The 141,506-nt window shown below is 50.2% G+C and overlaps 2 protein-coding genes and 1 long non-coding RNA gene across 8 annotated transcripts; 2 read left to right on the top strand and 1 right to left on the bottom strand.

Moving 5' to 3' along the window:
- Positions 1–38,963: 38,963 nt before the first annotated feature.
- LOC114085913 (uncharacterized) lies at positions 38,964–39,860 on the bottom strand. Its single transcript, XR_003581565.2, has 2 exons — positions 39,546–39,860; positions 38,964–39,127 (listed from the first exon to the last, which is right to left on the bottom strand). It is a non-coding gene; the product is annotated as an uncharacterized lncRNA (long non-coding RNA).
- Positions 39,861–60,597: 20,737 nt separating this feature from the next.
- On the top strand, positions 60,598–93,102 carry Hmgxb4 (HMG-box containing 4). 5 transcript variants are annotated; one of them, XM_071609555.1, is made up of 11 exons: positions 60,598–60,668; positions 65,126–65,224; positions 65,849–65,997; positions 66,228–66,306; positions 67,081–68,039; positions 82,188–82,257; positions 83,198–83,262; positions 84,449–84,554; positions 85,201–85,370; positions 90,362–90,484; positions 90,953–93,102. In XM_071609555.1, exons 2-11 carry the CDS (start codon positions 65,194–65,196, stop codon positions 90,995–90,997), a joined length of 1,797 nt encoding a protein of 598 aa, XP_071465656.1. In that variant the 5' UTR covers positions 60,598–60,668; positions 65,126–65,193; the 3' UTR covers positions 90,998–93,102. The 5 variants fall into 5 exon arrangements, with proteins under 5 accessions (XP_071465656.1, XP_071465655.1, XP_027795917.2 ...); XM_071609554.1 differs by having other exon boundaries at positions 82,185–82,257; XM_027940116.2 differs by having other exon boundaries at positions 82,176–82,257.
- Positions 93,103–96,032: 2,930 nt separating this feature from the next.
- Positions 96,033–127,502, top strand: Tom1 (target of myb1 membrane trafficking protein). 2 transcript variants are annotated; one of them, XM_027939944.2, is made up of 15 exons: positions 96,033–96,165; positions 108,034–108,118; positions 110,545–110,623; positions 111,455–111,604; positions 111,913–112,047; positions 112,156–112,302; positions 114,216–114,332; positions 116,602–116,735; positions 118,102–118,135; positions 118,432–118,525; positions 119,554–119,674; positions 123,401–123,476; positions 125,400–125,459; positions 126,611–126,650; positions 126,725–127,502. In XM_027939944.2, the coding sequence occupies exons 1-15, from the start codon at positions 96,114–96,116 to the stop codon at positions 126,874–126,876; spliced, it is 1,476 nt and encodes a 491-aa protein (XP_027795745.1). In that variant the 5' UTR covers positions 96,033–96,113; the 3' UTR covers positions 126,877–127,502. The 2 variants fall into 2 exon arrangements, with proteins under 2 accessions (XP_027795745.1, XP_071465658.1); XM_071609557.1 differs by lacking the exon at positions 108,034–108,118 and having other exon boundaries at positions 96,061–96,165.
- Positions 127,503–141,506: the final 14,004 nt, after the last annotated feature.

Below are 141,506 nucleotides of genomic sequence, written 5' to 3'. Positions count from 1 at the left end.
CAGACCTTGAGGAGCAGCAGCCCCGGAGCCTATGACGGCTTTCACAGCCCCACCCCAGAAGATTCGGATGCACACTGACTAGGAGAACTCTGCCAGGAGTGAACAAATCAACTCTATTTTGGGTTCATTTCCTATGCTCTGGACCTGTTTGCAGGACCACTGGTGAGAGTTCAGCCAGGTAAGGCCCTTGACCTCAAAGAGTTGTGGTCCAGTGAGGACAGCCACATCAGCCCTGCACATCCACTGACCCATCGAGTTAGGAGAGTTCACAACCAGCGTCCTTGTTTCTTGGAAAAACACTCAAACCCCCAGGCCTCTGCAGGCTCGTCCCACCTGCCCCCTCCCTGTCCTCTGCAAGACTCCTACGTGTGCGCCAATACCCAGCTCCACGATCACTCCATGAGGTCTCCAGCAGAATCCACGTCCCCCACCCAGGAAGGGCCCTGTAGCAGGCCCTTTCTCCCCTCGGGGTGCTCACCACACTGCATTCCAGAGCACCTGTTAGGAATCTGAGGTCAGGCACTTTGTTCCTGCATCTTGTATCCCCAGAGGCCAGCCCAGCACATAGTAGAAGCTAATAAATGTTTAATGAACGAATTAATGGAAGGAATTAAATGGAGGCTTGATGGACAGCAAAGGCTCAAAGTCATAGCATCAGGGGCTGCAGCGCTGGCCCAAGTGTGGCCCCAGCTGTGGCCCCAGGACAGCAGCAGCAGCCTGGAAGCCACGCTCGGTGTCAGGACCCTCCCCCGGCTTGGGGATCAGAGCCTTTTCACAAGGTGCCCAGGTGGCTTCTGCGTACCTTGAAGATTGAGAAGCTGTGCATGATAATCCCAGGATTCATAGCTGGGTGGGTTTATGCACATCAGACACATGTGGGGCACTGTCAGCTGAAGCCACTGTCCTCTCCCCCTGGGAAAACCCCCAGCTTGACATGTGGAGGAGCCCTTGCCCCCCACACCCAGGACCTGCTGTTGGGTGGCATCCTGAGAAGACACCACCTCCTCCCACAGCCAAACCCTTGGTGCTGCAAAGACTTCCAAGAAAGATACACAGAGCTTAGTTCTGGTCCAAAAGTCTGCACTCATCTACGAACGCAATCAATAATGGTGAGGGGAAATCGATGGCGCCGGGAGACCCATCTCTCTGTGTATTTATGGAGCGCAGGTCCCAGGGCAGCAGGGCCTGCTTCCCGGAGATCCTGATTCCCCTTCCCAAGAATTATGGGGTGTCCTTTGTCTCTGCTCGATAGCACCCTGGAGTTACAGAGCCATTTAGAAACGAATTGGCTCATTTTTCTGCTTTCCACTTGCTCATGGGGACAGGTCGCCCTGGCCAAGGAGTTATTAAAGGGACAGACAGGACACTTTGCCCGTTCGATCCGGCCTGTGTCTGGCTTCAGCAGCCTCCCTGTCACCAGCAGGTGCTGAAGTGTAACTCCTCATCAGATGGAACGTTCCAGGGAAAGGCAGCTGAAAGCTGAGGAGTGAGTATGTTATTTCCCTCCGAGTATTTTTCCCCTGTTGGAGGGAGATCGTGGCAATTTTTTTTCCAAAGAAAAACTCTAATTTAGTGCCACATCTAATGATCCCATGAGCAAACTGAGTGACAGTGCAGAGTTTGTTTTCCCCAAAATTAGCCATGCCATCCCCTAAAATTAAATGGCAGCGTAGGATTCAGACAAGTCACTCAACATCTCTGGGCCTCACTATCCACATTTGACAGTCCCAACTGCTAAGGTCACTTCCAGGAAAGGGCTTCATACAGGACCCAGAGCATGGGATGTATTCGACAGCTAATAAATCACATCCACCTGCTAAATATGAGGATAGGCCATCGGCTGCCCATCGCTGAGACCCAAGATAGCTCTGGCTCTGTCTGAAGTCGATGGAACCAGCCCAGGCAGTGTCCCTCACAGTGTCCCTCACAGTGACCTAGCCACTTATTAGCTGGGACAGAGCCTGGGGCAAGTCATTTAACCTTCCGGAGCATCTTCATCTATGAAGTAAGGGTGATAATAAGGTATCACACAGGGATATAGGATGATTAAAAGCAGCCACGTATTGTAAACCCATTAGGAACCACTAGAGACACCTTGGCTCTGGTTTGAATGTATCTCCCAAAGGTCATGTGTTAGAAATGTCATCCCCCAAGTCATACACTGATGGTGTTTGGAGGTGGGGCCTTTAGGAGATAATTAAGATCTAGAGAAGGTCTGAGAGAGGAGGGGGACAGAACAGAGAGCATGGGATGCAGAGCTCAGGTGGGAAAGGGGGAGGAGTCCTCCAGATGGAGTAGAGAAGAATTCCTGCCCCCAGGACCTTAGAGTGAAACTCTTGGTAGATGAGCTGTTCTCGGCTATGACCCAGCCCGTGTGGACCCTGAGGTAGGTAACTGGGACTGCTTGGGTGGGGATAGAGTCCTGGTGTCCTCTAGCCTGGGTGGATCTGAACATAACCAGTTGGAAATGTCTGTCCTTATGGGAGAAACAGGCATTTTTACACAAAAAAAAAGACAGAAAGAAAAGCAGGTGAAAGGATAATGGAAAGAAAGAAAGACAAACAGACAAACAGATTGAGTTTGAAAAGTGCACACCAAGCTATGAGGAAAGAGCTTGAGTTGAGAAAGGTAGAGAGTAGGATTTGTGGGGCTGGGGCTGGGGCTTAGTGGTAGAGCGCTGACCTAGCATGCATGAAGCACTGGATTCGATCCTCAGTACCACATAAAAATAAAATAATGAGATAAGGACATTATGCCCACCTATAACTAAAAAATAAATATTTATAAGAAGAGAGAGTAGGATTTGCATTTTTTATCATGTTCATGATCATAAATAAAATACATCCACTTCCCTTGGGGAGCAGTGGTGTGTATCAGTCAGCTATTGCCATGTAACAAGCCACTCCAAAACATAGCACCCCCAAAACATCCACCAGTTATTAAACTCCTGATTCTGTGGGTTGACATTCAGGCTGGGTTCACCCGAGGAGGCCTTATGAGTTCTGCTGGGCTTCCCCAGCACCTGCAGGTCAGCTGACTGGCTCAGACTCTAGGCTTGGCTGAATATCAGCTGGGACAGCAGGAAGCCTGGGCCACAAACCTCTCCTCCTCCTTGAGCTCTCCAGGCTTGTTCATGTTCCTCTTGATGCCAAGGTGCGGAACTGGCACAAAGCCAGCTCTGCTGCATTCACAGGCTATACCTGATCCAAGGGATGAAGAGACAGACATCATTTTAATGGAAGGAGCTTCAAAGGTACATTCCTAAGGACAATGGGTAGATGCAGGGAGGGGGACAATCAATGCCATTCTTGCTATCCACCTACTACATTATGGCAGAAAAGAGGAAAGTCAGTCACATACCTGGGGCCCTAAGCAAGAAATCCTTTTCCTTCATATCTGTAAAGCCCTTTTCAAGTTGTAAAGCCCTTTTATGCTCACTATTGAATTTACTCCTCCCAATAACCCTGTGTTCATTACATTTCAGTGCAATAGCTTGAAACAACATACATTTGTTATCTCACAGTTTCCATGTGTCAGGAATTGGAAAACAACTTTTGGGGTGGTTCTTGCTGAGGGTCCCTCATAAGGTTGCAGGTATGATGTCAGCCAAAGCCCAACTCATCCATAAGTTTGCCTGGGGCTCAGGGATGATGGTTCCTTCACATGGCTGTTGGTGGGAGGCCTCAGTTGCTCACCATGTGGACCTGTCCACAGGGATGCTTGAGCATCCTCACAACATGGTGGTTCTCCCCACCCCCTGCCACCAAGTGATCCAAGAGAGAGCGAGGAGGAAGACACAGCTAGTCTCAGAAACCATACTTCCTTGTTGAATGAATGTGTGAAGCATCTACAGAGGAGAACCTGGGGAAGAGCAAGTCCAGGAGGGAGCCCTGAATCCTTCAGTTTCTTTCAGCTTGTAGAGGAGGACCCGGAGACCCAGAGACCAGGGACCTGCTTCAGTAGGACTGTCACCCAAACAGGCATCCTGCTGGAACACGTGTCCCAGGAGCATCTCTGTGTGAGTCCCCTCAGCCCTCTGCCACCTCCAGAGCAGGCCCTGGCCTGGCTTCCTGGAGTGGGCTCACCACCAAGTATTCACGAGGCCCTGAGTGGCTCTCGACCTTCTCTGACCAGATCTGGACCAGGTGGTGGGCAACGTCCAGAGTCCCCTGGAAGATTCTTATAGCCCAGAGTGTCCAAAGGGGTCAGAGAAAGGTGGCAAAGATTCTCCTTTGTCTGCTGAACCAGGAAAAGATCGTGAAGTATTCAAGAGTCTAAGGTGACACAAAAATGTGTGTTAATCGACAAGGATTATCTGTGAGGAATGGCAGGAAAGAAATGGGGAGAGCCTGCGTGACCTCAGGGCTGCAAAGTGGTTTTGCTCCCAGGTGAGTCCAGAAAGATGCTTCAAGTTCAGCTTCTGCTGAAGACAAAATAAAAGATTCAGTGAGGTGGGGCTGGGGCTGAGGGCCCCTTTACGGAGAAGGATGAGAGCCAGCCTCATGCCCTAAGGAAACTGGGTGGGATTCAGTGAACGATACCAGGTCCTTGTCCCTATTTGAAAGGAGTTTTCAGACAACAGAGTGAGAGCAAATGTTTACCAGAAATATTACAGGTCGGGGATGAGCAGCATTACATCCAAAGATATTATACAAATAGATAAGAAAAAAACATTAGCCCCGAATGGATAAGCAAATAGCCCTGGGTAAAAAAGCAAATAACATGAATGTATAAAAGAAAAAAAAAAGGTTAAATTACAGAAAAATGCAAACCCTTACTGACAGAGATAGGTTTTGGGTTTTTTAGTTTTGTTTTTTGAGTTTTTGTTTTGTTTTGTTTTTTGTTTGGGCGGGGAGCTGTTTGAGACTGTCTCATTAAGCTGCCCAGGCCAGCCTTGAACTTCCTAACTCAGCCTCCCACGTTGCTGGGATTATGTGTGTGTGCTACCAAGTTCAATCAAAGACACGTGCATCAAGGGAACAATGAGACATAAATTTTTACCCATGAAATGAACAAAGTTGATTTCTATTAAGATATGTTCAGGACTGGGGATGTGGCCCAAGCGGTAGCGCGCTCGCCTGGCATGCGTGCAGCCTGGGTTCAATCCTCAGCACCACATACAAAGATGTTGTGTCCACCAATAACTGAAAAATAAATATTAAAATTCTAAAAAAAAAAAAAAAAGATATGTTCATTTAATCATGTCAAATTTGAGACGATACTTTGTCCACTCAGGTTGCTATCACAAAGCATCCTCAGAAACAACAGGAACATCTCTGTCACCATTCTGGAGGCCGGAAGTCCAAGATCAAGGTACCAGCAGCTCTCATGCAGGCCAGGGCCCTCTTCCTCAGAGCTGGTACCCGACACCATGTCTTCACGTGGTGGAGAGGCAAGAGGGTCTGTCTGGACCTCTCCTGTACAGACACCAACCCCATTTGAGGGCTCTACCCTCATGAGCTACTTATGTGCTAAGGGCTCCACCTCCCAACAGCAGCACCTGGGGGGTTAGGACTTCAACAGGTGAATTCTGAGGGAACCTCCCGGCCACAGCAGATATGTCTAATAGAGTCTCCTTTGAAATGTGTAACAGGAGCCACACAAGATTTGTATCATTTGGTCGTATGATTCTTATCCCTAGAAATGTAACCCAAGGAAATGAAAAGAAAGGAACAAAGAGTCATTTATAGAGATAGTCACCACAGGGTTAGTTACAGTAGGGGAGGACCAGAAACCTCCCCTTCACACGTCAAGGAAAAGACTGGCACAGAAAGGCACGATTGTGAAACCAAATATGTGCAGGCATCAGAGCTCTGTTTTTAAAAAAACATCTAATGGCTTATAACATAATGTTGGATGAAAATGTAAGACACAGAACTGAATACGTAATAATTCCCGTGGTAAAAATGTGTGATTCTAGAATACATAAAAATGGGCATCGCAAAGAACACAAAAAGAGAGACTTCAAAATTCTAGTAGAGAAAGTTATCTTTTTCAAAAGTATATAAAAGGCCTTTGGATGAAATTAAGATTCTATGGGAACAATGAGGCTGAGATCAGATTTCCTTCTGACTTACATATGCCTTTTAGAACAAATTAATTAATTTAAAAAAATACACCTTGAATTCCACTCTTGCTCAATGAAACACCATTAATAACCATTCATTCCACAAAAGCAGAGAACTTCTATGTTGCATATCATGATGGGTTTTAAGGATGTAGAAATGAATCAGAGACCCTGATCCCAAAGACCTTGTAGTCAGTTGAGAGAATTACATGTATACTCACAAATACAGTAGAATTCAGAATACACACAGCCAGGGAAGGAGACTGAGGCCCAAAGGAGCCACAACAGGCCTGGAGTCACAGACCTGGGACCCAGCTCACTGGGACCTCTGTCTCCACACCTCTGATCCTATCCATCTGACAGCGTGATGCTCATCTTCCCCAGGGCAAAGGAAAGAGGGCACCCAGTCCCACACCTTCAGGTCTGCAAATTCCAAGGGCTGGAACCTATAATCTATCCAAAAAGACCACATCTTGGGGTCAGGGAAGGAGTGACAAATAAGGTCTCCCGTGACCAGGAGGGGAACCAGGGTCCCCTGTCTCTGACCTCTCCATGTCTGCATTTCCACACTTGGGGTTTCCTCCCCTTGATCTGAGTTCTTACAGACAAGAACTGTGTCTGCACGTTGATCTCCCAGAGCCAGGCACAGACAGAGGAGCCCATGCACAAGGAATGCTAGGAAATGGAGACGATGTGGGTGGGTGGATGGTGGATGGATGGATGGATGGATAATGGATGATGGATGGAAGGATGGATGGATGGATGGATGGAGGATGATGGATGGATGGATGAATGGATGATGATGGATGGATGGATGGATGATGGGTGATGGATGGATTGGTGGATGATGGATGGATGATGAATCGGTAAATGAACAGAACTCAAGTATAAAGTGAAACAGTCTCAGAGAGAAAACAGAAATCCATGGTTAAGATGCAAAATCAGAGCATCTAACATCAGGAACGGATCAAGGACATGGTTTCAAGATTATAAACTTGAACTATCTAAACCCCTCCAGCAGAGGGAAAGATTGGCCCAGAAGCCCAGGGCTGGCCTGACCTTCTGGAGAGGGAGCTGCAGCTGTGACGGAGGCAGATGCAGGGCAGGTCACAGCCACTGACGTCCCCTGACTGCTGCAAGCTGGGATCCAGAAGTACAGGCAGAGTGGGTGACTTTGGCCGCCACCAGGACACCTGAAGCACACCCCTGAATACTGTAAGAAAGGTGACTTTTTCCTTCCTTTTGGACTCATGAGGCTAATAGTAAAATACTCTCTGTTTCGAGTCTATAGGAGAAAATGCCTTCTAAACCCATTAAGTTGCTAATACGTGCATTCACAGAGCAGAGAGGAGGTGCGGGATTGATGGATGTACTTGTCATATTTGTGGTTGGTGGCCACGTGATTAATGGGCTCGGTGGCTTATAATGCAATGCTCATCTCACTCTCCTCTTTAAGCTCCGGGTGATTTATAGGACCCGCATTGCTGTTGCATTTCAATGGGATGACAGTGATCGCACTCCATCACCTGGATTATCAATTAGTCTCCTTTGAGAAAAGGAGTCCCAGACACAGTGTGGGAACAGGGTGGGGAGAGGGGTGCTCCTCAGGGATACTTGTGCCTGGTCACTTTGGAGTCCACGGTCTTCCCGCCTAAGAGCGGCGTCCCCTTTCCTCTCTACAATGACGGGATGCAAGTGCCTGGGGAAAGGACGGGAGCTGGGACCTTTTCACCCCAAAGCCTCGTCATGTCCACCACCAGACGGTGAGTGGCTCCTCACCGGTCTCCTTGTCCACTCCCTGTCCCCTCGGATCCGGCCTCCAGAGGGATCCCCTCCTAATCATGCCCATTTCTAACCCTAACCCTTCACTGCTTTCTCACTGTGTGACTTTGGCCATGCCAATCAACCTCTCTGAGTCAGTAAAATAGAAATAATGATAAAGACCTCACAGAATGGTTGACAACAGGAATTTGTTTGGCACCTGCCACCTGCAGTATGCTGCAGCCACTCAAAACACTCCTTGCCTCTCAGCCACCCTGCTGCTGTCCCCCTCATTGGTCCCCTGCCATCCGTGGCTGCTCTAGGTTACCCCCACCCCACAGACACAGCCCCCAACAGCTGAAACAAGACCTTGATCTGAGCACCCGGCTGGTGTTTCTAGGAGCTCACATCAGCCCCCGGACAAGAGGATGCAGACACCCAAGAGAATGTGAGAAAGAACGCCCACTGGGGGCCCCTAACCACGCCACCGTCGCCTCTGAACCCCCAGCTGCCACCCAGCACCCAGCAGAAGAGGCAGGCAACCGCGTTTACAGGAGGGAGGGATAGAAGAAAAGAGGGGAGAGAGGGAGAGAGGCAAGAGAGCCTTGGGGACAAGGACTCGGGGTCTGAGCCAGGGGTCTGAGCAAGAGAGCCACAGCCAACGGGGAAGAAGGACAGCAGCTAAGACCATGGTGACCTCTGGTAGCTGGTGAGGAGCTGGGCATGGTGGCACACACCTGTAATCCCAGCCGCTAGAGAGGCTGAGGCAGGAGGATCGCAAGTTTGAGGCCAGCCTTAGCAACTTAGTGAAAAAATGAAAGGGGCTGAGCAATGTGGCTTAGTGGTTAGTGCCCCAGGGTTCAACCCCCAGCACAGAGAGAGAGAGAAGCTAGTGAGCCCAGGGGCTGGAGAGGGGTACCCTTGAGATGCTGGTGGACTGGGTGGGGAGTGGAGAGAGAGAAGGGACTAGAACTAGTCTGAGTCCCTGACTTGTACAATAAGTAGGGAGCAGAGCCGTCTTCCGAGATGCTGGAGTCGAAGAGGGCGGGTGGGGGCGGAGGAAGCAGGCTGAGGACGATGCCTAGGAGAAGCAAGTTTGAACATCTGTGAAATATCCACGGAGAAATAGGCAGCCGTGGGCCATCGTATATGCACATCTGAAGTTCAAATGCATCTGGGCAGAAGACAAACCGGTGTCCAGAAGAGGTCCCGGGGCAGGGTGCAGGTGAGAGGGGCCTGGGGGGAAGGCAACCCAGAGAGTGAGCTTCCCAAGGCCCACAGAGGGGAGGGCTCCCAGCCTGCAGGAGTGGCCAGCCAGCGGGACGGCTGAGAGGACGTTAACCCCTGGAGTGGCCATCAGGTAATGCTTGAGGGGAGGCAGGAGCTGTGACCAGGCTGGACTCCAGAGCAAGGGCAGGAGAGAATCAGTGGCAGAGAATACAGTGACCCTCCAGAGGGTGAAGCCTAAGGGCGGTAGAAGAAAGTGGGGGCTGGAGGGCGCCCCGGACCAAGGAAACCAAGAAAGGGTTCTGCTGGGCGGGAAGACTGCAGCCGGTTTCACACTGAGGGAGGAGCCGGGGCTTAACGGGAAACTGTTGCCATGGGAGAGAGCGGGGAGAGTGGCTATGGTGACGTCCTTAAGAAGGCAGGGACATCTAGGGCACAGGTGGCAGGTGGCCTTGGATGGCTCATTCATTGTACCAGGAAGGCTCTCCTGGCCTCCCAACAGCGGCCTCCATTCTCAGCACTCCTGTCCCCAGATGCCAACAAGGTGGCAGTGACAGGGCCCTGGACAGGCACCGATGGGCAGGACAACATGACCGTGGCCGTGGCAGCCCTGGCGGAGCTTGGAGAGGCTGCAGCCCAGGAGCTGGTCAGCTGCACGGCCCCAGAGAGGGGCTCTCTTGCCAAAAGTTAATGAAGATTCACCTCCTGTTCCCTCTGAAGCTGCCGCAGTGTGTCCCAGATGGAGGGGCAGGACTGAGCCGCCATGTCCGCCGGAACCGGGTCGCAGCCTGAGGGGAGGGGAAGCAGGACACTGAGCGTGAAGGAGCATCCTAGAAGGTGAGTCTCTGGGGTGGGGTGGTGCCAGGTGACAGGCACAGGACCTAGGGGCAGGGTGGCTGGCAGGGCGGTTGGGCACCACAGGGAAGCCACAGCTGGCTCCAAATGGCAGGGTTACGCTGGTCTTCTCAAAGGGAGTCTCCATGAATGGCACACGGTTGGCCTGGGCCAGGCCCCGGGGAAGCCACGCCCATGCCCTCCCCCCAGGCAGGTAGGAGCTCTGCTGGGCCCAGGTCCAGCAGCGAGCCACAGGGCAGCCGGAATCGGTTTGTAAGTGTTTCAAAATAGCAGAAAGAAGCACAAAAGTCCCCATCCTCAGGGAGTCAGAAAGCGTGGCTTCTGAATTAGTCCCCACAAAACCTGAATTGCTCTCTCCCTGTCTCCCTCCCTGTCCCTCTCCATGCCCTCCCTCTCTTCCTCAACATCCTCTCTGCCCCTCCTCATCAACCTACCTCTCTCTGCCTCGTCAATCTCTCCTCCTTTGATTATTTCTCTTCGTTCCACACCAGTGCATTCTGCTTCTAAAACAATCAGGACAGGAGAGTGCATTCATTAATACTTCCTACCTAACTTCACTCCACAACTGTTAGCACCAAGCCTTGGACTAAAATCATTGGGCAATACTACATGCACGCATATACATGCACTTTGTATGTATATATTGAAAAATATCTATTTTTCAAGCATCTTCACATATACTAAAGCATTTCATGCTCACAATAGCCCTCAAGCCAGACACTGTCATCACCCCCCTACTTCACATTTGAGAAAAACCAAGGCACAAGTAACTTACCCAAAGTCCCACCATGTTGTGCTTTGTGAGTCAAAACTGGAATCCAAATTTTCTGGATTCAAAACTTGTGCTGTTGATCCTCAGAGGCTGAGGGACACGTCCAAAGTTACAGCCAACAGCCTACAGGGCCACGAGAGAAGCTACGCAATGTCTGGCCCCAGAGCCCCGTCCCTCCCTGCCATCAGAAAGTGTGACCCCTGTGCCTGCAAAAGAGATGAGCATTCTACACTTTATCCTCTAATTCCTTGTCAGATGTTCTGTTTCTTTTGTAGACGACCCTGGATGATTTATTTTCTCCCTATGGATCCCAGACCATCACTAGAATTAAAAACTCCCCTCCCCTCACCTACCGGAATTCCCTTTCTTCAAAAGACACCTGAATCAAGTCCACTTCTGGCTGCAATCGTCATGAACAGGCCCTGACTGGTCTTTGTTCCTCCGAAGATTCTAAGTCCCAGCGTTCACGTCTATGAGGTCACTTGAGCAACATATGCTGTGTGTCCGCCGAGAGTCTGAGATAAAGCATTTCCAGCCCTCAAAAAGCTACCGTCTGGGAGGAGAGATAAGCCCAGGCCATTAACTCTCAGCCAAGGTGATGTGAGCCTTAAAATTGAACAGATAAGTATTATGACAGGAGCCAGGAGGCTGGAAGGGGCCCGGAAGCCCTCCTAGGGCGAGAGGCACTGCAGCAGGGATCTAAAGGGGACCCTGGTTTGGGACGCTAACATTTCACAGGGTCGAGCACCACTGACGAAAGCCGATAGATCTGAGGATACAGGAGGCTGTGGAGCCTGGATGTGCCTCACGTCATGCTCAGAGAGGTGGATCTTTACCACGGTCCGCCTCTGATCCATATCACCTTACAAAGGATAATTGGTCTTTTTTCCTACAAAGACAAAAATCTAGATTTTGTTTTTCTTGTTGTTATTTGTTTGTCCTTAGTTTCCAAGTTATCTCAATGTCAAAAAAAGAAGGTGAATCTTGCCCTAGGCTTAAAACTCTTTTGCTACCCCATCCCCACCCCCCAAGCCTGCAGAATCCTGTCCAACATACCTGCTTGTCATTGGGGGCTCCCGTGCTCTGCTTCCAGATTCCTCCTTTGTTCCCCATAGGTGCATCCTGCAGGTAGCCTTAATGCCTCAGGCCGTCACAGGGCACAGGAGAGTCACAGGGTCTCCCCACCTTTGTACAGACAGAGATGCATGGCCCCTCTGCTATCAGGGACCAAAATTAATTGAGGAATTCTATCACCTGCCCCCTTTATTTTTCCCTGGAAGGAAAGTACAGCAGAGCTTTTTCTGAAGAAGCGACATTTAGGTCCCAATCTCTTTCAACCCCCTCTGGTGCTGGGGTCTCGTCCAAGCTAGGACAGTGCCGTATCGCTGAGCTACATCCCCAGTCCCAAGGCCCCAATCTCCACTGACTGACTATTCCATCTTTCTCATTCCAGAAGATTCACGTGTCTGCCATGGTGGGAAAATTTCTGAATCATAATACATTTTTGCCAATATCTTGAAAAGAGTCTTTTACGCATGTGGTAAGTAGTTAGACCAAGCTCAGATTTTAGAACATTCAGACTTCTTCCCTCTATCGAATTCAACATTTATTTTAGACCCACAGATCCAAGAAAACATGAAGCTCGAGCAGAATAAATACAAATAAATCTACACTAGAGCACTTTATAGTCAACTGCTGAGAGGATAAGGAGAATATCTTAAAAGCGTCAAGAGAAAAATGGCCCATCACCTGTAGGGGATCTTAACACGGTGACGGCTGTGTTCAGGGACACAGGGGCTAAGAAACAGTGGAACGGTGTCTTTGTAATGCTGGCAGAATAAAAAACAAAACCTGCCAATGGAATGTATCCTTCACAGAAAGAAAAAAAGAGCAGCACTCTCAGACAGAAATGCCACTAAGGTTTGGACATTTGTGCCCCTTCCCAAATTCATGTTAAAATTTCATTCCCAGTGCCACCAAGAGCAGGAACTTGGGGGCAGTAATGAAGTCAAGGAACTTCACCGTCATTTGGAGTGGAATGAGCTAGAGCAAGTCTTTCATCTCTCCTGCTGTGTGAAGACACAGCATTTGCCCCCCTGACCCCCAGACCATGCAGTAATAGGCGCCATCTTGGAAGCAGAGACCAGACTCTCACCAGACACCACATCTCCTGGCACCGTGATCCTGGATTCCTAGCCTCCGGAACTCTTAAGAAAATAAGTTTCCATTTTTTACAAGAGAAACTGGGGTCTCAGATGAAGAGACTAATACAAATGAAGTCAAGGATAGTTCCCTTGACACCTCTTAACCTTTATTGTCCTGAAAATCCTATCCAGTGCAATAAAAAAGAAAAATAAAATCACAAAAATTAGAAAGGAAGATACAAAGATATTCTATTCAACAAGGACATGATTATTCACATAGAAAACTTTATGGAATCTAAAAATAATGCATAAAAACTAATAGGCAAGTTTAGTCAGTTCTCAAGATATATGAACAGTACATAAAAATTAATTGTATTTCTATGTACTATAAAGGATTAATGGGAACACTTCATTTTTTAAGAAAACATCATTAAAAATGGCATCAAAAGTTAATTACCAAAATAATGACTCTATAAAAAAAATGTAAGACCTCTCTATTAAAATAAATGGAAAAATATAATATTCATTCTCTTCAAGGTGATTTTTAGTGAAATCTTAATTAAAATCTCAGGAAAAATTTTTCAAAGAAATTGGTGGACTGATCCTAAAACAATGGAAATGATAAAGATCTAATACGGCCAGAAAGCCTTTAGGATGAAGAATAAAAATGAAGAACTCTCATTGTATGATTCCAAGGTTTATATAAAGCTACAGTAATCAAGAGAGCGTGGCATTGATGTAAGGCCTAAAGGGGACTTAAAGTAGAACAGAGAGATAAGGAACAATAAAAATTACCAAGCATGGTTTTTAAGTATGATTACAGAAATAGAATATAATAATTAATATCAAAAGTCAGTGGGTTGACTAAATTAGAACTAGCTGAAGAAAGAGTCAATGAAACAGAAATAAGAATTTGAGGAAATTATTCAAAGTGTCAATGAGATAGAAGTGGCAATCGAAAATAAAAAAGAAAAGAGAAGGGTAATAGAGAAAAGAGTGTGAAGGTTGAACATTGCCTTCTAATTAGAATTCAAAATGAGAGAATAGAAAGAACTATGAAGAAACTATAATGCCGTGCACAACCAGAGAATTGAAATGTTGCACTCCATTTGTGTACGATGAATTGAAATGCATTCTGCAGTCATGTACAACTAAATAGAACAAATAAAAAAGTTAAAAATTATATACAAAAAAACAAAAAGAATACCTGATAGTGACAAACAAAATTAGATATACATAAAAAGAATTTTGGATTTAAAAACAGTCATAATTCTTATTATTTCAGCAGTTAATTCTTGTTCTACTTAGTGTTGGGTTAATGGTTTTATGAAGCCAGTTTTAAAAAGTTCTGAAATTCTTAGTTCAAGGATATGGTCTTAATATTCTAGTCAGAGATTTTTTTTTTTTTTAATATTTTTCATGAACCTCCCTGAAGACACCACATTTTTGGATTATAGGTGCTTGAGAAGACTTTTCAGAAGACGCATCAGACTAAAGCATTTAACTGGTGACAATAAAACTTAAAATGGCCATGGTTAAAGATCTGATAAGAGGTCAGTAATGAGGGTCTGGGGTTGTGGCTCAGAGGTAGAGCATTCGCCCAGCATGTGTGAGGCACTGGGTTCGATCCTCTGCACCACATAAAATAAAATAAAGATATTGTGTCCATCTATGACTAAAAGATAAATATTTAAAAATTAAGTTAAAAAGTTCAGTAATGAAAATTTGGTTATTTCCCTGCCATGTAGAAATTTAATATAACCAGAATTGTGACTTTTAATGTGTGCTAAGACATCAGATTTCCAGGAATCCCATACAGTTTTGGAACACATATTAAAAATAAATTTATACAAATAGAGCTCAAAAAAAAAAGAAACTCTATTGAACAGATAAAAAGAAAATAACTTAGATCTTACCAGAACTGATAAAAGACATCAAACCAAAGACTCAAGGAACCCAAAAAAGTTCCCAAGCAGAGTGAATTTAAAAGAAATAAATACCTTCATCTGAAGAAGATATAAAAATAGCCAAGGCCCTAGAATGTAGGCAGAGCATCTAATACCTGATAACTATCAGTAAATACTTATACAATGCAGGAAATAAATAGGAAATCTTAAAAGAGACCAGAGAAAAGGGAAATATTACCTATAAAAGAACAATTCAATTTATAACTGAGTTTCTAGCAGCTGTGAGAGCCCAAAGATAGCAGATTCATATCTTCAAAACACTGAAAGTCATTGCCAAACAAGAATTCTATACCAAGAACATATGTTTCAATAAATACAGGTAAAATAAAGGTATTTGTGGAGAGACAGAAACAGACAATAAACTACTAAATCATCAGCCTACACAAAAGGGTCCTTTTAAAGGATATGCTTTACAGGGAATGAAAATGGAAATTTTCACATGCAAGAAGAAACAGGAACAAATAAATGGCAGATATATTGGAAAATCTAAACAAATACTGACTTTACAAATTATTCACAATAATGCTTAATATTGTGAATATTAAAATCAAAATAAAAAATATTAAATGATAAATAATTGTTTTTCTTTATTTGGTAAAAAGATAAAGATGTGGGGCTGGGGTGTAGCTCAGTTGGTAGAGTGCTTCTCTTGCATGCACATGGCCCTGGGTTCAATCCCCAGCAGCACCACAAAAATAAATAAATAAATAAAGATGTTAACTAAATAATAAATTATATATTAATTACATGTTATATTACATATTGTTACATAATATATATTTCCAGAGAAACCATGAAAAGATAAAAGCATAAGTTTAGTATAACTTCTAAACAAACAGAAAGAAAAATGAAATAAGCAGAAAAATATCTCAACCCAGGCAAGGAAATAGGATATGAGAAAGAAAAACCTAGAAAATGTGGGGCACAGAAAAGCTAAAATGAGATGACAAAAATGAATTGAAACAAAGTCATAATCAATGTCAATGGGATAAATTTTCTCACTGAAAGACAGAAACTAGAGAATTGAATTACAAAGTGGTAGACTATAAAGGATACAGAAAAGTTGGAAATAAAATAATGGAAAAAAGATATAAATGCAAATTCCAACAAAGAGAAAGTTGTCAGTCTCAATGAATTTTAAGGAAAAAAATCAGTATCAACAAGATGCAACACTTTCAAATTGTATGCCGCTAATAACACACATTCAAATACATAAAACAAAAATTAACAGAGGAGAAATGACATCCATCAAAACATATCAGTTAATGTACCAGAAATGGTAGACTATAGTACTATTTACTGAGCCCTTATTGTGGACGCTAACATCCTTTCCAAAAATTATTTTACTTAACCTTTTATTAAGCAAGTGCCATAATTATTTCCATTTTATACACAAGGAAATCAAGAGTTAGAGAGTTTGAGGAACTTTCTCACTGTGACATAGCCAATAACGGTAGAACTTATATTCTAACCTTAATCTATCTACCATTATAAGTCAGAACCTTAAATGGATGGGACACAGAAATATAAGCGCAGGAAACGATGCTGAGTAGAACTCCCAGCTGACATCAGGAGGTTTGCTCTCAGTAGCAGGATCCCACCATAGAACAAGGTTCTGCTGAGATGTCTCCTCCCTGTACGGGAGACTCTCCTCAACAGGGAAGAGACGGAGAAGGGTCCTAGGTAGAGATGGGGTTCACAGGGGCTCAGAACCAAGACAAGGACCCAGAACCATATCAGTAGATGTGGGTCAGCAGCCAGAGAATGTTGGAAAGCTGCACTGGTAAAGGCCAGCGTGGGTGATCTCCGGTGGTGACACCTCTTGCCCTAAATGGATTCTCAGGGGTCAACCAAGCATGCACTGAGACACTGTTAGCTCAGAAAACCACTAAAAGAGCTCAGAAGCTCACAAGTCACTTCCCTGAGCGGGAGTGACACAAGGGGTGTCTGAACTCATTTGTGACATGCTCTCGATGGGCCTCAAACTTGCGTGGCCAGGACGCTTATAGCTTCTCCGACCCCATCTCCGTCTTCTCACTCCCCCCGAGTCCCTGGGGCTCTCTTGGGGTCCTCTGTAAGGTCCTCTCCCTGGAATGTTGTCCTGCATGTCCCCACGGCTCACGCCTCCATTCCTTTGGTCTCTGCCTGATGTCACATCTTCAGCATGGCCTTCCCAGATGGCCCTGAAGAAATGGCAACTGAGCAATTCCATCTGCATCTGGCTCCCCCTCTGTCTTTCCTGCTTCAAGTCCCTTCACAGCACCCTAAACTGTGGACAGGGCTCTGTCCAGAGGTGTGCAGAGAGGGCCTGGGGCGGGAGGGGGACGAAGCTGCACCCACCACATGCTCACCCAGCTGGGACCCGAGCCCCGTGTCCCTGAGAGACACGCGCTTCTGACAAAGCAGATACCCAGCGATACCCCGACCGCGGGCTGCACCATTTGTAGAGTGGTTTGGTTTTTTCCGTTGGTCTTTTTGTACAAAGAAAAAAACATCAACTTTGCAGTCCTGGCTGTTCTCCTTAGAAAAAGTGGGCCCTGGGCTGGCGTCAGGGATTCCCAGCGGGTCCCGTCATTCCCTGCTCAAGGGCCGCTCGCCCACCTCCCCGTCCAACGTGGGTATTTCCCACCGCGAGTCCCGAGGTTGGTGATGGCAGAGGGGGCCTGTGTGGCGAGCCTGCCAACGCTCCCCGCAAGCCGGGTCTCTAAGGAGCCTCCCGGACAATATTTCACGTGTTGTCACAACTGGCTGCTGGAGGAACCCAGCGTGTCCCATGGGGCTCCACAGGGAGAGGACACCTAGGAGCTTGCATGCTTGTCCTCCGGCCCTGGCCCATGTGACTTTTCCCTGGGTGGATTTTGCTGTGGGCCTTCACCCTGGGAAGAAAACAGTGACGAGTATGACGATAATGCTCAGTTCTTGATCCCCCTAACGTGTCCTTGAACCTGGGAGTGCCAACACATTCTCCAAACAAGGACTGTTCCACAAGGTCACAGACATGCTTTGTTTTGCCACTGCTGCGTCCCCGAGGGTCAGAGGCCATGTGGACAGCTGGCTGTGGGCTCTGCAGTGGCTCTGTGGCCTCTGAGTGGCTTCCCACGGCCCAGCCCAGCAGCGCTCCCCTCCTCCATGTGGGGAGGACCCTGTGCCCACACAGCCCAGAAATGCAAGAGAGTTAGCAGCTGGGAACCTGGGACCCTGATATCTGGGAGCCAGAAACGCTTCCTCCTTCCTGACCCTGGGTGGCCTGTTCTGGGCCACGTCATTCACACAAATCCCTCAGTGACAGCCCCGCGAGACTGAGCTGTCACCTGTGCTTGAGAGCAGCAGAGGCCCTGGGCGCTGCTCCCTGATGAGGAGTTAGCCCAGGAATAGCCTTGGACTCCATCCCAGGGAAACCAGGCTCAACCTAGACCAATGCCCGCCCCATCTGAGCCACTCAGGGAACCGAGGTGGAAAGAATTAAAGAATAAATTCATTAATTCCTGGACTGGGGAAAGGGCCCCACCTGGCAGCCTGTGGGCATTTTCTGCCCTGATGCCATCTCAGGGGTGCCGATGGGGTGGGACCAGGAGAAGAATATTTGCTCATTGATGTCCTGCTCCAGACTCAGCAAAAGAACCAAGATGGGTTACAGAATTACTGAATTTTTTTAGTGAAGAAATAAAAGGGAAATAGAGTGGAAAGATCAGACGAGCTCAGATACGCACACCAAGCTCATTCATAAAGCCTCGCTGGAGGGAAGGTGGGGGGAGTTGACTGAGCCTCCTGGTAGCAAAAGCAAAGCAGGCAACATGAGCATTACCATCACAAGATCCCTGAGCCCAAAACAGCAAATGCAAACCAGCCAGGAGAATGGCGGCTTGCCTCGGGGCAGAGTGCTCCCCAATAAAGAGGGAAGTGTGCTGGTGCCCAGGGCACTTTAAACAGTTCTCTGCAACAAAGACCCAGCCTTCAGAGGAGGCTGGTACAAAAGCCATTGTTACAAGGGCTCAAGACATCACAGTCCTGGGGTGTCGGGATTAACCCAAGAACGACATAAAACACACTGGAATGATGGTTCCTGGTCCCGTAGCAGGGGTGGGGGGGGGGACGACACCCTGTGAGAACCCAGCGAGAGAAGAGGCAACATTTCCTGAACGAGGAGGAGGGTTTGCTGAGTTCCACTCCCAGGCAGTCCTGCCGCCTTGGTGTGTGATTCCTTGGGTTCCATTTCAGCTGAATAACAGCCGGGGAAATGACCACAATCGTGATAAACGGTGCAACAGCCACCGCACACCAAGCCCCCGTCCTTCCAAGGAGTCTGAGCCTGCAGTCCCCCGCCAGGGAGCACCCTCCAAGGAGCCCACCCAGCTGTGTGGGCTCTTCCCTTAAACCAGGAGTAAGCATTCAAGAGCCACCGCAGGGTCTTTAACAAGTGGGATACGATGGGGAACCCTACTCCAGGCCAATCTGTCTCTGCGTGGAGCTAAGCAACCGAGATGGGAGAGACTGGAAGCAGGAAGACCAGTGGGGAAGGGGGGCGTGGGCTGCAGCACATTCAGCATTAAGTAGTGGAGCAGGGTCAGGAATATTAGACCAGGGGCTGGGGTGGGGCTCGGTGGTAGAGCGCTCGCCTGCATGCGTGAGGCACTGGGTTCCATCCTCAGCACCACATAAATATAAAATAAAGATATCGTGTCCACCTAAAAGTAAAAAATAAAAACATAAAAAAATATATATATCAGACCAGCCGGGTGCGGTGGCACACGCCTGTAATTCCATTGGCTCAGGAATAAGCTGAGGCAGGAGGATCACGAGTTCAAAGCCAGCCTCAGCAACTTAGCAAGGCCCTAAGAAAATCAGGGAGACCCTGTCTCTAAATAAAATGTAAAAAAGGGCTGGGGATGTGGCTCGGTGGCTAAGCACCTGTGGGACCAATCCCTCTCTTCCTCCAGGCCTCAGTCTCCCGGCTGGTGACACCAGGGAGGCTGGCAGGCTCAGATTCTCTGGTGACAGAGGCAGTGTGGCCACGGGGATGCTGTTCCCTGTGTGGATGGGTTTAAATTGCTGGCTCTGAGGAGCTGGGGAAGGAGCCCTGAACACATGCACAGCAGGACCACAGTGCAGCCCTGTGCCTCTGTTGTCGAGGGTCTCCTCTTCATTCATCTAGAAGTTTTAGGAAGGCTATCAGGTGTCCTGCACTGAGCCAGGGACCCTGGGATGAAGACACCACCTCTGGCTAGGAAAGTGCTGGAAGCTTAGCCTCAGAGACAAACATATGGGAACAAAGGGGGACTGCAGGGGTGAACAGCCCCAGCAAGGGTGGGCCCCAGGGCTCCGAGGTGAGACTGACGGTTCCTGTGCTCCTTAAAAGCAGGTCGCTCCCTGATCCCAGGAACACGGGAAAGTCAGGGTGATTTTCTTCTCTCAAAAGCAAGTTAGAGCTTGGCACAGTGACATAGGCCTATAATCCCAGCGGCTTGGGAGGCTGAGGCAGGAGGATCACGAATTCAAAGTCAGCCTCAGCCACCACGAGGCGCTAATCAAGTCATGGAGACCCTGCCTCTAAATTAAACACAAAATAGGGCTGGGGGTGGGGCTCAGTGGTTAGTGCCCCTGAGTTCAATCCCCAGCACAAGAAGGAAGGAAGGAAGGAGAGAGAGAGAGAGAGAGAGAGAGAGAGAGAGAGAGAGAGAGAGAGAGAGAGAGAGAAAGAAAGAAAGAACCAGAGAAAGGCCAGTGCCAACCTTGAGAGGTGGCTGGTAGAGCAGGAGGAACAACAGACAGGGACTCCGGCCTGTCCTGGGAGGGTCATGACAGTCTCTGACGTCTGCTTCCGCCTGCATGAGGCAGCTGGACCCACAAAGCTCATGAGCCTCGAGGCTGCCACTGGTTGAAGAGCTGTGAGTGAACCAGACACGGGCCAGGGGGCTGACCTCGGCCGATCACCTCCATTCCCCCCACAGTGACAGGGAGGGCAGGTAGCGGTCATGCGACCGTGGCCGAGGTCACAGGGACTGACATGACTTTCTGAGGTTCAAAGAGCTCCATGGAGAAGCCAATTTCTCAACCCAGAGTTGTCTCGCTCCAAAATCCGAAGTCGCCTTGGGGGGCCTGGAACTCGGGGAAACAAGCTTCATCGACCGTGCTTAACTGCCTACCCCTGGAACACGGGCTAAGGAACATGTGACGCCTCGGCTCCTTTGAACAGTGTCCCCTCCTGACGCAGGCTACTGTAAGCCAACATTAAGGATACAGTTGTCCAAAGACAAAGATTCTTAGCACTCGCGATTGGATTGGGAGGCGCCTCTGGAGAACCAGTCACAGCCGGGCAGGGTGGCGCCTGCCTGTCATCCCAGGGACTCGGGAAGCTGAAACAGGAGAGTTGGAGGTCAGCCTCTGCACCTCGTGAGGCCATGTCTCAAAATAAAATAAAAAGGGGGGCAAAGTGCCCCTGATTCAATCCCTAGCACCCCAGAGGGGTGGGGGAGGATGGGTGGGCCTCAAATGCCCAGGGGCTGGTAAAAGCTCCCCCACACACTCCTTGCCCTCCACCCTCCTGCCTTGACCCCATCAATGGGGGGTGGCTTTTCACCCCGACCCCTATCGGAGCCAAATACACACGTGGACCCACACGGGAATCCCGAATTGGCTCCACCTGCCTCCCGGCTGCTGGATAAGCCTCATTAGACCAAATTAATAATTTATTCAAGCAAAATGAGACATGCCAAGAGTCTCCAGGGAGGCTGTGAAATGACAATCCTTCTCATTAGGGAAACGTGTCGACACCCCACACAAGCTCTTCTGGTCTGGGATAGACGCGGGAAGCTGTCCCTCCCAGCAAGTTTGACATAAGTCACCTTCTGAGGCCAGCAGCCCAGTGCCCAGCTTCATCTCCCTGCATGTGACACCCCTGTCCGGAACGAATCCCTCCCCTCCCCTCCTCTCTTCCGATTGATCCTCCTCCTCCTCTTCCTCCTCCTCCTCCTCCCCTCCTCCTCCTCCCCCTACACACAATTAACCTAACCTTCAAGATCATTCTCCCCACCAGAAAGGAAGGTGGATGACAGGCTAATATTTCCATGTCACACACTGAGTGGTTCTTACATAAAAATTAACAGGCGCTTGACAAATTCATAATTACTAACTAATGATGCATTATGCAATTTCCATAATTAGTCATGTTATTGATATTTTCCTCCAACCCCAGAGCTGGCAGAGCCACCTTTGTTTATGGAGAGACATGGCTAGTTTGCCTGCGTGAAGAGAGAGCCCTGGGAAACGGCTTCCTTCTTACCCACCTGGACCGGCTCCCGCCTTCCTGGGGACCAGATGCCCCCGGAGCTGGCTTCTCTCTTTAGAGCCACAGGGACAAAGCCGTTGATTATGCACATGGATCCATCAAGGACGTGGGGACTTAGCACTGGCAAATTTCTCACCTGTCCCAACTATTTTGAGACGTGCCACAAAAGACGTGGAAGTTGTCACAGATGTCACCAGAAGGCAGATCTGAGAAACTCCCCCCAAGAGAAGAATGAACCTCCACTCAGCCTGGGCGGGGGAGGGGGACGCAGGGGTTCTTGACTTTCACAGCCCAGAGGTTTATTCAGGAAAAGAAAGCAGCAGAGCCAGGGGTGGGTGGCACATGCTTATAATCCCAGCTAATGTGGAGACTGAGACCGGAGGATGGCAAGTTCGAGGCCAGCCTCAGCAACTTAGCCAGAACCTGTCTCAAATAAAAAATAAAATGAGCTGGGAGTATAGCTCAGTAGTAGAGCAAGCACCCTGGCTCAGCCCCCAATATGGGGGATGGGGTGCAGAAAAAGTGAAAAGGGAGCAATACAGTTGTATATGCTTTTGAATAAAGAGTGGGTTCCAGTGCTAGAGTCGGATCTCAGACTGTTTCTCGCTTTGTTTTTGTTGTTGTGTTGTTGTTTGGTTTTTTGGTACTGGAAATCCAACCCAAAGGGGTTCCACCACTAAGCTACAGCCCCAGCCCTTTTTATTATGACAGGATTTAACTAAGTTGCTGAGGCTGGCCTTGAACTTGCCATCCTCCTGCCTCAGCCTCCTGAGTTCAGAATCTTTTTTCAAGAGAACAGTGGTGAGTGGGGACATGAGAAGGCGTGGGAGAATGACTTCACTCTGGGGAACTCAGTTCTCTGATCCCCGTTCACAGAACACTTTTGGACGTCTGGTCTTCTTCCAGAATCTTCAGGTTGAGGGTGCTCCATAATATTCGTAACTTGCTTGTGTCGAAGGCTCTGAAAGTTCGTCTTCCTTTGCTTTCATCTGAAAACGGGTTGTGGGCTCACTATGCAGTTTTCACTAATAAGTGGATTTAGGGCAACTCTGAGATGTGTAGATTTCTCAGAAATTTGGGAGTGAACGGCCTGGAGAAGGAAACAGGCAGGGGAGTTGGGGGGGGACTCTGCGCTCGGGTGAGATGGACAGCGCGTCTCTCTCTTTCCCTTCCGTGTTCTTTCTTCCTGCCTTTCTGTCCCCCTCCTACCTTGGCAGGTCTTTGCAGCCCTCTCCTCCCACCCTCGCACAGTCGACCCCCAGAGGCCTCTGTTCATCCACTTCCAGGTGGGAGGACTGAGGCTGGGGGAGCAGGGAGGCCAAGAGGCCAAGACGCAGGCCGCGCGCCCCGCGGCTCAGATGGCCAGCTCTGCACCCACACCTGCTGTCCCTGGCAAGTCGCCAGCTGCTCTTGGCTCTGCCTGCTCATCTTTGAAAGAAGAAAAACAGCCAGGTGCAGTGGTGCACACCTGTAATCCTGGTGACTTGGGAGGCTGAGGCAGGAGGATCACAAGTTCAAGGCCGGTCTCAGCAACTTAGTGAGATCCTGACTCAAGATAAAAATAAAAAGGACAGGGGACATGGCTCAGTGGTTGAGTGTCCTTGAATTCAATCCCCAGGACCAAATAATAATAATAATAATAATGTACTATGTGGTGATTAAAAATTACATTATCATGTGTTACAGTATATTACATTGTAGTTACATTGTATCACATTATATTATAGCATGTATCTTTTTGTTCCTCGCTTTTGCTGTTGGTCTCTTTTTTTGTTTTTGGGGGGTTTTTTTGGTACTGGGGATTGAACTCAGGGGCACTCACCACTGAGTCACATCCCCAGCCCTATTTTGTATTTTACTTAGAGACAGGATCTCACTGAGTTGCTTAGCATCTCATTGTTGCTGAGGCTGACTTTGAACTAGTGATCCTCCTGCCTCAGCCTACACCCGTGGATTCAACCTGTTTTCCGAATCAAAAGTATTCAGGGAAAAAGAAATCATGTGCAGATTTTTTTCTTTATTCCCTAAAAAACACAGTATCACAACTATGACAGTGTGTTTGCAATATGTTAGGTTCCATCAGTGACCTAGAGATGGTTTAAAGTACACCGGAACATGCTAGGCATTTGCCTACCACGCAGGAGGCCCTGAGTTCCATCCTCAGCACCCCAAAAATTAATTAGTTAAGTAATTAATCAAAGTGTCTATGGGAGGATTGCAGAGATCATGTGCAAACACTGAGTCATTTTACACAGATTGAGCATCAACAGAGTGTGATATCTGGGGGGCAGGGGTCCAGGAGCCAAACCCCATGAATGCCAAGAGGTGAGTCTAGCTTGTTTGGTTGCCATTACACTCACCTAGAGTCCCCAGCTGCTCTTAGCTCTGCCTCCTCATCTTTGAAAGGAAAGAACCAGTCTGCTGTGGTGCACACCTGCAATCCCAGCAACTCAGGAGGCTGAGGCAGGAGGATCACAAATTCAAGGCCAGCCTCAACAATTTACTTGACACATACTAGGTGCTCCAACATGAGTAAACAATGAGCTTCAGACATTGCCTGGGGCAGCACTGACCCTCAATAACAGCAAGTGCCTTTCTCTCGTGAGGCGGAGCCTGCCAGGCTGTGGCAAAGCTGGGGAGGGCTTTGATTTTCCTAGTCCCAACTGACTGGTTTTGAGGTTAGGAATCTCAGGGGGACAAGACCAGTGCTCCAGTCACGAACCCTCTCCTTGGCAAGGGAAGCTCCGTGGTTGCACTCTGGGGCATTACCCTGGGCATGACGCAGGCTCCTGGTCCTTGATACTCACCTGTGACCAGGACAGAGAAGACAAATGAAGATAAAACCCAGCAAGGCGGGGACAGATGTGCCAGGAGGAATGTGCGGGGAGAGGAGGGTGCGCGGGGTGCTGGGGAGGGGGACGCCGTCAGTTTGGCCTGCTCTCTGGGAAGGCCTTATGCTGCCCAGAGACAGTCACTTGGAGCTTTCAGGAGGCCCCCCACCTCCCCACCCGGGCTCCTTCTGCCTTGACCTCTGTCCACCTGCTGGCCAGCTCGGCACTCCCGGTCTGCAGATGGCTTCACAGCCACAGTCGGTCTCCATGACCCGCCCACCCCCCTTTCTGCTGTAGGCACTTTCGTTGTTCTCGCTTGACAAATGAGGAAACCGAAGAGCGTCCAGGACCCCCTGCTAGGGACAGGCACCCTCTGATAGAGGGTGGTGGGAAACAGGGGAAGGGAGTGATTCCGTAAAATGGCCAAGAAGCAATCTACTTGCAGCCAGCCCTGCCCGGCCTCAGTGGACGGGCTGTCGCCTTCCCCAGCAAACTACCTGACCATGGCAGGAGAAATGCAGGCCCAACCGAACGTGGACAAGAGGAACCCAAGTTACCCCGAGAGGGAGACTTGTGACCACATCCTGACACTCTGGGAGATAAGGACAGTTCCTCCTCACCATAAATCTGCAAGAATGTAGGGCTAAGAGTCCAACTAGAACCCCTCAGCATGGGTCAAGGTGACCTAGAGTTGCCATGACAGTGGGGACTTGAAAGTCTGATGTCACCTTGCTGTCAGTCAAAAGTCAAGAGGTGGACCTGGGTGGGACTCTCTGGAAACTTCTCTGGGATCCCTAATAAAGCTGTAGGGCAGGAGAGTCACATTGTCCCTCTCCTCTCTGAGAGGACCCCTCTCTCCCTTAGGAGTAGCCCCTTCCCTTTTCCTACCCCTTCCTTAACCTCATTCCTGTTCCTTTGAGTGATGAGTCTGAATCGTTCTGACTTGATCCTAAGAATTGGGGTTGGAACAAGGGTCTTCACGTTGCTTCAGCATTTCAGGAGGCCCCAGCTCCATTACACCCCGACATCCTTACAGGTAGTGTGACAGACAGGACTGGGTCCCACATGGTCTGAATCCAAACGTGACGTCCATGCCACTGTCCAGTGTCAAACACAGGAGTCTTCAGGCGGAGGAACTGGCGAGGGCAAAGGCCTTGAGGTCGCAGTGAATGTGTTGTGTCCAAGGTCGGGGACAAGGTCAGTGTGGCTGGAGCAAGGGACAAAGATGAAGTAATATGGCACGAGGTCTCTGCTTTCATGAATCAACTCAGAGACCCCTTCCTGGGGAAAGCCAGCCGTAGCTCAGTCAGTGACAGATTGGGTGGGATTTGGAGAGGGGACAGGCAAATAGAGGGGCCATGACCATGACCAGCAGTTCAAGTGCCCTGACAGCCCCCAAGTCAGCCAGGACAGTAAGCATCACCATGCCCTGATCACTGGTGAAGAAACTGCTCAGGGTGAAGCGTGCAGGTTCAGAGTGCAAAACGCGCGTGTCCGGGAATACAGCGCGTGTCTGCATCTTCATGTAATTAGTTGGCTGCTCCTGGAGGAGGAACTAAAGGTGTGGCCCCCAAAGTGTTGAGTCTGAGGCCTGCACCAGCAAACAGCAGCTTTGCAGAAGCAGATGCGATGGATGGAGACATAAATAAGCAGACGTGAGCCCAAACAAAATGAGCTGCTCGGAAAGCAATGAGAGGCCCAGCCTCGGAGGTTTGCAAGCCACGGCTCAGGGAGCGAGGTCTGCAGCGGAGCTGAGAGTCCGCAGGAAGCACAGCCTTGGTCAGGGCGGCCCTGCTGCTGGAACTAGGGTCTACACTGGGGATAAGTCATATGGACTCCTGTTTTAAGACACCTCAAACCTCCCCTCTTCAGCTGTCATCTGCAGGATGGTCCCATCCACCAGGGGCCCCTCCTCTGCTCCCAGACCAGATCTGGTCCCTGCAGTGGACACCTTTCCTTCTGTCTGCTGGGCAGCCCTTCTTCTATAACATCTGCCTTTTCATTCTCTGGGGGTGGGCACCTGACTCATCCTGGCCAATCAGAACATTCTAACCGTCCCCTTGACCAGGGCCATCAGAGTGGTGACTGAGGACACCCCTGCTTTGAGAGCCTGCTTAGAAAAGAGCCCACACAGAAGCAAACAGAGATGAGATGGAGCGGAGCCATGATCCTAAAACCACTCTGCGATCACCAGGATGCAGCCATGCCTGAAGCTGACCCCACTCCCAAATTACCACTTACCTGATCTATGTCCTCCTTTTGATTGCCCAGTTGAGTGGAGTTCCTGTAGGTGTCAGTGTACCCAGGAGACCCAGGAGTGAACTGAAGCTTCCCCGCCTGACTTTGTGCAGCTCGGAGCTGGGGTCAAATCCCTGAAGCCTCAAAGAGCCCAGGATCTTAACAAAACTCACCACCCCAGATGCTCCACCACCACTCTGCTGGTCCTTACCTCAGGGAACTGTAGGCTTGTCTGATCAGCGGCTGAAACCATTTACATAACAACAGGGAGTTTACAGACAACAGAAGTCTCTTGCTCACATCTCTGGGACTGAAGTTCAAGTTCAAGGCACCTGCTGATCAGAGTCTGGCAGGACCCCATTACTCACGGATGTCACCTTCTGTGTCCTCAAGTGTCAGGAGACCAAAAGGGGTGAACAAACTCCCCAGAGCCTCTTGGGTAAGGATGCTGATCCCATTTGCAAGGGCTGCACCTCATGACCTGGCCACCCCGCCCCCACCCCCGAAGCCCCAGCCCTTAGCAGCACCACCCTGGGATTTAGGTTTTGAGGTGAATTTTGAAAGGACACAAGCATTCCAACCACTGTACCCCTGCCCTGTCCTGACAAAATTATGTCCTTCTCCGTCCTGAGCAAGACACATTCCTTCCACACCCCTACACCCATCCCCTGAGGCTTCCCTCCAGCTGAACATCCAGCTTCAAGTCCAAGAGCCACGGCTCTAAGCCTCCTCTGAGTCAGACACAGCTGACACTCAAGGCCAGATCCACCCCGAGGCAGACGCCCCTCCTCCTGTCACAGGAACCTGTGACAGCCAACAAGCTGAGGTGGAACTTGTATTTGAAATATCATGGCGAGTGGGCCTGGGCATGGGACAGACATTTCCATTCTACAAGGGAAACATGGGAAGGAATAAAGAGGTGACAGGTCCCAATCCAAACTCAACCTTAAGGCTGGAGCCTGCACGTGCTGCCTTGGGAACACACAGGACCCACCCGCTGGGCCCAAGGTCTGAGCCTTCCTGCCCAACAGCTGTGCTGGGCACGGCCCACACAGCAGCCCTTCCGGGTTGGAGTCACATGCCGGTGTCCCTCTCAGGCTGGTGGGGCACACTGGTGGCTCCACTGGTCTGGGGACTTGGAAGCAGCCCTGGCCACATAGCTCCGCTGGGCATACCCGTGGTGGGGGCTCTCCGGGGTCGCCCTGCCCTGGTGGTGGGGGCTCTCCGGGGTCGCCCTGTCCTGGCCGGTTCCCTCCCGAGGCCTCGGGCTCTCCAGGGCGCCCTTTGCAATCTGGATGGGGGCGTCCAGGAGCCCAGCCCCCACAGCCTGTGCACTCTGCTTTCCAGTGGAGATGGCCCCATGCGGACCCTTCCAAGGTTTGCCATCTGTGCTATCTGGAGGGGTGGCCTGGACCCACCTAGGGTTGCCGGCTGCACCAGGAGGCAGGGAGCGGTCCTTGAGACATTCCACCCCAAGACCCTGTCATCCTGGGCCTGGGCCGTGCAGGGCAGCCCCCACGGTCCCCCAAGTGCCTTCAAGGTCATCCTTCCATCCCCCAGATCCATACCACGAGGTGGCTCGGCCACACCTGGGTGTTCCCTGTCAACCACGCCTTTCCATCTGGACCACCTGACAGAGCTGAGGGTCCTCCCAATCTCAGGCTCCGCCTCCCTTCTGATGACAAATCCTGCCCTTCTAATCTCTACCCCTAGCGTGGAGAGAAGCCGCCACACCTGCCACACTTCGCTCAGAGACTTCTTCCGCCAAGTCGCCGGTTTCGTCACTCCCAAGTCCTTGTCAGAGCCCTGGACACAGCACAGAGCGGCGGGTTCTTGGCCTCTTTCCAACCGTGGACGGCCTCGTCTCCAGTTGCCAGCAACAGGCTCTGGCCTCTGAGAGCACAGCAGGGTGACCCGGGACATCCACACTCCCACCAGCGTCCTGACCACGGCCTCGGAGGCCCCGGCACTTCCTAGTGACCCGCGCACAGCTTTTCCTAGCCCCATCCTCCGCTCTCCAGCCTCTACTGTTCCCAGGGCCTCCGCTCTCCAGCCTCTACTGTTCCCAGTTCCAAAGCTGCTTCCACATTCTTGGGCACTGTTAGTCCACCCCCCACTCCCCACCAAACGTAGACAACTTCCTGCTCACGGTTCTGGAGGCTGGAGGTGTAAGGCTGAGGTACCAGCAGACTCCATATCTAATGACCTCTGTCTCATGCATGGTTGGTGAAGGCGATCCCCCACTCACTGTCTTGACAGGGTCACAGTGAGGATGAATGCTGGCAAAGCCACGCTGGTTGGTGGGAAACCGAAACCATGAGACCCTTTTTTATGTAATTGGGACTTTGCATTTTCATGCTTATGTTTCTGTCAGGAGGCATGAGTATGTTAAATGCCAAACAAATTAAATTTCAGATGGCTAGAACATAACAGGTAGTTCGTGCCTTGGAGGCTGTTCTACTACCCCTCAGCATATCAGGGACAAAGTAGAAGGCTGTTCTTCTATCTCAGGACATTGTGGACAAAGCTGATAACGGACAACAATCATCCTTTGAAAGGTCATGAGAATTTTAGGCACCACATTGATTATATCAACTAGAACCCAAGCCCATATTTCCGGCCTCTTAGAAAATCTAATCATTATGCTTACTTTACAAAGTTCACCACATGCAGTCTCATTTTTGATTAAGTAAAGTTATATTATACACTTAGGAAAGTTAAAACATATAAAGATATAGTCTTCTCTTTTTATAAACCCTTTCTTACTTTACATAGGGATATATGATGAGCATAGTTAATATTGGTGGAAAGTGGATTGATGTTTAGAACTTACTTTCTATTGAGAAAGATTATAAAGATACGAGAACTAGTACCTTGACTGAGAAACAAAGAAACTCTTTGAGAAAGCAGCTCAACCAGTTTTATGAGAATAAATTTAGGAATTAATTAAAATAGCTTTATAAGACACAGTTTTAGAATAATGTTAGAAATATTATTTTATTTAGATTCTTAAGTTTAGAAATTCTTAAGTTTGTAGTTGTATAGGTTTCTGATATGTTTTAAGAATGATTTATAAACTTTAGGATGTTTTAAATATAAGATTTAAGGGGACTTTTTTAGATGGGAATTTTAGATTAGAAATAAAGTACAAGTGTACTTTAGGTTAATGATTGGTTAGGAGACTTAGAGTCTGGTTACGGAGTTTGGCATTGGTTAATAAGAAAATAACATATCTTGGGGAAAATAGTAAATCTTGGGAAAATCCGAAAAATGTAAATTAGTGACGTATTTTATTAATGATTCTGTACTTTTAATAATTACATAACTGAAAGTCATATCCTGGAAAAATGTAAATTAATGTTACATTTTTTGTACCCCCAATCATGGTTAAGGAAATGTCATGTCTTGGCAAAGTTTTAAATTATATAATCAATGACGTATTCTGAATCTATAATGATGAGAAAAATTGTAATAAACGATGACCCAGAGAAAGCTGCATTAGCTCTCTCTGGAGATTGCTCCAACAGAACGACTCCTGTCTCATCTTTTCGCCGACGCCACTCATCCTTCAGGACCCCCTGGACCCCGCTAGGGCAGGACCCCAGCACATGGTGCGTTCTGTATCCTCACACAGAAAGAAAAAGGGGGCCAATAAACTCCCTCAGACCTCTCTCATAAGGGTGCCATCCCATTTGTGAGGGCTGGTCACCTCCCGGCAGCCCTACCTCAACAGCCGTAGGACTATATTCCAAATATGAATTTTAGAAGGAGGTGCAGACACTCAGCCCATGGCAGAAGGAAGCACTGTCCCCACATTTTACAGAAAAGTGAATCTCTGACACATTATGAGAGTGACTAAGTGACCTGCTGGTCAATGCTGGAGGCCGGATTTGAATGGAGTGTTCCCTTGGGGCTGTGCTCCCGCCATGATCCCAGGCTGTGTGGGGCCGACCATGGCAAGGGCCTTTGGAACCTCCTTGCAGATGCCCTGCCAGCATGGAAGGTTCCAGAAAGCCCCCAGTGCTGACCCCGGCTGGCCTTTCCTGCTAACTCTGAGATATGCCTGGGGAGAGGCGCACTGAGCAGGCTTTGCTCCCGTGGGGAATCGGGGAGAGGGGTGGTTGGAAGAGGCACATCATAACCCAGGTTGGCCCCTACCTCAGCCAGCTACTCCGGAGCTCAGGGTGGGCAGTGATGGGTTACAGGAAGGGGACTTTGAGCCCCACAGATGCCCTCTGTGACCCTGAATTCCTATGGTGGCAGAAGTCAGATGGCCTCTAGCCAAGGCCTCCCAGAAGATAACACCCCAGCCCACTGATCTGAGGAAGTCCACAGAGCTCTCCCCCTGGGGTCCCCATTGACAGTGCAGTACACAGACTCCCCTGTGAGCCTCCCCTCAGTCTCAGAGCAGGCCCTGTCCTGTCCATACTCAAGCTGTGGGAACTTGGTGTTAGGGTGCAGTGTCCCCAGGAGGCCTTCAGGATCAACAGGACGCTGGGGACCAGTACTCATGAATCCCATACACGCGTCCTGCAGGCTATGCCCACCCATGGGTAAGAGGGAGACCCAGAACCATACAGAACCCCAGCAAGGCCCCTGTCTCTCCCCCCACTGGCCCAATAATCACCACCTCCCAATTACCAACTGTCTGAAGACCCCCAGGACTATTCCCATCATGCCCTTGGTCCCTCTGTATGTCAACCTCCTGAGAAGCCCAGAACCCTCACATCACCTGTTACAGTTTGGATATGAGATGTCCCCCAAAAAGTTTATGTTAGATAGTGCAGAAACGGTCAGATGTAAGATGATTCGATTATGAAAGCTGTAATTTCATCAGGGATTAATCCATTTAATGGATTAATAATTAGAATAGATTCCTGGGTGGTAATTATAGGAAGGTGGGGCCGGACTAGAGGAAGTAGGTCCCTGGGGACCGTCCTTGGGGACTATATCTTGTCCCTGGCTCCTGCTTTCTCTCTCTGCTTCCTGGCTGCCGTGAGCTGGGAAGCTTCCTCCACCACATCCTTCCGCCATGACGCTCAGCTTCCCCCTGAGCCCAGAGGACTGCAGTCAGCCAGCCACAGACTGAACCTCTGAAACCAAGCCCCAAATTAAACTTTCCCTTCTAAGGTGTTCTTGTTGGGTATTTTGGTCATGACAACAAAAAGCTGACTGACACCTCGCCCCCATGCTCTGCACTCATGCCACGCTGCCTTCCCGACAGAGAGACCACCCCTCCTCCAAGACCCCCTGCCCGACCTCATTCATAGCCCCCATCTCTATCTGAAATTCTCCAAGTCTTACTTATCAATTTTTCATTTTCTGCTTCCCTCACTGTGAAAGAAGGGTCCCTGAGGGCAGGAACATCAGTGTCCTATCCTCACCAGCTTGGGCACATAGTGGGACCTCATAAACATCTGCCAAATCAGTGAACTGCTGAATGAATAATGGATGAGCCCACTAATGGACACCGAACTAAAAGTACCTACAGAAATGCAGGACACCTGTAAATCTGCCTCACAAGGAGTGCAGAGGTGAACTGCCCCTGGGCTGGAGGAGCCACAGGCCCAGGATGTGAGGATCTGGCTTCTCTGTGGCTCTGGCTTTCCCGCCCTGCTTGCAAGATGGCTGCCCCCACTCAAAGCGCTACCTCTTCCTGTGACAATCTCCAAAGACAGGGAGGTACGAGCCTCCACCCTCTGCCCCTTCTTAAGGGTAGGAGAAAAAAACAGCCTGCCTTGGGGCCCTGCCTAGACATAGTACTGCTCTCAATTCAGTTTTCAAAAAGTAATAGTCTATGCTCTATGGGCTTTTTCTTTTGAAAAGCAATTTAAATTCTTACTCAAAGTACCTACAAGAGATCTTTTCTGTCCCCAAGTCATTACCTCAGCCTGCTCAGGGACCCAGGAACCTACCTCACCAAGGCAGAATCCCTCAGCACCTGGGGAGGAGCAGGGGACTCGTTTTGACAGGGCGATGCTCATTCCCACCACAGTCACAGCCCCAGGGCTGCCTCTAGGGACACGTGGTGAGGAGCTGCAGGCTGGGAGGCCGGGCGAAGGGGGAAATGCACACTGTTCCTTGTGTTCATGTTGCCTTTTGAGTCTAAAGAGTGGTTCCCCTTACATCATCTCATCTGCTCCTCTATAAGAAGCCCGTGAGGTGACTGTTGGGCACACCCCCATTTCATGGAGGCGGCAATAAGCAGAACGGTAGAGTGCTTTGCCCAGGGATGGAGCCAGAGGTAACCTGTGTAAAATTCCCAGATCCAAGATGGAGTCGCTTGTGCCAAACCCAACAGGAAGTAATAGTAATAAAGCTGGGAGGTTGAGAAGGAGGGGAGCAGCCCATGTGGGCTTGTAAGGTGCGGCATGGTGAAGGGAAGGGGCCCCCTTCCTTTCCACGCCCCTCTCAGCTGAGGCCCACCTGGAAGAGACTTGCTATGAACACCCGCCCCACCCCAACTGCCACATGAATTTCAGGTTAAACTTTATAGAACTTGAAACAAACCTTATCCTTTACATTTCAATTTCTTTATCCTTTCAAAAACAACCAATACTCTTTGTGTTGCTGAGCTACAGTTTTAGTAGGTCATGTGTATTCAACACACTTTCCACTTACAACATCCTCAACTTAACATTGGGTTTACCAGGATGTGACCCCATTATAAATGGAGGAACATCTGGACTCGCTACACATTCTGTGCTGTGCTAGATGTTCAGTACGTGGCTTCTAATTTAATCTTCACAATAACCCTGAGAAGCAGGTATTAGATCCCCATTTTACTGTTAAGGTGGTGGAAGCTCACAGAGGTCATTTTCCAAGCTAACATTGCAGGTAATGACAGACCCGAGTTGACACCTGGCTCATTATGTAGTGGGCACCAGCCTCTTAGGCCCCTCGGGCATTTTTCTCAGCTGAGTTAGGGGGGGAATCAACATGTTCTGCCAGACCCCAGGATGAGAATGGACATCAATTACTATCAGACACATTACAATAGGGAACAGTGGAGACCGGCAGTGACCAGAGCCCTCAGCCAGAGGGAGAGGACGTTCCTCCAGGCCCCTGCCAGGCGGAGGGAAGGGGCCCAAGACAGCCCAGTGTGTGGGAAGGTCATCTGTGCCCCATGGACAGGCAGTGAGGCCGGCAGGTCCAGGGCAGCCTGCCTAGTGCCATTCCTCCGCCCTCCTTGTTCATAAAGCATGAAGATTATTAAAGTGCCCGAGCAGGCAGCCTCGGGATACAAACCATAATGAGCCCAAGCTAGTTTGACTTCCCTTTGTCAGGTCCTAGGTCCAGGTATGGGCGTTTGGCCCAGTTCCAGAAGATGAGATGCTCAAGGAGTGTGATGGGTGTCCTCCTCCTCAGAGCCTGGTCACTGTCTCAGGACTTGGTGCCTGAAGCAGAGGCCTCCATGTCCCCTAACACACTGGCAATGACAGAGCAGAAGGTCAAGGTCAAGGCACAGGATGCCATCACTAAACCAGTCATCAAATAGCACCGGGACTAATTTCCTGGTACATTCTTTAAGCCACTGCTAGTTGGGTTTTCTGTTACCTGCAGGGACGCACATCTTCACTGGTTACCTACTGTGTATGAGTGACCATGCACACAGCAGTTTAAACCAGGACACATCTGTATAATTTTTTAATCTCTCGCTTTCTATAGGTCAAGGAGCCAGATCCTGTGTTCCAGGGTTTTCCAAAAGGTGGGGTCCAGGTGCCCCCCAGGCCTGAGCTCTCCTCTAAAGCACTCGGGTTGTGGCAGGATCCGGCTCTTTGGAGGCTCTTGAATGGAGGGCCCCAGTTCCTGGCGGGCTGTGGGCTGGAGGACACCCCCAACTCCTTGCCCCATGTCTGCTCCCTTGGGAAACTCAAAAATGTCGCAGCTGACTTCATCAAAGCCAGCAAAGGAGAGAATCCACTAGCATGGTGGGGTTCTTAGGCAACCTGGGTGCAGAGGCATAATGTCCCTTCACATTTGCTGTGTTCTTTCGGTTAAAAGCAAGCACCTAGGGCTGGGTATATAGCTCAGTTGGTAGAGTGTTTTCCTCACATGCACAAGGTCCTGGGTTCAATCCCAGGCCCCCCTCCTCAAAAAAAAGCAAGTACCAGGTCCTGCTCCCTCAAGCAGAGGGGCATTAGTCAAGGACATGGCCCCCAGGAGAAAGGATCACCAGGAGCCATCCTGGACCTGCCGGCCGTGACACCCTCACTGACACCTCTCTCAGGCTAATTCTCCAGAGTTAGTGTTCCCACCACCCTGTTGGGATTGAATCACCCAACTCCTAAAAAATACTTTTGAGACACCTGGGAATTTTTTTTATTAAAAATTATATATGAGATGAAAGGAGAAAATAGCACTAATTTTGTTAGGTGTGTTAATAGCATGATTAGGTAAGAAAATGACCTTTTTTATTTGAGAGACACAAAGTATGTTGAGGTAAAAGGCCAGTAGGTCTGAGGCTTGCTTTAAAACACTTCAGGAAAAAAGAGAAGGGAGGAACCGCACCAACCCTGGAAAGCTGAGTCCGAGCGACAATGTCCGTCTGTTGGACTCTCTCTCCCATCTCTCAACTTTGTTCTATATCCACATTTTTTATGATGATTTTTTTAAAAAGTCTGGTTATCCGTTTCTGATCTCCTTAAAGCCAATAATTCCCCATTAAGCATATGGAATGAAGAGAAATTTGTTGAGAACACAAAAAGTAGCTCTGAGCTGGTGACAGACCTGTCCTCTACCATCTGTCCCTGCTGCCATTCTGTCACTTCTCCTGCACACATGCTCTGTTATGGCTTGGATGAGACATCGTCCCCCAGAGGCTCATGCATGAAACAATGCAAGAAAGTTTAGAGGTGAACTGACAGGGTTAACCCAATCAATGGCTTAATCCACTTGAGTGGATTAGCAGGGTGGTACTGATGGCAGGTGGGTGTGGCTGGAGGAGGTGGGTCATGGGGGACGAGCCTTTGGGGTTTGTATTTTGTGCCTGGTGAGCAGAATTCTCTCTCTCTCTCTCTCTCTCTCTCTCTCCTTCCTGATTGCCACGTGCTATGCTGCTCTCCTCCTCTGTTGGGAGCCACAGCCAAGTAGGAATGGCACCTGGCATTTTACCAGAAGGAGTGGTTGGGAGGTGACCAGCAAGCCATTAAGATGATGATAATTAAGTTAAGCTGTGTATAATTGCTGTGACTGGATGATACTGGATTGAAACAGGCTGTGTATTCAGTTGTATATGGACCCCTGCTGTCTGGCAATAGGGCGGCTCCTGCTGCCTTGGGCGCCGGCTACTCGTGGAGTTCCCGTTAAGTTCCCGTTGAGTTATCGGGAGCCAGTGGAGGGCAGAGAGAGTTCCCGGGGAGAGCGCGTGGAGTACCGGTGAGAGTTCGGGCAATAAAGTAGTTCCAGTTTGAACCTACAAGTGCCTCGTGGTGGCACTTTGTGCCCAGCCAGACTGCAGCACTCCTCTGTGCTCTTCTGCCATGATGCTCCGCCTTACCCCAGGTCCAGAGCTAATGGAGTCCACCATCTACGAACTGAGACCTCTGAAACCATGACCAGCAAATAAACTTTTCCTCCTCTACTTTGTTCTTGTCAGGTATTTTGGTGACCGTGATGAAAACTGACTGAAACACACTCTGACCCTGTTGTACATACGCACTCTTGTTCCCCCACGACAGACCTGGTTTCCATGCTCACCCCAAGCCTTTGCGTTTCCTGTGTCTTTTCTTCCAAGTCCTTTCTCAATACCGTCCACCTGCTCTACCTCCAAAACCCAGTTCAAGTGTCAGTTCTCAGTAAAGACTTCCCCGACTCCATATGCTAAGCAGGCTGGCCCTCCCTCCCTGGGACACCCTCTGTGTCTTATGAAGATGATTTTTATAGGGTGACTCTTGCTAGGCTGCAATTATTTATCTTTATGACGTTTTCTCCACTGGGCTGAGGTTCTTGAGAAAAGAGGTTTCCCATTCATTACGGTGTCACAATGTTAATATAAGGCTTGGCACATGTGCTAAATAAATGTTTGATGAATGAATAAATGAATTAAAAAAAAATAAACCACGGCAACAATATTTATGCACCAAATTTCAATCTAAGAATCACATAATGAGAAGCCCTGGGGAACATTCAGCTGACTACAGAATTTCTCTAATCCCGCCACTGCCTCCCCGTCACCTGAGTCTCTGTCAGTCCAAACGTGGGATCACTGCAAATCCAACACAGAAGAGACTCCCGGACACTGATATTAACACAACACATCAAGTTCAATGATCTGGTAGGGCTCAGAAATAAACACAAAGACAAATCCTAAAAAGGTGTTCCCCAAATTGTCTTAGGATCCATCTGAGAGAGAACAGCTGTGTCAGCAGTGCCAACGTGGGCAGGTAGCACTCAGAGCAATGAGGTCACCTTCTAGGGAGGCAGATTTGGGCTCAATATCAAGAATTGTCTGAGGATCTAAAGTGGGCTGGGGTGGAGCTCAGTGGTAGAGCACTTATCTAGCATGTGTGAGGTCCTGGGTTCTACTGCCTACACTGCAAAATGAATTATCTTTAAAAGTTAGAGTTGTAGCCAGGCACAGGCCTATAATCCCAGCAGCTCAGGAGGCTGAGGCAGGAAGACCAAAGTTCAAAGCCAGCCTCAGCTATGGCGGCAAGGTGCTAAGCAACTCCGTGAGATCCTGTCTCTAAATAAAATACACAAAAGGGCTGGGGATGTGGCCTCTGAGTTCAATCCCGGTACCAAAAAAAAAAAAAAAGTAGAGTTATAAAATATTGAAACGGGAAGCCTCCTAGAAGTAGGAATTCGCCATTCACAGATTATTTATTGGGCACCTACTGGACACCTAGTCAATGGATAGACCTGATCTTACTGCTCTTTGCCAACACTGTGTCTTAAAGGTTGGTGGAAGCCCAACCCTGGGCAGTCTACCAGCACCATTTTTTCAACAGCTCAGATGATCATTAACATTTTTAAGTCATAAAGTATTTTGATTAATTTATGTGCTTTTTTTTTAAAGATATAGCACAATTGTACGCTGAAGCCCAGCATAAATGTAACCCGTATGTGCCCTGGAAAACCTAGACTTTTACATGGCTTGCTTTATGGCAAGGGTCTGGAACTGAGCCCACAATGTCCCTGAGGTATGCCTGCACAGGAGAGGCCACAGCCCCCTGCAGGTGACATGTTGGGTCAGCCAGAACAAAGCCTGCTATTTCCAAGAGTACTGTAGAGGGGGGTCCTCACAGTCTAGAACCCCAGACACCAGCCAGATTTCCTCTAAAGTTCCTTCCAAAGTTGGATCTATTTTTCTTGTCCTGATGATCCTTTCCAAGGTGACAAGTCCACGTAGGACTCGGATCCCAGAGGTCTTCAGGGGAGGGTGGAGAAGATACTACATACCCACAACCAAGGGACATGAACTTGAGGAAGCAAGGACCATGTGTCTGAGTCTAGTGATGCTTTCTCAGTTGTACGTATTGGTCAAAACTCAATCAAGTATGCACATGAGGTATGCTTAGCTGGCCGTGCATTCGCTGAATTCCCATAAGGCTGCGCACACAGTGGCCCACGCCTATAATCCCTGGGGCTCAGGAGGCGGAGGCAGGAGGATCGTGAGTTCAAAGCCTGCCGCAGCAACTTAGCAAGGCCCTAAGCAACTCAGCGAGACCCTGTCTCCAAATAAAATATTAAAAAGGATCTGGGGATGTGGCTCAGCGGTTAAGCGCCCCTGGATTCAATTCCCGATACCAAAAATAAATAAATAAATTTCAATGATGTGAGGGAAGATTATGGAAAAAAAACAGAATCATGTGTCTCTGGTCTGCCATTTATTCACAGATCTTGGCATAGAGGAGAGACATAGTGCAAATTTGGAAAAGAAAGTAATTTAACTACATGGTAGGGGGCAGGGCCAGAGAGATCTGCCAGCCAGGAGGATGGAGCAGGGAACGCCGAGTCTGGGGAAGACACTAAGAGCCTGTGAATCAAGATAAAGGAATTTTAATTTTTTCTACGCCTTCCACATAAATTCCCTACAATAAAAAATTTAATTGCCTTTTCAATTAGTTTTGAATCATGGACGGATATTTCTTGGCTTGGCTTGGCTTAGGACTCGTGTTGAGCCTGGTGTGAACTGACCTACAATTTAGACAGGCAGTGATTTTTTTAACATCGTGTCAATTAGCGTTGACATTGTCCAGAACCAGCCTAACTCCCTCCCAATGACCATGACAGACTACTGCCATTCTGCACCCCCAGCGGTCATCCCTAGCATTGACACATCGGTGATCCGCTCGCTGTCTGGGCTCATTGGCTTGTCTGGGTTTCCTTTTTGGGTTTTATTCACTTATTGCTGAGGAAGGAGGCAGGCTGTACAGACCTGAGGAAGGACTCACCAGAAGGCCAGGGTCCAGTTCTGATGGGCTGGTGGCACATACCGCATCTCATGACTCGAAAGGTTCCAACAGATCTTGCAGCTGGGTTGTCCCAGGTACAGAAGTGGGAGTCGCAGACTGATTCACTTACAGAGGTTAGAATTTCTGCACACACCTGGGCACTGACCTCTCCCGAGCCTCTGGGATAGGCACCTGCTCTGCTCACAGGGAACTGAAATGTCCCTGTCCTCACGTTTGCCTTCTTCAGTGGGACCCCAAACCTGCTCCATTGTTTCGCCAACTAACCACAGTCTTCAACATTTTCTGTCACTCCAAAACAATGTTTGCCTGAATTAATCTATGCAAAAGTCCCAAGAAGTAACCATTATTGACTGGCTTTATAGATCCTGAGGTCACATCGCTAGGAAGGAAGGACGGACTGGAGTTAGATCCAGTTGCCCAACAATTCTGATAGACTGAATGTCTGCACCCCTTCACCAGACCCAAATTCATATTTTGGAGCTCCAACCCCCAAGGTGACTGAATTTAGAGATGGGACCTTTAGGAAAGTAATGAAGGATAAATGAGGCTGGAGTTATATTCTTGTAAGAAAAGGAAGAGATACCAGAGATCTCAACCTCTCTCTGCATGTGCACAGGGGAAGGGCTGTGGCAGGACATGGCAAAGTCATCTACAAGCCAGAAAAAAAAGGCCTCACCAGGAACCGAATCAGTTGGAAACTTCATCTAGGACTTCCAGCCTCCAGAATATAGAAAATACCTGTCTGTTGAATTTTGTTATGCAGCTGAAGCTGACTAATGCAAACTCCAACACCCTCCCCAATACACTCTCTGTCTGAACCTTTGCCTATTTTACCTCCTTTGCACATAAATCCTTTGCCTAACTTAAATGTACCAGTTTCTTCCAAATATCTGAACAACATCATCTTTTTTGTGAGAGTATCTTTGACCTTCTCTTACATTGAGCCCTGTACAGATGTCAGTAATAATGATGACAATAAATAATATTTGCTGAGCACTTACTGTAGTCTGCTCTGAATGCCAATGTATAATCTATAATGTAAGAATTCTGCCACCCATTTTATACTATGTCATATAATCCTCACATCCACTCTCAGGTAGATTCCATTTTCTCTCCCCATTTTACAGATAAAGAAACTGAGGATGAGCATCTTGTTCAGGTAAGTGGCAGGCTGGATTCCAACATTACCAGTCAGACTCCAGAGCCTATGACCTCGCCCATCTCATTACATGTCCCACTCTGTTGCCTGACCTGTTTGTCTCTCTCTGTTTCTCCCTCACCACAATTCTAGGTGTGATTCGTTTGAATGTCTCTGTGCCTCCAATACCTAGAGCAAAGCCTGGTGCATCTTGAGCCTGCAAAGGTTTGGGGAATGAATGGATGGATGGATGGATGGAAGGAAGGATGGGAGGATGGGTGGACACGTCCACCTCACACTGGTAGCCACCTGTCACAGTGATCAGAAAACACGCAGTCGCTTTGCCTGTGGATACTAACAAAGAACCCCAGTGTGGGATAATGACAGTTGCGGCGGGCACTGTCTGTCTTCGTGTGCCAGTCTGAGTGAACAGGTAACTCACGCTGAGATTTACTTAAAAGGCATTTAGCTCAGCTCACACGTCTGCCGGCGAGCCTATTACTTGCAGAAATCTATTCCACGCATTTCCATTTTGATTGCCAGCACAGAGAGACAGTGGTGGGTTGGTAGGATCTTTTCTCCCCCCCCACCCCACCCCCGGCTTCACCAGTTGAGTTACTGTCTGCTTTTGTGGAATAAATTGCTAAAAATTGAGTTACCAGCGCTCTAAAGTGGGGAAATATATTCTTGGCTCTACACGGGCAGCTGACAACGTTATGGAAATCCACCAAGTGTGTGTCCAGGTTGATGTGAATGCTGATGGGCTGAGATGGGTGTGGGAGGAACAGGGGCGGGGGTGGCCTGGGCCAAGGCACTCTCCTGACACCTTTATGGGCCTCGGGGAGTTTTAGGGGTTGAACACAAGGATGGGGTAAACAGGAGGTCCTGGTTGCTGGGGGAAAAAACTTGGGCAATAAAACAGCCCCCAGAGCCCAGGTAAGATGGTGCTAGGGACCCTGGCAGTGCCCCATGGGGCCACCCCAAGATTCCAGGTACCTTGCTTCAAAGGCTGCCCTGCAATCTCTCTGGCAGTCTGTCCTGGGGTGACTAGTGTGGCTTTTGCAGCTTCACAGTCTCCCAGGGCCAGTCCTTGGCCAGTGGCAAGTGCCATGGGAATTCGCAAGCCCCCACACACGGGCTCCCGAATTGGGAGGAACCCTGAAGTCCAAAAGGAATCCCCCTGCACCAGGGTCTCACCCCAGCTGGCAGTTGCCTTGACCCCTCCCCTCCCTCCCCCTCCTTCCTTCCCAGCTCCCACAGCCTCCTCCAGGGAGCTCCGCCCTAAAAAACCGCTGGTCTGTGAGCCCTCACCCCAGGGCGGCCCCAGGAGGGGACACTGGCCAGGGCTGAAGGGGTGTGTGTGAAAAGACGAGGGGATTTGGGAGAGACGTGAAACCGGAGTTTGAGATGCAACTGGATTCTCTGCCTCACCAGTTTCTTTCTGGGTTCCTGTCTTGCAAATTTGGAGAGTAAAATCCACAGACCATAACGGAAGGCGAGAGTGAACCAAGTAGGATTCATTTAAGAGAGAAGAAAAGAGAGCGAACCTCGCAAGACCAGAGACTTGGATGGAAAGTTTGTCCACCTAGAGGTGCCGACAAGGGCACTAGGCAGGGCCTCCGGGTAGGACAGGAACCGCATGCATGCTAAGCACTAACAGGAAAGTCCCAAGGCTTCTGGCTTGGCCTGTGACCTTCTGATTGGCTGTGCCCTCCTTTAGCCCTTGAGCTTAAACTTTGGTTCAGGTCCTGCACCTTCCCACCAGTCCAGGACGAAGGAGGCGCCTGGGACGTCCAAATGTTTCTACAGTTGAACCTCATGGAATGGGCTTTACATTTGAAAAAAAAAAAATTCTTAACTGAGGCCCATCGCCCTGTGGGCCTGACCCCCCTGTGGGCCCTTCACCCTGTGGGCCTGGCCTCCCTGTGGGCCTGGCCTCCGACTGCCTATCCTTACTCAGTGGAGCAGCAGCACCCAGGGCACTAGGGTTCAGGCAGCTGGGGAATCTGCAGAAAATCCATCCAGTGCCTGGCAGAGAGAGCTAGCCCCAAATTCACGCTAGGCCATACCTGTGATGACATCGAGGACACTGATGATGTCAACCCATATGTAAAAATGTTCTTGACCCTTTTTTCTTCCTCCCTCCAAGTCCCACTACCAAAGCTCCACGACCCCTGGGGGAGTCAGATTGCAGCTCTGGGTGAAGAGAGAAAGGGCTGTCCCCTTCCCAAAGCCAACACTCACCAGGCACGTCTGCTTCCAGCCTGCCACTCCGGCCCAGGGGTCCAGGCCATCATGAAGACCCTCAGGAAAAGAGGTGCTGGGCTCCCGGAAGCTGTTTGCATGTCCCACCCTGCCATCTGGTCATCGCCCAGGGTGACCTGAGCAGCAAGAAGCTGTGGGCTACCCTGACAGTGGTGGGGCCAAGGACTGGCAGGGCCCCTACGGGAGCTGCACTGTCACATCCAAGAGCAGGACAGGCAGGTTTCCACGGGACCTGTGAGGACCCACGCGGGGGGTGGGGGGTGGGGGGGCCTTTTGCCAGTTTCTCCCAGCCTTCCCCACCCACCCACCTAGTGCAGGTTCCTGGTGACGAAGGACAGTCAATGGTCAGGCAATGGGGTCAGGGACTCAATTAAGATTTTTTAAAATTGTTTTTTAGCTGCAGATGGACTCAGTACCTTTGCTTTGTTTATTTGTATATGGTGCTGAGGACCAAACCCAGTGCTTCACAGGTGCTATTTTTTTTTTTTCAAATGTAAAGACCACTCCTTGAGGTTAACCTGTAGAAACATTCCAAACATCCCAGCCAACACCTTTGTCCTGGAGCAACAGGAAAAATGGAAAGTGAGAGCAGATGCAAATGGAAATTCCCAGAAATTTCAGACTCAAATGCTGAAGGACAGAGGGTAGCAGACCAAGCCAGTCACCTGAACACTTCTCCAATACCGATTAGCATGAATTTTGATCAATGCCCCCACCTGGAAATTCTATGTCCTTAGACTAGTACGTTTAGATGGGAAGAAAAAAACTTGCTATCAGCTACCCTCTCTCTCTTTTTTGTCTCAAATAAATCCTACTTTGTTCACTCTTACCTTCTGTTATTGTCTGTGGATTTTAGTCTCCAAATTTGCAAGACAGGAACCCAGAAAGAAATAGGTGGAGAATCTAGTTTCTTCTCAAACTCCGGGTTCAGAATCGAAGTCCTTGAGAGCAAAGGACCAGCAAGCTGCAGCACCAGCCTGCAGTGGTGAGATAAGATAGAGCATATGTGCCCCACCTGCTCCAGAAGGTTCTCTACCTTCCTCGAAGACTAGCTATTGAGCACCAGACACAGAGCTCATTGACCTCTCTGGACCACCTTAGGGGCAAATGGTCACTGTCCCTAAGTGTCTGAGGCTTGGAGAAGCTAGAGGTTTGCTCGGGACATTTTGGGCAATGCCAAGCAGACCCTAAATTCAAACAGAGGCAAGTTTTGTTTGGAGCATCTCATTCTTCCACTGGTAGATAGATAAACAAAAATGATGCATCCAAACAACAGAGTACCACTCAGTGATAAAAGGGACAAAGGACTACTGCATGAACAACAGCGAAGTGAAAGGAGGAAGACATGAAAGACCACATTCTTTCTATAGGATTCTGTTTGTGTGAAATTCTAGAAAAGGCAAAACAGCATCAGAAAGCTGATCAGTATTTGCCGGTGACCGGGGAGGCACCGGGCAGGTAGAGATACTGGGGAGTGATGGAATGTTCTGTATCATCACGGCAACAGTGGGGTCAAAACTCAGAACTGCCCACTTTAAATGGCCAATCACATTGCACATATATTATGCCTCATTAAGCTAAAAAAATGTTAGAGGCCTTGATCTGCAGGTGCCAGGGACATGTGATTGTGGAAAGGGGGCGGGAGCTCAGAGGAAGCCTGTAGGTTTGCAGAGAGACCTGGAAGTCCTCCCAGACAGCCTGTGAGTCGGGGGATCCGGGAGGAGTGCACAGAGCAAGGAGGCAGAGGCGGGCGGGTAGAGCCCGCAGAGCCCCAAAATGCATGGGACAAGCTCAGGAGGGAAACTGCAAGAGACCCATCAAAGCAGGGAAAGGACAGTCAGAAGCCAGGCCCCAGGAGAGGCCAGAGGGCCACTGTGTGAGTCTTTGACATTCAAAGCACCCCCCCTCTTCTGTCCCGCATGGTCACCCAGCACTGTCCCTGGTTCCTGAAACCCAGGAAGCATGCTCCACTGAGGACCCCCTCCTTTCCCAAGGCCACCCTGAAGCCAGGCTGGAGGAGAGTGCAGAAGCAGGGAAAGGAAGTGACCCAGTGGCAGGGTTGAGAAAGGGGAGAGGGGACCAGGAAGGGAAGCCAGAGACAAGGTCGGACGAGGGGAAGGGACAGTCCTGTCTCCGTTGTTTCATTCATTCAACAAACATTTGCAGACAGCTGACTGGGATTTACATAGCACAATCAAGGCCTAAGAGGGCCGAGTCCAGGCTTTCCAGGACCCCACAACTCAGAGGAGGGGACAGCCAGGCCTGCTGGAATTCCACCCAAGTGCCACACATTGCTAGGGACCATCAAGGTCCCAGCTCCTAACACTTAATGAAATATTACAGAAGCAGGGGTGAATGCAGATTCGGGGACCCCAAAGCTTATTCGGGAAATCTTTCTGTGGAAAAAGAACACAAAATTACAAATGCAAAATTGGGTACCAAAGTCGAAGGAGTCTGTGCAGGCGAGGGGCCAAGTTCAAGTCCTTCAGCTCTTTCCGCAACATCTCCTTTCCAAGACCAAACTGTGCTCCCTAACTGGGCCAGCAGCGCCCTCTAGCGGCTTCAGGGAGGAAGGCGGCACCCATCGTCGTCCAGAGGCCAGCTCTGGGCCTCCGGGAAACCCCCATTCTGCAGCCGAGGCCCTCCCAATCCGAATCGTGGATTAATTATTAGAAATTCAGAGGTCAGCGTGCAGATGTAGTTACTTGTAGTTTGTTTTGGAGTGAGTAACTGTGAGCTCCAGTTTCCCCACCTGTAAATAAGTTGTGTCTTCACAGGATGAAATAAATGCCCAGCCCTGAGGATGGTTCCAAGGATCAGATACCACGACTCACAGCAAGTGCCTTCTGCAAAGGGCACTTTAATATGCTGGTTTTTAAGGATCACTTATGGGCGGAGACCCTCTTTTTCTGCTTCCGAATCAACTCATCTGAAGGCGGTCCCAGGACCACCCAAGGCCTGATGTTATGCAGGGGAGAGGGGGGCGGGGCGTCCGTCTCGTGCCTTTCTCTGACCCTTGGAGGCTGAAGGAGGAGTTTATCAACTTTGCTGCTCCCTGCACCTCTCTAACTCAGGGAACATCAGGGTTTTAGAAAAAGTCACTTCATAAATGAATGATGTGAGATCAACCGAACTAAATGAGCATTTTCTTGTTTCCCCCTCCTACCGTAATCTGGTGGCCTCCTTGAGAAAAGTTGCAGAATAACAAAGAATTTTCAGGTGGCCAAATTCCCACACGGGCAGGTTCCCACATAAGCTTTGTGTTTGTCTCTGTCTGACTCCTGGGACATAAGCTGAGTGTGTTGGCATCAACCTCTGAACCATGGCCAGTTCAGAAGTGACCCTTCCCTTGTCCCCAAATCTTTGGTACCAATTTTCTTAAAGATATTCTCTTATATCCTCACATTTCCAGGATCCAAATCAGTGTTATGGTTTAGATGTGAGATGTCCCCCAGAGTGAGACACTGCAAGAGAGTTTAGAGGTGAGAGGTTGGGTTATGAGAGCCAAAGGCCTAATGGGTGCACTAACCCCCTGACGGGGATTAACTGGGTGGTGACTGTGCAGGTGGGGCATAGCTGGAGGAGGCGGGTCATTGGAGGCACGCCCCTGGGGTTTATATTTTGTCCCTTCGGAGCTGGAGGTCTCTCTCTTTCACTCTCTGCTCCCAGATGCTCTGTCCCCTGCTGCTCTCTCCTGCCACACCCTTCCGCCCTGATGTCCTGACTCACCTGGAGCCCTGAGCCATGGAGCCCGCTGCCTGGGGACTGAGACCTCTGGAACCGTGAGTGCCAAATAAATGTTTCCCTCTCTAAAATTGTTCTTGTCAGGTCTTTTGGTCGCAGCAGTGAAAAAGTTGACTAAAACAGAAAATTAACAAAAGTAGAATAATATTCTTGGGGCTGGGGTTGTGGCTCAGCGGTAGAGCACTCACCTAGCACGCGCCAGGCCCTGGGTTCGATCCTCAGCACCACATAAAAATAAATAAGTAAAATAAAGGTACTGTGTCCAACTACAACTAAAAAATAAATATTTAAAAATAATAATAATACTAATATTTTGGGGGCTGGGGATATAGCTCAGTTGGTAGAGTGTTTGCCTTGCATGCACAAGGCCCTGGGTTTGATCCCCAGCACCACAATAAATAAATAAATAAATAAATAATATTCTTATTGACCTTACGAATCTTAGTTAGATTTCACCATTGTCCCAGTAATGTCACCTGTATAAAAGAATATCCGAGACCAGCTGGGCACTGTGGCGCACACCTGTAATCCCAGTGGCTCAGGAGGCTAGGGCAGGAAGATCATGAGTTCAAAGCCAGCTTCAGCAATTTAGCAAGGCCCTAAGCAATTTAGCAAGACCTTGTTGCAAAATAAAAAATTAAAAGAGCCAGGCACTGTGGTGCACACCTATAATCCCAGCAGCTCATGAGGCTGAGGCCGGAGGATTGTTAGTTCAAAGCCAGCCTCAGCAAAACTGAGGTGCTAAGCAACTCCGTGAGATACTAAATAAAATACAGAATAGGGCTGGAGAGGTGGCTTAGTGGTCAGGTGCCCCCCCCAGTTCAATCCCAAGGGCCAAAAATAAAATAAAAAGGGCGGGGGATGTGGCTCCGTGGTTAAGCACCCCTGGGTTAAATTCCATATATATATATAAAGAATATCCAAGACCATGTGTTGCAATCAAAGACGACGACTCTCTGCCTTTGTTGATCTCCAACATTCCTTGGGTGTGTGTGCACTCGAGGTGCATGCCTCACGACGAACACCTTTCAGGGTGAATGCTAGTTACATAGTAGGATGTCTTTCATTTCAGGTTTGCCTGATGTTTCCTCAAAATTAGATTCAGATTGAGCACTGTGGGTAAAACACCAGAGGAGCGATGTCTTCTACCATTATTTGTTTTTATGCTCAATTTGTCCTAGACTTGAGCAGCAAAAAAGACTGGGAGAGGAGTAGGTGTGAAGAGGCAGGGAACTAAGTGATTTTTTTTAAAAATTTTTCTTAGTTATACATGGGCACAATATCTTTATTTTGTTTATTTATTTCTATGTGGTGCTGAGGATGGAACCCAGTGCCTCACACGTGCAAGGCAAGCGCTCTAATTTCTCAATGTCTCAGGAACTTGGTCCTAAGCAAACACCTAGAATGTGGAGACCTGCAGGAGATGAACAGGGTGTCGGCTGACAGTCATTTTACGGCTTCCTTTTTACTCATCTATTTGTAGCTGCGTTTTACATATGAGAAGCTCTTCCGGAAGGGAACTCTGATCCCTTCCTTGTGAAATGTAAAGAAATTAATATACATCTTGTGGACTGGAATAATCTCCACTAAACCTGACTGCCAGAACAGATGGACACCGGGGCTGGGGATATGGCTCAGTTGGGAGAGGGCTTGCCTCACAGGGGCAAGGCTCTGGGTTCAATTCCCCAGCACCAAAAAAGAAAAAAGAAAAGACAGACTGATGAGGGCGCTCTCCCTGGGACGGGTGCTCACCCTGGGGCGGGGAGCTGGAAGTTAAGCCGGGAGTGACATCGGTGTTGCCAACACAGAGACTGTCTCCATCTCCCCGGGACCCCCTTGTTGCCCTTTATAGCCCCACCCACTCCCCCCCCAACTCCAACTTTAATTGCTGGCCACCCCTCACATGTCCTCCTTTTCCATGATTTTGCCATCTCCAGAGTGTGATTTCAGTGGAGTGGCACATTCCCTCATCTCTGGGGGTTGGCCCTTCCCTCTGGGGACCTGCCCAGGTTGTTGGATCCGAACTCATTTCTGTTTCTCTCTGAACAGTGTTCCCTCTGAACTGCTGCACGCAGACACGCCATAAATGTGTGTGTACCAGTTTTGTGTGAACATACATCTTCATTTTCATGAGATAAATACCCAGGAGTACAAACGCCATGCCGTTGGATAGTTGCCTGTTTATTTGTTGTTTTTTTTTTTTTTTTAAGAAGCTGCCAGACTTTTCCTGAGGGGCGGTGCCGCTTACATGCCCACCAGTGATCAAGTTTCTCCACATCTTCACCAGCATTGGGTTCTGTCGCTGTGTTTTGATTTTAGCCCCGTTCTGGGAGGTGTGCCTTGATGTCTCATGGCGGCTTTGACTGGTGTTTCTCCAGAGGCTAACGATGCAGAACATCCTTTTATGTGCTTGTCTACCATCTGTACCTCCTCTTTGGTGACAGGGTTCTTCATTTCTTTTGTCCATTCGCTATGTGGATTGTTGGTGGTTGGCTTACTTGGTTTTTCACTATGGAGCTTTCTCAAGTGTTGAGCATGGTATTGATATATGTAGTGAGATGCCAGTGGATCAAGCCAATTAACTCTCACCTAGTTTTATTTCAGGTTTATTTCACTCAGCCTAAGGTCCCAGGGCGAGTCCTGCTACCCCTCATGTTGAAGGTTGAGCGTTAGAGAAGCGGGGGGGGGGGGGGGGGGGGGCGAGCCTGTAAAGCAGGGTCTATTTTAAAGGGGGTCACATAGACTTCTCCCAGGAGGGAGAAGGGGCCAAAGCTGTACCCTGGTATCCCCAGAAGCAAGGCGCTCTGCCCTTTTTGAGTGTCCTAGGGTCCCTTTGTTCTCTTGCCCTCTTGCCCTGTCTTTCTCCTTCCTGCCTACTGGACGAGGCCCAGGAAAAGCTGGGTGGACTGGCCCACAGGGGGGCTGAAGGGGAAGGGCAGGAGGGAGCAGCCCAGGACACATTAATCAACACCCTATAGCTTCCTGTAGGGAGGGACAATTCCTGGGACAGGTGACCTTAGCCACAGGTTGGATCAGGATGGAGGAAGGGCTCTGAAGGAATTAACATTTCAATGCCTCAGGGACAGTCTCCAACTAGCTGCACTCACTCATTGGCCTCCTCGATCCCACCTGACTCAATTATCTATACTGACTTCCTGTCTAATTCTGGCTTCACCTGGACCTTCATCCCCCCTCCCTATTTTCAAGGTTAGACAATAGCCACATACTCCACAATTATGTAATCCACTTATTTGTTGATGGACCCCGTGGGCGGTGAGCACATCTTAGTTGCTAGGAATAGTACTGCAGGGAACAGGGGCTTGGATACCTCTGAGGGGCTGACTCCCTTTCCTGTGGGTGTGTATCCAAAGGTGTTGCTGCCCACATGGTAGTTCTGTATTAATTTCTTCAGGAGCCTCGATATTGTTTTCTTTTTCTTTTTTTTTTTTTTTTTCTTCTTCTTTTTTTTTTTTTTTTTTTGGTACCGGGATTGAACTCAGGGACAGTCAACCATGGAGCCATATCCCCAGCCCTGTTTTGTATTTTATTTAGAGATGGGGCCTCACTTAGTTGCTGAGGCTGGCTTTGAACTGGAGATCCTCCTGCCTCAGCCTCCTAAGCTGCTGGGATTACAGGCCTGCGCCACTGTCTTCAGCCTCCATATTGTTTTCTAAATGGCTTCTCCAGGCTACATTCCCACAGCAGTGCACAGGATCCCTTTTCTCCACACCCTCAACAATGCTTGATCCCTTTTCTTGTCACAATAACCAGTGAACAGGTAGGAGGTGACAGGTCCTCATGGGTTGGATTTGCATTTCTCCTGATTGGAGATGTTTTGCTGCTTTTTAAATTTCTGTTGGTCATTTTTATATCTTCATTGGGGAAAATATCCATTCAGGTCCTCTGCTATTTTTTATTATTTCAGAAGTTTTTGCTGTTTACTTGTTTACTGCTACTGGGCTGTATAAGTTTCTTATATACCTTGGATATTAACCCCTTATGCAATCTTGAGACAGAAAAACAAATGTAGGCATCGTATTTCCTAATTCTGAGTTACATTTCCAAGTCATAGTAATCAAAACAGTATGGTAACTAGCACTAATGCAAACACGTCAGTCGATGGAAGAGAACACAGAGATCGGAAACAACCCCAAGTATATACAGCCAACTAATCTTTGACAAAGCCTCTAAGATGACACAATGGGGGACAGGACAGTATCTTCACTAAACAGTGTTGGGAATACTGGATTTCCACCTGCAAAAGAATGACTGTGGGCCCTTATCTTACACCAGGCATGAAATCAACCTAGAATGGATCAAAGAACTAAGCATAGAAAAGGAGAAAGGGAGGGAAAAGGGATCGAAAACAGGAGAAGATGTAGGAAGAATTTAATAAAAATCATGCTGTGTGCATGTATGAAGACACCACCGTGAATCCCACCTTTGTGAATATGTATGGCGCCCCATCAAAAATAAATAAATAAATGAGTGACAGGAAAGTCAGTGGAGTAGAGGAGGGGCAGGGGGAGGGGCGGGGGGAGGGAAAGCCTGGCGGGAACAGGGACTGACATGGAGTAAATCCAATTTCAGGCGATTTGACTTTGTCAAAAGGAACCCAGCTACTAACTAATGCTCGGGCAACAGAGGCAAGAAGTGCCCCCCCCCCCCCAACAACCAACCAAAAGGCTAACTCCGCTACAGATTGGGAGAAAGTATCTACAAGCCATCCCCTGTGGAGGTGTGGAAAGTCTTTATGTATCGTAGGTACTACTCCCGTTTGCTTTGATTTTTCTCCCACTGTGGATTCCCTTTCCATTCTCTTAATAGGGTCCTTACCAGGCAAAGGTGATTAATTTTGAAGAAGTCCCTTTAATCAGTTCTTTGCTTTTAGAGATCATGTTTTGGTTTCAAGTCTAAGAACTCTTTGCCTACACCTCGGTCCTGGAGGTTTTCTCCTTAGGTTTTTGTAGAGTTTTATAGACATGCATTTTACATTGGAGTCTGTGATCCATGGAGTTAATTTTGGTTCCTGGAGTGAGACTTAGCTCAGGGTTTGGTTGTTATTGGGGCTATTGTTGTGTTGCTGCTTCTTTTGCAGATGAATGTTCAGTTACTCCAGCAGGATTTGTTGAACAGGCTCTTTTCCCTTTGTAAGGTCACTTTTCCACCTTTGTCAAAAATCAATGTGGTATATGTGAGCCAGTTAATTTCTGGGTTCTAGAATCTGTTCTAATGACCTGTGTGTCTCTCCTTCTGCCAATATCACAGAGTCTTGATTGATGTCTCTGTATAATGTTTAAAATTAGATAGATTGATTCCTCTGACATGCTCTTCTTTTTCAAAATGGTTTTATCATTCTAATTTGCTTGCCTTTCTACATAAACTCTAGAATAATCTTTCTATATAAAAATCATCTTGATAAGATCTTGATAGGAATTTCATTAAACTTACATATCATGGGGGGAAAATTGACATTTTTACTAAGTTGAGTCTTCCAAACTGGATACAAGTCTTTCTATTTATTTATATCGTTTTCAAATTCTTTCACCAGCATTTTTTTACATGTTTCATTAGATTTCTACCTAAGGGTTTCTCTTTTTGCAAACAATTGTAAATGGTATTTTATGAATAATTTTGAATGATTATAAATTCTATCGTATTTTTAATTTCAGTATCTGCATGTTCCTTGCTAGTATATAGAAATACAATTGTTTATGTCTGTTGTGTCCTGTGGTGCTGATAGACTGTTGTTTAAGAAATTTTTACTTTCTTATTTTTATGTAAATATCTTAAGATTTTCTTCATGAATAATTTCATCATCCTTCCTTTTATTTTATTTTCTTCCCTAAGTGCAGTGGCTACACTTTCCAGCACTGATTTTTTTTTTTTGAATGAGAACACCCATTATTACTTTGCTCCCAATTTTAGAGGGAGAGTTTTCAGTCTTTCATCAAGCATGTTAACTGTAGGTTTTCTGTGAATGCTCTTTATCAAATTTGGAAAGTTCCCCTCTCTTCCTTACTTTTTAAATCAGAAATGGATATTAAATTTCATCAAAAGCTTTTCCTGCATTGACTGATATGATCATGTGAATTTTCTTCTGTAATGTGTTATTATAATGGATTTATGTTGGCTGATTTTTCAAATACTGAAATAGCCATACATCCCTGAAATAATTGTGCAATTTTTTTATATGTTGCTGAATTCCCTTCACTAATATTTTGTTAAGGTTATTTATGTCTATACTCATCAGGGATATTGACCTATAATTTTTTGGTACTATGTTTGGTTTTGCTGTTACAATAATACCAGCTTCATAAAATGAATTTGAAAGTGTTCCCTCCTCTTCTGTTTTCTGGAAGAGATTTTGTAGAGTTTTTTTTTTAATTTATCTTTAAATATTTAGAGACCTCCAGTAAAACCATTTGGGCCTGAATATTTCTTTTTTGCTTTTTTTTTTTTTTTTTTTAGAATTTTAAAACTGTAAATCCAATTTACTTAACAGTTATAAAGCTAGTAAAATGATTTGTTGGTAGTTTATGTTTTCTGAATAATTGTTCTGTTTCATTTAAATTGTCGAATGCATTGTATTTTTAGAGAATACCATGAACAGAGTATATATTTACATAGTATTCTGTTCTCTCCCTCCCCTTCCTTCTCTCCATCTCCCCTTCTCTCTCTCTCTCTCTCTCTCTCTCTCTCTCTCTCTCTCTCTCTCTCTCTCTCCTTAATATTATCAAAGAGCTAGACTTGTATCCAGGTGCCATGGTGCGGGCCTGTAATCCCAGTGGCTCAGGAGGCTGAGGCAGGAGGATCATGAGTTCAAAACCAGCCTCAGCAATTTAGCAAGCCCCTAAGCAACTCAGAAAGACCCTGTCGCTAAGTAAAATCATTTTAAAACGGTTGGGGATGTGGCTCAGTGGTTAAGCATGCATACTTGGGTTCAATCCCTGATTTAAAAAAAAAAAAAGAGCTAGACTTTTGTTGAATTGATTTTCTCCCATTGCTGTTCTGTTTTCGATTAGGCTAACTTCTGAAAGCATTCTGATTCTCATTGCCCCCCTCCATCTCAGGCTACTAAGGGGGGGTGTGTCCTCGTTTCTCTTTCATTCAAATTTCAGAAACACAAAAGAATCATGATAGGATACTGGACACAGAACACTCTTCCACTGAGACTCAGAAGGAGAACTTGAACATGGTTCACCGCCTGGCTCCCAACACCACCCTCTCTTTTGAGCTAGCCTCTAGCAGGCACCTTATCAGAGAAGCCTCCCCCATCAATATTTTAAAGAACAGCCCTCCAGCCGACTCCTCCTGGTGATTCTTCCTCATCCTACCCAGCATTACTTGCCACAATCTGGCTGGGCACAAATCACGAGCCACTCAAGCAGGAACAAACTTTATTTCTGAACTCACTCGAACGCCACCCACATGGCCCTTCCAGGAACTCTCTCCACCGGAACTTCACCAACCAAGGAGAACTCTCCAGGAATCCCCTGGAGAGCTCAAATGGAACTCAAAAGTAGCCGGCACCCAAGGCAGCAGGAGCCACCCTATTGCTGGACAGCAGGGGTCTAATATACAACTGAATACACAGCCTGTTTCAATCCAGCATCATCCAGTCACAGCAATTATACACAGTTTAACTTAATTATCATCATCTTTTAATGGCTGGCTCACCTCTCAACCACTCCTTCTGGCAAAATGCTAGGCGCCATCCGACTCGGCTGTGGCTCTCAACAATTACTTTTTCTCCATTTTTGATCCTCACCTAAATCAGTGTCTTTTTTTTTTTTTAACGATTATTATATTCTGCCTCCCAACCCAACTAGAATATTATTAGTTCCAGGGAGTCAAAGACTAGATTCTGCTCACTGTTACTCCAACACCTGTGCCTGATGTATGCTGTGTTTTCAATCAGGATTTGTTCAGTGAATGAAGGAAGGAAGGGAGTGCAGTGATCCAAGGCTAGGAGCAAAGCAACAGTATTCTGTGACCCAGGGAGTAGGCTGCGGAGCTGTGTGGCGTTTAAGATGAACAATAACCTGGTATGCCCCATCCCGGGTGAGATGAAAGAAGAAAGGCACAGACGCATTTAGCCGCCATCAGGTCCAAGCTGGTGGTACACAGGTGGACAGCTGCTCTTTTGCAGTTTGTGCCTGACAATATGCCCTGATTTCCCTGGGTCTTCCCCCTCCCTGCTTTTGCGGGTGACATGTGAGATGACTCAGTCACTCAGTGTACCCCACATTCTCGCTCCTGGTGATTATTTCCTGTCTGGACACATGACCCAGTTCAGGCAATAAAAGTCAATGTCCCTTGACTTTTGCCAAAGCAAAGGGGGAAAAGAAACTCCCACCCCAGGGACACTGTTAGCAGTAAAGGTAAAGCCTGGTGCTGTAGGGGTCACCACCTGAGTCTAAGCATAAAGCCAACTTAGAGGAAAGCACCCCAGAGAGAGATCGGGGTACTAACTTGAGTCCCACCCTGGATCTAGCCATGCCTGAAGGCACTGGGTATTTCAATACCATAAGCCAATAAATTCCCCCTTTTCTAGTTTCTGTCACAACTTCAAACAACCTGACCAATAAATACATACAGAGTAATAAAGAACAAAGAGGAAATGCAGTCCTAAGGCTCTTAAACCCTCCAGGGAAGCCTACATCAGACAAGCTGTCCCAGAAGTGCCATTTTTCACCTTTTGGTGAAAAACATTGCTTTTTTTTTTTTTTTTTTTGGTACCAGGGATTGTACCAAGGGGCACTTAACAACTGAGCCACATTCCCCAGCACTTTTTATGTTTTATTTTGAGACAGGTTTTTGCTAAGTTGCTTATGGCCTCACTAAGTTGCTGAGGCTGGCTTTCAATTTGTGATCCTCCTGCCTCAGCCTCCCAAGCCACTGGGATTATGGGAGCAGGGCATTGCCTGGCTATGGCCTGTGTTTTTGGTTGAACAGGATGAGGATTGAGGAGACTCAGGTCTTGATATCAGTTTTAATTATTATTTGCATTTACCTTTTGGGGAATAAACTCAGCAACCCTGTCACAGGAGTTTTAACGTATCAACATCTGACAGTGGAAAGAGCAGCAATTAAACAAATTCAATCTTCCACTCAGGGCAGAGGCGGGTAGAGCAGGATAAAGCAAAAACAGGATGGAGTCCAGAGTCCAATAATCTGGCTTCTAATCCTCAACTGATCACTCACTACCAGTGAGGCCTGAGACCAGCCACCTTGCTCCTCTTGGTCTAGCAACTACATCCTCTCCAAATACTCATCTAGTTCTGGAATGGAAAGCCTTTTAGGGCAGGATTTCTTAATATCTGATAGGGCCTAAATCCCAGAAAAACATACAAGTGATTTTTGCATAGTTTCATGGGGTTCTCTCATCTCTAAAAGCAAATCTGTAACTCTAACCCTGCTCTATAGTAACCTGGACACCAAGCTTCTGCTTGGACTCTTCCTGTGATGGAGAGCTCACAAGGTAGTCCATTACACTAGTGCTAGGAAAATAAAGTCTTCATATTAAAACAAGTTCTGTACACTATAATGCTTAACTATTGGTCCATGTTCTTCACAGTAAATAAGAAAATTCAAAAGTCCCTAATGAATGGGCGTGCCTGCCACGCCGTTCCCGTCCCCAGCGCCGGAGATCCTTGGCAGGCCTAGAGTTTGCAGAGTGAGAAATGGGAAGTGGACCTCTGGAAGCATGAATACAGACATGCAGGAGGGCTGTGTGTGCTGTCGAGGTGGTGGGGACTCTGTCTAAAAGACCTGCAGCCAGTCTCCCCTGTGCAGACGAGCGTTCCCAATGGCCAGACACGCAGCGGCAGAGCCCAGCAGCAGAGCCCAGCGCGAAGCACTCACAGGAGCAGCCCAGAGTCCGAATGGCTGTGACCGGGTGACAGCTATGACAAGGTGACGGGTGATGCTGGGCCAGCGCACAGGGGCACTCAGACCAGCTCTCCGTTGACATTAGCATGAGGAAGGAGCTGGGGTAGTTATGGTCGGCCATGGAGGACAACCAGGACTCTCATCCCAGAGGGGACAGTGATTGTGTTTCTGATAAAAATAAGTTTTAAAATAGAGGAGGAAGAAGGTGATCCAGTTCCCAGCCGCTGTTTGGAAGGAGTGACTTTCAGGGTGAGCAGGAGGGCAAGGAGGCACAAGGACAGTGGGGAGGAGCAGGTGGAGGGCGGGCAGGGGGCGGGCAGCTGCTTCCCTGCTCTCTCGCAGTTCAGCAGGGGCAAGATGGAGAAGGACCTGAGCACCAGCTGCCTCTTGAGGCACCTGGGGCGGGCGCACCCCACCAGCTCGCGCAGGAGAACGGGAGTGTGTGGCCAGCTCCTCCCTGCCCTGGCCCTCGCTCCTGCTTCCTCCGCAGCCCGCGGACGTCGGGGACCTGGGCTCCGCACTCTCGCCCGTCAGACTTGCCCACAAGATGGCAGCTACGATCCCGTCCCCTGACCGCATGCAGGAGGAGCCCGGGTCCATGGTCTCTTCTGAGGTCTCTGATGTGCCGGTCACTGAGAAGTACAGCAGAGAGGAGGCCCTGGCGGGGTCAGCTCCCCACCTGGCCCCACTCCACTACCCGAGACTGCAGAGGGCGTGGCGGAGAGATGCCTTCGCCTTCCCAGGAGCACGTCGGGGTCCAGGAGGAGGTCGGCCGCCTGGAAGCATTTCTACCTGTCCCCGCTGGACAGGGCCGTCTGCGTGCACTGCATGAACGAGTTCAGCAGGGGCAAGAACGGGAAGGACCTGGGCACCAGCTGCCTCATCCGGCACATGCAGAGAGCACACCGCTCCATCGTCCTCCAGGAAAACGGGGGCGGCTCGGGCACCCCGCCCGTGTACCCCACGCCGCCACCCTGCTGCCTCCGGACTTTATGTGGTCCTCTCCAGGAAAGCTGGTCCAAGAGTGTCCCTGGGCCTCCTCGTCCCCAGACAGACTGGCTGAGGACTTGCCTGGGGACCCACTAGGCTGGGACGTGTCCGGGCTGTAGTCCTTGGAGGACGTGGGCGATGCTTCTATGGGCGCCTCTCCTGAGAAGCAGCAGGCCAGCGCATGGGGCCCAGGAGGTGCCAGCCTGGTGCTGTCTTCCAGCAAAACAAGAAGGTCATGAAGAGGCTGAAGTCGGAGGCCTGGCACCACTTCTCCCTGGCCCCCACGGACAGTCTGAAGGCCATGTGTCGCTACTGTGGCTGTGTCATCAGTCGGGGGAAGAAGGGGGATGTGGGCACCAGCTGTTTGATGTGGCATCTGTACAGACACCACCCTGAGGTGGTCAGGACCCAGAAGGGCTTTCTGGGTGCCAGTCTGGCGAACTCTCCATATGCCACTTTGGCTTCTGCAGAAAGCTGCTCCTCCAAGACGCCTGGCCTGCCAGCCGTGGTCAGGAGGAACCACCAGGCTGTGTTTCCTGTCAGCAGCAAGAAGACCTCCAAGCTGTGGAACCACTTCTCCGTCTGCTCTGCGGACTCCACCAAGGTGGTGTGTCTGCACTGTGGCCGGACCATCAGCAAGGGGCAAGAAGCCCACCAACCTGGGCACCAGCTGCCTCCTGAGGCACCTGCAGAGGTTCCACGGCCAGGCACTCAAGGCCGATGTCCACCCGGAGTCCACCCTGTCCCGCTCTGCAGACGTCCGGGGACCACTGAGCACAGAGTTGTCAGGCACGTCCTCCTTCGATGACCCCAGTGAGAAGTTCTATGACTCTCACCCGGTTGCCAAAAAAATCACCAGCCTGAGAGCAGAGATGATCGCACTGGACCTCCAGCCCTACTCCCTCGTGGACAGCGCTGGCTTCAACAGGCTGCTGGGGTACCTGAGGCCCCAGTACTCCATGCCCCCGCCCTCCCACTGCTGCAGCAGGGCCATCCCGGGCATGTAGGACAGCGTGAAGCAGACGGTCCTGTCCCAGCTGAGGGAGGCCGAGAGTGGCGTGGTCCACTTCACATCGGGAATCTGGACAGGCACCCAGAGCCGTGAGTACCTGACCCTCACTGCCCACTGGGTCACACGTGCCTTACTCCTGTTGGGCCAGGTCGCAGTATGTTGGGAGTCCACTGGAAGCAGCCTGTCTCGTCGGTTGTGAAGTGGGGTGATCAGGTTTTAATTCATGACTGTAACGTTTTTTAAAAGTTAGGGGTCAGAAATGTGTTTTCCTAGAATGGAGACAAGATGTAAACAGTTTTATCCTGTAGGCTTTTTATTCAATTGTGTAAAAACCATGAATCGGGTACTGTATTTTAGTTAAATATTGCTTTAATTGCAACAAAACAGCTTTTGCGGCTGTGAAATGAAACCTGTAGATAGGAGGTGGAGCTTAAGCCATCCTGACTGAGCAGTTTTAACTGCAGGTTCTAAAATGTGTCGAGGAGTGGAGAGAATATTCTGGAAGCTAACTGTTTACCACAGAGACAAAGAGTTTGAAAACAAAACTGTGCTTGGGTGATTCACGGAGTGTGCAGTTGCAGTGATGTGGTCACGGACGCGTTCCGTTTCAGGTCTTTGCATTCAGGGTTGCACGGTGCGTTCATTCACTCAGAGGTCCCCGACTGTCCTGACTCCTTGAGATCGGAGTCCCATGTGTGTCCATGCTGGGGATTCAGCATGGACAGTGCAACAGGGGGCCCGTTGATGGAGCATCCCTGAGCAGTGGAGCTCTCTGTGCGCTGACCCAGGTGCTGGGACCACAGCCAGGCCCTGGAGGCAGTGGTGACAGGGTCGTCTGGCAGGCTACAGGGATGAGGCTAGCCTTAGGCGTTTAGATTTTTCTTATAATAGGGAAGATTCAGCCAGTTATAATAGGGAAGATTCAGCCATCACTGGGATATTTTAGAATCCCAGGACATCAGTGTGAAATTATAAGTTGTCATATACTTTTTTTTTTAATATTTATTTTTTAGTTATTGGCGGATACAACATCTTTGTTTTGTATGTGGTGCTGAGGATCAAACCCGGGCCGCACGCATGCCAGGCAAGCGCTCTACCGCTTGAGCCACATCCCCAGCCCCTGTCATATACTTTTAACAATATGTCTTCAAAGTGTTTGCTTTAACATCTGAAAAAGGTTCCTGTTCTACTTCAGACCATTGGGTGCTGTGGGTGAGGTGACCCGCTCCTCTGCCATGGCCCCCTAGGAAGCTGTCCTTCTGTTGAATACTGTACCTAAGCTCGCTCTCAATTCAAGTGGACTGTGCTTTAGTGTATTTATAAATGATGGATTCAATTTCTGAAATTAAACTTTTTATTTGCGGTTTTCAAAAAAAAAAATTCAAGTTCTCTCATGACATCTCATCTCTCTGAAGACCATTTCTAAACTTTTAAGTGAAAATAATTTATGGCAGAGAAATGTAGATGAATACGCATGCAAATTATTTTACAGTGTGTCATTTGGAAGATATGTTTTTCCACCTCACCTCCCCAGCCTAATATCCAAATATAGATGCTAAATTACAAGTAAGTGGCACTGCTGTTAATCTGCATGGCTCTGGGTTTTGCAAGTAGGGGGATTATTGAATAAAAATATCTTGAAAGAAATACTATAGTCTTGCGAAAAGCATTGCATTAAGAGTCAGAAGACTTGAAGTTGTATCCTGACTCCCATTCCAAATTGCATCATGGGGCAAGTCACTTAACCTCTCTGAATCTACTTGTCTTCTGCAAAATGCAACAAAACCGACCTCACGGGGATGCAGTGAGTTTTTAACAATATACTGTTCAGAAAGCTTCTAGTCCAAATCTGGCACAGAGCAAGTTCTCAATAAACAAACACTTGAACTCTGCAAGCGCAGATTCATTTCATGCACTCGGCGCTCTTTCCCCCCCTCTCGAGTCGGAGTCTGCGCTCTGAGCTCGACTGAGGCTCCCTGGCTGCTCGCGCTCGTCTCTCCTTCTCCAAGATGGCGGCGGTCGGCGGCGCTGAGGCGGGATCCGGGGGAGCCGAGTGAAGGTAGCGGCGAGCGGAGCCCCCACGAGGCCGGGCTGGGCCCCCACCCCGAGGTGGCATCGGTCCCGGTCCGACGCCACCCGCCGCCCTGGGCCCGCGACACCGCCGCGGGGGCGCCCCAGGCCCGCCGCGGCCTAGCCCTGGCGCCGAGCCGGGGACTGGAGTAGCGGCCGCAGCCGCCCCCGGGAAGGGGCTGGAGCGGGCCGAAGGAGGAAGGCGGCCGCGAGCTGTTCAAACGAGGAAGGCGGGAAAGCTGCGGGGCCGGGAGGGGGCGTGCGGCCGCCCCAGGGGCCTGCGGGCCGCGGCCGCCCCTCCCCCTGCCTGCGGCTCCGCCCTCGGGGGCGCCAGGCGCGCGGGAACCGGGCCGGGCGGACGGGTTGCAGGGCGCGGGGTCCCGGCGCTCGCGGGAGAGGGGCCGGGACCGGGGCGGCGGGAGGGCCGGGTCCTGGGCCGGCGGGAGAGGCTGCGCGGAGCTCCTCTTCTCCTCTTCCCAGAGCTTTGTTGAACTAGCTGTTGCTGCACGGCTGCCGGGAGAATCCCATTGGATTGCGGTGGGGACCCCAAAAATGGTGGTCCTGGGGGTCCGTCTGCATAAACAACCTGGTACTGTGTGCATTCTTTGCGTGCGATCCAGTTTGTGCCTTCGTAGCGGGAATCTTCTCCATACAGGCCCTTTATCCCTCTGCAATTATTACTTGTAGCTTCGCTTTATTTTAAATCATGCAAAAGAGAAGAAACGTCTGTCTCCCTTCTCTGCCGGCTAAGTCTGTGGCAGGTTCTTTGGCAGAGTAAATAAAAACACTCAACCCAAAGTAAAGCCTGTTGATCGCACAAGGCTTGTCAAAATTTGTATTGCTGGTCTCATGGAAATGTGTCTTGTCAGCCGATCTGTGCGGTGATCTGTGCGGTGGTCGTGGTTCTGCTAAATTGTGCTGCAATGAGAGGAGTCTATCCCCACCCCGGGCTGTGGGATCTGCAGCTTCCAGAGCTGGCAGGGGCTGTGAGTGCTGCATAGGTAGGTTCTTGGACAAGGGAGTGGCAAGAATTCGAGCCACTGCGTTCCAGAGATTGGAGAAAACCGTGAAAATGAGAAGACATCTGCTGCTTCTATCCTAGAACCAAAGGCAACAACAAAAGTTTCTAAACTGGCAACAGCTGGATGTGCATCTGTCTTCCTTTACCTGCAGTGAGTTCCTGAAAGGAGTGTTGGAAGAAGAGAAAAAGGAGAACAATCTTGGACAAAGCGCTCATCCTGGACTAGACCTGGATCTTAGGGTTTCACTTACTGCCCAGTTCACAAGGCTTAATTGGTTTCCTTTTTTCAGTTCTTATTTATAACCCGGGATGAAGCTTGGGGCTCAGATTATTTCCAAAAAATCACCTTCTGAAACTTTTTCAGTATTTACAGCTTGAATTTTCGAAATAACAAATACAGCATCTGATGACTTTTAATTTTTTTCAAAAATACTTGGGTCATCCAGAAAGCCTATGCCTGAACGCAAGCTGAATTTTTATCTCCAAGTGGAAAAGCCGCTCCACCTTCCCTTTTCCACACTGAAGAAAAGTCCCAGAAGAGCCAGTTAACAATTTGCACGTTTCCTGCGTGCGCTTTTTTAACAATGGCATGCTTCTTACTTCCATAAACAATATTAAATACTAAACTTTTACTTATGTTGTCATTTCTTAGCACACTGAGACAAACATGATTGTAGAACTGTTCCTGCCTCTTGAAATTGAAAATGTTAAATTTTAAACTCCCAAATCATGGAATTCAGGAGAATGTGTTTTAGCACCTATTTTACATTTGCCAACGTTTAATGTAATTATGTTTTCTAACGTGAAAAGCAAACCTAATTTTTTTTTCATTAATCTTCACAATCTTCTCCCTACCCCTGAACTCTGAATTTGTCTTGGATAATATTTAAGACCTGGAAGAAACATCAGGGGTTCATCCAACCTTGTATGAATGTTGCCTGAATTCTGCCTCTTTCATCCTGTTGCTTGAGACTTATTTATCTGGTATCATCTTTCTTTTATGACTCAGCAACCACAACTAACCCCTGAGCTGCAATAATGCCCTGATTTAAAGAGCCTAGAAATTCTGGGCCAATTGGCCTTCCTAATCTGGGAGTACTGTAGTCCATGCTGTTTCTCAAGCTCTTGGCTGCCCCAGCCCATTAGTGAATTGGATTTGTGTTCAGGTCCCATTCATTTTTTTCTACAGATATTTAATCCCATAATTATGAAGTGCTCTTTGATATCTTTAAGAAGATTTAGGACTGGAGGTATAGCTCAGTAGCAGAACACTTGCCTCTCAGGTATTAAGACCCTGGGTTCAATTCCCAGTACCAAAAAAAAGAAAAAATAAACGATATCAGGCCTAATTCTCACACACAATGTCCACACCAGCATGTTTTCTGTGTTGGCCTGCCTCTGAGGGACAGTTGCTAATTTCTGTTCCTTTTTGCACCTTTTTTTTTTTTTTTTTTTTCTATAGTGCTCTAGTTTTTCAGAGCAGTCAGGTGTGAGACAGGAGGGCTTTTTCATACCTATGAAGTCTTTCTTATACTGTCTGCAGAGACACTTGCTCCTGTTCCGACCACATTGCTTAACTCTGTTCTGAGTTTTGATTTTTGCCAAGGGCAGGCCTGCTTGTAAGTCTCAGAACCTGCCTTTGCTTATGTTTAAAAGTGCATGTTGTTTTGACCACAGATTGATGTCTGTATTTATGAGATTGAAGAAGTGTTTTTTGGTTTTGCCATTATTTCTCAAACATTCTTTGCCAAACCCATTAGACATGAAAAGCATTTAACTGGAGGTCTCAAGCTGTTTTGATTCTTTGGTATCATCAGCCTCTGAAAACCAAAGTGGCCTGTATATTTTTCTGATAAACTCTATGTTGTAATGCCAGTGAGATGATGTTCCATTCCAGTAGATATAATCCCTGTGACCCACCTTCACCCATTTTGGAGTCAGCACCATATGGGTGGGAAGGAGAGGATAGTGATTCCATTCAAGAAAAATTAGTATTTAAATGCAGGAACATGAAAACTGGCTGTTATCTATCCATGAGGCCTAACCTTATATCCCCTTCAATCCCCTGAAAAAGCCTTTTGAGCAAGCAGTTTCCCAGTTTGCCTTTGACCAATTGGTTTCTTTACTTCACTCCTGTGTCTCTTACCCGCAAGTTCGATCTTCAGTTCACTTCCCAGGGAGTGGAGAAGTACTTTTTGTTCTTCTTTTCTTGATCTTGTAAATCATTCTTGGCAATATCATTTTTCTTCTGTTTTCAATTTAGGCTTACCTTTGTGTTGCATTTTATCTAAGTGTACAAATAAGTCTTTTTTATGTTAATTTATGAAAGTTTCCCTTGTTAATCCAATTCATCTTTTCATACTTATTATTTGTACTTACCTGAAGGAATTACTACTGTGTCATTGAAGGATACTTCACTATTTCTAAATCCCATTTATAATGATGAAAATAAAATAAAATAGAAATAAATGACTGATCAGGTCAACTTTTAAGCATTTGACTAACTGTATGAGAACGTTTTCAAACTATTTAACACTTTATTCTATTTATCATGCAAAGACTTTTCCTGAAAGACTTGACACTGCTTGTCCTAAAGTCCTTGAAGGACTTGACCATCCAGTGCCGTGTACCACCTTGTCATCTTCAAAGTCAAATGCACATCTAAACTTGAATGCCAAAAGAAGTTCTAAAAATTCAATATGATATATAGAACATTTAAATTATATTAATTCTTCTAATCAATAAAAATCTTAAAATCATACAGATTTCATCACCTGTAGACAAATGAAAGTTCTCCATATTTTTCACCTAGCCTTTAAGAAAGGCTTGTTAGTGGTGAAAACTCACATGACTCACTACTATGAGAAGTGTAGCTACTTTTATATTTCTACAAACCAAAAAATTTAAAAGTCTTTAATATCTGTATACTGTTACTATTTCTGTTTAAGTTGCAATAAATTTTACTGGTTCTCCAATCCACTTGGTAGGATTTTCACTTGGTAGGGTTTTGTGGTCTTCAAGCATTTGGTGTAATCTGTCTTCCTCTGCATCTTGCTTTACCTGTGTATCTTGTAACCATGATTGAACCTACCCCTCTGACTTCATGTCAGTTTCTGCCCTGTCTCTATGTTGTTGGTCCTGTTGGCATTTCAGAAATTCTCATTAATTTTGGAATTAATTTTTATCCAGGAAGTATTTTATATACTTCTCCAAATGACAACTATGACTCAAATCTAATTAAGCTTAACACGCCTCCTACAATTTCAACCCCAGTATAATTACAACCAGAATGAGGAGGTGACAAGACACTCCTTTATTTCTTGCTGCCCTTCCAGTCGGCCCTTGGATCGCTACGCATTCCACCTGGAAGGTTGCCTCTCCACAGATTTCGCATTACAGGAGGGTTTTCCTTCTTTATTTCTCAGACCTGGTCCTGTAGACGGGAAGGAGCCTGGACACAGTGACACATTCTCAAAGGCCCTGCAGGACCGCCATGGCTTATGATGACTCCATGAAGAAAGAAGGTATGACCCCTTTACCTGAGAAGCGTTCCAAAGGGGGTATCCTCTTCAGTGCTCGCGGCCCAAGGATGTAGAAACCAGCACTGGACATCACAGCCTAGACTCCCAAGTGATGGTCCAGAGCACTGTTATGACCTCAGCCTCCACGCCCTCCCCAGACTGGGTCCATGGAAATGAAAACCAGGACAGGGGTTCCAACATGAGAGTCTGAAATATGAGCCTTGGTTTGTTGGGGTGATCCCCTGCAGCACTCTTGGTCCTGCCAGCTCCAGTGCAGGAGTCTGGGGATAGGAATCACACATTGGACGCCCACAGAGCAGCGCAGCACAGGAATCATTACTTTCAGCCTTACCTCTGCAAGTCTGTCTACCTGTCAAATCACAACTAAGAAACTATGTCTGAGGATGCACTTTGAGTCTTGCATAGCATGGAAACATTGTTTCTTCAGGTTTGATTCTTGTGTTTGCAGCCAGGTCATCAAGAAATATTCTTTTCCCTCTGGGTTTAGCCCTATATTCTAGTGAACTTATTGAAACATAATTGTAATTTAGAAATGGAGGCACTGTTACATTTGGTTGCTACTTACTTGTCATTCTCACTTCCTTTTCCAAATTAACCTTTGCTCAGATTGCTTTGATGGTGACCACAGCTTTGAGGACATAGGACTTGCAGCTGGCCGAAGCCAACGAGAAAAGAAACGTTCTTACAAAGATTTCTTAAGGGAAGAGGAAGAAATTGCTGCTCAGGTCAGGAATTCTTCCAAGAAGAAGTTTAAGGTAAGTTCTAAACATTTAAGTTAGAAAAGTTTTTACACTTATTTTCCTAATATTTGAAAATGAAAGTGTGTTCTTAAAACTTTAGGAAAGAAAAATAAACATTGTTGACATGTAATTATTTTCCATGCTTTACTTTGTTTTCCAAAGTCAAAAACCGTCAAAGAACGAGTGTTGTTCCAAACTGCCTTCCTCATCTCTTATTATTGGCCAATTCTTCCTTCTAATTGCAGGATAGTGAGCTTTACTTCTTGGGGACGGACACACACAAGAAGAAGCGGAAACACTCCTCTGATGACTACTACTATGCAGGTACGGATGGGCAGGGCGACAGGCGGGACAAGCACATCACTGGTTCTTGGAGTCGGGGTAGGGGAAAAGGTCCAGATGTTGCTGACTCAGTGGCCTATTTAACAGGACAGTGGTTCTTGTTCTGAGTGCCGATAAACCAGTGTGAAGGAGGAGAGAGGTGGAGGGCTGGTATTTTGGAGGATTCAGCATAGAAGAACAGTCTTCATTTGTGATATACCAGGTACCAGGTTCCTTCTCCCCTGTCATCCACTTATCTTGCACCATGTTATCTAGCCTCCCTTTTGCCACATGTGGTCCTTGGGCCCTCTGGCCTGCAACTGTGGGTCTTTTCTCAACCAGTATGTATCCATTCACAAAACCAGTTAGTTTTCTTGGCTATGCTATGCACATAGCTGATGGGACTAATGTTTTACCTTAATGAGTTTCTCCTGAGCACAGAATCAAATGATACTTTACCTGCGATCTAATGTAAATCGTAACTACCCCTAATCCACAGCTATAGTCGGTTCTTCTGGGTTTGCTCTCTGGTTGCTTGTGGAAGACTCAGTGAAGGGAAACAACTTTAGTGACAAGGATGGTCTCAAGGGTTGAAGACAGACTACCAAACCAGGAGGCACATGGGCGTCATCGCTGAACATTAGGAATCAAAGGGTGTCCCTTCAAATCACTCCTGTTAGCCTCTTCCTCATACTAGTCGGGTGTTTTGGTGAGAGAGGAAACTTGATGGACGTTGCTGCCTGTCCTATTGACAGTACTTCTCTTAATTATTTCCAGACATTTCGTCTCTGGAATCGTCACAAAAGAAAAAGAAGAAGTCCAGCCCACAACCTGCCGATACAGCTATGGACCTGTTGAAAGCCATCACTTCCCCACTGGCGACAGGCTCCAAGCCCTCCAAAAAGGCTGGGGAGAAGTCCTCCAGCTCCTCAAGCCATTCAGAAAGCAAAAAAGAACACCACCGGAAGAAAGGCAGCGGAAGTGGCGGGGAGCTCTCCCTGGAGGATGGCAACTCCCACAAATCCAAAAAAATGAAGCCCCTCTATGTAAACACAGAGACACTGACCCTCCGTGAGCCTGATGGCTTGAAGATGAAACTTATTCTCTCACCAAAGGAGAAGGGAAGCAGCTCAGTTGATGAGGAGTCTTTTCAGTACCCCTCTCAACAAGCGACTCTGAAAAAATCCTCCAAGAAGTCAGCTCGGGATGAGCAAGGTGCTTTACTCCTAGGACACGAGTTACAGAGCTTTCTGAAAACGGCCCGGAAGAAGCACAAGTCATCCTCAGACCCACATTCGTCTCCTGGCCCTGAAGTCTGCGGGCCTGATGCCTCCCAGGCCCCCGAACCCCACAGTGCTAACCTTGATCTTTCAGGGCTTGAACCTATTCTGGTGGAATCAGACTCATCCTCTGGCGGGGAGCTAGAAGCTGGCGAGTTAGTGATAGATGATTCTTACCGGGAAATCAAGAAGAAAAAGAAGTCAAAGAAGAGCAAAAAGAAGAAGGACAAGGAGAAGCACAAAGAGAGGAGGCACTCAAAGTCAAAGAGAAGTTCGGGACTGTCTGCTGCAGCAGTGGGAGAGGTCACAATGACACCCGGCCCTCCTCCCCCCAGCGTCCCACACGCTGGAGCCGCTGCCCCTGCCCCACCACCTCCCAGCTTCCACACAGATGGGCACAGTGAGAAAAAAAAGAAGAAAGAAGAGAAGGACAGAGAAAGAGAAAGGGGGGAAAAGGTAACATGTTTTTTGAAGGGGGGACAGTGGGTAGGGGATGAGACAAGTTCTTCACATAGGAAGTGGACTTGGAGTTCTGCAGCCGAGGTGCACCTAGGCAAGTGCAGAGGGTCAGGGCATCGTGGAATGATACCAGTGGCCAAGTCTATCTGGTACACAAAGAAGAACCGATCCCAATTTGAATTACTAATGGTTCTCCTTAGCAGAGTTGTCCTCCCGTCGTGCCAGTCTGGGCTTAGAACGCTATGGCTTCTCCTAGCCACTCCTCCGAGTTCATGGGAAGAGCTGAGCCAGCCTCTTTCCTTTCCCTTAGCAGCAACTGTCTGGCAGTTGGGACACAGAGAGGTGTCCTCTGAGTTCATTTTAAAACTTTTTTTTTTTTAAGAGAGAGATTTTTTTTTAATATTTATTTTTCAGTTTTCAGCGGACACAACATCTTTATTTTATCTTATGTGGTGCTGAGGATCGAACCCAGCACCCCGCGCATGCCAGGCGAGCGCGTTACCACTTGAGCCACATCCCCAGCCCCAACTTTTTTTTTTTTTTAAATGTCCTTTCAAAATTAGTAGAACAGTGACCAGTTAAGTTACAACAATTGGATTTTAGGGTCTGATGGCTATGTTGCTAAAGGTTTTCTTTTAAAAATGAGCTTTTTGTTACTGTTATGGAGTAATATATAGAAATTTACAAACTGATAAAACAAAGCAAAGAAGTCTTATTCTGAAAATAAATATATTAAGAATTTGAGAATGGAAATTTCATTTCTATCTATGAGGTACAAGTTATTTCCCCACTTACAAGATGCCTTTTAAGATAAAGGAGAGAGAGAATGTGTACACACTTCAGAGTGGGGAGAACAAAACTAACCTCTGAGCCAAGATTCAATGTAAGCCTAAAAATCTGTATATTTAAATGCTAAGGCAGGTTTTATCCATCTGTCTGTCTGAAAGTTGCTTCATGAAGTACAGAGTGTATATTCTGTATGATTCTGTTGTCCCTAAGACTTTCCATTCTAGTGATATATGACAGTGCCATAAGCTAATCTCACAGTGCTGAATGTGGAGGTGCAGGGTCGTCAGAGAAAGCTAGAAGAAAAGAAAGGGTGTGGGTGGGAGGGAACACCACCAGAAGCAGAGAGGTGTTTAGGAACCAGCCTAGAAAAATACCTGACCCCCAGGCCTGTGTTTCCATCCGCCTGGTAGATATCTCCGTGTGGATGCCTTGGGTACCTCAAACCCCTGTATTGCTAATTGAGTTTGTCAACCAGGCCCCAAACCCCTGTGTCCTCCATTTCCTTCTATATGCCCTGTATCCTGCCAAACAACCCAAACTTCAATCTGTGTACTTAGATTTTTCTCAATATTTTATTATGAAATATTTTTCAAACAGTAAGAATTGAAAGATTGTATGATGAACACCATATACCTCCTTTGAGGGCCTCCAGTTCATATTTTGCTTTCTGCTTTATCATAGCTCCATCCACCAGTCTATCTTACCTTTTTTAATGTATTTCAAAGTAAGTTGTGGGTAGCGTACACTTTACCCCTAAGCACTTCAGCTTGACGTCAGTGTTTTCAGGGCTTTGTTTGTTCTATGAAATTCACATAAAATGAGAGAGGTTAGGTGGATGTTTGTTGAGTTTTGATAAATGCACAACCTGTGTGACCAGACTTCTGTCAGGATATAGACCTTACCATTGAGCCAGAGAGCTCCCTCCCACTCCCTTCCTGGCCAGTCCCCGCCCCCACAGCCAGCTGCCACTCATTCGTCTTCTAACTTTATGGTTGGCTTTTTTTTTTTTTTTTTTTTAATATTTATTTTTTAGTTATCGGCGGACACAACATCTTTGTTTGTATGTGGTGCTGAGGATCGAACCCAGGCCGCATGCATGCCAGGCAAGCGCGCCTACCGCTTGAGCCACATCCTAGCCCTTATGGTTGGCTTTTGTTCTCTAGTCTTCCTCGATGACTTTTAAGCCTTTATTCATTGCCACTATCTTGGGCCTCATCCCTCCCTGTACTTGTGTGACAGATGGCTTCCTTCCCGCTGCTTCCCTTATGCAGTTCATCTTACACATTGGTTCCAGAGTGCTCTTAGGTACCCCTGCGATGACGAGTCCTCTGTGGGACCCTTACTACTGCGTGGGAGGCTGTGAGCTGCGAGAGCTCCAGCCCCGTGGCTGTCCTGCTCTCCTGCTCTCCGCTCTGCCTGTGCCTGTCCAGCCTCTGGCCCTTTGTAGTAGTCAGTAAGCACTTGTTGGATAAATAAACATCCAGGTCCAGACCTTGGCAAGCATTCATCATTGTCTGGATTTAGCCCTAAACCTACTTTTTCAGCTGCTTTCCCTCTTATTGGTTTATTTTATATACCGTGTGTGGAAATCAAACTTTTTCTCATACATTCTCATTTCTCTTCTTTTCCTCATTTTTGCAGTGACCTTCCCCTTCTCACACATCCAAGCTCTGCCTTCCCTTCAAGACCTTAGCACATGCCACCTCTTCTAAGACATCCCAAACCCATGTCAGAATTCACTTGTGAACTTCCTAGAACAACTTCCTTTCTTGTTGCACTTATTTTCTTCCTTATATTAGAGTTATCTTTGTAAGTATTCCCTCTGCCCTGTTAGACACCATAAGCTCCTTAATGATAAGCACTGTTTTAGTCAATGTCACTTTAACTCCTCTGTGTCCTTCATAAGCATTTGGTAAGTTTATGTCAGGCGCATGAATATATGGACAGAAACATGGTGTTGAAAAGGCCAGGGTGGGAGCAAACTGTGGAGAAGCTTTCATACCAAAATGAGGAACTTGGCGAGTTGTGGTTTATGAGCAAGCTTTAGATGTGATCCAAATGATAATTTAAAAATGAAATGATAGAACTGTACAAGATGGGTTAGACTGTGACAGCACTCAGGAGTTGCAATAGTCCAGAAGGTCTGCAGGGAAACCCTGAGGGAAAGTTGAAGAGACAGATTCAGAAAAGACTGAGGAGAGTGGAAGAGATCAGGCTTGTATCAGGGAAGCTGGAAACAAATGAGTATGGGGGGCAGCCCTTAACACTTTGAACCTGGTGCTTTGGAAAACAGTAAGCTTCTCAGGGTTAGAGACTTGCCCTGCTGTAATGCCCCTGGGTGGTAGCAAGTGCTAAGAATTTTAGTTCTAAGCAAGAACCTTAACATGAATTAATATTTGATAGTGACTGTCTAAAATGTCAGAAATAGTCTAACTCTGAATCTAATATTTATTTAGTCAAAAAAATTTATGGTACATATATCATGTTTTTTTGAGCCTAACTTGAGCATAAAATTTTCCTGTGATGCTTTTAAAGAGTATCCTTTTCCTAGGTTTGTTTCATATTAAAAAAAAAAAAAAAAATCTTAAAAGTTAGGAACAGAGTCCAACCAGAGAGAGAGGAGGCGCTCAGGGATAGCGTTCCCCCAGCCTGCAGTGAGCAGAGGCTGAAGAGCCACCCTAGAAGTGCTGATAACGAGGACTGACGAGAAGCTGAGGAGCAGAGCTGGTGTGGCAGGAGATAACATAGACTCAGGACAGCTGCAGAGCTGAGTGTTTGAGGGCAGACTGTGGAGCCAGACCGCGTGGTCCAGACCCTGGCTGTGCGCTTGCGGTATTAGGATTGTACCCGGGAATACTTTACCACTGAGCTATACCCCAGCCCTTTTTATTTTATTTTGAGACAGGGTCTCACTAAGTTGCCGAGGCTGGCCTTGAACTTGGGATCCTCCTGCCTTGGCTTGTTGAGTATTTGGGAATACAGGGATGCGCCACAGCGCCCAGCTGAAAGCAAATTCCAGTTCATGGAGAACTCATTGAGTATCTTGGTGTCTGAGATTTGCCTTGAAGAGAAGTGTGAAGGATTTTTTTTTTTTTTTTTTTTTTTTTTTTAATTTGAGAAGCAGAGTGTAATAATGTGGTACAAAGCTTGGACTGGGATTCAGCAGACTTGAATTCTTATCTGTCTGCTACTTGGCAGCTGTGTTCCCCTGAGATTGCTCCCTCAATTCTCTGCTCATTAGTAAAATGGGTTTTTTTATGTTAAATAGTGGTACATGTAACGCTTAGCATAGGGCATGACTCAGTAAATATTAGCTGCTGTTACAATTGCTGTTGCTTGCTTCTCAAGTTCTGCGAAAACTTAAAGTATGTGCAAAATTGTCTTTAAAACTTCTTTTTTAGCCACTCATTCCACATATTGGTTGACTAAGCTAGGAGACAGTTTTTATGCATTTAATAGCTCTTTCAGGGTAATACCCCAAACTCTGCAAGATCTCACTTATTTAGGAAAACAAGTAAGAGCACAAAGAAAACAAGGACTCTAAAAAGCAAAAGCAGATATTATAAAATGATAGTCCCACAATGCATCAGAGCTCATTGGAGAGCTTCATGGTCTCTGTGGGAGACTGTGATCCCTCTGACTCTATTCCTTTTTGAATTGGGGAATTAGTAACCAGTGTACTTCACTTACAAGGGTGTGGAAAAAAATCAGGTTGAGGTGATGGCAATGCCCATACACTCTGACCTCTCCCCATGCAGTTCTGAGGCTTTGTATTCATCCAGTACAGATTTTTTCTGCACTTAGATAGTGTTAGGCACTTTCCAGATGCTAATAGTACAAAAAGAAATAAGACACGGTATCTGTTGTCAAACAAGAGAGATCAGAAAATATTCGGTATGTTGAACTGCAGCAGAGGCATGAGCAGAGGGCTGAGGAGGACAAGGAGCCTGCATGACAGGTTCCCTGGGACAGGCATCATTGGAACCAAATGTTAAGGCCAAGTAGAAATTATCAGGTGGGAAAAGAAACAGGCACTTCAGTCAGCAGATGGAAAACATCTGTGTAGATGCGGAGACATGAGTGGGCATAGAGTGATCATAGGAGTTGGCGCAGCAGGCAGGAAGAGCTGCTTCGAGGCGTGCCCAGGAAGTAGGGAAGAGCTGAGCAGGAGTCGGGAAATCAGCCACGATGGCCGTACTGGGGCTCTTAGGTATGTTGTAGTGTTTTCATCCCATTTCACAGAAATAAGAGCAGAGAAGTGAAATCACCAGTCCCAGGATGCACACTGCTAAATGCAGAACAGGAGTTTGGACTCATTTTTCTAATTGCCAATCTGTGTTCTTTTCACTTGCAGAAAGAGTGTTGTAAGTTATATTCAGTGATGTATTATGAGAGAGAGCAGAAGTACGGTATTCGTTTTAGAAAGATTTCCATTCACATTGGCTAAAATAAAAGCTTTAGTATAAAAACCTTACTCATTTAGTAGCATCTCCCTCAGCCAGATCATCAAGTCAGATCATCATCTGGGTTAGAAGAACATCAGATGGTATGGTGTGTAAATGTTAAATCTTCATTAATAGAAGAAAGCTAAATTTTATTAAGATTCATAAGCAGTGTTGTTTCTTCACACCTAAATGTTTTATCTTTCAAAACTGGGTCTTAGAATTCATGGAAGGATTTTCCCCAGATTCTCAGAGTTCTATCTATGATCCCAGAAAGTTAAGCAAAACTGCTTTAGAAAGAGCATTAAGAAGTTGCTTTTTGAAACATCTTGATACTGTTAATATACCTCATCAAACATTTATAAGGAGATTTTGGTTGTACAGTTACAACAAGAGTAACGTTTAGTAAGTAGTCAATGGGCTTGTTGCTGACAGTTTGCTACTAACCATAAAGTATCCAAGTTTTCAAAATAGTAACATTTCATTACAGCATAGTTGTGTATTCCAGCTGTGATTGACATGTCATCTTTGTCTGTTTTCTTGCATGAGAAAGCCTAGACCACTCCAATGGCCTTGCGTTTGGAATCTTGTAGAAATGTGTTGTATGTATAGCTATATGTCATCCACTATTTGTGTATTTTTGTCTGTGCCCTGGAAAACTTTTAACCCTTCACTTTGAAGTCTGAACTTGAGATCCACAGATAGAGTTTTATCTTACACAGTGGTTAGGTTCTAAGGTCATATTTTATGTAGTCAGAGTTTCCTTTGGAAATCCCTTGAGAGGGCTCCACTTTAAAAAGGCAGGAAAGTTCTCAATCCACTAGAAAGTTAGTCCAGTGCAGCTAGACTTTTCTGAAGTCTCAGTACCACATGATGCCATTGGCATATGTTCAAGAACCATAGTTCTATTTTTTAAGAAAATTATGTTGCATCAAGAGTCACATTTAGTAAGTAGTCAGTAAGCCACTTAGGTAGTGAGTTCTACACACTGAGATCTACAGAAACTATGTAGGAAAAGCAAATCTATAAATTTATATCCTCTGTCCTTATAGTAAAATGAATGACAGGTAGAATCACCCAGAGGAATGGCCAGATATAAAACTTACACGAGCTGTGTGTGTGTGTGTGTGTGTGTGTGTAATGCCACTCTGTTGTATTATTGTGGGCCCAGTAAAGAGGGTTTAAAAGGAAGGATCCTTAATTAAAACCTAAACATTTTGGGATATAAAGCTGCTATTAAGTTAATAAAGGAGATATAACACCCAAAACTCACTTCTGTAACATCTCCAAACAACTTTAGTAGAAGAATACTAAGAAATAAGATGTTTATTATCTAAATGAAAAAGATTTTAAATAAATCTCATATAGTTGAGATTGTTCCACCCTGTCCTCCTCTACCATAGTTCCTACTTGTAAAAGAGCTTACATTGGCTTTTTGGATGCCGTGACTTCTATTTTGACAACTATAGAAGGAATAAAAAAGGGCTGGGGATGTGGCTCAAGCGGTAGCGCGCTCGCCTGGCATGCGTGCGGCCCGGGTTCGATCCTCAGCACCACATACAAACAAAGATGTTGTGTCCGCCGAAAACTAAAAAAAATAATAAATATTAAAATTCTCTCTCTCTCTCTCTCTCTCTCATCTGTCTCTTCCGTTTCTCTTTAAAAAAAAGAAGGAATTAAAAAGAATTCATAATAATTCTCTGTTGTGTGTCATAACAAATTATGATAAGCTGAGCAGTTTAAAATAACATGTTGTTTCTTCCCAGTTTTGTAGATTTAAGTCCAGATGAGGTTCAGCCACTTCTTTCACTTAGGGACTCTGAGGGCCGAATCAAGATGTCAGCTTGGGCAGGTCCACATCTGAGGCTCAAGGCCTCTTCCAAGTTCATTCAGGTTGTCAGATGGATTCAGTTCCTTGCAGTTGTAGAGTTCATGGAAACAGTTGCTTGTCTCTTTTTTGGTTTGGGTTGGGGTGGTGGGGAGCGGGTGTTGTAGTTGTTTTGTTTTGTTCCTGGGGATTGAAGCCAGGGACCTTCCACTGAGCTACATCTTTTTATGTATTTATTTATTTTGGGGGGGGTACTGGGAATTTAACCCAGGGCGCTTAACTACTGAGCCACATCCTCAGTCCTTTTTTATATTTTATTTAGAGACAGGGTCTCACCAAGTTGCTTAGGGCCCCACTAAGTTGCTAAGGCTGACCTCAAACTTAGAATCCTCCTTCTTCAGCCTCTTGAGTTACTGGGATTATAGGCATGTGCCTCTGCACTGGGCACTACTTTGATTTTTTTCCTTAATTCTCATTTAACATGGTTTCTATTATATGTGAAATTGTTTCAGGAAACTTCTAAGATTTTATTTTTGTAAAGCAAAAAATTTTTTTTTAAGTTTTAAATTCACAGCAAAATTGAGAAGAAAGTAGAGCTCTCCCGTGTATCCCCTGCCCCACATGTGCATGGCCTGCTTCATTATCAATCTGGGTTGCAGCTGATGAACCCAAACCTACATCAACAGGTTACCTCCACAGAAGTCCAGAGTGCACATGGGGTTCTCTGTGGTGTTGTCCTTCCTGAGTTTGACCAGTGTACCATGCCGCACATCTGCTATTGGAGTTTCATACAGAGTATCTTCCCTGCCCTGGAGGTCTATCCCCGCCCCATCTGCCTCCCCGAGCCACGAGACTTTCTGCTGTCTGCCTGCACACTTCTCCACACGTTGGTCTCATGTCCTCTGTGGCCTGGCGGCCTTCCTCCCTCTCCAGTATGCTCATCAGCGTCCTCCGTGGCTTGTCAGGGCTTCAGAGCTGTTTCCTTCAGTGCTGAGTAGCATTGCATTGTGTGAAGTACCACAGTGGATTCACTCACTGGCAGCAGAACATCTTGGTTGCTTTCAAGTGTTAGCAATTAATAATGCTTCTTAAATATCCATGTGCAGGTTTTCGTTTGGAGATAAATTTTCAGCTCATTCGGGCAAATACCAAGGAGTATGATTGTATGATAAAAATGTTTCATTTTATAAGAAACCACTGAACTGTCTTTCAAAGTGCCTCACCTCTTTTGCATTCCCACCAGGAGGGAGTGAGGGTTCCTGCTGCTTCACAGCCTCACCAGCATTTGGTAGCATTGGTATTCTGGATTTTGGCCATTCTAAAGCACATTTAAATGGTATCACAATCTGACTTTACCTTCTGTATTTATTTATTTATTTATTTATTTACTTGGTACCAGGGATTGAAGCCAGGGGCACAGCCCTTTTATATTTTATTTTGAGACAGGTTCTCACTAAGTTGCTTAGGGCCTCTCTAAATTACTGAGGCTGGCTTTGAATGTGTGATCCTCCTGTTTCAGCCTCCCAAGCCAGTGGGATTACAGGAGTGTGCCACCACACCTGGCTCATATGTATATCTTTTTGATAAGGTAGTTCTTACAGTCTTTGATCCAGTTTTTATTGTGTTATTTGTTTCTTATTATTGAATTTTAAGAATTCCTTGTGAGGGCTGGTAGAGTGCTTACCTAGCCCAAGTGAGGCCCTGGGTTCAATCCCCAGCACTACCAAAAAAAATTTTTTTCTTTGTGTATAGTGGTCTTTTATCCAATGTGTTTTTGGCTAGTATTTTCTCTCAGCCCGTGTGTTGACTTTTGTTGTCTCGATAGTGTCTTTCAGAGTGGAAGTTTTTAATTTAATGAAGTTTTGCTCCTTGGTTCTTTGTGTTGTTATGGATTATGCCTTTGGTGTTACATCTGAAAAGTCCTTGCCAAGCAAAGGTCACCCAGATTTTCTCCTGTGTTACTTTCTAGGAATTGTAGTTTTACATTTGTTTGTTTTCTGCAGTGCTGGGGATTGAACCCAGGACCTTGCACATGTGGGCAAGCTCTCTACCACTGAGCCACATACCAGGCCCTTTTGATTTTTCTGTCCTGTGTATATCCAGTTGTTCCAATGCTGTTTGTTGAAAAAATATCTCCTGTGTCTCTTCTCCATTGTGTTGTCTTTGCTCCTTTGTGAAACCAGTTGGCTGTATTTATGTGCATCGTCTCTAGGCTCTTTGTTGTGTTCTATTGGTCTATTTATCTATTCTTTCACCAATACCACCCTGTAGCTTGATTACGGTGGTTTTATAGTAAATATTGAAAGTGGAGTGATGCCAGTCCTTCAACTTTCTTCTAATTCGACACTGTGTTAGCCATTCTGGGTCATTTGCCTCTCTACAGAAACTTTAGTTTGCTGATGTCTACAAAGTAACCTGATAAACTATCTTACAGTTTTGAAGCATTCACTTGACAAGGTCAGGTCCAGTCAGAATCATTTCTTTTCTTTTTTTTTTTTTTTTTTTTTTGGATACCAGGGATTGAACCCAGGAAACCTAAGTTGCCGAGACTGGCTTTGAACTTGCATTTCTTCTGCCTTAGCCTCCCAAGTTGCTGGGATTATAGCCATGCACCACTGTACCCGGCCAGAATGATCTCCTTTTTGATTAAGTCTCTTTAGCTCACCAGTACCTTAATTACATCTGCAAAATTCCCTTCGCCTATAGTGAAACATGATCTTGGGATTGGTAACCTTCATATTCACCAGACTTGCCCATACACACCAGGGAGCCGAATCTTGAGAGCCATGTTGGAATTGTGCCTGCCACAAAAATACCATCACTGAGTACCTACTGCAGCGCCAAACACCATTTGATTAACTTCCACCTTCCAGTTAAATGGTGCCATCAGGGAAGCTAAAGCTCAGGGAAATGAAGCCATTTGTATAACTAGTAATTACTAGTGTCGAAATCCTAACTCAGCTCTGTTGGTATTCAAAGGCAGGCACTTTCTATAAATCCTGTCACTCTCCCGTCTTTCTGATGTATGTACTTGCTTTTCTCTAGGCCGCTGTCTTGTCTGTAGGCTGCCATCCTCCTTCCCAGGTTTCTGACAGCAGTCCCTGCCTCTGCCCTCCTGCCTCTGCTCTTGCTCTTCTCTAGTCCATTCTCCACAGTCTTAAAGTACGGCCCCGCCTGGGGAGCTGCCTGCTGCAAACACCTGACCTGTCCTTTCCGTCTGAGTCCATGTGACCCAGAGCCTCAGTTCGTGGTCGCTGCCTGCTTCTCTAATTGATCTCTTGCAGCCGTCTTGGAGTGTCCCATGGTTCCCTCTGCCTGCTGTGGTTTTTTGTTGTGTTTTGTGTTGTCTCCATTTTCTTTCTAGTGCTGGGGATTGAACCCAGGGGCACCTTGGGCACAGAGTAACATCCCCAGTCCCTTTTAGGCTTTATCTGGGGACAGGGTCTTGCTGAGTTGCTTAGGCTAACCTCAGACTCTATGGTCTTTCTGCCACCGTCTCCTGAGTAACTGGGGAATGCAGACATGTGCCACCATGCCTAGTTTGCCCAGAACATTCTTAGCTACTCTTCTTCTGCCTATTTCTACCCAGCTTTCAGGTCTAAATTAAATTCCACTTCTCCAAATTCTCCTTTGGCATATTGACTTGATGTGCCCATCCACGTGCCCATGGCACCAGGATCTTCCCTATGATAACATTGCCTTTTGTTAAAATGCCGTGTTTGTCTGTGTTGTCATGTTCTATATCTCATTCTTAGCTGTGTTCCCAATGTCCAGTACATAATGGACTCTTGGTAAATATGTATTAATAAATGAATGCCAGAGTACTTTAATAGGTAACATTTTTCTTTTACCTTTGAAATATTTCTTTTTAGTCTCTGCTTTTCTTTCTTTGCCATTGGAATACTTTTAATATCACATATCAGAAAAGCTACCCACTTTCATGTGTTTTATTCAATATTAAATAATCAGTATATGCTGTAGCTGAGACGAGATAGTGGGCCTTAGACTTTAGATTTCCTGCATTTCCAGTTTATGCTCTTAGCTTCCTGAGGTTATAATCTGGGCCTTAAAATTCATGCTGTTAACTATTTATTGTACCACCACCCTGAGTAAGTTATTCAGTAAATGCTAGTTTATTTTCTATATAATAGAATAAAGTAATTTATAAGAGGTATGAGGAAATCCCCTTCAGTAGGTAAATTGGGATCTAGTATACTGGCCAAAAATTGTGATTAATTTTATAAAAGTAGTTTTAACTTTACGTTACAGCTGTAGATAGCCTTGTGAATAGGAACATTAACATTGTAGAGTCTTGTATCATGTTTGGGAAAATGTTGTTAAAATGCCTTTCCTGCATGTTTTCTGCTGTGGCCAAATGAGTTGTGGAGTCTCGTGCGTACGGGCTCTCTAATGTTCTCAATGTTTGGTAGTGACTTTGATTCTACACTTGGGAAAGACTTGGAGATGTACAGATTATTGTACTTCAGTAAATGTTAAGCATACAGATAAGCCATTTTTTTAAATTAGCATAAGATTTTGAAACTAAATTTTCAGTAAACATCCCACAATTTTCCAAGTAAACATGATCACATTCAATGCAATTGCTTTGGAAGGTATCTAGGAATGTTTCCATTCTACAAAATGATTTCAGAATTCCTTTTGGAATTAAAGTCAGAGCCACCACACATGCTTTTCATTGAGAAAGTTATTTTGTGGAAACAATATTTGAGGATAGTTATTTTATGGAAATTACATTAAGAACTATATCAGGTAAACAGTATGTGATCAAGCTTTGTTCAAAACAAGATGCAACTCTGAAGTTACGAGACAGGACTGTGGTATTTGTTGGTTTGGGGTCATAAATCTGACTCTAAAGGCAAACAGAAATTCCCATTAACTAACTAACTAACTAACTTACTTTCTCTCTTTATTTTTTTAACCCAGGATTGAGCCCAGAGGCACTTAACTACTGAGCTACACCCCCAGCCTTTTTATTTTTAGAGACAGGGTTTCACTGAATTGCTTAGGGCCTCACTAAGTTGCTGAGGCTGGCCTTCAACTTGTAATCCTCCTACCTCAGACTCCGGAGTCGCTGGGATTACAGGTGTGCACCACCACGCCCAGCTCTAGCAACTTCTTTTCTTGGCATTACTGGTGATTAAATCCAAAGCCTTACACATGCTAGGCAAGCACTCCATCACTGAGCTACAGCCCCAGCCCCACCCCAAAGTAATTTTTGTTACTTTTGTGTAGTAACTGCAAGACTAAAAAGGGCACTCATAGGAGGAGAATGAAGATTAGTCATTTTATTTTGATGCTTACAGTTGAGTAAAGTCTGATTTTTTTTTTGAGGAAAGCCATATTGAAAACATCTCAGTTTGTTAGATTAAGATTATAAAGTGAGGGCTGGGGTTGTAGCTCAGTGTAGAGCACTCACCTCACATGTGGAAGGCACTAGGTTTGATCCTCAGCACCACATAAAAATAAAATAAAGGTATTGTGTCCATCTACAACTAAAAACATTTTAAAAAAAATTATAAAGTGATAACTCTTTGTTTCAAATAGTAACATTTTTCAGGCTTGGGATATAGCTCAGTTGGTAGAGTGCTTGCCTTGCATGCACAAGGCCCTGGTTCAATCCCCAGTACCTTAAAAAAAAAAAAAAAAAAAAAAAGCTTAAATAGTAACTTTTTCTGTAAGGAAGCATCTTACCCACTGAGCATAGTAGTGCACACCTATAATCCCAGCAACTTAGAATGCCGAGACAGGAGGATCACAAGTTTAAGGCCAGCCTCAGCAACTTAGCGAAACTGTCTCAGAATTTAAAAGGCTGAGGATGTGCTCGGAAGTAAAGCACCCCTGGGTTCAGTCTCCGGTACCCAAAACAAACAAACAAAAAGCATGTTTTCTTTTCCCACAATGCATGACCCTAAGTCAGGACTACTGTGGGCTCTAGTAGTCTTGGATGCTAGTTATTAAAACTATTTTTCTGAGTTTACTTTTTCTCATCCTTAAAATGAGAGATTTAGAATGACATCTAACCTAGTGTCCCTTTCTGTGTAGGAAAACTTAAATTTTTCCCCCAGTCAATGGAAAGCTGTACAATGGACTATGTAGTAATATAATCATTTGTTTTCTATATGCCTTGTTGAACTGGCTTTGAAGGTTATTTGATTTTATCTCAAAAACCATACATTGCTTTTGGCATTGTCATGATACAGTGAGAAACAAACGTGCTTCAAGTGTACAGAGTAGTGGGTTGAAGCAAAAGAGGCTTGTCGGACAATAACTGTCAATACATTGTCTTCAGTATTTATTTACTTCTGACCTTGAACCACAGGAATATGGACAATAAAATAATGATAAACTTCAAATGATAGGAAAACAGGATCAGGAAAATTCAAGATTGGAAATCAACATTAGAGAAACAGAAAGAACATGGATTTGGCTCTTGGGTTTCTGGCCCCAGAGTTTAAAAGGAAATTAAGTGGTTCTGATTTTCAAAGATAAGAAAAATAGACACCCCAGGAAAGGTGAGGATTGTCTCAGCCCTGAGTTCTAAAAGAACTCTGCAGTGTGTGTAGACAGAAGAGTGAAAGGCTTTACAAACAGCATGGAGCTGCAACAACATGGAAAAACTAAAAGTAAGGGAGCCTGTGTTTTTACCTACTAAAGTAAAACTGAGACTCATCTCCTAAGTGAAAAGCAACAAAGGTTAAAAACTAATTATCTTGTTGGGCATTGTAGCACTTGCCTGTAATCCCAGCCACTCCGGAGGCTGGGGCAGGAAGATCACAAGTTCAAAACAACCTCAGCAATTTAGCAAGGCCTAGGAATTAGCAAGACCCTAGCTCAAAATAAAGCATAAAGAGGGGGCTGGCCCGGGCATGGTGGTGCATGCCTGTAATCCCAGCAGCCTCATATATATCTTGTTTAGAGAGTTCTGCTTAGTAATATGGAACTTTTCTGTGAATGAGAAAGCTTAGGTGCCCTTTCTACTTTGTTGCCCTAGACTGAGTTTAAACTTGAATTCTAATCAAGTCTTGCCTCCTTCTGTTTTCTATGTGGCACTAGCCAAAAAAGAAGAACATGTCGGCCTATCAAGTGTTCTGTAAAGAATATCGTGTAACCATTGTGGCTGACCATCCAGGGATAGGTAAGAACATTTCTGATCTTAAGTTTTTTCACTTTATCTCTGAATCAGTGCAGTTTATTGATCCAGTCAGCAGGCAACTTCTTCCCATAATGTTAGAGCACAAATCACATTTTTTTCCTCAGATCTGCAGATCACCTTAGATTTTGCCCTATGCATAAAAGACAGGAGCTTTCTATACATATCTCTTAAACTGATAAAATGGGAAACTTTGTAAAATCAATGTTATAAAGTATAATACATATGTATATGCATAAATACACAGTTACTTCCAAGATTCTATCTTGACCTTTTCCTTAAACTGTCCTTGCGTGTAGAGTTTACAATAGGTGACTTAGCTATGCTGTTCCTGTTTGTGTTCGTATTAGAAGCCAGTGAGCAGAGAACAGCGGGCAGAGACCTCAGACAGGTCACTGACACCTACAAACCTCCCTGGTCTACTGTGTAAAGTAGCTGCTCTGCCCACTCCACTAGGTTGCTTTGAGGTGACCTGGGTAGGTCTCACAGAATAAACTTGGCCATACAAAAGAAAGGATGATATTACACTTCTGGACTGCTCTAGGAAAATTCTTCTTGGCTTCTGATCTCAGAAATTTTGGTAGAAACGTAGCATCTTTGATCAAATTCTCTGTAGCATATTGCTTTAACCTAACTTGGTTGGTCTTCTATTGTGAAGTTCAATGAAAGGACGCCAAAAAGATGCCTGAGGAATAAATCCCTAGAGAGTAGATGTGGAGGGTTAGAGCCTGTCTCCTGGCCAGAGCACCCCGCTCCTACAGGAAAAGGCAGAAGAAAGGCGCGAGGGCCGGGGCCTCCTGAGGGAGGCAGCGTCACTTCAGTGGGATGCTCTTTTCGGTTTTGGCTCTCACCAGCCTTTTGTTTTGTTGAGTTGGCCCTAATCTGTATTGTTGTCTTTCTTTCTTTCTTTCAACTCTTCTGCCAGATTTTGGGGAACTTAGTAAAAAACTGGCTGAGGTGTGGAAACAATTGCCAGAAAAGGACAAACTGGTAGGTATACTTTCTTATAAATATAATTTTCTTTGCTTTTTGCCTTCCCAAATGGTATAGCTCTTCCAGACCATCCATCCACACATAGTGGGGGGGAAAAATCACAAATTAGGGGCTGGGGCTGGGGCTCAGCGGTAGAGCGCTTACCTAGCACATGTGAGGCCCTGGGTTGGATCCTCAGCACCACATAAAAAATAAACAAATAAAATAAAGTTTAAAAAAAAAATCACAAATTAACGGAAAACGATTTAGCACGCAAGGGGCACTGGCGGTGCTGCTGCCAAGTTACTCCAGGCAAGGAGTTAGCTAAAGGGAGGTGACTTTATTTGATTTTTTTTTTTTTCCCAAAAAAACTTTAAAGTTGGCCGGCTGCACTTTGTAATCCCAGTGGCTTGGGAAGCTGGATGGGAGGATTACAAGTTCAAAGCCAGCCTCAGCAACTTGGCAAGGTTCTAAGCAACTCGGTGCGACCCTGTCTCTAAATAAAATTCAAAAAAGGGATAGGGATGTGACTCAGTGGTTAAGTACCCCTGAGATCAGTCCCCAGTACCAAAAAGCCCTTTACTATGAATACCTAATAGTCCTGTCTAAGAACTGAGGATCATCATCCTCAGACAATAAAATCATGGAGCACACTTAGCCAGGTTCCAGGTCCCCATCCTCATCAAGCAGCTCAGAAGACAATGGTGAATTCATATCTTAATCATGCAGAGTCACTTTCCAGTTGGGTGATCCATAAATTGTATGGGAACAACTGCCGGTTAAAGTACAACTCATTTTAAAAAAAAATAAGTACAACTCTTTAGATGAAACAGCTGGTTTTCACCCAGATAGATTAGCATTTGTTGCTGTTTTCCATGACATTTTTGTTTTACTATTGGTTTTGTCAACCATGAGGTTACAGGAAGTATTTAAACCACCTGGACACTATACAGAGCCACAGGTTTACAAGTCACTACTGAAATTTGACCATCAGCACTGAGGAACATTTATGATTTCCAAGTAAACATCAATACAAACAACAGTCCAAAGGCAATTCACTGGCCCTTTAGCTTAAGAGTTAGCATTAACCCCTACCTGCCCTCCACTGTTCCTTTCTTCATTTTGTTCCACCATGACTGCTTTCTATTTCACTTTTTTGTCCTTATAATTTGTTTTAATCTATTGGACACTGATCTGCTTGCAGATTTGGAAACAAAAAGCTCAGTATCTGCAGCACAAACAGAACAAAGCAGAAGCTACAACTGTGAAAAGAAAAGCATCAAGCTCAGAAGGTTCCATGAAAGTCAAAGGTAGTGACCACTTCCCCTTCCTGCTGAAAATTCTTTTTTCTAAAGTGATGTAAATTTTGCTTCCTTACTAGGAAATTGGGAAAGCAGCTGATATTAGAGGCAAAACTTTATACCCAGGTATTATTACGGAATAGTATAGGCAGAGGGGGGAAAAAGATTCAGTTGTGTGTGTGTGTGTGTGTGTGGGTGTGTGTGTGTATGCCCAGAAAGTAAGTATAGGCCTTATGTGCGATGAGCACTCTCTTGTCACTTATTCTTTGTTTTTTTTGTTTTGTTTTTGAATATTTATTTTTTAGTTGTAGTTGAACACAATACCTTTATTTATTTATCTTTATGTGGTGCTGAGGATCGAACCCAGGGCCTGGCATGTGCTAGGCAAGTGCTCTACGCTGAGCCACACCCCCACCCTCTTATTCTTTGTTTTTTTCTACAACTCTTTATAAATATAAAACTATTTTTAACCCCCAAGTCACACAAAATGTGATCATGGGCTAGATTTAGTCCACAGGCCATAGTTTTGATTTTAGTTGGTATGATTCATAAAAGGAAAAACCAAAAGTACTGTTTTTTTGGTGTTCAAGACTTACTTTACAAATTTTATCTTATTTCACAAATTTTACCTCTCTTTAAATTCCTCTGTTCTCAGCTGCTTCTGTGGGAGTACTGTCACCCCAAAAGAAGTCCCCACCAGCCACCATGCTGTTACCAGCATCACCAGCCAAAGCCCCTGAGACAGAGCCCATCGATGTTGCAGCTCACCTTCAGCTGTTGGGAGAGTCTCTCAGCCTCATCGGACACCGTCTACAGGAGACGGAGGTGAGTGCAGCGCCGGCAGCAGGACCCACGCTGGATGTGCAGTGCAGACCCACTCACTCAACACACACTCCCTGAGGTTTTTCCCTGAGGTTAGATTGTGCCGGGCACTCAGGAAACAGTGAAAAGAAGACACAATGGTAACAGAAACTTGGAATCTACCTGTTGTCACTATACTAATACCACCCAGTGGCACAAAAAGAAGTTAGAATACCCTTGAGCTAATTTTTATTCTTTAAAAATGTTATGTAAAAGATGAGTGCAAATCCATTGCATTTCAGATTGTTAGTACTTCTAGAGGAGTTTGAACTTTTCGGTGCATTTCCAGCAAAGTTCTGAGTAGACAGATGACACTGTATGGGGGATTAAAAGTCCCTCTTCCTTGAGAATAGGTAGCAAATGGGGGAAGTCAAGTTTCTCAAGCTCTTTGTTACAGTGCCCTTGAATTACAGTGCTGTGTGCTCAGGGGAGAAGTTCGTCCTTTTAAGCTTCAATTTCAAAATCGCTTAACCTGTGAGGCTGCGGTGCTCCATTTCTATGTCCGTATTCAATTTCTAACCACTGTGCCTGTTAGCCAACTCAGTAGCATAGTAGTTCATCTTTCAGTTCTCGTAAGGCATTTCAGCAAAGCAATCTAAGCTACTAAAGCCATTTTTAAGCTAAGAAATCAGTGCAGAAGTATAAAGCTAATCACTTGCTTCTTTGTGGGAGTGAAATTATCATTCAGTAAATAAAATAAATGCCAAAGGCCACAAGAGATGAAGCTATCTGAGTTCTTTGGCTAATTTCTAAAAATTCAGCAGACATCAAAAGAACTTAAACACTCTTGTGGAGACTTATATATGTGAATGGTTGAAGGTATTTCCAGAATATATTCTCTGGTCCTTATTTATGTTTTTCATATTTAATCATTCTTATGTTTCCTAAAAAGTTAGAAGTAAAAGTGTTTTGTTTTAAGCACCTTTCATATTCCAGGTTTTCCCAGATAATTCCATTTAGTTTGGCAGATATTTCTTGAATACCTAGGCATTCTTCCAAGAACTTGGTATAGAAAATCTGAATGGCACAGTATGCCAGTTATTAGGAAACTTACAATACAATTGGAAAGACAGAACATTTTTATAATCAACAAATTGAAACAGCAGTTGGGGATTTAGCTCAGTGGCGGAGTGCTTGCCTAACATGCACAAGACCCTGAGTTCAGTTGGCCCTGAAAAACAAAAAAAGCAAGGGAAAAAAAAAAAGGTAATAAATTGAAACAAACTAGCTTCTATGAAGAGTTACAATGAAAGTTATATACATAGTACAGTAGTCCCTTGCCTGTGGAGGATATGTTCTAAGACCTCTGTAGATGCCAGAAACTGCAGAGAGTATCAAACCCTATATACCAGCACACTAATAACACAGTAGTCAGCCTGATAACTGAGGTGCCTAACAAGTGGGTGGCATATACAGTGTGGATACTCTGAACAAATGGTCAGTTCACTTCTGGGGCAGGACTGAGTGGAACAGAGATGTCATCGTGCTATTCAGAATGACATGGAATTGAAATTTTTAATTGTCTTGGGGTTCATTTGTTTTGGCTTTGTTTTTGCTTCCCCCGCCCCCAGTACTGGCGAATCCAGGGCCTTATGCATGCTAGGTCTACCACTGAGCCACATCTTTACCCCTGAGGATAACAAACTGTGGAAAGGGAAACCCCATATATGGGGTAACTACTGTAACCAGAAAAGGAAAAGAACTTTGCAGATTCTCTAGTCTGCTTTTTTTTTTTTTTTATAATAGTTATATTGAGATATAATTCGTATATCATAAATTTCATGCTTTTAAAATACAGAATTTAGTGGATTTAGTACATTTTCAGAATTGCAAGCCATCACTGTTATCCAACTCCAAAACATTTTCACTGCCTGCCTAAAAACCCCATACCCATTGGGAGTCATTCCCCATTCCCTCTCCAGTTGACTTTTCCCCAGAGTTTTATTACTTGAATAGAATATATTCTCACAATTTTGCAATTTCTATGTGCCACTTATACTATCATTTACTTTTTAGTTTAATCTGTCTATGCTTTTATAATGGTATCCTTGAAATCACAAGAATGATGCTATAATTCTTTTCTAATGCACATCATAATGGATGTGAAACTATCAAAATAATGTTCACTGAGCATTGTGGTGCGCACCTCACCCAGTGAGGCAGGAGGATCACAAGTTCAAGGCCAGCCTCAGTAACTTAGTGAGACTCTGTCTCAAAATAAAAAGGACTGGGGATGTAGCTCAGTAGTAGGACACCCCTGGGTTCAATCCCCAGTCTCTCAAAAGTAATAATAATTAATCTTCATCTATATGCCATCTAAAATTATATATCACAACTTTAAGGAACATTGATTTATATAGTTTGCTAATTTAGAGTCTGAATACCTAAAACCTCATGAAAGTCACTGAATATCACAAGTTGATACAACTGTTGGCAGTGGAGCTAGAGGGACAGCCCTGCTGGCCTTGCTTGCGGCTCCCTTGGTGTCTGCCCTCCTGTGCTAGCTCAAGCAGGTAGGAGACTGGGGAGTCAGAGAAGGCAGGAGCAGCCTTGTGAAAGGGGGTGGCATTCTGAGTAAACCTTGATTGATAGGCAGGTTGGGTCCTACAGAGATCCTGGAGAGACATTCCAATCCAAGAACACTGCATCCCTCCATTGCTCAACCGCAGGGTCTTTTTAGAGAAGGATATGAGCCCCATTGAGGCTCTGAACCCCCATCCCCACTTTAGCCAGATCTTTTAGCTGTTTTATATATTGGGGTTCCTAGAAGGTTTTATTTGAAAAAAGGAGTTGAAACAGTATGTTTTATCATTTTAGCAGTAAAACTGGATCATGCAGTATTTACGGTAGAAAATAAAGGCCAGAACCCAAATTGCAGCAGGTCTTCATGGACAGAGGTCTCTGCTACTCAGGAATCAGAGGTCCCCATTTGGCTTTCTCTGAAAATATCTTCTTTTTTAAGTTATAAATGAAAATACTCCAGAACTGGGGAGAAGTTATAATAGTTTAGACATGACAAAAATTTTAATTTAATTCAACAGATGCTTGTTGAGCTTACTCGGTTGCATGTGAGTGGACATGAGTTGCTGTGAGACCACCTCCAGCCTCTCCCAACTCCCTGTCTGTGGGACAGCAGTAGTTATTAGGAGGACTTTAAAATGTGTAGGTTATGGTTCCTGCCCTCAAGGGACTTAGAATCCACTCAGGCTGAGCCATAAAATATTAGCTATAATTAACTACAGGGCACAGGTCAGGAGCAATGCGGCTGCCTGCTGACGCTGTCAGACTCTGTCAGTGCTGCTCAGCCGGCTTGGTTCAGAGCTTCATGTCGATTAGTTCGTTTAATTCACACTGTAGCTTGGGAGGTAGCGTTGTTGTCCCCCAGTTTTACAAAAGAAGAAACAGAAACTTAGGTCGAGTCCCTTTTCTGGAGTTCAGCCCCTAAGTATTGAATCAAAGCCTTGAATTTAAAGAGTGACTTTAAGGTGCAGGCTCTTAACCTCTTGGTGGACTGCACCCCAGAAAGTAGAGAGAGGAGACGTCAGACAGGGATTGAGGGAAAGGAAGAGTCAGCCAGGGATGAGGCCTTGAGACAGGGCAGCTGTGAGAAAGGTGATGACTTTGGCAGATAAATGGAAGCTGAGAGGAGGGTGGGTTCGGTTCTTGATGGTGTGTTGAAATTGAGGAATGGCCAACGGGAAGGACCCAGCAGGCAACCAGAAATGCCACTCTGGAGATGAAGGTGTTGGCAGTAATAGTGTAACTTCTGGTGCTTTTTGAGTACTAATCAGCTACCAGATACCATCCCAGGTACTTCACATCCATTATCTCCACCCCATCTGCCGATAGCAGTCCATTCTGCAGGTGTAGCAACTGCCCAGGTACCAAAAACAATGAGAGGTGGGGCCAGGATCTTGACCCAGGCAGTCCAAATTCAGAGCCATTCTCTCCTATGCTGCCTCTTGAGATGATTTCATATCCTCGCAGTGCTTCTGATGAAAGTAGATTATTTATGCAAGAGCTGGGAAGTAGAATTTGCAGCCAGCAATCTTCTTATCTTTCTGAGTCATAATTATAGAGATAATATGAATTAAATGAGATGTCATATTTTGAAATTAACCAAATGCACTCATTTTTTTTTTTGTACCAGGGATTGAACCCAGGGGCACTTAAGCACTAAGCCACATCCCTTAACATTTTATTTAGAGACAGGGTCTCACTGAGTTGCTTAACGCCTCGCTTTTGCTGAGGCTGGCTTTGAACTCACAATCCTCCTGCCTTAGCCTCTGGAGCTGCTGGGATTACAGGTGTGTGCCAAGCACCCCCAAGTGTACTTTTTTTTTTGGAGAGTGAACAATTTAACCTAGAATGATATTACCTGCTATCAAAAGCCACATGGGGCTGGGATGTAGCTCAGTGCTAAAGTGCTTGCCTCACATGTGCAAAGCCATGGGTTCTATCCCCAGTGCCAAAAAAAGTAAAGACCCAAAACAAAACAAGCCCCCCTCCCCAACAAAAAGAAAGAAAAGGCTACATTTGTAGAGAAGTACTTATATGCTTCTGTAAATGATATTGTGTGGGGCTGTAGGGTTTTCATAGTAATCATATTTGAGCTGTATTCATGGAGTTTATGACCGATCTCACAGATCTTCCCAGTACCTCTCTGGAGTAGGGAAGGCATTTTTCACTGTTCAGGAGAAGGGAGTCAAGTGACTTTCCCAGGACACATAGAAGATAAGATGGATTAGGAATATAGAAAGAAAACCTGAAAATGTATAGTAAGAAGTATCCTTTTAAACTACTTAGAGTAATTAAAGGAGAAACTTTCCATTTATGCTGTAGGTTTCATGTCATGTGATTAGAAGTGTCCAGGATTTTAAAAACCAGAAGGAAGTTAACCAGAAAATGGAGAGAGCATCAAGCGTGTGATTTGAGTTAATGTCTTCTTTTTTCAGGGCATGGTGGCAGTGTCTGGCAGTTTGTCAGTGCTTCTGGATTCCATTATCTGTGCCCTTGGCCCCTTGGCATGTCTGACTACACAACTACCTGAATTGAATGGCTGTCCCAAACAAGTCTTGGTGAGTTTTCCTTAGACTTTTAGGGCCAGACCTCTAGGAGATCAGAGAGGCCCTGCCTTAACCGGTGCTGTCAGGTAGACTCCTAGGGCTTTCTGGTTCATTGTGCACGTCCCGTGGAATGTGTTCTGTGTTACCAAATGCATGTTATGCTTAGTGAAACTAGAAAATATGCCATTTCCCAAACTGGTACGTTAGAGAGAGGAAGTCTAGCCCTTGAGGTGCTATAATTCCTGCATTTCCCATTTGCTCTTCTATATACTGTGCAGGAATTTTTTCTCTTTTTCACTGGGATTAATGGGAGAAGTCAGCAGAAAAGCTCCTGCAAACAGCAGGATGCCATCATCATTCTTACCCTGTGTTCTCTGACTTCACTTTTTCTGTCTCATCTCTCTCCCTGAACAAAGAAACATATCTCAAGAAATCACAGTAAAGTACCCTTCAACTGAACCTTTTTTCCTTGTTTTGCAGTCAAACACGCTGGACAACATTGCTTACATCATGCCTGGACTGTGACAGCGGGGACTCCTGGGGCAGAAGCCTCACCTACCCTGTGTATAGGTTTGTGTATATATGACTGTTCAAACCCCTCCGCTGGCCTCTGGGTGTAGGTTTTACATTTTTATATCTATACATATATATATACATAGATATATCTGTATATATGTAATGTACAATATATACATAGGATTGTAACTACTTTGCTTTTAATAATTTTATGAAATGGCAAAGGTTTAGCCAAGAGGAATCTTTGGCATGAGTATGGGCTTGGGATCTTTCTTCTCTTGTGGTGGGTAAATCTGCCTTAAAAATCAGTGTATCTTGGGGCTGGGGGCTTGTTCTGGGTGCCAAGTGCATCTCCTTATGGATAGCTAAAATGTGATTTTTTTTCCAAACTCATTTGTACCTCCAGACCCATCACTGACCACTTGCCTTACCTGTCTAATAGTCAGACATATAATAAGAGAGATTATGGGAGGGTGCCAGCTGACCCGAAGTACAAAGGCTTTCAATCTGAAGTGTCGGAGGTGGGAGGTGATGAGCTCATTCCCACTGTGGCTATTAAAGTGGCTTAGATGGACTAAGTAGGGGGTTCATTCCAAGTCCTACTATACAGTGTCCATGTCTCAAACTTTATCGTAATCATTGGTACCATTGGCAGCCTCAGCAGAGGCCAAGGAGTTGTGCGATTCCTGGCAGCAAAAATACCTTGGAGAGGGTGATGCTGCTGGTGCCACCGTTGGACCTGCATGTATTCTCTTAGCTGACCAGAGTATTTGGTTTGTAAAACCAAGAACTGGTATCTTTCATTGGCAGCATTAGATTGGCCACCAAGTCCTCAGAAATCCTGCTGCTCATTTGCTTGGTGGTTATGGAAGGTAGACTTGGTCCAGCGTGGTTCTTGGGTTTATCTTAACAGTTCCCTTGGTGGGCAGATACACAGTGTTCTGCGTTCCACATGTAAGTGAATTGCAAAAAAAGTACTCAATTCTCATGTAGGTTTATTTATGTGTGTGTGTGTGTGAATGTGTATTTTAATTATGTGTATTTAACTCTTTAAAATTTCTTAGATTTTAATTTATCCTGTAAATTTATGTATATATAATTTAATAACAAAAGCCTCCACCAGCAACAGCATGTGGAAGATACAGATTTATTATTTCATCCTCCCTTCCTCTGGGCTGTTCCAAAAACTCTAAATCACCTATATTTTAAGGTATTGTACCTCAAAAAGGAATCATTATGTCGGGATTCTAATTCTCTATAAAGAACTTCATGGCCTTCAATAATGTTGAGAAAGTGAAATAAAAAGAAACATTACCATTCCCAGCTCCCCTTATTTCCAAAGACCTAGACCTGCTTCCCAGTTGCAAAGAAGACAGTTGGACACTTCAGGGTGGTTTCTGTTTGGTGTGAGATTCTCTGCCAAAACCAAGCTCTGAGGCAACTGTGCTTTCCTCCCCGGCCTAGACAGAGCAGGACAGCATCACAGTGACCTCTGGGGACAGTGCAGCCAGCCGGCGTCCCATTCATTCCTTCCTTTCTTCCACCAGTGTTACAGGGCTGTGCTTCCCAGAGGCATCTTGCTGCCTAGTCCCTTTCTCAGCTCAGAGCAGTTTTAAGATTTAATCCAGGAAATAGAAAGAAACCGGAATGTTTAGGAACTAAAATCAAGAGAAGCAGAAATCTTAGCTTGATTTCATGTGTCAGAACCTTGTGCCATGCCTCATCTGTCCCGCGCAAGTTTCCTGTTCCGACACAGGATATCAGGGAGGGGCAGGGAGACATGGTAGGACAGAAAGAACTCACTCCTGCCACTGTCATTTGTATACATGAATGAAATCCCAATGAGGACCCACTTTTTTGTTTTCCTTCGAAACCCAGTCCTATTGTATTTGTATTTAAGATTTGTACACATTTGTATAATAATCTGTACCTTGTGGTATTTGGTACTATTAGAGGAAAAACTTTGGATTCGGGCCTTCTTGCAGTTTTTATATCATTGTTTTATTTTGTTTTTTAAATAAATTCTAGTGGTTTGATCCAAATCCCATTACAGTTGTATAAAGAAATAAAATTTTGTACTTATATTATTAAAAATCACATTTTTAATATTTGTAGTTCAGTCTCAGCTGTCTTTTCCCTATTTGTGCTAATCATAGTTGCTACAAAATTAAAACCTCTTTCATATTCTACGCTACTATAATTTTCTTTTAAAAATAATGGAATAGAGGTCAAGTTTCTAATCTCAACCATTTTCCTAAAATATATCTTACTGTGTTTTGTATTAATTTTTATATTGTAGAGCTTCTGGTTCTCTTTTATAAACTTCAAAACCAGTAACTCTGATAGCTGTGACTGTATTTATTGGCAATGAAACTTTATACATTGGTTTTGGCCTAATTCAAGAAAAGATCCATCAATCTTGGGTAAGGGTCATAGCTGTATAATTTACTAAATATGACACATTTCATGCTGTTTCAATACTGTCTGAGCTTAGTGATGTTGGCTAAGTCACTTAACCTTTATATAGGCTTCCAAAGTCTCATCTGTAAAATAGAGTAATTTCACCTCCCTATCTCCAAGCCTCAGCCAGCCAGTCAGCCTGACATCAAAGTTTAGTAATACTACAAACATTGATTATATGGAAATTTGACTTTTCAAGGTAAAAAATCTGTGTGAACATAAGATGTTAAAAGTCACAAATAGGTCTTAGGGTATAGCTCAGCACTTGGCTATCACATGCAAGGCCCTGGGTTCAGTCCCCAGCGCCGCACACACAAGGAAATTTTTAAAAGGCGACATCTTATGAAGAAGCAGCAAGAAACAGACTGTCAAACAGGGAAGGACTGTGAGACTGGCGTGCATATTTCATCTCCCCTCATCCTCTCAAAAGCCTTTGAATGTTATTCCCCTTTACTGTCTGTGAGGAGAAAAATGCAGAAAAGTACTTTTCACAAGTAAATGGCAAAGTAAGAATAAGAACACTGGGGCTGGGTCTGTAGCTCAGTGGTAGAGCACCTGCCTAGCATGTGTGAGGCACTGGGTTCGATCCTTAGCACCACATACAAATAAATGTAATAAAAAATAAAAAAGAATAAGAACATTGGTATAGCTACCCCAAAACCTAGGCTCTTTCTACCCCAACCTACTTTCAAATTCAAATCCTGTTTTCTACAGTCCTGATTATAGAGAAACAGATGAGATCTTATCCTTGTCCAGAAGCCCAGCAGGCTTTCACTCTTCTTATTCTGTTGAGTTTAAGTTTTGGAGGCAGTGTATCTTGATTATTCTCCAAAAGTACATTAAAGGATATAGATTGCATTTATGTAGTATGTCAGTCTTAAGGTACTTAAAGATTTTTACCTTAATAAAGAAAATACAACAACACTAAAAGGAAAAAATTTAAATTGAAACAGATTTTGGGGGGTTTTTTGGGCAGCAGAGTTGTACTAGAGATTTAATCCAGGGGCACTTTACCACTAGGGCTACATCTCCAGCCCTTTTTGTTGAGACAGAGTCTCTGTAAGTTGTTTAGGGCCTTGCTATGTACTGGAAACTGGACTTGAATTTGCAATCCTGCCTCAGACCCTTACGCACTAGGATTCCAGACATGTGCCACTGCACCCAGCTAAAACAGACTTTTTACTGGATAAATTTGTTTCTTATTAGCACACTTTAAAAAAAGTTTTGGTCAGGGTGCTGAGACTGTAGCTCAGTGAGTAGGGTGCTTGCCTCGCATGTGTGAGGCACTGGGTTCAATCCTCGGCGCCACATAAAAATAAATAAAGATACTGTGTGTTCGTTCATCTACAGCTAAATAAATATTATACTAAACTTTTGTCATTTATATCCCTATCGACTGTTTTGATAAAATTGACATATTTCCTTTTCTGTATTAATAGCTATGTAGTATGCATGGAATCAGTACAATTCTGCTTCCTATTTAGGCATATTTGGGTTTTTTTCTGATTTTCTGTCACGAAGAATAAACCTTACAGGAACTTCAAGCAAGTCCATTCAGTATGGGGATATTAAGGTTGTCAGTGGAAGAATCCAAAATCTCATGTTCGGTATCCTCCAAACAACCAAGCAATATGCTTAAATAAAGAAAGACATAGAAAGTAACTTATGAAATTCATCTTAAATGTACACATCCCCCTTTATAATCCAAATACCACTACTGAAAAGTTGACATGCTAGTCATTGTGTTAGACGACTGTAGGGATCCCAACAGACATAGTATCCCAGCCCTCATGGAGCTAACGAGGTAGGGGGAAGGGCATTTGTCTACAAGTCTTATGAACATTATTGAAACACTTCAAAACAGTTTTATACAGAAAAAAAGGTCCCATGGCAGCTCAAACAAGTGATACATAAAACAAATCACAGAAGTGACTAACATAGTCCTAATTTAGGTTTTAAACTCCCTGATGTTTTAAGCAAAATTGGATCACTGTCTTTTTTTCCTCTTCAATTTTTCAAAAGAGCCTGTGACCTAAAAAAATAAAATAAATTGGTTAAGAGTCCTTGATCTAATTCCAGTATCCAGAGAAAATGAGCTCGCTGTTTGGATCACAAGGTAAATTAATGGCAGAGAGTGCCACCGCGCCCTTTCGTGACTACATCTGTGTTCGCTAGCCTGTCAGTCTTCAGTAGAGGCAGGTGAAGCGGACGCCCACTTGGAGCCGGGGAAACCTGACATCAGTTAGAAGTCCTATCATCAGGCGGGAGCAGGCGAGCCCCATTCTCAGGTGTGTAGTCTCCGCGAGGTCCCAGGCCTAGAGACAGTCTCCTTAACCTTCAGGTCAGTCTTCCAGGGGTGTTGACACCTTTAGGCCACGCCCCTAAAAGCCAGGTGAGCGCTGTAGGGGCGTGGCTTAGGGGCCTTGTCCCAGCCCCGCCCCAGCCCTCCGAATGCGTGACATCCGCCGACGCCGAGGGGCTGCGGCGAGGTCGTCGATCTCAGAGCGCCCGCCTCGCCGTCAGGGCGGGGCCTGTGGTTCGGCGCCTGGGCCCCGCCCCCATCGGCACCTCCCCCGGGCTGTCCGCCGTGTCACGTGACGGGTCGGCGGCGCTGGCGGTTGCTGTCAGCTGATTCCCGGGGTTGGTGGCAGCGGCAGCCGCGGCGATGGACTTTCTCCTGGGGAACCCGTTCAGCTCTCCGGTGGGACAGCGCATCGGTAAGTCCCTGGAGCCCCGCACAGCCCCTCCCCAGTGTTCCTCACTCGGCTTTGGTCCCCAGGGAGCCTCTAGGTCCCCAGTCTCTGCGCTGGGAGGTTAGGAGGGTGATAAGGCTGGCGTGTCGCCGTCCCGCCCATTTCCCCGCCCACCCTTGATTGACAATAGCGCGGGCCAGTAGGAAGCCGGCATAGGGATGGATGCTTGTGAGTGCCAATAGGAAAGGAGAGCAGACAGGTCCAGACGGGCGCGGCTCAACCAATGTGCGCGTGCTGGGGTCCCGAGCGGAGGGAGAAAGTTTTCGGGGTTAAAGGGACAGCGTGGTTGGGTAGGAGTTGGTTGGTGGACTGCTTCCCGCGCGTGCTCTCCTGCGGGCCCCGCTGCTAGACTGTTGCGGGCTGCTTCCGGGCTCGCCGCGCTGCCGGGACGTGGATACCTGAGCGGGATCAGACGTCCCTTCTCGCTAGACCTGGGAGGCTAGGGCTTGGCGCCTGAGGCGACTTGAGGGAGACCGGCCGGCGGGTCTCGCAGACCCGAGGCTCAGGACGCGCGGGCCTCTTCTGCTACACCGAGCGACCCCGCTTCTAGAGCCCTTCGCTGGCGTGATCTCGGAAACCACGGGTCGGCCTCCCTGGCCCCCAAGTGGCTGTGCAGAGAGCACCTGCCCAGACGTGCGGTTCGCAGGAGCCCAGGGCTCCAGGCCTGCTCGGGACTGAGTGTCTCCGCGCCCTGTCACCAGTACACGGAGTTATGTGGCAGAGCCCCAGTGCTCAGGGCTTCTCATAGTCGTTAGGGAGTTATGATCCCTGCCTCCTTGGACTTGTGCAGATTAAACTCGTTAATAACATGAGGTCCAGAAGCAGTGCCCAGCATGCGGCCAGGGCTATGCGAAAGAAATTCTTAATAACTTTTATCTTTGTTACTGAGATACCCACCGAGTGGGGATCGAGAATCCCAGGAGATCACCGGCAGTAGGTCTCTTAGGTGCCCATTCCTCAGCACAGGCCAAGGCCAAAGGGACACTAAAGAGTCAGTCTGGGTGTGGTCCTGTCTTGCATGAAGTAACCATTACGGCCCTGAATTTCTCTCGTCTTCTTGATGACTTTTAAACTTAAATCCATACTGGGAAGGTGGCATCTTAGATAAGCCCTTCTTTCCATACTTAATGTTATTACTGACTCATCTGTGTGGTAATGGCCACAGGATTATGTAATTGCCACGGGAGTGAAATAATCTCAGATCTGCCGACCGACTACCCTCATGAGAAGAAAGCTTGTAGGACTGGCATCCCTGAGGACAGGAGGTTCTAATGATACCACTAGGGTGAGAAGCACTTGACTACCATCCACACACAGCCTGGGTGATTACTTGTCCCCCTGCCTGGAATGTCTGCTCCTGTTTCCTCTCTGAGCAGTTCTACTCATCCTTCTCCCTGAGGCCTTCCCTGGGCCCTTCAGGTCCTGTCACTGCTTCCCGCTCTCCCAGGCTCCTGCCTCCCAGAATCCCTGAAGCTGTGGCTGTCAGTGCAGAGCAGGCTAGTCCCAGATAGCGCCTGTGCAGTGCAAGTGTGTGGAAACATGAGCTCTCCATCGTCACACGGAGACACCGCTGTCCTCTTGTGTCTGCACATGTCTGTCTCAGCTAGGCTGGACTTCTTGAGAGCAGGAACTGCCCCCCACCTATCTAGCCGCCCAGCACCCAGCATGATGCTGGCACCAAGAGGGAAGAAAGTAGAAAAGTGACATTTTGAGAGTAAAGAGCATTCTGCCGGGGTCCTTGGTATTCATCTTCATGGTGACCCTGTGAGCTTCTGCTGCTTCCCATTTCACCAAAAGTAAGTCAGAGCCAAGGAAGCCCTGCCAGGATCTCACAGCTCCTGGGGCCAGAGTCCAACCCCAGCCTTGCTTTTGCGCCTCCCGCCATGGCCCCGCAGGTCCACACAAGGATCCCCCACAAAGGAGGACATGCCCATGGGTTTGCACACTCTTCCAGGGCACTCCCCCTTCTTAGGAGAACATCCCAGGGCAGCAGCCTATGGCCAAGAGAAGCCCAGCTCCTTAGTAATCGGTAAGGTAGACACAGCCTTCTTCTTTGCAGGTACTATAAGTCTTCCTGGTATGTTTTATAGGCTGATGTCAGAAGTCATCTCTGGCTGTCAGCTCACCCCTGGCACTTTAGGTCCAAATCCCAGCAGATTAATGACAGCCAGCTGCAGAGACTGAATACAGGCAGTCCCCAGGCACCACCCCAGCAGCCTGGTTGGTGGATGCTGGGCGGGAGGAGAGAAGAATGCAGAGCCTGGGACAGCCCTGGAGCCAAGGAAGATATGAAAAGTCAGAACTGTCGATGGTCTGCAAAGTCCTCACCAGGGGAGCCGCAGAAAGCAATCAGAAATGAGGGACCCCCCTTCAGGGGCCCTTTGGGGAGGCAGGACTAGAAGCCCAAGTGGCATTCAAGCCATGTTGTAAGAACAGGAGAGCAGGCTCCAGATCCGGTCCTCCCAAGCCTCGTTCCCTGACCGTTGCCCATCTCCTACCTGTGACCTGAAGGCACTACCACTCATCCTGTCCTTCCCAGAGGCCTGGTGAGGAAGGACAGTGCTAGAGGAAGAAGGAAACTGATGGCTCTTTAGATGAAAGACCTGATTGCACAGGCCCAGGGGGGCATTGCGACCTCACAGGCAGAGTTCAGCTCAAGGTGCAGCAAGGTAGTGAGCTCCCCATCCCGGAGGTGTGAAAGCAGGGGCCGCAGAAGAAGGCCCTGCACAGAGGACTCCTCCTGGCTCACAGGGTGGATGCAACCAGGGTCTGCAAACTTTTTCCCTAAAGGGCCACATAGTAAATCCTCGTGAGCTATATGGTTGGTCTCTGTCACAGCCGCTCCACGCGGCCATGAGTGCATAGAAGCAGCCCTAAACAGCAGGTGAATCACTGGCCTGGCTGTGCTCTAATAAAACTTTATTTATGGCACTGGGGTTTTAAGTCTGTGTAATTTTCACCTGTCATGAAATATTCTTTGGCTTTTATTTTACCCATTTAGAATCATGAAGACCATCTGTAACTCTCAGGGCGTTCAAACATGCACTGGATTTGGACTCCAAGGTGGCTGAGCTCTCTGATCAGAGCAGCTGGCCGAGGCAGAACGGTGGAAGGCAGAGGTCCTCAAAATGGGGTCCCAGAGCACCCAGGCTGGGAGTACTAAGGCCCTCAGCCCTCCGAGTCAGAATCTGTACCCTTATCCACAGGATCCCTGAGATGTCCTCTCATCTTAAAGCTTCTGTTTTCTGACCCATAAATGCAGGAGCCAGATTAGAGCCCAGGTCTCTAGGTTAAGGCTGGTGATGGAATGTCGGGTCAGGGCTCAGCACCAGCTGAAAGCATAGTAGTAAGGCCCAGGGTGAACTTGACCCAGGGACCCTCACTAGCTCTGTTAAATGGGACGTGTCACTTGGCCAAACTGTTCTTCAGTTTCTCATCTGTAAAACGAGACTAATAATGGCACCTGCCAGAGGGGATTGCTGTGTGCGGCCTTGTGGAGCCCTTGGCCTGGGGCCTGCGCACCGGAGGTGACCGTACCGTGGTGATGCTCACTGTTGTCGATTCCTGGGCACAGAGTTAGTGTCAGAGCTAAGGTGCCAGTCCAGGGCCCTGACTCCAATGCAGGCCTGTGTTGGTTTCTTTCTGGGTCTTTGTGTCCCCGAGGATTGAGCCCCGGCTGGTGGCAGCCTCCCTCACCACAGGTCAGGTTTCAGCCTGTGGGGTGGAGCCGAGTCTCACTTGGGAATTAAGGCCTCTCTGCCTGACTCTGGATGGAGCTGGTAAATAGGTTTTATTCCCTCACTGAGCTCAGAGAAATAAGAGTAAAGTCCCGGAAAGGATTTCCACTCTTCTGGTTTAAGAAAAAGCGAAAACAAACACCTCAGTGTCTTCTCATTAGCTCGGGCCCTCCCCCTGTGAGAAGCAGGGATTGGGGCAGGTTAGCTCCCCCTCCTTGCTGGCCAGTGCTCACCCAGCGTTAGTCCCACTCGTGACCCGTGGACCCGCATGCCACCTTTATTTGGGTCCATCTTTGCTTTAATTGCCTCGCCTATTTTAATTTGATCTGTCCTGTGTAATTATATCCCCATAGTCATGGCTTTGATGAGCTAGTTCCTGGTTTTTTTCTATCCCACATTAAAGTTAATGTCCGTCTATAAGTGTCTTGATGTTTGCCCGGGAACTGGCCTACTGGGTTTCTGAGTGACACATTTTGGTGCCCTGGTCTTAGCAGCTGTACGTGGGCTCCAAGCTTAGCCTCTACCTCAGAGGAGCTGGGTTCAGGTGCCGGTCCCTCCCCTTCCCATCTGTGTACCTGAGGCAGGTGACAGAACCTCATAGGGAAAGGACACGGGAAACTTGGCAATCAATGGAGCACCCAAGAAGTGCAGAGGGGAGCTCCTGAGGGGAAGCAGGGACCGGAGAGGACCACCCAGGCCACAGGGGCTGAGAATTGAGGGCAGACAGTGGTATCCACTGTTCAACTTGAATTTGTTTGGGTACAGTACAGCCACTGTGGTGGCTAACTTTACATGTCAACTTGCCTGGGCCATGGTACCCAAATATTTAGTGAAACGTTCCACATGCTTCTGGAAAGATATTTTTAGATGAGATTAACATTGACATCAGTAGACTTTGAAGCAGATTGTCCTCCATAATGTGGGTGAGCCTTGTCCAATCACTTGAAGGACTTAATAGAAAAAGACTGATTCCCAGAACAAGAGGGGATTCTGCAGGCAGACTGCCCTTGCATTTGAACTGCACCTGGCCCTGGCCTCCAGCCCTCCAGCCTATATTGCTTGCAAATTTTGGATCTGCCAAGTCTCCACAATCACATGAGCCAATTCCCTCAATCAATCAACATCCCGAGAGAGAGAGAGAGAGAGAGAGAGAGAGTGTGTGTGTGTGTAGGACCCTAATGCAAGCCCCTTCTCCACTCTCCAGCCTCTTGCACTGGGAGAGGGGAGCGGCCATCACGCCCTGGCCTGCACAGCCTTCTCCCTCTTATGTGAGTGGTTTTAAAAAACTCCTTTGTCTAACTGACATTTTTTTCAGTTGGGTCCTATAGTTAGTTACACCAAGTTGAAAATTGTGGATTGCGAAAGTAATACCCTCTGCAATGTATTTTAGGGTTCTCTAGTGGCCTGTGGTTAAAAAATGACAGGGAGAGGCACCAGAGTTTTGAGGAAGGTCGGCTCAACAACTTAGGAAGCTGGTGGAACTTTCCAGGCTAGGTCTGGAAAGAACTCTCCATGTGGAAATAGCCTTCAAGACAAGATGCAGGCTGAAAAAAGAAGTTGGCCTCTGCATACAGGTAACTTCTTTCTTTAATTTTAAATTAATTTTTCTTTTTATTTATTTCTTTTTTAGTGGTGGGGTTTGAACCCAGGGCCTTGTACATGCTAGGCAAGTGGCTCTACCACTAGCTCTGAATATATAAAGTCTTTTTTTATGGGAGTACTTGAAACTTTCAAAAGATCATTCGTGGACAATATTTTTGTAGCAGATCACATTCATTTTGGCGTGTGCTTTGTGCTCAGTGGACAAAATGTGCTTAAAATGCACCCTCTCACCTCACATTCTGGAAGGCGAGTGCTCGGTTATTCTGCGGAAGGACTAATACACAGAGAGGCTGAGACATTCACCAAGGGCCACTCAGCTAGTAGGTGCTCAAGCCAGGATTGAAGTGGGATTTGTCTGGGTCCATACCACGTGCTTCTAACTCTTCCTCCTCAGTGTTGCCCTTAGGATCAAAGGGCCTCTGGGGCTTCCCTTGGTGTAAACACGTGTCCATCCAGAATGAGTCCGATCGGTAACAGCTCCTCCTGGGTCCTGTCCCCTTACATTGGATCCACCCTGGCAACCAGAAGCTTAACCAACGGCACCAGCTTCCTGTGTCTATTACTAGGAGAGCCCAGGAGCCCCTGAGGGGTACCACCTGTGTCCGGGGGCCATCAGTAGCTGCAAGGGAGACTAGAAAAGCAAAATACCATGAGCCAGTGAGCATGTCTTTAAACGCAGTGAGGCCATTGCAGTCAGTCCTTGCGGGGGAGCTAATAAGAGTGAGTCCAGGGTCCAGCACGCGCAGGTGAGGGCAGGGTGCAGGTTCCCAAGCTTCCTTTCCTGACTGCGCTTCCTGGTGGCCAGTGCAGCTAGTCTGTGTCCAGGGAGTCAGTCAGAAGGCCACCTCCAGAGTGGAGTGGTCCTGGTTCTGATGGTATTAATTTGGAGGCCAGATGGAAGAGGGACATGGAACTTTAAAAAATATTCCAGTTGAAAGAAAGGCTAGAATTCCCACCCACCAGCTACCAAGGAATTGATGAGTGTCAAAAGGTGCAAGAACTTCATCTAAATAAATATTCTGGCGGGGCTGGGGCTCAGTGGAAGAGCACTTGCCCAGCGTGTGTGAGGCACTGGGTTCGATACCTAGCACCTCATATATAACTAACTAAAATAAAGGTCCATTGACAATTAAATAAATAACAATAAAAATAAATAAATGTTCGAAAGGGGCATCGTGCTGGCGAATCCCTCAGCCCGCTCAGCCGCTCGGGACACAGGTGCTGCAGGTTTACAGGGTTACCTTGGGCCAGGGCCCTCCTTAAGGAGAACTGGGCATCTTGGGAGGAACCCGCGGCCTTGTGGGAGAGACAGAGAGTCTTTCTAGGAGTCCACTAAGTGGCTGCCAGCTATGCCTGAGCAGCATACTGTAGGCCACCGAGTACGAAGAGCTGGAGATCCCACCTCGAGCTGGGCTAGGAGCCTGAGGGGGGCGTGGGAAGTGGGGGCACATTCCTAGGACAGGGCAGGTTGAGTGCCCAGGAGCCTGAGGAAGGGTGAGCAGGCCGGGCATGGCGGGAAGCCAAGCCACGTGAAGAGGCAGGAGGAAGGACCAGGCCCACCCAAACCTGGGCCTCGCCCCCCCTAACTTCAGGGAAGCCCTGTCACTTAGGTCCATGCCAGAGTAACCACAGCTGGCCTTCCATGGTGGACATGGAGGAGTCGTGATCAGGGCCACTTTCAGCAGCAAGTACCAAGAAAGCCTCTGCCCTGTTCTAGCAAGAAGCCTGGGGCTTTGGGGTTGGTGTGACAGCTCACGATGTCCTTGAACACCCCGTCCCCACTCTGTCCTTGCCTGGAGGTTGGTGCGTGGAATGCAGTGGACGGTCCTGGGGGAAGTGGGGAGGGGTGACCCTCACATCAAACTGCACCTGGGCAGCCTGGGGGCTCAGTCCCACGCTCCCCACACGGTGACCCTCCCTCTGCGCCTCCTGAGAGTTGGGGGGGAGGCGGCCTTCAAGGAAGGGAAGGGGCGGAGTCCAGAAGCCCTTGGGCGGCTGAGCAGCAGACCTCTTCATCCCAGCAGCTGGGGTGCAGGGTGGTGACACTGGCTCAGTGGGGGCCAGTCATTGTGTCATTGTTCACTGCGTTGTCAGGGCCAGGATGAGGAGTGACACAGTCTGCCCTCGAGCTGACACAGGCCTTGGGGTGGGTGTGGCGGCTCATTTCCTCTGTGGCCTCCTGGGCCCTCCCACTGACTCAGCACCTGCCTGCCCTCCCTGTCCAGTGGCTTCACTTCCCAGGGGACCGCATCTGCACTGAGGGTGAGGCCACTTTGGTTTTACTCCCCCACGTCTCCGTGGGTCCTGGACACAGTTCTAGAGGCCCATGACATGGTGGTGAGGTGTATGGACACGAGAACCTGGGGGATCCCTTGGGGAGACTCTGTGCAGCTCACAAACTGTGGCCGTGGGCAAGTTACCAGCCCCAGAGCCCTCAGCTTGGCATCTGTGTCTGTGGGTGCGCTGAGCGCCCATGTGTGTGTGTGTGTGTGTGTGTGTGTGTGTGTGTGTGTGAGCGAGAAGGAGAGAGAGAGAGAGAGAGAGAGAGAGAGAGGGAGAGAGAGAGAGAACGCACTGTTGGCACCTGCGTGAAGGGTGGCGTTCTGGAAAGGTCAGGTCTGTGACCCTTGGGCAGCTGGGGGTCGTAGACGGGGTTTAAACAGAGGAGCTCTGGTTAGATTATGTTCGAGAAAAAGAGCTTGCAGGTGGCGGTCCCGCCTGGGCAGGTGATGGGCCTGATCCAGAGCCAGCCCTGCGGGGAGAGGCCGGGCGACTGCTGGAGTGGCCAGGTGGCAGGGAAGGCCGAGTGGCGGTGGCTCCCTGTAGCTCCCACAGAGGCGGCCTCCTCCTGTGCAGCACAGGATGTCTCCTGGGATTCTGGCACAGCTCAGGAGGAGCAGGCCAGGACTGGGTGCCCAGCAGCTGCCCGGAGTGAGGCAGGTGCCACATGGGCGTGGTGGCCTCCTCCCTCCTCTGGGCCTGTCACAGCCCTCCCTCGCCTGCACCTCGCTGCCCTTTCCCTCCAGGCAGGCAGCTCCGCACGTGCAGAGGCAGGGCCACGTGCAGAGGCGGGGCCGCTGCTGGGCCTGACTGTCTGAGGGGAGGGGATGTCGCCCTCAAGCTAGGAAGATCACCTGGAGCCCCCTGAGTGAGACGTGTCTGCACCAGGCCCACCACAGAGAGGACAGGCTGCCAGACCCACTCAAACCTGGGCCTCGCTCCCCCAACTTGACCTAAAACCCCGTGACCCAAAACCAGGGAGTGCCAGGCCGGGGCAGCAGCAAGCCGCCCAGTGGCATGGGTTTGCAGGTCTGGCTCCCTCAGGTGCTGGGAAACAAGGCCCACCTGCTGCCCATCTGTCCTTGAAGCATTGCCAGCAGGTCAGGGTCAGGAGCCAGTTCACCAGTGTTCTTATTGCCCCTTCTTAAAATAGCTGGGTTACGGTCACGGTTAAAAACAAAAACATGACAGCCTCAGATTCCTGTGGGTTGGAATTCTGCCCTTGATTGGCACGCCTGCCTGCTGGTGCCAAAGTAGTCCACATGCCCAGTCCTGCCGTCCACGCCCAGGGATCAGCTAAAGCGCTGAGGCTGGCTTTGAACTCGTGGTCCTCCTGCCTCGGCCTCCTGAGCTTCCCTGCTAGAATCTCCATCTTCTTTTTTTTCAGTTGTCAGTGTACTTTATTTATTTATCTATCTATCTATCTGCAGTGCTGAGAATCGAACCCAGGGCCTCACACGTGCTAGGCAAGGGCTCTGCCACTGAGCCACAGCACCAGCCCCAGAATCTCCAGTGGCTCTGCCCACTGGGGAGCGCCAGACTCGTGCTCCGGGAGCCCTGCACCCCGCTGCCTCCTGGTGTGGGATTCCCCTCACCTGGGAATGTCCACTTCCCCTCCACAGTCGCTGTCTTTCCAAAATGACCCCAACACTTCCAAAACCTCAGAGCTCTGTCCCCAGAAGAAGAGGGAGGTCATCATTTTCAGGGTGTGCTGGGGGGTCTCGAGAGGCTTCAGCTGGGGGCACTGGAAGCAAAGGTCCAGGAAGGGCAGAGCGCTGGCCGTGCAGAGCTCCCAGCCCCCAGCGAGAGACAGGCCAGGGACGCAGTGTTAGGCGCCCACAGCCCGCGCTGGAGGCCACCACCCCACCTCCAGGCTGGTGATGCTGCAGGTCACTGTGGAGGTTAAACCATCACCGTGGAAGGTCCTGGAGGTCAGGCTGACCAGGGAGCCGTGGAAGGTGGGGGCCGGGGAAGTGTGGGCGCTCTGGAGTTCCAAGATGCTCTCTTGGGCAGCCTGGAGAATGGGTGGGCTGGAGCCCACCGGAAGCAGGGAGAGGCGGAGGCAGCTGTCCACAGGTGAGCGGCTTGGGGACAGCAGGAAGGGAACGGGTGTGACGGAAGGAGACTGGGAGCTGGCACTGGCCAGGATACATAAGCCTGGAGTTAGGGGTGACTCCACGATTTCTGATCCATGGGACTGGAGGGCCGCTGGGCATGGCCTGTGGGACACAAGCCCTCCCTTGACCCTGGCTCCCTGCAGGCCCCTAGTGGTCCCCCAGTCGGAGCCTGTTAAAGCCCCTGTTTCAGTCAGCTTTTTCACTGCTATGAGCAAAGGACCCGAGCAGAGCAATTTTTAAAAAACATTATTTTTTAGTTGTAGATGGACACAATATCTTTATTTTATTTATACCTGGATCGAACCCAGGGCCTTGCACGTACTAGTCAAGCGCTCTGCCACTGAGCCACACCCCAGCCCCAAGACCAGAACAACTTTAAAGGAGAAGTTAATTTGGGGGCTCATGGTTTCAGAGGTCTCCGTCCCTAGACAGCAGGCTCACTCCTCTGGGTTTGAGGCGAGGCTGAACGTGATGGTGGAAGAGAGTGCAGAGGGAAGCAGCTCGTGTGACGGTCAGGGAGCAGAGAGACAGGTCTCCACTCACCAGAATCAAAGTACCTACCCCAAAGCCAGCTGCCAGTGCCCACCTCCTCCAGCCTCAGTTACCACTCAGCCATTCCTATCAGGGGATTAAGGCACTGATTGGGTTAAGGCTGTCACCACGCAATCATTGGTCCTCTGAACCTTCTTGCGTTGTCTCACACGTGAGCCTCTGGGGGTCACCTCACATCCAAACCAACCAACCCCCCAGCACACCCTGAACATAATGGCCACTCTCCTCTCCTGGGGACACAGCGTCATGGTTTGGGACGTGATAGTGTCATGTGTGAATGTCCACTGCCCCTCCTGCAGCAGGTGGGACCCTCTGCTCAAAGGGACACTCGCTCAGCACCTTTGGATCCTCCATGTGGCTGTCAGTGTGTGAGTCTTCAAGGTGACGAGTGTGGCACATAAAAGCCACCCTCAGTAAACAGTTGTGGGAGGCACGAGTCTGTCTGTCAGCCCTTTCAAAGGAGCCCTTCAGGGCTGGGATTGAAGAGCACTCACCTAGCACAGGCGGGACCCGGCTTCGATCCTCAGCACCACATAAAAAAAATAAAGGCATTGTGTTGTGTCCATCTATCCCTAAAAATATATATATTTTTTTTTAAAAAAAAAAAGGAGCCCTTCAACATCCCTGTCCCTGGCCACAGTCCAAGGGAGCACTAACGCCCTTCCGCCTCTGCCACTTGACCATGTTCTGGCCCACTAGCCATCTGTCTGGCTGCAGGACCCAAGGGTGGCATTGAGATCAGGTTGGTTTCAAAACCGGAGTCTGGGAAGGCCCAGTTTGAGAGCAGGAGTGTCCCCAGCCCAGCATGGGCATGTCCTGAAAGATGAGCCTGCCCTCCAAGGTGCCCTCCTGGTCCTCTACAGACTGGTTGAGAACGTTCTTGGGCCAGTCTTGGGCCCGCAGGGCAGTGCCTCTGTGCATCTTGCCACCACTGTGTCCCAGTGCAATTCTTCATTAGCCTGATCGGTGGGCAGAAACTGTGGCTTGAAAGGGGATAGGCCGGGTCACCTGTTGGTAATGCCGTCCTCGATTCCTGTATAAAGAAGGTCTCTGGGAGATTGCAGAGGAAGCTGGTCACAGTGAGTCCCTCTAGGAAGTGGGGGGCTGGGGCAGGGACACAGAGATCTACTCTCCATTGTATGCTGATCTGGAAATTTCTACATTTTGAACCTCATGAATGGTTCCCAACTCCAAAGACACCATACAGTCAAGAGGGGACTCTACAAAATCAGAGCAATACTGGCCCTGTCACCATGTCAAAGACAAGCAGTCTGAGACCAGGCCCCCTAGATTCCTGGCCCTGCTCATCCACTTGGCAGACTCTGGGCCATGGTTTCCTCTCTTCTGCCAAAGGGCAGGGGTGCCCCCAGCCCCAGGTGGCCACCACAATAGTCAAGTGACAACTGGGCTAATGTATGTCAAGCTGGCCCATCTTAAGTGCCCAGAAGGGTCTGCCTCGTGTCCCCCTCCCTCCTCACCCCACTCTTCACATTTGCCCACTCGGGCCTTCGCACACCTGTGACTTGTGGCTGCTTCCTCCCCAGAGAAGGCTACAGACGGCTCCCTGCAGGGCGAGGACTGGGCCCTCAACATGGAGATCTGCGACATCATCAATGAGACCGAGGAGGGGTAAGGACCCTCGGAGGACTAAGGACCCTCGGAGGGCTAAGGACCCTCAGGCGGGAGGGCCAGCTACAGGAAGTCCACACCTGCTGGACCCACACCTGCATCTCTGCCAGCCCCGCCCAGCCCCTCACCATCCCAGCCACAAAGTCCCGTCCAGCTCATGGCCCTGTTGTGGGGGGGCTGCCAGGTCCTCTGAACCCACCTCGGTGACCATGTGGCATTTCAAACATTTTTGGACCATGATCCAGGCCAGTCCCTTTATTGGGGGCTGAGAGGCATAAAGAGGTTCAAAGCCCCATGTCACAGCAGGTCCCTGCATGCTGCCACCCACACCGCCTCTCCACGCCGCAGCAGCTCCCTGGACGAGGCCAGCTGGAGGCTCCCAGGGGAGGAAGAAGTGGCCTGGCGCCCTTCTGCATCCCGAGGGGTGGACTATGCGTCAGGGACAGCGGGCTCCCTCTGAGCAAGAGCGCACGCGGGCCACACGTTCACTTCCCTAAGATCTGGACACAGCAGGGCAGGTCCAAGCGGCGCTTGCCGGGCAGTCGGGCAGCGGGCGTGGTGTTCCCGTGCTGTGGAGCCCTGCCAGGGGACATGATGTGAGGCGTCAGGGTCTCAGCTTCTCTCCTCTGACTAGTGTTTGCCAGCCAGCTGTGTGACGCGACCTTGGACAAGCCCCGTCACTCTCCAGGTCTTTGTCCTCCGTGGCCAAGCTCTTCTAGATCCTTCCAATGGTAGCCCAAGTCCCTGAGGGGAGCAGGAAGGGGTCACTGTCCTCAGGAAAGCCCTGCAGGGACAGGCGGGGAGGGGTGTGGTGGCCACAGCCAGTGGGAAGGCAGCCAGGTGCGTCCTGTGTTCAGTGAGTCGACACGTCCCTCTCTGGTTTTTACTGGGGTGATCTAGTGACCCCTCAGCCAGCACAGAGAGCTTCTCAGCCAGGTGCACTCTGCATGGAGAGGGGAGGGAGGCTGCAGGTGCCCGGGCCCCAGAGTGGAGGCCCAGTCAGGAGAGGCAGAGGCTGCTGGGTCCTTCCAGTGTCCGTGTCCCTGGCTTGATGCTCACTTCGTCCGGAGGCTCCTCAAAGTGAAGTGGGGGGGATGGTGGGCAGAGGGCAGGCCACCAGGAGAGAAGACAGGCAGAAAGCCTCGTGGAGCCTCCGGAAAGGCTGGCGCCCTGTGGATGTGATGCTGGAGGTCACTGCAGTGTCCTTGGAGACAGCAAGCTCCATCTCCCTGCTGACCCCAGGACGGCAGTAGGCACAGGGCCTGCCGTGAGCCAAGGCAGCCGTGCCCTGGGCCTGCGTGTCGACAGTCTCAGTGTGTTCGCCACAGTCTCTCCGTTGGGTTGTGGCCTCCTTGTCATCCACCTGGCTCCCAGCAGGGTGCTGGACACCCAGGTGCACAGCATGTGCTAACTGCCCTTTCCTCCAGCCATGCTGTGAGAAGCAGAGACAAGTCCCTCTGGAGCCTGGAGTGGCCCCCAGAGCGGCACCTGTGCCAGTCAGCTTCCATCACTATAACAGAGTACCCGAGATAATCAGCTTATTAAGAGAAAATCTTTATTTCAACTCACAGTTCTGGGGTTACTCTAGGCCTTGGCGAGGCAAGCCCGTGGTGGCAGGAGTCCAGAGCCGAGCAGAACCGCTCACCTCATGGCCTAAAAGCAAAAGAAGAGTGAGAAGGAGGCCAAGGACCCACCCCAGTGACCTGAAGGTCTCCCACTAAGCCCACCTCTCAAAGCTTCTGCGGCTTCCCAATAGCCCCCCCCCGGGGACCTCTGGGGGACATTCCACACCCAGAGTATAGCAGTGGCCACACAAGGGCCCAGGAAGGGCAGGAAGCTACCCAGGGTGCACTGCATGGAACTGCTGGGCCAGGTTCTGAGCCAGGCCCTCCCTCCCTGCCCTGTCCTGTCCTGTCCACTGGCCCTGGCCCAGCTCGCCCCACACCTGGTCTGCCCTGGAGGCCTTGCCCACACCTTCCCTCCTGCCCAGGACCTGTGCCAGGGTTCCAGGCTCCCGGGTCGCCCTTGATGGATCAGTACTGGCTGGCAGGTCCCTGCTCGGTCAGACTTGAAGGCCAGATGGACAGATAGAGGGCCGGCCAGGCCGGGGCATTAGAACACTGCCCGCAGGCCATTAGCCTCAGTGAGGAAGACGCCGCGGGGCAGGGTGCGGTGCAGACCAGGCTCAGGGGCTGCAGGGGAGGCCTGTGGTTCTGCCTCTGGACAAGCACTCGCACCTCTCCCCAGAGGGAGCGTCCAGCAGGAGGCCTGGGCCCCGCACGGGGAGCCCTGCTGAGCAGCCCATCCGGACACAGCTCAGGGAGGAGGAGACACCGAGGCCGTTCCAGGGCCCCCTGGATTGAGGTGCGCAGCCTCCGTGAGGAAGGGGTCCTCTGCCTGAGCCTTTCTTTCTTCCTTCTGCTCAGCCCCAAAGATGCCTTCCGCGCAGTGAAGAAGAGAATCGTGGGGAACAAGAACTTCCACGAGGTGATGCTGGCTCTCACGGTGAGTGCCCCACCTGTCTGTCCATCCGTCCTCCCCTCCATCGACTACACGACAGGACCACAGTCTGCTAAAGGCCACTTCCCCTCAGGCCCAGCAGACGGTCCACCCCTGGGCTCCTCTGGAGGGCAGAGTGATGGTGATGTGGGAGCAGACAGAGGCCACCTCACCTTCGAGCCACTGGCACCGAGAACCTACAGGCGCTTAGGAAACTCAGGCCCAGGGAGGGGGTGTGGCAGGAAATTAGGTGTCACCTGGCTCTTTGCCACCCCAAAAAATGAACCCAGGGCAGTGCCAGGGGCTGAGAACAGGTTTGCCCACCGTCCTAAGCCCGTCCAGGCCCCAGAATGGGCGGGCACAAGTGGGTGTCCTGGCTTCAGGGGGATTAGGCTGGGCATAGGAAGGAGCATGCTCTGTCCCAGCCTCCCCCCACAGCAGCAGTGTCCCCAGGAGGGTCTGGCTGAGCGGACAAGCAAGGGCAACCCCACCAGGGGAGGGAGGGAACCCAGCACTGGTCCTCGGGACCAGTGTCCCCAGGTGTGGCAGCTCGGGTTCTGGTTTCCCCTTGGAGAGCTGCCTCCCCTCTAGACAGTTCAGCTGAGGACCAGCATCAGGATCCAGGGGACACTGACCCGTGGAGGAGGGGCTGCAGCCAGCACGCCAGCCCCTGCACATCCCCGCCCCGAGACAGCTCGAGTACTGGGGCGCGGCGCACATCAGGAAGTCCCCTCTCTTCTGCCCCACCTCCCACCTGGGACACAGGAGGAGCCTGGAGGGAGGCCGGGCACTTCCTTTCCTCTAACTGGGGCACACCTGGGCACCTCTCGCCCTCAGGTCTTGGAAACCTGTGTGAAGAACTGCGGGCACCGCTTCCACGTGCTGGTGGCCAGCCAGGACTTCGTGGAGAGTGTGTTGGTGAGGACCATCCTGCCCAGGAACAACCCGCCCACCATCGTGCACGACAAGGTGCTGAGCCTCATCCAGGTGAGCCCTAGGGTGGGCCGGGGGCGGGGCCAGGAGAGTGGAGGCGGTGGGGGGGGGGTCCTTCCCGAGTCCTGCTCGCCCCAGGCTGGGGGTGGGGGCCGGTACCAGGCCCTGTTTGCCTTGGGGAGATGGTGTGGAAGTGGGTGTGGCGAGACTGGTCACTCTGTCCCTCGCTGGCTGCAGGTGGTAATAAGAGGACTGGCAAGTCAGGGAAAGGGCCTCTGTTCCCTCCAAGGCGCCAGGTGGGTGGGCTCACAGGGAAGAAGGTGAGCAGTGGTTACTGGCCATGTCCCCTTGTCGCCTCTCAGTCCTGGGCTGACGCGTTCCGCAGCTCCCCGGATTTGACAGGTGTCGTCGCCGTCTATGAGGACCTGCGGAGAAAGGGCCTGGAGTTCCCCATGACCGACCTGGACATGCTGTCACCCATCCACACACCCCAGAGGGTGAGGAGGATCCCCACGTTGAAATTCTGGGCAGGGCAAGCTCACCCCCAGGTCCTGCTGTGGCCTGGCCTTCCCGGGAGGCCCTGCTCAACTGTCTTTTGCCCCTAGACCGTGTTCAATTCAGAGACATCATCAGGACAGAATTCCCTAGGCTCTGACAGTGGTCAGCGAGGGGAGCTGAGCCAGCACAGCACCCCTCTGCCCACCCCAGCTTTACTGCCCAGCGATGCGCCCATCACACCAACCCCGGAGCAGGTAGGCAGACGAGCCCCCAGCAGCCCTTGGGTCCAGGCAGGTGTGGGGGTGGAGCCCCCATCAGTATCTGTGGTGCTACTGTTCCCACTTTAGAGCAAGGTTCAGAGAGTGAATTCACTCACCCAGAGGCACACAGCTCATGGGAGGGAGCTCAGGTCTGTCTGAGACCTGACATTTTCCAAACCACGCTGTCCAGGCAGCACCAGAGAAGTGCACAGCCCCTCAGCCTCGGGCTCCCCTTTATCAGTGTGGTGCTGTGCTCGGTTAAGGTCTCATCCTGACGGAGGCTGTGACCGAAACGGCTGCACAGAAACTCAACGTGGCCCGTGCGCAGCGCCCTCCTGCTTCCACGAGCCGAGCCTCCCGCAGAAGCTCTGAGGCGGAGCGGGAGAGTCTCGGGCAGTTTTACCAGGTTCTTGGCCAGCTTTGGGGTGGCCCATCTCAGGCGACCTCTCAGCCATTAGCTGGGAGCCCTGCTGGCCGAGGCCGTGACTGGTGTGAGCTGCTCTGGGTGGGATCGAGCCTGCGAGGGGTCTTTCCAGAGTCAGCTGATGAAACCTGTGCCTTGTTATCTCCTGGCCAGTGTGAAATCGCCCCAGCGTCATAGATGCCACCAGAAAAGTTTTGCCAGCTGGACAAAATAATTCAAGGCTCATAAAAAATGTAGAACCACCTCTAATCAAAAGTCACCCGCCCTGGCTATGACCTCGAGCAGCTTGCCTGAGGTCTAGCAGGTCATGGGTTAAGACTGGTGACCTCGAAGTACCAGAGGGTCCTCGCAAAGCAGCGCTGAGAGGTTCTCGGTTAGTTTCACAGTCTGCTTTTGTCCCCTGGAACGTGTGATGGCGTCAGGAGTGTGGTGGGTGACCCCCAGGCTCCTGCGGTCAGGACCCTGTGGTTTGGATGTGTCGCGTTCCCCGCTCTCTCACACCGCAGCGCTGGTCCAGAGGTTTCAGGTGTTGTGAACAGAGGGGGGCTCCGACCGTCCCCAGGCTGTGAAAGCTGGGACGTGGGAGGCCATCTACCTGTGGCCAAGGTTAAGCCAGCAACCCGTGTGCTAGCTCCTATGAAGCAGCCCATAAATGGCGAGCGCTATCACAGTCATGAATTTCCCCGGTGGCATTCATATTCTGAAGACCACTGTGACGTGGTCACACTATTCAGAGTCCATCAGCGTTTCTCACAGTGTAGTCCTGTGGCTGCCGGAGCCAGGAGCCGATGTGTGAGGAAGGGGTTCTGTAGGCAGGTCTCGTGGGGGCGATCAGCGTACAAGCCTCTGTGAGCACAGAATCCCCAGGTCCCGCCTCGGAAGACACCTCGCTGAGCACCTCAGGCTACTGTGACGCTGTCCCCCAAGCCCAAGCCCTTGGCTCCCTTTGGTCACTGAGACAACTGCTAAAGCTGAGTTTTATGCTCAAGCTGGTGGCACAGTGGGACACTAAAGCAGACCAAGGTCAAGAAAGAAATCCCAGTCCCCCAGGAAGGAGTGGGGGACAAAGTCCCCATCCTCCTAGGAGAGAGAGAGACAAAGCCCCAGCTCTCCCTGGAGAGAGAGGGCCTGCAGCCTGTCCCCTCCCTGAGGAGCCTCCATCCCCAGGGCCTTGTTAGCTCCACCTTGGGCCCAGGAGAGGCTGGCGCACTGCTGCCACACGGCGCCTCTCTCCCCGCAGCCTGCGCCTTTCGGCTTCTGCCTGCCAGACCTGGCTCCTGGGTTTGGAGATGGCAACGGTTGGTAACGCCCCTGTGCGGGGCCCTGGGGCTGGGGGACAAGCCCACCACAGGTCCTGAGGCTGGGCTGTGTCTCGGGAGCCAGGAGCCAGGCTGCCTGGGGAGCGGGCCAGCCAGGCAGGCCGCTCCTCCCGGGCGCCAGGGGCTGCAGACCCTGCTCCCTGACTCCCGGCCGTGGGTTTCAGATTGGGAAGCTGCGCAGCGAGCTGGAGATGGTGAGTGGGAATGTGAGGGTGATGTCGGAGATGCTGACGGAGCTGGTGCCCACCCAGGCGGAGCCTGCAGACCTGGAGCTGCTGCAGGTGAGCCAGGGCCCTGCCCAGGTGCCCCTTGCCCCTTTGCCCACCCGCATTCCTTCCCAGACCACGCTGTAACCTTCCTGGCTCGCTGGGAACCTCCAGGTCACAGAGGAAATGTGACAGCAGGGGCCCTGGGCTGCTCAGATGGGAACTCAGACCTCAGTTCTGTCCCTTCTGTTGGACCAAAGAACCCCTCTTGTCCTGGTTTCCTCTCTGTCAGGTGCCACAGTAGCCTTCTGGTTCAGGCTGGCTGTGAGCGTTAAGTGAGGAATTGCATGGAACCGCCAGCCCCGTGTCCACAGTCAGCCCCCTGGTGGCCCTGGGATGAGCTGGAAGGTTTCAGCCACTGCTCAGGACGGGCGTCTTAGCGGGGTCATGTGGACTTTGAGATGAGATGGGTCTCGGGGGCCCAGGCAGGTGGGAGCGTTGAGGGTCACTGCTGCGTGGCATGAGCCAGTGTGCCACAGGACAGAGGGCTGTGTCTGGGGAGAGGCCCCCTCCCTGTGGAAGTCAGTTCATAGGAGCACCAAGAAGGCTGGGGACCTCCAAAGCCCAGGAGTCAGCAGAATCTGTGAGGGGACAGAGCGCTCAGTGCTTGTCTGACCTGCGTCACTCTCTTGTCCCTGTGCCTAAGGAGCTGACTGGCCTAGGAGTCCTTCCCTGTGGGAGTGGGAGAGCGTTGGAGTTGGCCGGACGCCTGGACTTGAGGGCTGGGTGAGGGGCCTGCACGCAGCTAGCTCATGTGTCCCCGGCCAAGGTAGCTATGAGTGGTCTAGGGGACTCAGGAGGGAGAAGCTGGCCCGGCAGACACAGTGACGGCTCCCACATGTTGGGGCCTGGCTCCTGTGTCCCAGGATCTGTGAGGACATTTTTTTTAGTTGTAGATGGGCGCAATACCTTTATTTTATTTTATTTTTAGTATGATGCTGAGGGTAGAACCCAGGGCTCCACCACGTTGCTGCCTCCCAGCCCCTCTGCTTCCTGCCCACTGGTCTGGCCTGTCCCTGCCTGCTGCACACCTCCAGCCCCTGGGCCTGTGGACAGTGACTCGGCTTAATTAGGCCTACTGTAGGCTACACAGGACCTTCCTGGAGAAGCTCAGAAAAGAATTTTCTAGAAGGCTGTATTAAATAGGTGGCCCTGTGTTCACTCAGAATGTACAGCGGAAACCAGGCCACGGAGTGCTTGGTCACGGAGGGAAGAGCAGAGGCCCCAGATGTTGATGGCCACCTTAGATGCCTTTGCCTGTGCTAGTGCTGAGGAGGAGTCCCTGGAGGCCTGGCCGGGGAGGGTGGGTGTCGGGGTGCACAGGAGCCGAAACCAACAGCAAGCAGCCCTGGTCCTGCTGCCCCAAGAGAAAGTGCGCATCAGCCACACCCCACGGCTCTCTGCACCCCCACTTCACGACCAAGGCCCCTATTCACCTGGCGGCAGGTACCTGGACAGAGAACAGACAGTCTTGCAAGTCTAACCTACAAAGCTGGGGGCTTTCATTTCTTTATTTTCTCCAAGTAAGTTTAAACCAGACACTCGCAAGGAAAGTAGTGACGTGCCACCAAGTGCAGTGTGGACGGGCCCTGGAACACTGGCCCCAGCACGCGGCCGAGTTGGCAGCCCCACCCAGTGTCATCACCTTGTTCTTACAGGTGGCCAACTGAGTGCCGGGCACAGGAGCTCTCTGCAGTGCTGGAGATCTGAGATCATCCCAAGTTAAAAAATTAGTGAAGATAATAGGGCAAAGATTCATAATCAGCATGTGTGGATAACGGCTAGAGAGAAATTGTGTTTTTTCTACACCCAAAGAAGTGGTGACACTGTGTTCAGCCATCACTCTTGTGCCCCCAACAGTCTTGAGTTTTGTTTTAAGCAAAGATGGTGGGAGAGACTTCCTTCTGGACACTGCACACACCAGGTTAAACCGGCAGCATTTAGCGTGTTGGGATCGCCTGTGCTTTGAATTTTAAGGTAAAGCCAGGCAAGGTGGCACGTGCCGATAGTCCCAGCTCCTGGGGAGGCTGAGGCAGAAGGACCCCTTGGACCCAGCCTTCAGGGCAGCCTGGGTAAAATAGCAAGGCCCCATCTCAAGACCAATTAATCTGATTAATTTGGGTATAGAAACCAGGAAGTGAAGTGTGCATTCTTGTTTGTAGAACCAAGAGCCATCCCCTGGAAACCACTCCCTCCTGCAAGGCCAGGCCAGGGCTGGCGCGCTGTCCACGAGGGATGGCCTTGCTGGGCCGAGTGACCATGTGTCTCACTTCGGCCCCTGCAGGAGCTTCATCGGACGTGCCGGGCCATGCAGCAGAGGGTCCTGGAGCTCATTCCGCGCATCGCCAACGAGCAGCTGACCGAGGAGCTGCTCATCGTGAACGACAATCTCAACAACGTGTTCCTGCGCCACGAACGGTAGTGCCCCCTCCCCAGGGCCTGAAAGCCGCCCTTCCACACCCTCAGCCCCTTCCTGGAGCGGCCTGCAGCCTGCAAGGAGTCCGCCCCGGGGGCTGGGCAGGCGGGGCAAGAGCATGGGCCCTGCAGCTGTGGTGGTCTGGCCTGTCCCTGCCCGCTGCGTACCTCCAGCCCCTGGGCCCGTGGACAATGACCCGGCTTAACTAGGCCTGCGGTAGGCTACTCAGGGCCTTCCTGGAGAAGCTCGGAAAAGAATTTTCTAGGCTTTATTAAATAAGTAGTTTTCAGAATCCAAAGAAGAGCAAGACAGTGAAGCTGCCAGTAAACAGGCAGGATGGCCCCTGGGCAGCTCTGGGGTCTGAGGTCAAGGTGGGGACGCAGATTCCTGGACCATGTCCCAGGTGCCACCATCAGCCCCAAACACTCATCAAGCTTCAGAAGCCCCAAGACTGGCTTAGCTTCATTGTCCCACCAGATGGGGAGGGGAAAAGGCCTCTCAGTGACAGGCCATCAGGATCACATGAGATTGGGGAGCACAGCTCTCCAAAAGAGCGTTCAGTTGCTGCTGTGGAAGAGGACAGGGCCGCAGGGCCCGAGACGTGGTGGCCCTCCACTTGTCACATCTGTGGCAGCTGGTGGTGACTGAGTCCATGGGGCAGTGCCTGGAGACCTCCACACACCTGCGCCTGGTGCCTGATGCCGGCCACCCAGCCTCCTCCAGCCCCATCTAACTTGAAATGGCCCCACGGCCCTGCCTGCCCGCCTCTCTGGCTCCAAGGCCCCGGGGAATGCAGGGCCTCTCCCGCATTTCAGGCCGTGGGCTGTGCGGTGGCCCCCGACACCAGTCCCCAGGCCTCTCCTGTGCCGTGCTTTCTATTCTCAGCTGCTTCTAGTCAGTGTCCTCTCCGCACCCCCAACCCCAGACACTAGGGGAGGGGACAGGAGTTCAGAAGTGATGCCACTTCCCGTGTCCCCAAGCCACTCCCTCCACTCCAGCTCCTCAGCCCCTCGGTGGCTCCATAAGGCAGGCTCAGACCCCGCGCCTTTCCCACACCACCCCAGCAAGCCCAGCGCACACAGTCATGTGAGAGGAGAAGACGGTGTCCCAGGGCAATGTCCCCGTCCCCTTCTCTGTTCTAGCCATGCTTGTTGGCTGCTGGTCGTGACTGAGGTGGCCTTATGGCTGCCATTTAAATTGGGACACTTTAGCAAATGGAAGAGGGGCCCGGCTGACAGCACGCACAGACTGCAGGCGCTCCCTGACGTGGACCCACTGAGTCGATTCTGAGACCTATGGTTTGCAGAGCTCCTCTGGAGCTGTGTCTGTCTGTCCGTCCCCTTGACTGGGGTCTTCTCTGTCTTGTAGGTTTGAACGGTTCCGAACAGGACAAACTGCCAAGGTAAAAGTCGTGTTTGCTGCGACTCGAGCTAGTGCGTTCATGGGAGGAGGAGGCCTCCCCCAGCACCCCAGGCAGGATGGAGCTGCCCCCGGGCTCCCAGGGAGGTCTCCTAACTTACGGCCCTGCCCCTTCATGGCAAATAGAGCTCTGCCACCAGCTGGTGCAGGGGCCCAAGTGGAGGAGAGAAGCCCCCTGACTCCCAGTCAGAGCCTGGGGGCCGAGAGTGCAGGCCAGCGCTTCAGGAGAAGGGAGCGGGGCTGCAGGCCGGGAGGACACTGGGGCCTCTCCTCCCCCAGGCCCCAAGTGAGGCTGAGCCAGCCGCTGACCTGATCGACATGGGCCCTGACCCTGTGGCCACCGGCAACCTCTCGTCCCAGCTGGCAGGAATGAGTAAGTACCGCGGGGGGCTCAGGGAGAGCACCTCACCGTGCCATAGCAGCCTGGTTGTCCTGGGCGCTTCCGTTGTCACCAGCATGAGACAGTGTCCCTCCAAACCAGGTCCCAAGCCAGCTCTTATGGCAAGGCTGGCACTCAGGACAAAACACTGGGGCTGCCCCAGGGGTCCCCCAGGCCCTGGGCCCTGCTTGTCAGAGACCCCACTGCTGTGTGAGTGTCCCTCTGTGCTGATGCCCCAGGGCCTAAGTCATCTGGGTGCGTTTAGGTGAGTGACTTAGACTCGCTGTGCCTCTCCTTGCTTCTTGGGGACGAGGAGGAGGGAGCTGGGCCCTCCTCCTGGGTCAGGAGGATGGGACAAGCTCACAGCTGACGCAGGCTCAGGCCAGTGCCAGGCCTGGAGGGCACTCTGGGTTTGTGTGTGGTACTGCAGATGGAACCCAGGACTGTCACGTGCTAGGCAACTTGCTCTGCCGCTGAGCTACACCCCAGCCCCACCACTCTTGGTAAATGGTGGCATCGTCATCACCGTCACAGGGATTGTTTGTTTAATTTTATTCATTTATTTGTATGCGATTCTGAGAATCAAACCCAGTGCCTCACACATGCTAGGCAAGCGCTCTGCCACTGAGCCCCCGCCCCAGCCATGGGGTTGGTTTGAATGCTCTTGACTGTCTGCTTCATGCCAAGTCCAGGAAGTCATCAGACCCCACCCGAAGCACCCAGAAACACTTGTTGGAAAAGCCAGTCTGCCCTGCTCCCACCTCCTCCAGCAGATGTAGGGGGCGGCCCCTCTCCTGTTCCCTGACCCTCATTGCAGCTCCCAGGGAGTGACGTGCTGCACCTGCCGCACCTCGGACAGGAGCAGACTGCAGCCAGACAGTGGCCGTGGCTTGCTCCCCGCCCCACCCGCCCCTCCACCTGCCGCCCACACCCCTGCCTGCCACGCCCCAGCACCACACCCCGGGCCTGGCAGGGAAGCACAGGGATAACACAGGCCTCCTGTGGCCTTTCTGTCCCTGTAGACCTGGGCTCCAGCAGCGTGAGGACTGGCCTGCAGTCTCTGGATGCCCCAGGGCGCCTGGAGGACGAGTTTGACATGTTTGCGCTGACTCGGGGCAGCTCGCTGGCTGACCAACGGAAAGAGTGAGTGGCCCAACCCTGCCCTGGTTACCTGCAGGCAGGGCCTCTGTCAGGAGAGGGACTTTCAGGACCCCTGAACCTGGCGCGGTGGTGGGCACGGGGAGGAGAGGCATGCGTCCATCAGTCAGGCATGGCCCCAGAGCCCTGTGGTCAAGGGGCAGACTGTGCAGGCAGAGCTGGCCCAGAAGGGAAGCTTACAGACAGGGACCACCTCTGCCTCAGTCTGACATAATCTGGTCAGAGGGCAACTGAGGCACCGAGAGACTGGGTCAGGCCAGGCAACTGATGTCTGGTGTCACTCGGTTGGGAACCCAGGGCTGTCTGGTTCCAAAACTGTCCCCAGCCCCCGTCCCCCAGAGGCCAGGGAAGTTCCCTAATGAATCCTCGGGGCTCTCAAGCCCAGCCACCCTGCTCTCAGGGGAGTCCTGTGGCCCACTCAGGCCGGCCTGCCTTGGGACAGAGGTGGGCTGCCCTTCCTGCACGCTGTCCATTTTGGGGACCTGCTTTCAGCAGCCGAGGCAGGTGTGTCTGAGGGCCCGCCCCTGGCCTTAACTTCTCCCAAACTGGCTCCCCACATGCTTGTCAGGGAAGCATTTCCCTTAGTGGCCTCTTCATCCCTTTGCTTATGACCACCCGGATTGAGCTGTGGGCAGCCAGGATTCTTACAGCCAAGGAAAGTTCTAGATTAAGATCCTCTGAGCTGCTGCCACTTGGCTTTGGGTACTCTGTGTTGATCCCCTGCCCACACCAGCAAATCCAGGTCCGGTCTGATAGGCCACGGCCAGCAGGAGGGGCCCTTCCTCCCAGTTAGGATTCCACAACCTGGATCCAGGGTGTTCCCTGCCCTGCCCCCAACCAGAGCCAGCCCTGGGCCGCAAGCAGCTATGTCTTTTGTGTTGTTTTGTTTTTGGTACTGGGTGAACCCAGGCCTCACACATGCAAGGTGAGCTCTGTATCGTTGAGCTACAGAGTAACATCCCTGGCCCCTTTTTTAAAAAATTTTTGAGACATCTTGCTAAGTGGTCAAGGCTGGCCTTGAACTTTCAATCCTCTTGCCTCAGCCTCTGAGTAGCTGTAGCTGTCACTGGAGGTGCGCGTCGTCACCATGCCCCGCAGGCTGGCTTCACTTTGGTAGAGTGCACACACTCAAGCCCAGGTGCCCCAGGCCTGCAGCTCGCGGTTGCCATGGAGCTAGGGACGCCACTGAGGCTGCTGTGCCGGTGGAAGCTAATGGGTCAGGGGGGACTTGCCACTGTGGGGTGGCCCGTGCCCACAGGCCCCAGGGACAGCCGCCCTGGCACACTGGAGAGTGTGTCTGAGTGTTCCGGTGCCAGCCTATCTGGAGGGTGCTCTCACTGGGCTGTTCCTCCAGGGCACAGGCCCTGAGGACAGGGAAGATGGCACCTGGAGCTTGCTCTGCAGGGTGCAGTCTCCCCGGGAGAGTGGCCTGTGCTGCGGCTGCTGCTTGTGCTCTGGGACCACTTGCAGGAGGGGCGGGCGTTATGGGCACAGAGCAGGGCTGGCAGCTCTGCAGAGGGCGCCCAAGGACCCACAAGGTGAGGGGCGGGGGGAAGGGGAGGAAGCACCAGGCCTGGAGCTCTTAGATGAGTGTATTACCAAGTGGCCCCGTCTGTCCTCTGCCCAGGAGGTCGAGGGCCGCTCCACAGGCTGTGCTGCCCTTTGCTGCTGCAGAGCCAGTCCCTGGCCCAGCCGAGCCTCGGGCTTCAGGCTACTCCTTGTGGGGGAGAGAGGGGCAGGGCGAGAAGGAATCAGGAAAGAACACGGAGTTCTTTGGAGTGAAGGAAAGCAGGGTTCTCTAGTCTCCCAGGCCACGTGCCTCACCCGGCCCTTCCCACATGCACCTGGCATATCTTAGAGGCGGCATCCGGGCTGCTGCCCGCCCCCCACTAGCAGCCACCTCTGGGTCAGGGTGTGTGATCCTTGGCATCGTGTCCTCGTCAGCTCTTGCCAGATTTAGCCAAGGATGCTAAGGGAATGAGCACACCCCTAGGCCACGCTGGCCTCAAGGTTGGCTCTGGACGGCCCTGCAAATCGTCACTTACCAGGGACAGGATGAGCCAGCCCACAGTTGCACTCCACCAGCTGCTGCGCCTTCTGAGGGAGGGTGTGTAGCAGTGCTTCTGGGATGTGGGGGTCTGCCCAAGAAGCCCCCTTCAGCTGGGTGCAGGGACACACACCTGGACTCCTAGCAACTCAGGAGGCTGAAGCAAGAGGATCATGAGTTCAAAGCCAGCCTCAGCAACTTAGCAAGACCCTGTCTCTAAATTAAATATAAAAAAAAAAAATGCCTGGGGATGTGGCTCAGTGGTTAAGCGCCCCTGGGCTCAATCCCCAGTTCCAAAAATAAAAATGGTTTTAATTTTTTTAAAAAATAAGCCTCTTTCAAGCCACATCTATAATCCCAGTGACTTGGGAGCCTGAGGCAGGAAAATCACAGGTTTGAGGCCAACCTGGACATTTTAGCAGACCCTTCTCAAATTTTTTTTAAAAATTTAAAGAAAAGAGCTGGGGATGCAGCTCTGTGATAGAGCACCTCCAGGTTCCATCCCCAGCACCAAAAAAAATGAAGCCCCTTTCAGTGAGACCTACCGCATTCCTAGGAAGGCACATTGGCACTGCACCCGTTCCATGTGGGGGCTCCAGTTCCCGAGTCCCCACCTCAGCAGAGCAGCAGTGCCCCTCACCGGGGCAGCCTGAGCCCTAACTGCGCCGGGCTTTCCCCTGGGCTGGGCCCGTGGCTCGCTTCCTCCCCTGGAAGCTGGGCCAGCGCAGGCAGAGTCCGATCTCCTCACCGCTGTCCAGAGTGGGAACAACCACCCTCTCCACACCAGGGCCGGTCCCAGTGCCTGCCCTGGACGGCCCCGCCACAGCAGCAGGGAGGCCTGGGAGGAGGAGCCCTCAGCCCCCACCTGCCCTGCCCAGGCCCCACCCAAGTCCACACAGGGACTCCAAGTCCAGCTCATCTCCCGCCCAAGCCTGGCCGCCCTGTGGCCCAGCTTCCCTCCCACTCTGGGTGATGCCCTTGGTCCCTCTGGGGCTGCTCCTCCGTCACACCACACACTTCCCGCCCTCTCCTCACCGGCCAGCAGCCGAGTGGCCCTGTCCCTCCCAGCCCTGCCCCTTCCACCCTGCCTGGCAGTTGGCCTCCCCCAGGACATTTGGCCGGGCCTTGGCGGGTCATCAGGGAGGGTCCCAGCACTGGTGAGCCAGGCAGGGCGCAGCTCCCCCGGCAGCCCGCACCCTTGTTTTCAGCAGCAGACCAGCGGGTCCCCTTCAGGTGCCACCTTTCAGAACCAGTTGATGAAATTATGAGACAGGAAGTGCTCCAAAGAGGCCCCGCAGACTATTCTCCGTGAGCGTGGATCATGGAGCGTTTCTCAGCTTGGCCAAACCTGGCCGTAGCCACTGGGGATCTTGTTCTGGGTCTTTAGCCAAAGACCCCCCTACATTCTCCAGCTTTGCTGGCGCCTGCCACACAGGTCAAGTGCCTAAGCCTGGTCCCCAGAGGCAGAAAATTGGGTCTTTTCTTCCATCCCCAGGCAGGCCAGGGAGGAGGAGCCCTCAGCCCACACCTGCCCTGTGGTCTGAGCTGCCCCTGCCCGGGCCCCACCCAAGTCCACACAGGGACTCCAAGTCCAGCTCATCTCCCGCCCAAGCCTGGTGTGGCCAGGGCAGCACCTGATGGCCACAAATGCCTCTGTGTTTCAGGGTCAAGTATGAAGCCCCGCAAGCAACAGATGGCCTGGCTGGAGCCCTGGACGCCCGGCAGCAGAGCACTGGAGGGGTAAGCAGAAGGCCAGTCCCACCAGGTACCTTCCCAAAGGCGGGCCTGCTGCTTCCTGGGCTCTGGGCCCAGAGTCCACAGCCTTTCCCCCTCTGGCTCTCCAGTGGTCCTATGTGGCTAACACAGTTATTCCCAGTGGACAGTTGAAGACACAGCTCCAGGCACAAGCCTTGTACCTCTGCCTGTGCATCCGGCAGTGTGAGAACCCCTTCCAGTTGGCCAGGGCCAGGGGCGACACGGGGTCATGACCGCTTCCAAGGCCAGGTGGGGCCGAGCGGTGGGAGAGGAAATGTGAGGTGGCAGGGCCCGGGGGTGGCTGGGAGGACTGCTTTCTGCCCTAGGTGAGGTAGAAGTCACTGGAAGGTGCTGAGATCAGGAGGGACATTTATTTGACTTTGATTTTAAAAGGATTGAGCAGGGAACTGGGACACCCGTTAGGCTGCGGAAGTCATCCAGCCTGTCCCCAGGCCAGCAGGAAAGGCAGGAGCCCAGCGACTCCTGGGGACTGGATTCTCCCTCCTGGGTCTCAGCTTCTGAGCCATTCGCAAGTCACCCAGAGCCACACAGGGAGCAGGGGCGGCGGGACCCAGCAGGGACTCCAGGGCCTCCCCAGCAGGGACTCCAGGGCCTCCCCAGCAGGGACTCCAGGGCCTCCCCAGCAGGGACTCCAGGGCCTCCCCAGCAGGGACTCCAGGGCCTCCCCAGCAGGGACTCCAGGGCCTCCGGTCTGTGTGGTGGCACCTACCACCCCTCAGCACTTTTACACACCAAGGGGCCATGGCTTAGGCCACTCCTGGCTGGGCTGGCCGCCACTCAGCACCGTCCTGCTCCCTCCGCTCTGGCTGTCGGGGCTCCCCAGGCAGAGCAGGGCAGCGCGGGCCAGCGTGAGCAGTGGAGCCCCTGCTGCTGCTGGCAGCCGGCCCTGCCTTCTCTCTGGGCTCTGCTCCTCCCAGTGGGCTCTTGGGCTGGGGTACAGGGCTGGAGACTACTCTGGCTTGGTTGGAGAGACTCACTCTCCCTCTCTCTGAAAGCGGTCAAGCAGCAACTCATGGCCCCCGAACCCCCGCTCCGCACAGGTGCCGTGTGAGCTCCGTGGGCCTCACCCCCCACCCCCGCCTCCCCCACCCCATCACAGCCCAGGGCGGTGCTCCTGCAGGTGAGGGCAGAGGCGCAAGGGTGCTCCGCAGGCTGCCAGGAGTCACGCTGCTCTGAGGACCAGCCAGCCTCCAAGTCTGTGCCCATGACCCGCAGCTGCAGAATGGGTAGAGAAGGAAACCACTGCCCTTGTGGCAGAGACCATATCCTTGAGGTCCAAACTGAAATGTCTCCGTCTAGAATGCCACCCTCCGAGACCACTGCCTGGTCCACCCAGCACCTCACTTCTCTCAGGCTCTTCTGCTTCCCTCTGTCATCAGCTGAGTCTGTGCACGTGCCAGGGGACAGGACCTGGTGGTGCTTAGCCACCAACCCTGTCCCTGCCCCCACCTTGATGGCTAGAGAGAGACCTCTGGTCCCTCCCTGGGCCTCGCTTCTGAGAATCTGTGGGCAGGGTAGTCCCTGCCCTGGGCCTTTGCAGGGTGCTCCCCCAGCCTGGAGCCCCACTGCGCCCGTCGCGTGTCAGAATTCAGGGGAGCGGCTCCCCCTGACCTGGCGTAATCCAGCTTCCAGTACCCCGTCCCCATCCCCTGGTTGGTCTCCTGGTCGGGCACCCCTCCCCAGCTGGGCACAGGGCAGGTGGTGGGTCCTGCGCTCTCAAAGGAGGGAATCCCAGGGTCTGCCTCAGCAGGAAGTGCCCGTCTAAGGAAGCAGCAGCTCAGGCAGGCAGGGGGACGGCCACTGCCACCCAGCTGGTGGACCCTGGGGCTTCTGCCTGGTCACCCAGAGCACTGCCCCTCCCAGCCTCACCCCTGCCTTTCCTTCCAGATCCCTGTCACCCAGGCCTGCCTCATGGAGGACATAGAGCAGTGGCTGTCTGCTGACGTGGTGAGTCCTGACAGGGAATCCCATTTTTCTCCTGAAGACTGAACGGCCCCAAACGAATGTGCAACAACAGACTCCCCATTAAACACGCCCAGCGCAGCACTAAAAAGGAAAGAAGGAGCCGCCGCGAGACAGGGTAGAGGGCTGGGGACACAGCTCAGCTGGTAGAGCGCTTGCCTCACATGCACAAGGCCCTGGGTTCAGTCCCAGCACCACACACACAAAAGATGAGGGTAGAGTTGTCCCCCAGAGGGACCAGGGTGAACATCTGGTCCCCGTTCCTGGCCACCATCTGCCTCCCCCTGGCACGGCACCCTTCCAGGTTCTTGATCCTGGTGTGAGGCCCCGGGGGTATCAGCCCCCCCAGGGGAGACACGGTCAGCAGTGCCGGTCACCGTCTCTGCAGCACTCATGGGGACGTCAGCCACTGTCAGGGAGACAAGCTTGCCCCCCTTGCATAGATAGAAGACTGCCAGGCAGCTCAGGGGCCCAGCCCAGGGCAATTCGCCACTCGTCTCTAATGGAGGCACCGGGGCAGGCGTCCACGCCCCCAAGCCCTGCGACCCTGCCCCTGGAGACCAGAAGGAGCAGGAGTGACCAGGGCTCCTACCCCAGTATCCATCACCCACCTCTCTGAGCACCAAGGACCAGACCAGAATCTGGAACTTCGGGCCAGAGGCTGCTTCTGCCAGTGGAGAGACCAGGCCCGTGCCCAAGTCAGCCAGGGGCAAGGACTCGGGGCCTCCTGTCTGGGGGCAGATGCCCCAGCCCCTCCCCAGCCTTCACCTCCAGCACAGTGGCCCCACATCTGGGTGTCAGCCTTCCGTCCATGGGGCCAGATTGTCCACCCAGTTGGGCCCTAGGAGGGAAGGAACTAGCCCCACCGAGGGTCCCTGGGCAGCACACCAGGGCAGGACAGTCTGTGTGTAGCTCGCCACGTTAGTCCCAGCCTCCCTGCTCTGAAGGAAGGAGAAACCAAAGCTCAAGGAAGTCGGGCACACCCAAGACCTGCAGCTCAGTGGAGTGGGGACCCGGGCCCCGGTCCTGGGCTGGCCAGGGTCAGAGCCGGGTGTGTCACCCAGGCCAGTTCCACAGGGCCATGCTGGATGCATGAGCCCCGGTGGCCCTCTGACCTCTGTCTCCTTCTTCTTCAGGGCAATAACGCCGAGGAGCCCACGGGCGTCACCAGTGAAGGTAGTACCCCCTCCCGCCCACCCCCGTCCCCCAGGGACCTGCCTCCCAGCCCACCCCTCTCTCTCTCCCACTAGAGTTTGACAAGTTCCTGGAAGAACGGGCCAAAGCTGCCGAGCGGCTGCCCAATCTCAGTCCCTCAGCCGAGGGCCCACCAGGACCCCCTCCTGGCGCAGGCCCTCGGAAGAAGACCCAGGAGAAGGACGAGGACATGCTGTTTGCCTTATGAGCCAGGGCCGGGCGCCCTCCACCCAGGGCCTGCTGCTCCCTGCCCTGGGCTCTCCCTCCCCCGTCAGTGCTGTGGCTGGGTACCCCTCTCTCCGTAAGGATAGAGCTAGGCCGTGCTACTCCGGGGAGGGGGACGGCGGGATGCACTGGGGACGGGGTTGGCTCTCCACTGGACCACGGCTGCTCGGCCCCCTCCCCACACCAGCCACCGCAGCTGCTGGGAACTGGGGGGCTCCAGGCAGCCGTCTGGTTGCTTGGTGCCCCAGTGTGGCTCTCCTTTCCTGGGCGATCCCCACCCTGGTCCTGTCCCCAGAGGAGCCTCGGAGCCCACACTGCCCGCCGAGGCCTTACCCATTCCCGGTGCCTCGGGGGGCTCGGAGGCCTTGGCTTGCTGCGCAGGGCCGGGGCGGAGGCTGTGCTGAGCTGCTGTCTGGGTAGGTCACCCACCCTAGGGGCAAGGCCTCGCCAGCCCACAGCTGCAAGATGAGGCCTTGGGGCCCTGGGACCCCACTCCCTCACTGCCTTCCCCTCCTTTCCGTCTCCCGGCAGCCCCATGCCCTGTTGGAAGATCCCTCGTACAGGGCGAGGTGCCTTTTGTACCCTCCAATAAAGAGAAAACCACCCTTCTGGCTGCGTCACTCTGAGCAGCAGAGCGCCCGGGTCTTGGGGCACCACTTTTTTGGGTCCAGACTCCACACCAGGCCCCCAAGAGGGCCTGCTGTGGGCTCTAGGCACCCTCTGGTCCAGCCCTGCTGGTGGTGGTCAGAAGAGCTGGCCCCAGGGCCCCAGAGATTGGCCTGCCTGAGGAGAGCAGCGGTGTCAGCTCACCTAGGTCTGCGGGGCTGGGCTCCCGGGTGTGGCCAGGCTGTGTGGGCAGCTGCTGCTCCAGCTGCTCTCTGTCTGGGTGGCACCTGTGCTCTGAGGCGTGGCCTGGAGCTGCGCACGTGGCAGGTCAGATGCGGCCCAGCCCTGCAGGCCCAGCGGAGGCAAAGAAAGCGGCTTCGAGCAGGCCCCACGGACCCGAGGCCCACCCTGCCCCCCATGCAGGCCTGCAGTGCTGCCCCCAGGACAACTCATGGTCCAGGCCAAGCTTCAGGGCTTGCAGATGAGCCAGGGCCCCGTCACACCTGGCCTGTCCTAGCCACCCCTCACGACATCCCAGTGGGGACCGTGCTTCGAACACCACTTGCAGTGCGGAGACTGAGGCTCCGGGAGGCAGCGCCAGCCGAGTTAGGCACTGACTGATGGGAGAGAGGGACCCTGGTCCCCTCACCCTGCAGCCCACCTGCCCTGCCCGTCCCTACGGCCTGCTCCCTCAGTCTCTCCACAGCGGAGCCTTTAGGGGAATCGTGATTTCATGAGGATCAAAACCAAAGCTGCCTCTTCCCTGTGGCCACCAGGAAGCTCAAGGAAACTTCCATGGGTGGCTCCAGGGGCTAAAACTGCAGTGATTAGTTCCACCTGTGACCGGGTTCCCTGAACCCCGGTGTGGTCCTGGGGAGGAGGGAAGCCTGAAGACGTGGTGCTCCTGCAGGACAGAGGCAATGAGGACACCTGACAGCTGTACCCGCTGTGAGATGAAGGACAGGGTCACTGGATGCCAGCACCAAGCCGGGAGCTGGGAGGCCGGCGGAGGTGGAGCCAGAGAGCCGGGGTGCAGACAGAAAGGGCCCCGTGGGGTCCCTGGGCTCCCGCTGGCTGAGACAGCCCTGGCTGCAGGGAGCTTTCCTCCTCCAGAGAGGAGGCTGCGGGGCTGGGCGGTGGTGAGGGAGGACCTGGCAGGAGGCCATGAGGATGGCCAGGCTGAGTCCCCATCCTCCAACAGCGTGATCGTGGCCCCATGAGAAAGGAGCAGCTGCCTGGTGGGGCCTTGGGTGGCAGAGGGGCCTCCACCTGTGCCATGGGGTAGCGTGAAGAAGTGTGACTGTCCCCTTGGTCCTGGTCACAACTGGAAGGCCACCGCGGGCCAGGGACATGATGGCATCAGGGAGGGGCTGAGCTGCAGGTCTTGGGTGTGCCCGGCTTCCTTGAGCTTTGGTTTCTCCTTCCTTCAGAGCAGGGAGGCAGGGACTAACTTGGCGAGCTACACACAGACTGTCCTGCCCTGGTGTGCTGCCCAGGGGCCCTCGGTGGGGCTAGTTCCTTCCCTCTCAGGGCCCACCTGGGTGGACAATCTGGCCCCATGGACGGAAGGCTGACACCCAGATGTGGGGCCACTGTGCTGGAGGTGAGGGCCAAGCCAGGCCCCTGAGGGCAGCCCGGGCTTGTAAGGAAGTGCTCACCTGAGCCGCCCAGGAGCTCTTGCAGAACCTGCACCCTTGCCCTCCTTCCTGCCTTCCCTGGGCTGGCAGAGCCCCACCCTGGACCTGGACAGTGACCCCTCTTCCTCCTGCCATGTCAGTGTCCACGTCCTGACCTCTCCAGCTGTCACCCAACAGCAAATCCTAATGCAGCCTCTTCTGAGCTGTGTGTGGTCAGGTGAATGACTTACCTCTCTGCCTCAGTTTCCTCATGCATAAAATGGGCTAATAACAGTTGCTCCATCACGGGGGTCTGGAGGTTGATGAGCGAACAGGTAGCCACATAGGGTCATCCCGTTGTCTATTCCAGCATGGCCCCTGCTCCGGACACCCGGTCCAGAGCACTGCCCTCTGGTCCTGGGTAATTTCAGGGACACCGGCTCATCTTCCCAGCTCTCCTATGTGGTCTCTCCCTTCAGGGCCACCTCTCTGCCTTCTCCCCAGCAGGCGAGAACCAGAGAATGTGCCTGCCCCCTTCCTCGTCTAGGCTGCTCCAAGGGCGGCCAGCTGTCTTCATCCCAGCCACAGGAGCAGATGGGGGGGGGGGGCTGCCATCGTGCAGTGGGGGCTCCAGGAAGCCCTGCCTCTCCAAGGTAGCCAGATGCTCTGACTGGGCGCTGCAGGCCCTGGCCCTGGTCCGGGGTCAGTATCCCACAGTGACCACAAGATGGCAGCAGTGCTGCACGTATCCATCCTACCAGGACTCAGGGCCGGGACCACCACTCTATAATGACACTGGGAGGGGCAGGGTGGCTGCCAGCTGCAGCACTGCCCCACACAAACTCCTGGCCCTCTGCCCTGTGCCACACACACATACACACACGAGTGCGTGCACACCTTTTTTTTTTTATAGTTAACCCTACTGAGTGCTTTCTTTTTTTTTTTTTTAATTTTTTATTGTTGGTTGTTCAAAACATTACAAATTTCTTGACATATCATATTCCACACTTTGATTCAAGTGGGTTATGAACTCCCACCTTCACCCCATACACAGATTGCAGAATCACATCAGTTACACATCCATTGATTTACATATTGCCATACTAGTGTCTGTGGTGGGGCTAATTTTTTCAGTCCTGGGATTGAATCCAGGGACGCTTTACACTGAGCTACGTCCCCAGCCTTTTCTTTGGGGGGGGGGGGGGCAGTGTCTTGCTAAGTTTCTGAGCCGCCCTTGAACTCCCCATCCTCCCGCCTCAGCCTCCTGAGTTGCTGGATTACAGGTGTGTCCCCAGGCCCCCCGTGAGTCTGGATAACAATGGCCGAGGGCCGGGAGCTAGAGGCGGGAGGACCTGGCCCCACAGCCTGGTTCAGCTGTGACAGGACGAGGGACTCCATCAACGGAAGCTTCAGGTCTTCCCACGCCTTCCCGACTCAGGGGCTGTGGGGAGGAGCTGGGGTGGGCAGGCGACAGGCAAGCTCCTTGGGACCGGGCTCTGGCTCTTCTGGGTGGGCACCCGCGTCTCTGGGTGTGTGTGGCCATCGGCGCTCAGCACAGCAGCTCCAGCTGCATTCGGCCCGCGGATCCCCTCCCCTTTCCTCTTTCCACACCTGTGACGCCCTGGTCCAATGGTGACAAACCTGATTCCCATTGTCCTTCCTCTGTTAACTGGCTGCTCAGTCCCCAGTCTGTTACTGCCCCTGCCCAGCCCCTGCCGATGTCCTCCCGCCATCCTCCAGTGGCCCGTGGCCCCTGCTTGGACAGCCACTCCTCACCAGGCCCAGGCCCCGTTCCACTCTGGGCCGCCGCAGCCCCCACCCCACCCCCTCGGAGCAGTCCCCGCCCAGGGATGGGGGAGGGAGAGAGAGAAAGGGGAGGCTTCGTGTCAGCAGATGGTCAGGGTAAGCGCCTTGAAGTGACCTCCGAGTCCCACCGTCCCCACAAACCACACAGGTGTTTGTCTGATTCTAGGATTTGCACCTCCAGACGACCCGCTCACCCCAGAAATCCCTGGTCACTGTGTGCGGGGAGCGCCAGGCCGGGAGCGCCCACGGGGCTGAGCCTGCAGAAGTGGGTTCTCTCTGATTCTGCAGCTGAGGGTCCAGGAGTCAGGTGTGCAGGGTGCTTCCTGAGGCCTCTCAGCATCTTGCAGGTGGCCTTTGTCTCCCTGTGTCCTCGGTGGCCGCCCCCTGTGTGTCCTGTCCCCAATCTCTTCCGTTTTTTTTGTTTGTTTGTTTGTTTGTTTGTTTTTGTGTGTGTGTGTGTGGTGCTGGGTTGGACCCAGGGCCTTGGGCATTTGAGGCAAGCTCTCTGCCAACTGAACTATGTCCCCAGCTGCCGCTTCCTCTTCTTAAAAGGACACCAGTCATACTGGATTAGGACCCAGCCAGTGACCTCATTTTACCTTAAGCACCTGTTCAAAGGTTCTGTCTCCACATATAGTCCCAGGCTGAGGTCTGGGGACTCTGGGGACTACGGCTTCAGCATATGAACCTGTGGGGACACACTCAGGCAACAGCAATCAGATGTATCGATGCCCTCCAGGCCTGGGGCCCGTCCTCCCAGGTACCAGCTCTGCAGAGGGCAGCACGTGTAGCACCAACGTCCCCCCCAATGGGGCCTTATGGTGGCTGGGAGACCCCTGCTTGAACTAGCCTGGGCTTGGCCAGCAGAGGCAGAGAGCCCAGGCTGGCCTGCACCCCAACTCCCCAGTGGGTTAGAGTCAAGCCAATGGGGCCCTTAGACATTCAGAGGTCACTGGAATGTACCAGAGAGGGGGCCAGCTGGGAAGAGGGAGGGCCCTCGGCCCTCCCCACCCGGTCCCAGGAGGCTGGGTGTCCAGCCTGGCCTGAGGAAGAGGGAGCCCAGCCTCAACCAAGAGAGGGCAGAGCAGGGACAGAGGGTGAGACTCCAGCCAGAGCCTTGGTCAGGCAGGTCCTGGGTGGAGGAGTGCCCAGCCCACATGGCCACCCACCTACTGCTTGATCTGGGCCAAGCCCTTTCCTCTCTCTGGGTCTCAGTCTCCCCAGCTGCTAAGTGAGGGATGTGACCCCAGTATCCTAAGGTCCCCTCGGCCTTTGCTACTCCATCCTGTCTCCAAATTCCACCATCCCCCTCCAGAGAAGAACCAGACATCTACGGAGATGGGGATGCGGGGCCCTGGGTCTGTCCCCCTCCCCAGGACTGCAGGGGAGGGGGACACCTGTCAAGGGGCTCAATGGGACAAGCCTGGGAGGCAGGAGCCAGAGGGCCGCAGAGGAAGCGAAACCCAGGCTGGGGACCCTCCCCCACCCTGCCTCCAGAAAGGGGAAGCGGCAGGACCAGGCGGTGCCAGCTCCCTCGGCACCCACCCTCCCTGCGGCCCTCAGAAGGTAAGTCAGAAAGGCCACCGGCTGTCACGCCACTGAGGGGAGCTTCTGAGACATTTTCCTGCAAAGAGAGGGATCCTGGCTACTGGGTGGAGGGGCGGTCAGGGCGACGAGCGTTTTACTCTAGGGTGAGGCCAGAAAAGGCACCGCATGTGCTGCCTGCACAGTGGTGTGTGTGTGTGTGTGTGTGTGTGTGTGTTCAGGCACACAGATGTGCGCATAGGCTACCCCATGCGCTGGGCCTCATGGTGCCATTCGGTCTGCAGCAGCTGCAGGGCAGAGGCAGTGCCCAGGCAGGGGCCGCTGTACCAGCCATAGAGATGGACGTGCCAAAGCAGGTCCCTTTTGTACCAGGCACTTGGCAAGGGGTGGAGTAGTTCGTATCTCCCTTCCCGTGCGTCCGGGAGCAGACGGTGGGTGTTGCACAGACATCTTTCCAGCCCATGTGCTCCAGTCACTCCACAGCCCTGTCCCCAAAACTGTCCCCTCATCTTCCGATGGCACAGCCTATGGCCCCCTGGCTGGGAGCAGAAACCCCAACCGAAAAGCACAGGCGCTCAGGGGAGCGCCTCCCGGTGCCAGCCAGGGGCTCTGCTGTGCTGCTGCCCCCCTCGGCCGTCATGCTCCTGGACGCCCCGTCAGTGACCTTGGCCCAGCACTAGCCCCTCGTGAATATGGCTTTGCTCTCCACTCTACAAACCAGTTTCCGGGGGCCCCTGGGCGCTCAGGTGGCTTCCTGTTTCAGCCCTGCTTCTTCCGCCATCCCTGGTACTTGGTGATTTGGGCCTTTAGACACCCAGTGCCAAGTGAGAAGTCCCGCTTTTCCCCTCTCCCCAGCCACTCTCCAACCAGGAGCCCACCCCCTGCCCGCGGAGCTGGCACGTTGGAGCTTCTCAAAGACTCGAGAGAGGAGGCTCCTGGGTGGGATCCACTTCGCTGGGCTTAGGTGTCCCTTCCTCCCGTCCTTCCACCCACGGCCCATCTACCACCTGCCATTTGTGGGTCCAACCCCTGTGCCTGCACGTCATCCTTTCTGTCCCCGAGTCTCCCGGCAGCCTTGAGGTGCTGGGGACGGGGCAGGAGGTAGGTATCACACTGGATGTGAGATTAAATTTGCGACCACCCAGGTCTCCAAATGCCCCGTGTGGGGGCAACGCCTGTGATCCCAGCTACTCAGAGGCCGAGGCAGGAGGATCCCAAGTTCAAGCCAGCCTGGGCCACTTCGTGAGAACCTGAGTCAACACAAAACAGGGGGCTGGGGATGTGGCTCCGTGGCACAGCGACCGGCTTCCACCCCAGCCCTGAACAAAACAGATAGAAGCTGGAGTTCTTCATGCTTGAGGGTGACAAGGACGTCAGCAGAATTTCCTGGGGCTCACCAGGGGCACAAGAGGGTGCAGGGCAGGTCCCAGGCCACAGAGGAAACAGCTGCGCTTCAGTCCAGGTCTGCGATGGCCACAGACGGACGGTCGAGTAAGGCCAGGGAGGGACTCCAGGGGGTGGGGGCGGCAAGATGGGCACCAGGCGGAGGGCAGGGAAGACCAGAGGAGAGACAGGCGCTTCCCGGATGGCACCTGATCCCAGCCCTCCCTGTAACCCCAAGATCTTTAGCAAGTGTCCTGGTCACGCTTATTTGTCAAGAGCAGGGCTCTGTGGAAAGGAGAAGGGTGAAGTTTCACATCTGAGTCAGCCCAGGACTGAGCAGAAACACCCAGGAAGAAGCACAGGCACTGGGGCGGGGTCGTGGTAGAAACGCTGCGCCCCAGATCTTCAGGAGGACTTCGGACTTTCACTGGCCCTGGAGTTAGGGGATTGAAGTGTGGACACTGCCCACCCGGGACCACTTTCCGCAAGCAGCTAGAATAGAATAGACCCACTCCTGGCCTGGCCTCTAAGGCCCCTGGGATCTGGCCCCCTCACACCCAGGCACATGGGCTCTTTCACACCTCAAAAGTCTCAGCACCAGACCACAGGGCCTTTGTACATGCCCTGTAGGACACCTCCAAGTTAACTCACTCGTCCTTCAGGGCTCTGCTACAGTGTCATCTCCTCAGACAGCCGCTCTTTATCTCCTGACGGGTCATTCATCCGTCACGGGATTCACCTCCTGATGACACAGGCAAAGAGGAATGGAATAATCATAGAATGTCGTAGAGTCTATACCTTAGACCAAAAGTGACTCATTCCTGGCACTGGGCCCACCTTTCCTGGATCTACGTTTCCACCTGGATCCAGAGCCAGTTGGGGGTCTGCCATCCAGGGAAGAGGGACAGTCAACACGTTGGCCGCATCACCAGGGGCCAGTCTCTCCAACGCGCCCACGTTGGCGGAGGAGGAGAGGAGGGGCTGCTGTTTCTAGAAAGCTGTAGCGCCAGCCCGGGCAAGAGCCAACTCGCCACCTCTGGGCGCTGAACCTGCCCAGCCGTGAGCTGGAGGCCGGCGAGGTGCAGCGGGGCTTTCGAACTAGCTTGTTTGCAAGGCAGGTAAACTGCAGATCAAGCCACGTCCTCTGGACACTCAAAAACACAACCCACAGGCACAACGCCCCCTCATGAGCTGCGCGTCAGGCCGGGCCTCGTCTGCTGAGGGAGATCCAGGCCAGGAGGGCGCCTTCAGGTCCTCCCTGCACATCCCAGAGAAGGGCGCTCACACCTCCCCGGGGCCACTTGACCTGGGCAGCCCAGCACGGACCCGCAAGTTAAGCCATAAACTCAGGTGGTCCCAGTGTTTGATGGGTTCGGAGGTTCCGTTTGAGATCATGAAAACATTTCAGAGGTTAACGAGACCCTGTCTGAAAAAATAAAAAGGACTGGGGCCCGGCACAGTGGTGCCCGCCTGTAATCCTGGGGAGGCTGAGGCAGGAGGGTCACAAGTTCAAGGCCAGCCTCAGCAACTTAGCCAAGCCCTAAGCAACTTAGTGAGAACCTGACTCTAAACAAAAATAAATAAATAAAGAGGACTGGGGATGTGACTCAGTGGTCATTTATATATATATATAAATGAAATTGCCATCAGGCCGACTCTGGCACACCCACCCCAGCCCTCCCACCCTGGGGGCTTTCCTTCAACCTCCCCTCTCTGGCTCAGTAATGTGGCTCGGTGCTTCCAGCTTCAAATCCCAACTCTGTCCCCTGTAGGACTATGGTCACTGTCCCCTCCCCCACTGTGACCCCAGTGGGCCAAGCTCTGAGGATACAGCGAGGAGTAAGTCACAGCCCTTGTTCTCTCAGACACAGGGACTATCAGAGAAAAGCAGCCCTGGCTGATTGACTGATTGATTGATTGATTGAACCCTCAGGTCTCCTGCCTCCAGGAAACCCAGCCCAGGTGCTGGACTTGGAGCCATGACCCACCCTGAAGCCCTGGCTGGGGTGGATGACGAAGGCCCAGATGACAGTGGCACCTCGGCTCTGCACAAACAGACTGTCAGGTGCACACCGCAACCTCGGGAATGTCAGGTGACACAGGGCAGCAGGTGCCAGGGGAGAGGAGGCAGGAATTAGGGTTAAACCCCACCCAGTCATACCTGAGATACCCAAAAAACAACCACACAGGAGTCACAGGCACACCCCGCAATCAGAGCCAGCCAGGCAGCAGGAGGGAAAGAGACCCAGCTAAGCCAGAGGTCTCAGACTGGTGGCCCTGGGGCCAAGTCAGGTCTTACAGAGGGTTTTACTTTTAATCCAGTTTACTGTCAAGGTCTAAAAATAATACTAAACTGGGCACAGCGGCACACGCCTGTAATCCCAGCAGCTCCAGAGGCTGAGGCAGGAGGATCGCGAGTTCAAAGCCAGCCTCGACCAAAGCAAAGCGCTAACCAACTCAGTGAGACCCTGTCTCTAAATAAAATACAAAATAGGGCTGGGGATGTGGCTCAGTGGTAAACCACCCCTGGGCTCAATCACTGGTACCAAAATAATAATAATGATGATGATGTTGATGATGATGATGAAGAAGGGGTATTCTTTGTGGCAATAATTGGAACAGTTGGGGGAGCTAAGGTCTGTCTCCCACTTTGAGGCATTTGGGTTTCAACTGGCCTCAGTCCCACCCCCAGCTCCATCCTTCACTCAGGCTTCCTGTCAGCCCCTGGATGCCTCTGAGTTCGGGATCCTGATCCAATCCAACATCCCTGTGTCATGGATGAGTTTGATGAGACCCAGAGAGGACAAGTGACTTTCTCATGGTTGCACAGCTAGTAAATAACTCATCTGGAACCAGAAAGATTTAAAATCTCCAGGGGGCCACTCAGCACTCACTCAAACTCCTCAAACAACCTCTGGGGGGCGCTGCTGGTGGGTGGCACGGCATGCTCACCTGTGTGGAGAAGGGGCAGAGCCGCTAGGCAGCCAGAGGAGGGGCTCCCCCGTCACCAGGGTCCAGAACACAATCCACACCTTCCCAGGGTTCGTCCCAACTCATCTCTCCCCCAGCTGCCTCTTGATCGTAAATGGGGTACTCCTTGTGCCGGAAGAGGCAAGGTCCCAGGGCACGGCCCACTGACTGAGCTGGGCAGGTTGAAAGGCGTCTGGGGAGGGGCAGGCAGGAAGAGAGGGGAGGCACCACCCCAGGTGAGGGACTTGGGGAAGGAGCCGCGATGGTCAGGGCAGGGTCTTCAGGACAAGCCTCATGGTGAGCCTGCTCTCGGCAGGTGGCCTGCGGGGGAGAGGTGGACCCCGGCTGGGGGACCCCAGAGCACCTGAAGAGAGCTGAGCAGGTGCGCACCCACAGGGACTCCCACCGCTTGGCCTTGCCCAGTTCAGTTCTCTGGGTGGCCTGGGGGGCAGGCTCTGATGCCATCCCTGTCCCACAAAACTAAGGCCCGAGGCAGATTCTCCGTTCACCTTGCCACAGTCACCTAGCTGGGGAGTGGCAGAGCCGGAATGACCTGCACCGGCTGCCTCCCAAGTCCCAGTGCTCAACACCAAACTGTTCGGGCAACATCTGATGCTATTATTGTTGTTGTTATACCAGGGATTGAACCCAGGGAGCTCTACCACTGAGCCACATTCCCAGCTATTTTTATTTTATCTGAGCCAGGGCCTTGATAAGTTGTTGAAGCTGGCCTTGAACTTTCGATCCTCCTGTCTCAGCCTCCAGAGCCACTGGATTACAGTTGTGCTCCACGGTGCTTGATCATTATGGCCATTGTTGATCATTCAATATTACTGATTATTCAATATGAATAATCCCTTGGGAAGAGGAGCAGGGTCCCCGACTGAGCACCTACTCTGCGCCACACACCGCCAAGCTCTTTTACACCCATGTTCTCAGTGTACGTTGAAATCACTGGGTCATTTTTATTGTTGTTGGGTTTTTTTGTGTGTGTACAGAGACCTGAACCCAGGGGCACTTAACCACTGAGCCATACCCCCAGCCCTTTTTATATTTTATTTAGAGAGAGGGTCTCACTGAGTTGCTTAGGGCCTCGCTAAATTACTGAGGCTGGCTTTGAACTTGCAATTACACCCATGTTCTCATTTGACTCCGGCTGATTGAAAGACTGTTAGTCCCATTTTCCTGATGAAGAAACGGAGGCCACACAGAACCCCTCACCCAGCTGTCTGATGCCAAAGACCAGATGCAACCCACCCTATGCCCCAGACCAGCTTCCCAGACTGATGCCTCCTCCATAGAAAGCTGGGCTCAGATGGAATTTCTTAAGGAGGCCCCCCAGACCCTTGTAGAGACGCTTTCCAAGAGCTGCCTGCTGGGGCAGGGCCGGGAACCAAATGCTTCCCAGCACTTGAGAGTCCACAGAATGTCCACAGACATAGTCACCAGAGAGCCAGTTTAACTAGCTCTGATTCAGAGAGTAGCATACGGGGCTCAGCCCAGCCCTCCAGCCTCGGTGACCCTCCTTAATATCCTCTTCCTCTACTGTCCTGGAAACTGGCAGGGCAGGCAGGAGGTGAGGGTCTGGCCCCACCTCTGCCGTGCTCCCTACCTCCACTAGCAGGTCCCCTTTCCTCTCTGAGGCCTCAGTTTCCTCACCTGTACAGCAAGGAGTCAGTGGCCCGGATGCCCCTTGGATGGACTCACCTGGCCTTGCTGGGCCACTTGAACAGCAGCCAGGCTCTCGCCACCCCGTGCAGGGGCCATTCACAAGTTCCCAGGATGCACTGAGCCTCTGGACCTGTGCTGTCCCGTGTTCCTGAGGCCAGGCCTCCCTCTGGTGTGGGACTCCGCTCAAGTTCACGCTACAGGCCATCGGACTCTTCCACCTCTGACCCCTGCTCAGGTGCTCCGCGGGGAGGGAAAGAAGGCAGGTGGCAGGTCAGGGCACTTTTGTTGGCCAATAATCATAAGCAAAACCCACAATTCCTTTTTAGTAAACAATCACAAAGAGCTAAGCAGATATTAATCATTTAACATGAATTCTTTCGTTTATCTGTCACCCAAGCCTAGGAGGGGAATGTTATTATTAGCCCAATTTTATGGATAAGAAAACTGAAGCCCAGAGACACTAAATGACATTAAAGGTTTATGACTAATGGATTCAAAGCCAGGCCTGGAAATGTTTTTAAGCACCAGGCTTCATAAGGAAGGGGCGGCAGCATTATCTACATGAATAGAGCCCATTGGCCTTTGTTCGGGGAGAATCTCCCACTTCACACGAGGGCACCCTCTGTCTCTCATAATCAGCCGTGAGCCCAGGCAAGTGGGCATCTGGCATCGGGTGGCGTTGGGGTTTATCGAAACTCCGCCTCCAGCTCGTGGGTTTCCTGGGCTCCTTTACCAGGGGATTTAACATCACCATGTGGCATTCTTGCCTGGAGTGTTTAGCCAGAATCTGACCTGGAGGAAAAGGACAGACACAGAGCACAGGACATTTTCTCCTCCTCCTCCTCCTCCTCCTCCTTCTTTTTTGGTGGGGGGATACCAGGGATTTAACTCAGGGACATTTGACCCCTGAGCCACCTCCCCAGCCCTATGTTGTATTTTATTTAGAGACAGGGTCTCACTGAGTTGCTTAGCACCCTTGCTTTTGCTGAGGCTGGCTTGGAACTCATGATCCTCCTGCCTCAGCCTCCCAAGCCCCTAGGATTACAGATGTGTGCCACTGTGCTGAGAAAGGCCTCCTGGCTGAGAACACAGGACATTTTCAGACGACTAGCCCCTCTCTTCAAAATAATTTTTTTTTTCCAGTACTAGGTGTTGAACCCAGGACTTTGTGCATGCCCGACAAGTGCTCTACCAGTGAACTACGCCCCTGGCCCTCTTTATTGTTTTTTTCTTTCTTTCTTTTTTTTTTTAAGATAGGGTCTTGCTGAATTGCCCAGGCTGACCTTGAACTTGAGATCCTCCAGCTTTTCCATCATGGGCCACAACACCCAGCAAAACAATTCTTCCGTAGAGAAGACTGCAGAAGGACCCAGCCTCAGATAACAAGAACCTTCCCGCTGCGTGGGGGGGGCAGGCCTCCTGGGAGCCAGCTGGGAGTCAGGCCTGTTCCAGATGCCACAGAACAGAGAGTGGCTGGGTTGTGGCTCAGTGGGGAGCACTCACCTGGTGTACAGCAGGCCCGGGGTTCCATCCCTTAGCACTGCCGTGATGCCCCCTGGTGAAAGTGGCCATGTGCACTGTGGCCTTGCCTTAGTGGGGAAGAGTCCTGATGTCTACAATATGTCCCCAAATGGTTCCAGGGGAAAAAGTAAATAAGAGCGGAAGGCCATCATGCTGTGAGCATGGTGGGTGAATGGTGATGTTCTTCCTGGATTTTTGGTCATCTGAAAATCATCACATTAAAAAGGGAGAAAGAGCTAGTAGAGAGGAGTCTGGGTGAGCCGGTGTCTCAGGCTCAGCTCTCCAGCCATGGAGTCTAGGACACTGGAGGAGCTGGCCAGGGCTCTGTGACAAAGCCGTCACACCAGGCGGCTTGGACAGCACCTCTCCTCATGGTGCTGAGGCTGGAAGCCAGAGGCCCAGGAGGCAGCAGGGCTGGTTCCCTCCAAGCCGTTCTCCTGGCTTGCACATGGCCATCTTCTCACGGCCACCCTCTGCGCCTGTCTGTCCTCCTCTCCTCCCATCAGGGTACCAGCCAGGTTGCACTGGGGGTCATGCTGAAGGCCTGGTTTCTCTTCCTCCATAAGGGCCTCAATACAGTCTCCACACAGTCTGAAGTGTGAGCGGTCAGGGCTTCCACACGTGAGCTTCAGGGACAGATTCTGCCTGGGACACTAAGGCTGTGCACCTGCAACTCCACAGGGGCAGAGAGGCCTTTCTCAGCCAAATCCAGTTGCTCTTTTCTGCACAGACCAGAGGCTGGCGGGGAGAGGGCCAGCCAGGCAGCCCAGGGGCCACTCACGTGTGCAGTCCAGAGTTCGCAGGCCTGGGCAGGGCCTTGGCCCCCTCCTTGTCCATTTCTTGCTGTCTCCCCTGCTCACGCCCCATCCTGTCCTGGCTCTCAGCTGAGCAGGGGGGAAAACAATTGGAAGGTTTAACAGGAGAGGCAGGCACTCAGGACAATAACATCCCCCCACCCAGGATTTTTTTTTTTTTTTTTTTTTTGCAGTACTGGGGATTAAACCCAGGAACACTAGAGCACAGAGCACTGCGCTACACCCACAGCCCTTTTTATTTTTTGAGACAAGAGTCTTGCTGAATTGCAGAGGCTGGCTTTGAACTTGTGATCCTCCAGCCTCAGTCTCCAGAGTCCCTGGGTTTACAGGGAAGCCCCAGCCACACTTCCAGCCCCCAGGATACTACTCCTTGAATGAATGAGTATGTTCACTCAATGGTTTTCTGTACAATATTTTTGAAATGATATCTACAAGGAGCTTTTAATAATTTGGGAAAACACTCAAGCGAAGCAAAAGAAAAAAGTATACAAAATACACATTGTAATTGTAATGATATATAATCTCCATAGAAAAAGATGGTTAAAGTTTCTAATTCTAAGAAACACTCTAAAATTGGCCGTGGTGGTGGCACATACCTGTAATCCCAGTAACTCAGGAGGTTCCGGCAGGTGGATTCTAATTTTGAGGCTACACTCAGCCACTGAGCAAAATCCTGTCTC

Source organism: Marmota flaviventris, chromosome 3 (assembly GCF_047511675.1).
Source record: "Marmota flaviventris isolate mMarFla1 chromosome 3, mMarFla1.hap1, whole genome shotgun sequence".
NCBI classification, from domain to species: domain Eukaryota; kingdom Metazoa; phylum Chordata; class Mammalia; order Rodentia; family Sciuridae; genus Marmota; species Marmota flaviventris.
Note: the sequence above shows the minus strand (reverse complement) of the source record. Positions and strands in the feature narration are given on the sequence as shown.

What these genes read in the sequence shown, in the direction of transcription:
- Hmgxb4 (XM_027940116.2), top strand. Translation starts at nt 65,194, where the DNA reads ATGGCTTATGATGACTCCATGAAGAAAGAAG. An exon ending in TGACTCCATGAAGAAAGAAG is followed by an intron (nt 65,225 to 65,848) that starts GTATGACCCCTT and finishes ACCTTTGCTCAG; the next exon opens with ATTGCTTTGATGGTGACCAC. An exon ending in TGCCAGAAAAGGACAAACTG is followed by an intron (nt 83,263 to 84,448) that starts GTAGGTATACTT and finishes ATCTGCTTGCAG; the next exon opens with ATTTGGAAACAAAAAGCTCA.
- Tom1 (XM_027939944.2), top strand. Translation starts at nt 96,114, where the DNA reads ATGGACTTTCTCCTGGGGAACCCGTTCAGCTCTCCGGTGGGACAGCGC. An exon ending in AGGTGATGCTGGCTCTCACG is followed by an intron (nt 110,624 to 111,454) that starts GTGAGTGCCCCA and finishes TCTCGCCCTCAG; the next exon opens with GTCTTGGAAACCTGTGTGAA. An exon ending in GTCCCAGCTGGCAGGAATGA is followed by an intron (nt 118,526 to 119,553) that starts GTAAGTACCGCG and finishes CTGTCCCTGTAG; the next exon opens with ACCTGGGCTCCAGCAGCGTG.